Source organism: Hemicordylus capensis, chromosome 2 (genome assembly GCF_027244095.1).
Source record: "Hemicordylus capensis ecotype Gifberg chromosome 2, rHemCap1.1.pri, whole genome shotgun sequence".
NCBI classification, from domain to species: Eukaryota; Metazoa; Chordata; class Lepidosauria; order Squamata; family Cordylidae; genus Hemicordylus; species Hemicordylus capensis.
The window spans coordinates 232888319-233002864 of record NC_069658.1 but is presented as its reverse complement, the minus strand read 5'-3'; the positions used below and the strand labels follow the sequence as shown (position 1 = coordinate 233002864).

At 48.0% G+C, this 114546-nt stretch overlaps 3 protein-coding genes and 1 pseudogene across 6 annotated transcripts; all 4 read right to left on the bottom strand.

Annotated features, from left to right (window-relative positions):
• Nucleotides 1-28854: 28854 nt before the first annotated feature.
• Nucleotides 28855-44606, bottom strand: LOC128342026 (oocyte zinc finger protein XlCOF26-like; annotated as a pseudogene).
• A 6738-nt stretch (nucleotides 44607-51344) lies between these two features.
• On the bottom strand, nucleotides 51345-68625 carry LOC128342014 (zinc finger protein 420-like). Of its 2 annotated transcripts, none has more exons than XM_053288809.1 (6): nucleotides 67677-68625; nucleotides 63977-64581; nucleotides 59906-60035; nucleotides 59538-59620; nucleotides 59220-59346; nucleotides 51345-54378 (listed from the first exon to the last, which is right to left on the bottom strand). In XM_053288809.1, the coding sequence occupies exons 2-6, from the start codon at nucleotides 64397-64399 to the stop codon at nucleotides 52319-52321; spliced, it is 2823 nt and encodes a 940-aa protein (XP_053144784.1). In that variant the 5' UTR covers nucleotides 64400-64581; nucleotides 67677-68625; the 3' UTR covers nucleotides 51345-52318. The 2 variants fall into 2 exon arrangements, with proteins under 2 accessions (XP_053144784.1, XP_053144785.1); XM_053288810.1 differs by having other exon boundaries at nucleotides 63977-64540.
• A 3899-nt stretch (nucleotides 68626-72524) lies between these two features.
• Nucleotides 72525-113482, bottom strand: LOC128342018 (zinc finger protein 260-like). 3 transcript variants are annotated; one of them, XR_008314721.1, is made up of 7 exons: nucleotides 113148-113482; nucleotides 107883-108492; nucleotides 106019-106154; nucleotides 105486-105571; nucleotides 104689-104815; nucleotides 96756-99158; nucleotides 72525-75020 (listed from the first exon to the last, which is right to left on the bottom strand). XR_008314721.1 is itself a non-coding variant. In XM_053288819.1 (6 exons), the coding sequence occupies exons 2-6, from the start codon at nucleotides 107971-107973 to the stop codon at nucleotides 97414-97416; spliced, it is 2211 nt and encodes a 736-aa protein (XP_053144794.1). In that variant the 5' UTR covers nucleotides 107974-108492; nucleotides 113148-113482; the 3' UTR covers nucleotides 95515-97413. The 3 variants fall into 3 exon arrangements, 2 of the variants coding, with proteins under 2 accessions (XP_053144794.1, XP_053144793.1); XM_053288819.1 differs by lacking the exon at nucleotides 72525-75020 and having other exon boundaries at nucleotides 95515-99158; nucleotides 107857-108492; XM_053288818.1 differs by lacking the exon at nucleotides 72525-75020 and having other exon boundaries at nucleotides 95515-99158.
• On the bottom strand, nucleotides 72599-90351 carry LOC128342023 (zinc finger protein ZFP2-like). The gene is made up of 6 exons (XM_053288835.1): nucleotides 89576-90351; nucleotides 85917-86480; nucleotides 81846-81975; nucleotides 81485-81567; nucleotides 81167-81293; nucleotides 72599-77458 (listed from the first exon to the last, which is right to left on the bottom strand). Exons 2-6 carry the CDS (start codon nucleotides 86337-86339, stop codon nucleotides 76050-76052), a joined length of 2172 nt encoding a protein of 723 aa, XP_053144810.1. The 5' UTR covers nucleotides 86340-86480; nucleotides 89576-90351; the 3' UTR covers nucleotides 72599-76049.
• Nucleotides 113483-114546: the final 1064 nt, after the last annotated feature.

The following is a 114546-nucleotide window of genomic DNA, read 5'->3' as shown; positions in this document are numbered from 1 at the left end:
CATCACCAAGACCTGGCAATGGCTTAATGGAGTTCAAATCCCCATTCAGCCATGATACTAGCTGGGTGACTCTGGGCCAGTCACTTCTCTCCCAGCTTAACCGACTCCACAGGGTTGTTGTGAGGAGAACACAAGAACTCTGGGCTCCTTGAAGGGAGAGCGGGATATAAAAAATGTGAATGTTGCTGCTTGCTGGCAGATAGCAGCTGGGGAAGCAGAAGCAGAGGCGTAACTAGGGAAAACGGCGCCCGGGGCAAGCACTGAAATTGCGCCCCCCCCCCCGCCGCGCGCCCCCCACCCCCCCTGGAAATATGGAATTGTGTCACAGCCATAGTCAAATGTGGGTTGTGGGCTGCATCCGTGCAAGTATACTGGGACAGGAAAAAGGAAACATGAAGCTACAAGGCTCTTTAGAAATATATATTTTGAAGAAATGTCTTGCACCCCAACAGCCTAAGTTTGCAGTCCTCATGGCCAGAAAATAAATGCTTTTAAACATAGTAATAGGTTTTGTGTCCCAAAATGGAAAAGACAAGACAGGTATTCAGAGGCGTAACTAGGGAAAATGGCGCCTAGGGCAAGCACTGAAATTGCGCCACTGTCCAAGCAGGAATGATGGGACTTGTAGTCAGCAATATCTGGAAATCCCCATTAAAAGGAACACGGTACCATCTAGACATGGTTGTTGATCAAAACCTGAAAACATGAGCCATCTCTGTAAAAGACTTAGAACAACAGTCAGGAGTTATGCGAGGATTCCAAGTGTCATTTTCTCTGTCTCCTCTCATTCTTTAAAAAAACATGACTTTGTCCTAGAGGATCACCTGCCCAAATAGCCACTAGCAAAATAGGGGAAGAAGAAGGTGGTGGTGGTGGTGTGTGTGTGTGTGTCTATAAACCAGTGAATGATTCCTGCCAGCCTTTGTCTTATGATGACTGTTGGCTCATGATGGGTATATGTGCATTCACCACACTAGTGCTTACTTTGACACCAAGAGGGAGGAGGATACATTAGTTTGCCACACTAGACAGAGGAATTTGCAACAGGAGCAGATAGCCAAGTTCTGCCAGGGCCAAAACCAGCCCCTGCCAAACTAAGAGATGAATCGTTGGCACTCACCTGAATGGTCATTCTCCTCAGAAGTATGGATGGCATCCGAGCATTATGGGTTGTCACGACCTCCTGCTCCAAGACAGGGCCAATCAGAGAGCTTTTTCCTCCTGCAGCAGGAGGGAGGGGCAATCCCCTCAGGCTTCAGTCTATTGCCAGCTCTCCAATGCTCCGGCTAAGGAAAACAGTACCAAACAGGATGGAACCACAAGTAAATAAGAAAAATAGTAGAAAAGACGAGCTGAAAAATCTCTTTGCGGAAAAACCCCACCCGTGGGGACGAAACAGACAACGCGGAAGAGCAGAGCCTCCCCACATCTATATAGGAAACAGAGGGACGGAGAAGCTGGAAGCAAACAGAATCCGAAACGAACGGTTGGGTGGGTCGGATGCCATCCATACTTCTGAGGAGAATGACCATTCAGGTGAGTGCCAACGATTCATTCTCCCTCAGAAGAGGATGGCATCCGAGCATTATGGGACATGCCATAGCCGCTTTCAGCAGTGGGAGGGAGACCGAGAGCATGATCCTACACGGAGACCACCCGCTGGAGAACTCGCCTGCCAAAGGAGGCGTCAGCGGAAGCCCAGTCATGAACCTTGTAAAATTTAACGAAGGTAGAGAGGGAGGCCCAGGTGGCTGCCCTGCAGATATCAACCAAGGGAGCTCTGGTAGCAAACGCTGCAGAGGCCGCTGCACTGCGAGTGGAATGGGCAGTAATGCCATCCGGGAGAGTCACCTTGGCAGCCGTGTATGCGAGGCAAATGCACTCGCAGATCCTACGCGATAGAGTGGCAGGAGAGACCTTCCTTCCCAGAGAACAATCCCTGAAGGATACGAACAATGAGTCAGAGACTCTATAACCCTTGGTACGCCGTAGGTATATTCTGAGTGCCCTGCGGACATCAAGGGTGTGCCACTCCTTCTCCTTAGGGGAGGACAGCTTGGGGCAGAAGGAAGGCAACATTAGCTCCTGGGAACGATGAAAAACTGAGTTAACCTTAGGGAGGTAAGTGGGGTCGGTACGCAATACCACGTAATCAGGGTAGACCAAACACAACTCCTTCCTGGCCGACAGTGCGCCCAGGTCCGACACCCTACGGGCCGAAGTAATGGCCACTAGGAACAAAACCTTTAACGTAAGTAAACGCAATTGAACCGTCCGTAGCGGCTCAAAGGGGGGTTTGATGAGCGCTCGGAGAACCAAGTTTAGGTCCCAAGTTGGAAAACGATGGATCGGCGGGGGTTTGAGGGCCACCGCCCCTTTGAGAAATCTCTGTACGTGAGGGTGACCCGACAGTGAAGGGATGCCAGGGACCTGTAAGGTCGAAGAGATTGTAAACATCTGCCGCTTAAGGGTAGCCGGCATGAGCCCCTTGTCAAGGACGGACTGCAGAAACCCTAGCACTTGGCTGACCGAAGGACCTTGGGGGTCAGCTCCTACAGAGGCGCACCATGCCACAAACGCAGACCAAGTGGACTGATAAACCCTGAGGGTCGATGGCCGCCTGGACGGTGTCCCTCACTGCGGAAGAATAGCCACAGGCTTCTAGCGCGCCCCGCTCAATCTCCAGGCGTGTAGATTCAGCCAACGAGGATCTGGGTGGAACAGAGGGCCCTGACGAAGAAGCTGGGGGGAACAACCCAGAGACAAAGGGGGCGTGAGGGACAGGTTGACAAGGTCCGAAAACCACGGGCGACGTGGCCAGTGAGGGGCCACGAGGATTACCTCCGCCCGCTGTAGACGCACCTGTCTGACCGTTTGGGACAGGATGGGGGTTGGGGGGAAGGCGTACAGGAGCCCCTGCGGCCAAGGTGACAGCAGGGCATCCACAGCTTCTGCACCACTCGACTGGTACCTGGAGAAAAACCTGGGGCTTTTGGCATTGCTTGGCGCCGCGAACAGGTCCACCAAGGGAGTGCCGAACCTTGCCGTGATGGCGCCGAAAGCCCCCTCGTCCAGCACCCATTCCGCCTGGTCCAGCTGGGTTCTGCTGAGCCAATCCGCAATCGTGTTGGACTCGCCACTGACGTGCATTGCTTCCAAAGAAGCCAGGTTCTTTTCTGCCCAGTGCAGGAGCACAGAGGCTTCCTGCATCAGAGGCCATGCCCTGGTCTCCCCCTGGCGATTGATGTGCGCCTTGGCCGTCACGCTGTCGGTCCGCACTAGGACGTGACCGCCAACGATCAGGGGAAGGAACCATGTCAGGGAATACCTGATCGCCCGTAACTCCAGCCAGTTGATTGACTGGAGCTGTTCCTGAGGGGACCAGAGACCCTGAGCCACTTGATCCTGGCAGTGACCGCCCCACCCCTGAAGGCTGGCGTCCATTGTGACAGCTATCCTCTTCACGGGTAGGAAGGAAACGCCCTTCCCCAGGGCCGGCAACAGCCACCAGGACAGGGAACTTCGAACCTGAAGGGGCAGGGGGATCCTGGAGTGAGACCGGGAGACTACCAGGTCCTGTAGGGGCAACAGCAGCCACTGGAGCGGGCGTGAATTAAGGCGTGCCCAGGGGACAATGCCTATGGCCGACACCATCATGCCCTGGAGCTGGCTGAGGAAAAGGACATCTGAATGACTGCGGAGAACTGCCCTCCGACACGCGTCGGACAACCTCTGACGCCTCTCCAGGGAGAGGGAGGCCGTCCCCTTGACGGAATCTAACACCGCCCCGAGATGCTGAATTTTGTTCTTGGGGGTGAGGGAGCTCTTTTCGAGACTCACGAGGAAGCCGTGGGCCTGAAGAGTCAAGAGGGTCTTTTCCACGTCCACCAGGGCCTTCTGCAAGGATGACGATCTTATTAAAAGATCGTCCAGATATGGGTACAAATGAATCCCCCTCGCCCTCAAGTGCGCCACGAGTGCTACCAGAATCTTGGTGAACACTCGTGGCGCAGTTGACAGGCCGAAGGGGAGAGCTTGGTATTGAAAGTGCGCCCCCGCATAGCTGAACCTGAGGAACCTCCTGTCCTGGGGATGAATGGGGACATGGAGGTAGGCCTCCTTTAAGTCTACTGAGGCCAGGAAGTCTCCCGCCTGGAGAGCCAACAGGATGGAGCGAAGGGTCTCCATCCGGAAGCGTTTGATTTGAAGGAAGCGGTTGACAAACTTTAGGTCGAGAATGGCTCTCCACTCCCCATTCTTTTTCGGGACCAGAAAAAGAATGGAGTAAATGCCAGAACCAACCTCCTCTGGGGGCACCGGCTCGATTGCCAGAATGTTGACTAAGTGGCGAATGGCAGATAGCATCATCACATGCTTGGCCTGCTTGTTGGATAGCGGGGACACCAGGAACCAGTCGGGGGGCTGTCTTATAAAATCTAGGCTGTACCCGTTGGTCACAGTCTGGAGAACCCATGTGTCCGAGCAGGTTTCCGCCCAAGCCTGAGTAAAAACCTGCAATCGACCTCCCACCTGAAATGCCGGGTGGCTGTCATTGGGACGACTGGCGCTTGAATCCAGCTTTCTGTTGCTGTCCAGGTTGATGGAACCTGGTCTGGGAGCGTCTGGAAAGGACTTTTGCGGTCTCCTCCAGGAAGGGAGCCTCTCCTGTCTATCTGGCTGAGAACGAAAGGACGACCGGAAACCCCTGAAAGAAGAGGATGAATTGTATGACTTGCGCTCCTGATGCTGAACGGAAGAAGAAGAAGGCATCGCCTTCTTTTTGTCCTTCCCTTTGACCAGCACAGGATCCAAAACGTCCCCGAAAAGCTTATTCCCCTTAAAGGCCGAATTGGCCAAGTTGGACCTGGACTTCTGGTCCACCCTCCAATGTTTTAGCCATAGGTGGTGTCTGACCATGACATCGGAGGCCATGGCCCTGGCCGAAAGTTGTGCTGCATCCAGAGAGCTATCGGCCATGAAGGCGGAAGCTTTGTGAAGTTTATTGAGGCTCTGCCTCAGGGACAGCAACTCGGGAGGCACAAGGGGTAGGAGCTCCTTAACCCACAGTACCGAGGCACGGGCAAAGATCGAATTGGCTATGGAAGCCCGCATAGCCAGGGAGGATGCCTCATGAGATCTGTGCAGGGCAGCATTGCATTTTTTGTCATCATAATTGCGTAGGACCTTGTCCCCATCCCTGGGCAAGACAGCACCAGTTACCAGGGCCGCCACCTCAGCATCCACTGGCGGGACCTGGAGTTTGTCCATCACCGCCCTTGTAGTGGTATAGAGGCGTTTGACCCCTGGTGGAGGGCCCTTGGCCTCAGTGGGATGATCCCACTCTGAGTGGATAATATCTAGAAAAAGTTGAGGACATGGAATGACAACCTCGGGCACCTTCAATGAAGGCAAAACTGCAGGATCCCCCTCCACCGGGTCCTGCGTGAGGGGCACCTCCCCCTGTAGCCTTAGGGTTTTCCGGGCCTTATGTAGTAACACCAGAAAGTCAGAAAGTGAGAAGAGGCGATATGGAGCCTGCGGAGGAGGGGCACTACCCCCCTCGTCCCCTGAGAGTTCGCCCTCCTCTCGGTCTGAGTCGGATGCCTCCGAGGATGGCCCCTCCCCTGACAGGGAATCGGGCGGGGGGAAACCGCGGGAGGGAGTCCTGCCAGCCTCGCAAGGACTCAGAGTGGGGGCCCCAAGCTCATGCGGGAGAGCAGCCAAAGCCAGCGGAGCATTAGCACTGACAGAAGGGACCTCCCCCGGCTCCAAAATGGCGCCCGCGGCAACCGGATCAACTCTCCTTGCATCCAAAATGGCGGACGCGGCAGAACGGGCGGGAAATTGCTCGGCCAAGGCGGGAAGCAGCCGCCCGAATTCCTCGGCCACGACCCGCCTCAGCAGTGCAGCAAAGCTAGGGGGAATTGCCTCCTCGTGGTTGTCCGAGCCGCTAGAGGGGCGCGCGCGCTTGGCAGGCTGCTCTTCGGCCGGAATGCGGTTCGGGGAAGAGGGAGCGGTAAAGATTTGCGTTTCCGAGATCGGAGGTGCAGCCGGTCCCTCCTGGGAAACGAGCGTTCGGCCCCCCAGTTCCTCGACCGTCACGGGAGCGCAAGGCAAGCTACCCGTAGCCGTTGTGGGCGCCTTCGCATGCTTCTGCTTAGAAGACTTCTTTGCCTTTTTTCGCTTGGTCGAGTGAGTGACGGGAGCGGGAGTTGTAGCCGCATCCCACTCAGCGCGACAGACCGACGGTGCCACTGAGTCCTCTGAGAGGGCAGGGGAGACCCCCCCCTCCGGGACGAGCAGAATCCTCTGCCATTCTGGCCCTAGACCTTAACCGCCGCAGGATAGGAGCCGCGGACGGATCGGGCAGCCCCAAGGAAAGCAAACTTCCACGAGCCCAAATGAATACCTCCCTGACTGGTGCAGCTCAGGACAGAGGAAAGGGCAGCTACCCTGACTGAACAGCTCAGGGTAGAGTAGGGGCGAGGATAGGGCTAGAGACGGAAAGCAAGGCAGTAGAAAGGAGAATGGAAGCCAGAGCAAAGGGTAACAACACCTGCCGGAGCGAGACAGGACGAAGACAGAAGCCTGAGGGGATTGCCCCTCCCTCCTGCTGCAGGAGGAAAAAGCTCTCTGATTGGCCCTGTCTCGGAGCAGGAGGTCGTGACAACCCATAATGCTCAGATGCCATCCTCTTCTGAGGGAGAATCATTGTAATTTGCCCCTTCCTGTCACAAGCAGTGTGCTGTTCTTTTATTATTGACTCTAACTCTCAGATATCCCAGTCATGGATGGAAAATTCAGGGTCAATTTACAAGAGACACATTTTCTACATGGAAGTTTCTTCTGTGCAGGTGCTGTGCAGAAACCCATGTGTAGTGATCAATACATATGTAACTATTCCACCAGGGGCATAGCAAGGTTGGAATGGGTCCAGAGACAGGATTTCAAAATGGGCCCCCAGACCCTCAAAGTCCAGGGCCTCCACACACCCCAGGCCCCCAAGGATTTAAGTCTGATATTTCAAAATAAGTATGCTACCTGGAAATACATTTCACTGAATACACGCATGCACACTTCACAGTATATAGTGATATACATTGAGTACTATATATTTGTGCTACTTTTAATGCCTAGAACACACTAGCAACGCTAATTATTAAAATGGACCCCTTGCTGCAGATTAGCAAAGGAGACTTTCAACCATGCAGGGTGAGCCTATGTTTGTTTTCTCCGAATTCTGAACAAATTCAGTAAAGTTTGATTCCAGGAGTCTTTTCACACCAGGCTTTTAAAGCCCTTTAACACACATCTCCTCTGGAATAGAGGTGCTGCATTCACATGTTGGCCAGATTTACCCTGAAGTCCCTGCAAGTTATTGGGGAGCAGTTCACACACAAGAAAAATAAAATAAAATAAAATCACAACACATGCTTCACAGTTCTCACTCAGACCTTCTGGATTGCAAAACAACTTGAACATAAGTTTATTATGTTCATTTATGAATGAATGAATGAAAATAAATAAAATATACTTGTTCCAGAAGTGTTTGTAATTTTCTGACATGAAACAAGCCACTTATAGTCCTTTTTAGATAGTTTTTGTTTTTAAAGCCAGCACATTTTCCAGTCTGTTTTAAATTAAATATTCAGAGACTTCTCAGTCTCACCCCAACCACCCCCATATCAAAGCCTTATTGATGTGTTTGAGTAAACCAAAGTAACTCCATTTTACATAGAATACCAAAGCATCTCCAAGTTTGCTTAGAAAACCTAAATCTAACTTAAAGTAACCTCAGGCCAGCTCAAGGACACGGCCTCACATGATTATCTCTCTCCACTAAATTGTATCTAAAGAAACTTGGTTCTCACCGTTCTTTGCTGAGAAGTTAATAAAACAGGATGTAACCAAATAAGGAGTGATCACCAGATGAACAATGAATCATTCGCACGCGTACTAGATAGAAACATTGGTAGACTTACCCTGAAGGGTTCTTTTTCAGGTATGGGGAGGGCATCCGTTTACTGATGGGTTGTCAGCCTCTGCATGCTCCAAGACAGGGCCAATAAAAAAACAACACGATTGCCAGTCTCTCTGCTCTGCCCCCTGTAGACCCAGTTCTGGTCTTGCGAAGCGTAGGGAGATTTGAAAGAGAGCGATTGATCAACACTTGTTAACATGTTGAAAACAACAATAACGGCAATGTAATGCAAAAACTGTACCGTAACAACTGGACCTCAATGAAATAACAGGAAAGTCTAGAGGAGTAGTGAAATTGCAGAAAGAAAGGTAAAAGGGATAGCGTCCGCTAGCACCCTAGGAGTTGTTCCACTGCCCCAAGCTGTTCCCCCAACTCTGCATCCGCGTGGGCGGGCCGGATGCCCTCCCCATACCTGAAAAAGAACCCTTCAGGGTAAGTCTACCAATGTTTCTTTTTCCAGGTTATGGGGAGGGCATCCATTTACTGATGGGACATACCCAAGCCAACAACTAGGGCGGGAAGCGGATGTTTGACTCATACTACTTGCTGTAAAACCGTACGAGCCACTGCCGCTTGTGGTTCAAAAAAGGAAGGTATTTTATAATGCTTGACAAAAGGAGTCGAAGAGGCCCAAGTGGCCGCCTTGCATATGTCCTCCAAAGAAACTCTGGCCGAGAAGGCCGCCGAAGTAGAGGCACTCCTAGTGGAGTGCGCATAATTTTTCGAAGGGGCCTCTAATTGCAAAGTCTCATAAGCCAAGGTAATCGTGACCCTTAACCACCGAGCTAGTGTATCTTTGGATACCCTGGAACCCAAAGTGGACGGAAGGAACGAAACAAATAAGGAATCTGACTTTCTAAATGATTTAGTCCTTTTTATATAAATGCGGAGAGCCCTCCGCACGTCTAATGTATGCCATGCTTTTTCCTTCTGGTGACAAGGCTTAGGGCAAAAGGAAGGCAAAACTATCTCCTGACTCCTGTGGAACACTGTGTTAACCTTCGGCAGAAAGGTAGGATCTAACTTTAGTACCACTGACTGTTCTTGAAAGATACAGAGCTCATCTCTGACCGAGAGTGCCACCAACTCGGATACACGCCGGGCTGACGTGATGGCTATCAGAAATGACACCTTGAAAGAAAGTAACCGCAAGGAAACCTGTCGCAGAGGTTCAAAGGGCGTCTTAGTCAAGGCATTGAGAACTTTATTCAGGTTCCAAGTGGGAAATCTATGAACCGGGGGCGGGGAAATATTCGTCGCCCCTTTTAAGAAGCGGCGGATGTCGGGATGAAGCCGTAAGGAATCAGGAGTCGAGATGGAAAGGACCGAAGCGAGGGCTGAGGTCTGGCGCTTTAAGGTACTTGGAGAAAGACCCCTATCAGCTCCCACTTGTAGGAAGGCAAGTATCGCCGGAACCCCGGCAGACAACGGGTTCACCCCAGCTGAAGCTGACCAAGAGCAGAATGCCGACCATGTGGCCTGGTATATCCTATTGGTCGAAGGTCGCCTAGCCGCCAAAATAGTATTTTGGACCTTAGGGGAATAGCCTTTGGCCCTTAGCGCCGAGCGCTCAACCTCCAAGCGTGGAGGTGGAGCCATTCCAGTTCCGGATGAAGGCCCAGCTCCTGAATTAACAGATCGTTTCTCGATGGAAGAGGCTATGGATCCTGGATCGATAGAGACATTAGATCCGAGAACCAAGGCCTCCTTGGCCAGTAGGGAGCTATGAGAATGACATCCGCCTTCTCGAAGATTATCTTCCTGACGGCCGCCCCCAGAATTGCCATCGGAGGAAACACGTACAACAGGCCTTGAGGCCACTTTATAACCAGCGCGTCCACCTGTTCCGCCTGATGACAGTGGAACCTGGAGCAGAACCTCGGAAGCTTGGCGTTCTGGGGTGAGGCGAACATGTCCATCTTTGGTAGTCCCCAACGCTGAGTCAATTGCCCGAAGACTTCTGGGTGGAGGCCCCACTCCGCTGGATCCAGAGTTTGCCGGCTCAGCCAATCCGCTTGGTAATTCAGGAAGCCCGCCAGATGTTCGGCCATTATCGACTGGATGTGGGCCACTGCCCATGTAAACAGTCGGTTTGTCTCCCGCATCAATGATTGAGATCTCGTCCTGCCTTGGCGATTTATATGGGCCTTGGTGGTAATATTGTCTGTTCGGACGAGAACATGGTGCCCCTCCAGGAGATTCTGAAACTGTTCCAATGCCAAGCGAACGGCCTTCAGCTCTAACCAATTGATATTGTGTCTTAGGTCCTGTTGAGACCAAGAGCCTTGAGCTTGAACTTGGAGGCAGTGTGCTCCCCACCCGGAAAGGCTCGCGTCCGTGGTTACTATGACCCTGTCCTGTACATCCAGTGGAAGACCCCCCATCAGTGCAGGGGAGGTCCACCAGAGGAAGGATTTCTTGACCTTGTCCGGCAGTGGCACCCAAATGTTTTTCTTTTCCATAATGGCCTCCTGAAAAGGCAGGAGGAGCCATTGGAGTGGTCTGGATCGCCAGCGTGCCCATGGTACGCAGTCGATGCAGGATATCATGAGTCCCAGAATCCGAGCCAGCTGCATGAGTGGGACCTTGGACCTTGCTAATAAAGGGTGAAGAGCCCGACAGATCTTGAATCTCCTTTCTGAGGGCAGACTGACCAACGCATCTTTGGTGTCGAACAGAACCCCCAGGTGAATTAATTGCTGGGATGGTCGTAGATGGCTTTTGCTTTGATTGATAATGAAGTCGTGTGACTCTAGAGCTTCTACAGTCCATCGTACATCTCTCTTTGCCCTCATCTCTGAATCTGCTCTGACTAAGACATCGTCCAGGTACGGGTAGGCGTGTGTTCCCCAGACCCGGAGGTGGGCAATGACTGCCACCAGTATCTTCGTAAATACTCGTGGAGCCGACGATAGGCCGAAAGGGAGGGCTCAGTACTGAAAAAACTGTTTTCCGTAAGCAAACCTGAGGAAGCGTCTGGATGACGGGTGAATCGGTATGTGTAGATAGGCCTCTGATAAGTCGAGCGATGCCAGCCAGTCTCCTGGAAGGATCGCCGCCCTGATAGTTCTGAAGGATTCCATCCGGAAAGACCTTTTCTTCACATACCGATTTAAGCGCTTCAAATCGAGCACGGCCCTCCATGTGTCGTCCTTCTTCGGGACAAGGAACAACAGAGAGAATATACCTTCGGGCTCTGGGGACACCGGAATAGTTTCTATGGCCTGTATGTCTAAGAGGTGTTGTATCGCCTCGCTCATTAATTTGCACTTCGCTGGGTCCCTTGACGTTGGTGTCTCGAAAAAGAAGTTTGGGGGAGTGGTTAATAAATCTATGCGGTAACCTTGTGAAACAGTTTCCAAAACCCAACGATCTGAGGTAGTTTCCCCCCATAAATCGGCAAAAGCTCGTAGCCTGCCACCGACCTGACAGGAGTCATTGCTTATGGTTCCGTCGATCTTGTTGAGAACCGAAGGACCCTGACTTTCTACTGGTTCCTCTGGGCTTGGAATTCCAAGGCTGTCTCCATTGTTGTCTGTATTGGAATCCCCTGAACTCTCTGTCTCTGAAACCATCTCGCGATCCTGACGATCCTGTCCTGTTGAACGACCTGAAGGGGCGAAAGGAACTTTGAAAGGCAGCAGCTCTATTAGACCTTCTGTCCCCCCGTCCCACAGGCATAGCCTTTTTCTTGTCGTGTGTCTCTACGAGCACTGGCTCGAGGGCTTCGCCAAATAGCTTTGCGCCTCGGAACGGGGTGGAAGCCAGGGCCGACTTAGATCGTGAATCAACCCTCCAATGTCTGAGCCAAAGCCCTCGTCTGACCGCTACTGCAGCCGCCATGGAGCGGGAGGCGTGTTGCAGACAGTCCAGGCTAGAGTCCGCCATCAAGGCGGAGGCCCTGGCTACTTTGTTTAACCCCTGCCTAAGCCTAGTGTTTTCCAGTGGAACCAATTTTGCCAATTCTTTTGTCCAGAGAATGGTCGCTCTGGCAAACACAGAATTGGTGGCCGCAGCTCTAATGACTGTTGCTGATGCCTCATGACATTTTTTAAGAAGATGGTCCGTTTTCTTTTCCTCGGGTGATCTGAGAAACTCCTCGCCTTCCTTGTTGACCAAGGCACCAGTCACCAGTTGCGCCACGGGGGCATCCACAATAGGAGTTGGTAGTAAAGACATAATTTCAGAAGGCAAATTATATAACTTTTTTGGAAAATGCAACGCCGGTTTTGAGGCTACCGGGACCCCCCATTCTGCTAACATAACCTCCTTAAACAGTGGAGGAAAAGGAACCGTAGCCGGAGAGGTAGAAGTAGATGGGAAAACCTCTTGGTCTACATCAGGTACTGGTTCTGACCCAGAATCCCTTGAAACATCTTTAATGGCTCTCTTTGCTTTAGCTAACAGAATTTCAAACTCGGCCACCGAAAACAGTCTGGCGGTAGTTGGTTTATCCGCCGGTGTCTGTTCGTCAGAGAGTTCCCCCTCCTCTTTCTCAGAGTCCTCGGAATCTGAACCCGAGTCCCTTGAAGTAACTAAGGTCTGAGGGGCATGAGAGGGGACCAGATCTGTTGTCACCACATTATCGCTTCTGACATCACGCCGTGATGTGCATGGAGTGGCAGAAGCTGGGGGGCCCTGTGGATTAGTCTCCCCTTCCACTGCTAATTGCACCCGTTTGGTATGTGGATAGGTTGCATGAGGACCATACTGCTCTTCAGATGAAGAGATATCGTGCCCCCCGTGAAAACGTCTCCTCCTCCGCTTGCTGGCCATCCAGACCCTTTCTCCCAGGGGGATCGAGTTTCTTATGGGGCTGGACCCTGGGGATGAGGAGAATGACGGTCTCCGGCCTCTACTAGAGCACCGTTCCTGCACAGCAGCTCCCACTTGTGAGGAAGTCCCTGGTGCAGCCTGTACTGAGCCCATAGTCTGAGATGCCCTGACCTGTCCAGACTGTCCTGACTGTGCTAAAAGTGGTGAAACAATAGCCATACATTGTTTTTGGATGAATTCGCTGAGCCAGGACACCTCTCTCCCTGAAAGCGCTTCCATTCCTCTTTGATCGCCCGCCACAAATTCCGGAACGGCCCCGGTAACCTTACCCATTATAAGTGAGCCCTCCTGAAGCGGATCGGGTGAGAGCACCGTTCCCGGGTGAGCAGCAGTCGCCGACGGGTCCAAACCACCTTTTTTAGCAGCCGCGGGCCGATCGGAGCCCTTTAAAATGGCGGGCGCAATTTCGGCGGGAAGGGCGGTTAACGTTTTTCCCCGTTGTTGGTCCCGCACCGCTCTCAACTGAAGACGTTCGCTGAGAGGCGCTTTTTCCAAGGACGCCTTTTTTGCCTTCTTTTTCTTTTTCAATTTAACTCCGCCAGCCCCTTTCAGGTGCTTGGACTTCTCTAGCACTTTGCCTTTTTTCGGCAGTGCGATCAGGTCCTCTACGTTTTTCTCCATAGGAGCTGTTTGACTCTCTCCCACAACGGGATTTGAGAGCGCTCCGGCGACCGTGATTCCTCCCTCCCCAACTTCCGAAGAAGTTATTGGGGCAAGTCTTGGGGTATCTGATAGAGGTCCCTCCGAAAGGGAGCCTCTAAGCATGTCGCCGGTCTGGGAAATTTCCATTCTCAAGCACTCTAAATGGCAGTCAATTTCACTAAGAAGAAAGGGCGGGGGGGGAGGAAGAGGGAGTAGTACAGAAACACAAGCTGGTGAGCACACAGAATCACCAGGTAATAACTCACAAGACCACAACGAGGACAACGATTAGCGACTAACAACTCCTTTCCCCCCTTGCACACAGAGAAAGAAGTAAAGAAGAAGAGGTCCAGAGAAGCTCGACTGTCCTGGAGCGAAGACAGGACCAGAACTGGGTCTACAGAGGGCAGAGCAGAGAGACTGGCAATCGTGTTGTTTTTTGATTGGCCCTGTCTTGGAGCATGCAGAGGCTGACAACCCATCAGTAAACGGATGCCCTCCCCATAACCTGGAAAAACTTAGTCCACCATTTTACTGCCACGTATACTATGTCAGCATCATTCAGATTGTCTGTATAAATGTAAGATGCACCTATAACCAATTTGTATTCAATGTGGAGCGTGAGCCCCATTGTCTACCTGCTTCTGCAGAGCATTAAACCAAGCCTCTAATTGATTCCCACTGTGTCTGTTTGATTGGCTTAAGGCGGACCCAGGGACGAACTGAATTCACATCACTATGGCAAGCAGATCCCTATATATGGGGGTAACCACAAAAAGGAATTCACAGCCTACCTAGCAATAGCTGTTCTGGATGGTCTGGTCTGGGCAGAGGGTCTGCTGCCTGCTTCCTCCTTCCTTCCTTCCTTGCTTGGGGCCTACTTGAGTTCAGGCTTCAGGGAGGCCTACTCGGAGGCCTCTCTGGAAGCCCCGCCCACCCACCAATCAGCTGAGAGGCGGGGAGAGAAGAGCTCTGCCGTTTGCAGGCCTTGCCAATCCTAGGCCTCTTTGCTGATCGGCCGGAGCTGGAGACAAGTGGCTGAGGGGCCCTGGGGCTGGGCAGGTGGGCAATGGGGTGGGGGTGGCAGGGACTGGTATGGCGCCCCCACCTCAATGGTGCCTGGGGCACGTGCCCCCCCTGCCCCCCCGTTACACCTATGGCTGAGGCGTTTTGTTTTTTGTTTTTGTTACGGCGTTGTGGTCTGATTTTGGAGCATTCCAGATGCCCGGATAAGGGATACTCAACCTGTACTAACACCACTTCTACTTTCAAACAGAAGTGCTCAAAGTGGTTTACACAGAGAAAGAAGAACAAAGAGGTTCTCTGTCCCCAAAAGAGTGCACAGTCTAAGAAGAAACACAAATGAGAAACTAGCAACAGCCACTGGAGGGATTCTGTGCACGGGTTGGATAGAGATGGGTGATGCATTATGCTAAACACAAGACAGTCACCCATTTGAAAGGGGCCATTTTGCCCTGAAAGCAGGCTAGAAGCTATATCCTTCCCAGTTTGCAAGAGATGGCGGTTTACCCCACTGGATTCTGAACTACCTACATCTACTGTATTCAACTGGAATGTCTTGAAATTAAGCAGGTTTCTGAACAAACCCACACTGTCTGGGAGCTCTACATATAGGATCAAAATGGGGTGGGGTAGGCTTCAATGGCTTAATTACCAAAGTGACAGGTGTTGGGACTCATTCTGCCCAGAAATTCATCCCCTCTCCTCTGCTCTAGGAGCCCTTCTTTCTAAACCAGAGCAAGCAATCTCAGTCCATGTACTGCAAAGGAAGGCGTATTCCAGGCCTGCTGAACTTTGCCCCTCCGCCAGCTGTTTTTGTACCACTGAGTGTGCTGTCAAAGTGTGCCGTCAAGTCTGTGTCGACTCCTGGAGACCACAGAGCCCTGTGGTTGTCTTTGGTAGAATATACAGGAGGGGTTTACCATTGCCTACAACTCCCCAAATCCCCAGCCACAGTGGCAAATAGCCAGGGATTATGGGACATCTGCAGGAGGACCAAACATGAGAAGGCCTGGCATCATTGCATGTGCTTTCACGTCTGAGATCCGGCACTGAAAACACCTTTTGTGCTGGGTCAAACTAAGCCGGGGGTAGGTAACCTTGGCTCCCCGACTCTTGCTGGATTACAACTTCCAAGATCTCCAGCTGCAATTTATTGGCTGGAGAGCCAAGGTTACCTAGCCCTGAACTGAGCTGTGGGAGTATCCCTGGCTGTCAGAAGCGCTTGCTAGGATTCCCACCCCCGTTTACTCCCAATGGGAAATTACAGAAACATGCATCTCTCCTCTACTCATAGGAAGACCCTGACACAGGCTTGGACTCTTGAGTCACCCAGTCCCGTTTCTGCAACCTGTACCCTGTACCCACATTCACCCTGTGACTTAAAATCTCCCCGTCCAGTTCCTCATCTGATCCAGGGAGGAAGGAGTTGGTGTGGAATGGAAAAATACCTTTTCAGAAAGCTGCTTTGTAATTGCTTTGTAGAAAGTGTGTTTGAAATTCAGTGCCTCTGTGAGATGGAAAAGTACAGGCCAGAGAAAGTGATAAGTTGGCTATCCGCCCAGAGCAGAAGAAGTGGGGGTTCGGAACAGCGGGGAGAGATAGACTCCCTTGAATAGTAACTGTATTGTTCTAGGAATGTGGAGGCTTCTTCTATTAATTAATTAATTATCTCTGCTGTGAAAAAGAAACTTAGAGCGCAAAGTCCAGCCTCTATGCAAGCATATGTACGAATGTAATGTATTGATTGGCTCTTTGTGGCTGAATGTTGACGCCTAATTATGTAGTAATGCCAAATTATAAAAACTTGTGACCCAGGCAGCAAGGCACGTCTCTCAGGTTTCACCGTGAGGTACTGAGTGGCGTCGTCAGCGCTGACTTGGCTTGGCTTGGCTTGGAACCAATAAACGGTGATTTTGCTTCCTTCAATCATCCTTGTTTGCCTGGTTTGTGGTTCTGAGGAAATTGTTGGCCCTCAGGTAACATAAACTGGTGCCGTGCAGACTCGGATGGTAGCTGGTGCTTTTACCTGCCCATCGGTGGCTCCTTGGGTTTCTCTCCGGTCACGGGCAGCCACCCTTCGGCGCCACTTCTTCCCCTTGAAAGAAGGAAGGATTTGACCGCCAGTGGCGCGAGACACAAACTCCTTGGCCCACCGAAGACGGGCGCAGAACGAGGCACACCAACACAAAGGGTTCAAGCGTCCGGACAGGTGAAGTATTGGGGATCCCCAAGTAGGAGGCCAGGGAATCGCCCACCCTGTGTCAGAGCCGCTGTAGGCAGGGGGCACTGCCTGTAAGCAGGTCCGGCTCTTGGGAGGAGGAAACGGGAGGATAGGCCCCGTGTGTGTGTGTGTGTGCAGTTTGAGAGTCTTGGTGAGTGCAGAGGGGGCGTCCAGAAGGGACAAACCCACCCCGAGTGTGGCTTTGCACTGGCAAGGCGGGACTCCTGAGTAGGCCTTCTGTCCCGGCGATGGGCAGGAGCTGAAACTGGAGGTGTGGGTCAGTGAGTTGTTTGTCTAAAGCCCCTTATCTGTATCTCGCTGTGTGGACCCCTTACCCACAGCCTGTTTCCCTCACCTGATTTGTCTGTCTTGTTCTGAGAGAAAGAGAGCACACTAGTAGATGTAATGGGAGGGGAAGGCTCAAAACAATCCATGCCATTGAACTGCATGGTCAAGAACTTCAAAAAGGGCTTTATGAGGGATTATGGTAGTCCCTGTACAGTAGAACTTCTGGTCAGACACTGCACCTTAAATTGGCCAGCTCAGAGTTCAACTTGGCCAGCAGATGGGAGTTTTGAAGTAGAAGAGATCAGAAAGGTCCACATCACTGTGATCAAGAGCCACCCTGACCAGTACCCATACATAGACCAGTGGATGCTGAATGTTATAGAAGACCCAAAGTGGGTGCGGAACTGCAAGGAGAAGCAGGGAGCAAAGGCAGTATTGGCACTTCGTGCAAAAGGCAAGCCGCAAGAAATGGAGGAGAAGGGGGGCTTAGGCCCACAGCAGAACACTTTACTGCCACCGCCGCCACTACCTTTAGAGGCTGAGGAAGACCAGGATCCACCGCCACTCCCTCCCCCTTACAACCCACTCTATCCTAAGCTACCCAAAGGTCCTCCATACGATCTGAGGGTGACAGAGGAAAGGCTGCGGGAGCAAAGGAGGAAGGAAGAGGAAGAGGCTAAGCGAAGAGAGGAGCAGGAACGTCTGGAATGGGAAAGACAGAAGGAAGCCGAAAGCAGGCAGCGCGAGGAGGAAGAGAGGGAAGCATTGCAGGCTTCAGAGAGGGAAATACAGCTGCTGGAAGAGAGACTGGAAGAGACTGAAAAGGCGAAACAGAGGGCGAAACGGAAACTACGGGAGTACAAAAAGCAGACGGGGGAAGGAGGAGGAGTGAAAATGGCTCCATTACGAGTAACTACCTCCCTTGGGGAGAGAGGGGAGCCTTACCTTCAGTACCAATATGTGCCCTTCTCATCTTCTGACTTATTGAATTGGAAGCGTACCACCAAAACCCTCACTGAAGACCCGAGAGAGATGTTGGAGTTATTCGAGACTGTCATGCGCACGCACCGCCCTACTTGGGGAGATGTACAAACACTTCTGATGACTCTGCTGTCTTCAGAGGAGAGAGGACGTGTGCATGAGGGAATGAAGAAAGCCATAGAAGCTGAGGCTAGTAAAAGCCAGGCAAAACAGGATGCGAAACAGCTCCAAGAACTTTACCTGGTGACTAGAGATCCGGAATGGCACCCAGGAGTGGGGGAAGGAGGAGAGATGTTGATTCATTACCGGGAACTGGTGACAGAAGGCCTGAAAGCGGCAGGAAGAAAGACTGTTAACCTAACCAAAGTATCTGAAGTCCTACAAGGACCTCAAGAGACTCCAGGGGCGTACATGGAACGTCTGAAAGCAGCCTATCGCCAGTGGACCAGCATAGATCCAGATGACATGGGAAACAGAAGGCAGGTAAACATGTCTTTCATCGCCCAAGCCCAGAAGGATATTCGAAAGAAACTACAAAAGAAGGAAGAAGCAGTGGATATGACAGAGGAAATGTTGCTGGGGCTAGCCAGAAACGTGTATGCAAACAGAGACACAGAGGATGAAAAGCAGAAGAAAGCAGCAGTAGTAATGGCAGCAGCTATCAGAGGGGAGATGCCAGAAAGAAGAGGGCGAAGGGGAAGCAGCACCAGAGGAAGAGGCCGTGGGGGAAGAGGAGCAGCCCGCCAGTAATCGCTAAGACGTGACCAGTGTGCGAGGTGCAAGAGACTTGGTCACTGGAAGAACGAGTGCCCAGAGGGACCAGAGGGAGAGAGGCCAGAAGGGGGGCACAGGGCTTCCCGAATAATGGCAGAACATGTGGAAGAGACAGAGTGACGGGGCCAGGGTTCGCTGCACCATTTACCACTCACCCCAGAACCCATGGTGACACTAACAGTACAGGGGAAAAAGGTGCCATTTATGATTGACAGTGGAGCCACTATATCAGCTATCCAACAGCCACTAGGGGAAAAGACAGCACTTAAGCTACCAATACAGGGAGCTACTGGTCGAAGCAACTCTAGACCTATTTTTGATGTGGACAGTTGTAGCCTGAAAGGAAACACTTTCAGACACCAATTTGTATGGCTTCCTGACTGCCCAATGAACCTGCTAGGAAGAGACATTTTGTGTAAGTTGCAGGCCACCCTAACATTTGCAAGGGATGGGAGTTTCACCCTGGAAACACCGAAAGAGGGAGAACTGTGTACAATAGAAATGCCCAAAGAAAAGGCTTGGAAGTGGAAGGCATGGTGGGACGGGAAACCGGAGGCCACCAAGGCACAGTGGGATGGGAAACCGGAGGCCACCCAAGTCCTGATAGCGCAGGATGTAGCCGGGAGCCTTCCAGTGCCGCCAGAGGTTTGGGCAGAGAATGGAGGGATAGGACTGGCTATCAACCAACCTCCAGTACACGTCAGGATGAAACCAGGAGTAGAGCCTGCCAACATACCACAATACCCTATATTAGAAGAAAAGAGGAGAGGAATACAACCTACCATCACTGCCTACCTAGAAGGGGGGATTTTGAAGGAATGCCGATCGGCGTGGAATTCCCCATTATTCCCAGTGGAAAAGAGAGAAGCTGGATGTTACAGACCCGTGCAAGACCTAAGGGCAGTAAATGCAAGAGCAGAACCCATGGTAGCACTAGTGGCTGACCCATATACCATGATGAGCAGAGTACCTGGAGCAGCAAAATGGTACACTGTCCTGGACATTAAGGATGCCTTTTTCACGATCAGATTAGCACCTGCATCGATCCCTATCTTTGCATTCACCTGGCAACCCCCCCAAGACCCCACTGGACCCCAGAACAAGCGAATCCAACTAAGCTGGGCCAGATTAGTCCAAGGTTTCGTTCATAGCCCATCAATTTTTTCAGAAGCTTTATCTAAAGATCTGGAAGATCTAATCATGCCCGAGGGAGGGGCAGTTCTGCAATATGTGGATGACATCTTGTTCGCGACGAATACAGAGGAAGACTGCAAGGAACTCACCATTGAAGTGTTAAAAAGACTGGCAGCTTGTGGATACAAGGTGTCCAAAAGCAAGGCACAACTAATGCAAACCACTGTGGATTACTTGGGATTTCGGCTTGAAGGAGGCCAGAGATACCTATCAGGGGAAAGAGTAGAAGCGATTTGCGGCATACCTGAGCCCAAGTCCAGGCGTGGTCTGAGAGCATTCCTAGGGATGACCAGTTACTGCCGGGTGTGGATACCAGGATATGCTCAGATTGCCCAGCCCCTGTATGATGCCACCCGAGGAGAAGGAGAGATGCAGTGGGGAGAAGAGCAGAGAAAAGCATTCCAGGAGTTGAAAGACATGCTGACAAAGGGCCCTGCTTTGGGACTTCCAAACCTCATGCTACCTTTCACACTGTATGTAATAGAAAGGGGAGGCATGGCCAAAGGCGTATTGGCACAGCAGGTTGGGCCCAGCATGAGACCCTGTGCATACCTTTCCAAAAGATTGGATGCAGTGGCAAGAGGTTTTCCCCCATGCTTGAGAGTGGTGGCAGCAGCAGCAACACTATTGCAAGATGCAAAGAAACTTACCTTTGGGACAAAGACCATAATTGTCACAGAGCACTCTGTGAGAACACTGCTAAAAGAAGGAACCATCAAATGGATGACTGGATCCAGATTGATGAAATACCAGCTGATGTTACTGGAAGACCCTGAAGTTGAATTACAAGTGGCCACTAGCTTGAATCCTGCCTCGTATCTACCAGACACGCACACTGAGATGGGAGAGACCCACGATTGCCAGATGCTGTTGCAGCAGACATGGGCAGTTCGATCTGATTTACAGACAACTCCTTTGAAGAATGCTGATTTGGAGTGGTTCACAGATGGGTCCTCCTTTGTGGAAGACGGGGTGCGAAAGGCTGGATACGCAGTAGTCAGCTTAGTGGACACCATAGAGGCACAGCCACTATCCACAGGAACTTCAGCCCAGTTGGCAGAACTAATAGCAGTGACTAGAGCTTGTGAAATAGCAGAGGGACAAACTCTGAACTTACATTCAGATTCTAGATATGTACACAACATGGCACATGCCTATGCAGCATTACACCATGAGAGAGGCATGTTGGATTCAAAAGGGAATCCAGTGAAATATCAGCAGCAAATCCAGAGGTTTATGGATGCTATGCAAAAACCCAAGAAGCTGGCTTTCATGCATTGTAAAGGACACCAGAAAGGGGGGGTAGAAGTGGAGAGTGGAAATCGGAGAGCAGATGCAGCCGCAAAACAAGCAGCTCATTCTGCTGAAATGATAATGGTGTCCCCTGTTCCAGATCTGGCAGCCTTGGAGGAGGACTGGGAGTATGGGACAGAGGATAAGAAATTGGCAGAGGCCCTGGAAGCCAAGAAACAGAACGGGAGATGGATTATCAAAGGCGGGAAAATATTAGTCCCTAAAGAGCATGTGCAAAGGCTTGTGGAGGGTTTACATGAAGGCACGCACATGGGAGCAGAGACTATGTATGAGCTCATTCGGAAGAAGTACTATGCACCAAACTTATCTGCTCATACTCGCCAAGTGGCCAGAAAATGTATTGAATGTGCAAAGATCAACCCCAACACCTGGCCTTTAAAGCCCAGATGGGGAGGCCCGTATCAGATTCTGCTAATCACACCAACTGCTTTAAAATGTGCAGGAATAAAGGCGTGGGTCCATCACACCAGAGTTAAGAGGGCCGAGGCACCGGTCACGTGGACTGTGCAGAGGACTGGGGACACGAAACTGAAGATCCAGCGCATACCCTGAGTCAACCCCTTGCTACACCCCACCGGAAACGGGTGCATGTCATCGCACGGGTCCAGGGTACAACCCGAGACGACTTCACAGAGAACGAAGAAGACCAAGATGGGGGGGGAAGCAAGGACAAAGAAACTGGAACTGGGCAATGATGACACTGTTAATAGTAATGACCATAGAACTGAGAGTCACATATTGTGTATCCCACCCAAAAGTCCCAGGACTCCAGAGTATTATAGGGGCCACAGCTTTAACTGATTGTTGGATATGTACTCATGGGGATATACACTCAGAGGAGAAAGTTGCTTTAGTTGGTGGTCCTATACCCCTTACTTGGTGGATACAGAAGCCAAGAATAGAGTGGAGTTTCACTTGGATCAGTGAAACTGATTTGGCCTGGAGACCGAGTAGAAGGGAAGGGAAATATCAGGTCTATAAATATGAGAGAGAATGGAAAAAGAATTGGCATTCAAAGGGGGTGCCCGAATATGAAGTAGAATCCCTAATAGGTCAGCACCCAATATGTATTCAAAATGAAAAAAGCACAGGGGTGAACCTGGGAGAGATCCCATATGCCCATTGTGCGCACACCTGGTCCTTTGACAAATCAATAGGCGAATTCACACCGCTAATTGATGATAATGGACCAGATCAAGAAATGTGTGATGGCAACGATCCAAGAGTGGGATATTATCATGGCTTGTATGGTGGTGAAATGATGCAAACTTCAGTCACATTGTTTAATTACACAGAGGGTGCTTGGTTGGAGGAGTCAAAAACATTGTGGAATCACACTCTGTATGTGCACGACAGACTAGGCATTTTGGTTAACAAGACAAAGGAGAACTATGACACGTGTGATAGCAAAATTAACGTGTGGGAGACTCCTTTCTGGGTAATTTGGCTGAGCATAACATGTGCACATCACAGGGACCCAAATGTAACCAGGTTTTGGTTTGGAGGCTGGTCCAGTAATTCTGGGACCTTTCGCCTTGATGAAGAATGTGCAACAGCATTGAGAACAGGGGAATGGAAGGTGGGAATCAAGAAGTGGGGATCAGGAGACATTCTCACCCTGACCCTTCTTGAGCCAGGAATGTTTTGGCTTTGTGGGCAGAATGCATACAAGGCGCTACCACCTGGATGGAATGGCAGATGCGCCCCAGCGTACCTGGTACCTAAGGTAGAGCTACGCCAAACCTTAAATGCATCTGAGGTTTTGAACCTGGGGAGTTTTGTGCACCGCACCAAGCGAGGCAAAAACAATCCCCTAGTGGTCAGAAATACTTGGTTTCATCAAACCTGGCAAGTTCTGCTACCAGGTTTAGGAGTGGTAGAGTTAGAACAAGCAGTCAAAAACATCTCAAAGGAAATGGAGAAGTCATTTAACAGCACACTAAAGGTACTGATGGAAGTGCAACAAGAAGTTGACTCCTTGTCAAAGGTGGTGGTACAAAACCGTAAGGCGCTTGACATTTTGGCTGCACAGCAAGGAGGTGCATGTGCATTGATTGGCGAGAAATGCTGTTACTATGTAAATAACCAAGGGAAAATTGATCAAGAGGCAGCAAAGCTGAAAGAGTCAATTCAAGTCTTTCACAGCATTGGTCAAACCGCATCCGAATGGGGGATGTGGCAGTGGCTTACAAGCTGGCTGCCTGACTTAGCATGGCTGAAATCATTGTTTGTTGTTTTTATCATAGTCGCTATGCTTCTCCTTCTGTTACCATGCTTGATATCATGCTTATCTAAGGCTATACAGTCTACTGTTTCTGCAATAGTAAGGAAAGAAACAGCGCCACATATAATGGCCCTGTACACAAGGGTTCCACAATAAGAGAAGCCATAAATGGCTTCTAAGGGGGGAATGTGGAATGGAAAAATACCTTTTCAGAAACCTGCTTTGTAATTGCTTTGTAGAAAGTGTGTTTGAAATTCAGTGCCTCTGTGAGATGGAAAAGTACAGGCCAGAGAAAGTGATAAGTTGGCTATCCGCCCAGAGCAGAAGAAGTGGGGGTTTGGAACAGCGGGGAGAGATAGACTCCCTTGAATAGTAACTGTATTGTTCTAGGAATGTGGAGGCTTCTTCTATTAATTAATTATCTCTGCTGTGAAAAAGAAACTTAGAGCGCAAAGTCCAGCCTCTATGCAAGCATATGTACGAATGTAATGTATTGATTGGCTCTTTGTGGCTGAATGTTGACGCCTAATTATGTAGTAATGCCAAATTATAAAAACTTGTGACCCAGGCAGCAAGGCACGTCTCTCAGGTTTCACCGTGAGGTACTGAGTGGCGTCGTCAGCGCTGACTTGACTTGGCTTGGCTTGGAACCAATAAACGGTGATTTTGCTTCCTTCAGTCATCCTTGTTTGCCTGGTTTGTGGTTCTGAGGAAATTGTTGGTCCTCAGGTAACATTGGTATGGCTGGTTTTATTTCTTATTGTCATCAACTAACCCCTGCTAACTGGGCAAAGAGGCACCTTTTACCGTGGTGATTCTCTTTATTTAGCAGGGGGAGAGTAACTGGCCCTATTCACCCCCAGCACAGCACCCCTCCAGTGAATGTTGCTGGAGTCTATCTTGTGTTTCTTTTTAGATTGTGAGCCCTTTGGGGACAGGGAGCCATCTTATTTATGTATTATTTCTCTGTGTAAACCGCCCTGAGCCATATTTGGAAGGGCGGTATAGAAATCGAATAAATAACAACAACAACAACTCACTGTAGGCCTTCATTTCCTAATCTGCTCCCTCCCTTCCCTGATCAAAAGTACACTGTCACTAGTCTCTGCTACAAGGGGCTACCCAGTCTTTTGGTCGCCAGCCACTACTGGCTACTGATTTGTCCTCTCCCCACCACGCCCCGCCCCGCCAGCCACTTTGCTGTTGGGAGAGTCTTGTGCCCTTTCCTCTTGGGTATGGGGTGGCAGTGCCTGGCATTGAAAAATAACTTCACGGCTAGGAGAGCTGAAGTGAGCGGGCACACAAGCCTGCAGTTTAGGGGGAACACAGCAACCAACACTCCAGGGGAAATTCTTTCCTTTAGGATCCCCCACGTCCTCAATTAATTCATCACATCCCACCAGACTTCACAAGGAATGACTGGATGGCGAAGGTGAGGGGGAAGGAAGCAGTCCTTTCCCCATTTCCTGTCTTGTTCCCTGCATCAGTCTCTGTTGGAGATGAACTTCCAGTGCATCGACCTTTTGCACCAACTGTCCTAATGACCACTAGGGTTAGAGACAGTGAGTCAGGGTCTCCCTATCTGTCTCTACTCTATGACCCCTGAACTGACTCTGCAGCACTTCCTGTGCTGAGTCACAATCCTTCCTTTCCTCCTAGAGAGCAGATGGAATCATCTCTCTCTCTCCTTACCTATCCACTATGTAGTCCTTTAGATTAGAGATAGGTCTTTCCTATCTAAGTGTATTTAACCAATAAATATTTAGTGTTTAGTCATACAAGGATCTCCATGTCTTTTCTTTAAATAGCTTCAATATCGGAACCATCCTCTGCTACCTACTCTGTAACTGGAGTGTGTGCTCATTCCTTAGTGCTCTGTTGTTTTACCTATTGTGGGTAAAAATCAACAACCTCTAACAGTCTCTCCACACATGCAAACTGTGGTGACTTTGGACCTCACCAAGCCAAGAACAATCTGCCCACCAGCCACATTATGGAGGTTGCCAAGTCCATTTTTGCATGAGGAATGTGGCCACAGCACCTCTATTACAAAGCACCTGCGCTACATACAGAAGATGCCAGTTGCATTGCCTGGCAGCATTTCAAGGTCGGGCTGGGAAAGAGACAGATCCAGAGTCTCTGCCAGTCAGCACAGACAGTCCTGAGCTCAATGGATCAACACTCTGACTTGTGTACGGCCACTTCCTCCATTCAGCACTATGCAGGTTCTGCAAGAGGTTGAAAAGCGTCTCCCGAGGCTGAATCTCTTTCCACAATTCAAGCTGGTTGACCTCTTTTCTCTGCTGTGTGGATCGTCCTTGATCTTCATTAAGGCTTTGCCCTTCCTTGTGGACCAAAGAGCAGGCAGCACACAGCCCAGGGGGTGGGCCTGGCTTGAAGATCACAGTTAGAAGCTAGAGAGAAGATAGTGGGCAGGAAGAACAGGGCTAAGTAGAAGACTGGAGCTGGAAAGAGGGAAGATCAGGGGATTGCAACCAAAGACTAGAGCTGGCTCTGAAGAAGTTCAGACTTCCCCAGTGAGTGCCGAACTCATAAAGAGGAGTTTGTAAGGAGAACAGGAAGTTCCAGTTTTTAAAGTGCAGCACCCAGGAATAGGCACATTGCTCAGGATGAGGTTTGACTAGTGAGGAATAGAGTGGAATGCAAACTCCTTGCGACTTGGCCGCTACGGTTCTGTTAATGAGGCCTCAGATGGCCTTTGCCTTGTTTGCCTCTGCAGCCATCATTTAAAGCCTTGTGGCCATCACCAGAACTAGTGGCAATGAGTTCCATAAGATAAGGGAAAGTAAAGTTGTGCCGTCAAGTCAGTGTCGACTCCTGGCAACCACAGAGCCTTGCAGTTGTCTTGGTAGAATACAGGAGGGGTTTACCATCACCATCTCCTGCGCAGTATGAGATGATGCCTGTCAGCATCTTCCTAGATCGCTGATGCCTGATACAGGTGTTTCCCATAGTGTGAGAAACATAGCGGGGATTTGAACCAGCAGCCTCTTGCTCAATGGGCAAGTTACTTCCCTGCTGCGCCAAGATACATGTGGTATAAAGGTGGCTTATGGCTTGCCAATAAAGGCAGTTACTTGCCAGTTACTGTGTCATGAATGCACGCCATGGGGTAAGCGATTCGACCCTTGATGGAGAGGGTGGGTCAAGATCTCGAGGCAGGGCTGCCATCTTGGGGTGGCGCATTGCCTTGCAGTGTTTCACCCCACCCATTCCTGCTGGGGCAGTCTGTAAAACCCAAGGCCAGTACGTTAAACAGCAATTTAGAATCAGCAAAGAGAGAATCAGAGCTCAGCCACCTTTTTATCTAGGAATCGGGCAGGATCAGAAGGTCTGAGGGCAAAGCCAGTGACGGTGGGAGGAGCAGGCAAACTGTACAAGAGGAGCCCAGCACCAGGTGAGGGGAAGCACACCTACGTCTGTGTTTTCTGCTGACACGCTGAGCAGGTATGCGTGCCTGCCGTCCCCCACCCTAACACAGTTGGAAAGCCCCCATTTTCTTTCCCAAACCAATTAGCAAAAACCACTTAGCCTTGCTTAGAATTCCATTTCCTGACCAGCACAGATCTCTTCAATAGGAGAATCACTCTCTTGAGTTCCAAAACAAGATTATTTGCCAAGGCTAGATCTGGAAAGCTAGATTTGAGGGTGAGCCTGTGGACAGAAGAAGTACAAAAGGTGAGATCACAAAAATCCTCCATTTCCAAGGCCAGCCTGCACATCGTTGGCTGCTAGCCTGGCCCCTGGTTCCACCCGGCCTCCGCTTCAGTGTTCTAATTTTTCTCATCTGTGTCCGGAATGAGTTTTGTTCTGGGTGGCAGTATCAAGGCAGTGTGCACGCACCTGCATTCAGAGTGAGACCATCTTGTTTCAAACTGAGCGGGATCTAAAATGAACTGAGTGGACATAAGAAAAACATGTGAGTGTGTGCCCACATGCATGCCTTAGAGCAGGGATCTTCAACGTTGGGCCCCCAGATGTTATTAGACTTCAACTCCCATAATCCCCAACCAAAGGCCACTGGGGCTTCGGATTATGGGAGTTGAAGTCCACTAACATCTGGGGGCCCAACGTTGAGGATCCCTGCCTTAGAGGGAACACTGCTCCTCTTGTGTCCGCACTTTCTTTAGGAAATGCACTGCCTTGGCACCTCTTAGCAGGAAGGTCTCCTTAAGGGCAGACTTGCTGTAATATTTGCTTGAATGTGTAGGACATGTCACTTAAAAAAATTCTGCCCTGCCATCACATTGGTTTCTTTTATGTATTTATCAGAAGTTAGGAATATCAAAGTGGCCTATCAGAAATAAAAACAGAATTTGGAACCCTGCCATAAGAAAATAAACTTACCCAGTGACAGGACGCTACAGAACTAACAGCCTTCTGGAGCAAAACTGCCTTTCCCATCCATCTCGAGGAGGGGAAAGAAGGAGCCCGACTGATCTCCCTGGGAAGAGATCACTCCAGAGCTGTGGCAGCACCATGCAGAAGGATCCCATCTCTGATGCTCACCAAGAGAATTTGTTAATGGTGAACCTGGCCTAGGGTTTGGAGGAGAGGGACCTCTAAAGGGCAATTCTTGGCATATTCCCAGGGATCTTTGTGGGAAGCCAGGACAGACAGGCAAACCATCATCAGCAGTCTAGACTGGCCCTCCATTTCTTTCATCATGGGTTTATCTCACCGTCTCTTAAGGAGGACATTGTAGAACTGGAAAAGGTGCAGAAGAGGGCAACCAAGATAATCGGGGGCCTGGAGTACCTTCTTTACGAGGCAAGGCTACAGCATCTGGGGCTTGTTTAGAAAAAATACTACTGAGGGGAGACAGGAGGTGTATGGAATCATGCATGGAGTAAAGAGAGGAGACAAAGAGAATTTTCTCCTCCTCTCACAACACTAGAACTAGGGGTCATCCCATGAAACTGAAGCCTGGGAAATTTAGGATCAACAAAAGGAAGTACCTTCCCACACAGTGCATAATTAATCTATGGAATTCTCTGCCGTGAAATGTGGTGATCCTAGCTTGGATGGCTGTAAGAGAGTTTAGACAAATTCATGGAGGACAGGTCTATCAGTGGCTACTAGTCTGGTGGCTACAGGCCAGCCTCAGAGGTAGAATGCCTCTGAATACCAGCTGCAGGAGAGTAACAGCAGGAGACAGGGACTGCCCTCAACTCCTGCCTGTAGGCTTCCAGTGGCATCTGGTGGGCCACTGTGTGAAACAGGATGCTGGACTAGATGGGCCTAGATCCAGCAGGGCTGTTCTTAAGTTCTTATGAGTGAATTCAGGTAGACGGGGTGAAATGTTCTGCAAGTGACTCCTGCTACACAGCACCTGATGCCTGGAAGTTACTAACATACATTTCAATATTTTATTAAAGCATACTGAATAAAGTAAACAATAACAACACATACAACTTACGGTTTTTAACATATATATATATATATATGGGAGCGGCAGCACAAGAGCAAAATTGGCTAATGGTGCCACAACCCTTTGAGCCAGCATTGGATGTAAACAACTATACTCCTCCAACTGTGGCCAATATTTTTGAAATGAAACTTTCCACACTCTGAACAGATAAATGGTTTCTCCCCTGTGTGGATTCTATAATGGTTATTCAGATCTGAGCTCTGGCTGAAGCCCTTCCCACACTCTGAATACCTAAACAGTTTCTCCCCATGTGGATTATTTGATAGAAAGAAAGATTGCCCTTCTGACAGAAGCTCTTGCTGCATTCTGAGCATGTATATGGTTTCTCCCGTGTGTGGATACTTTGATGGGCAGAAAGTTGGACCTTCCGGCTGAAGCTCTTTCCACATTCTGAGCACATATACAGTTTATCCCGTGTGTGGATTCTTTGATGGACAGAAAGATTGTCCTTCCGGCTGAAGCTCTTTCCACACTCTGAGCACATATACAGTTTCTCCCCGTGTGTGGATTCTTTGATGGACAAAAAGACTGTCCTTCTGGCTGAAGCTCTTTCCACATTCTGAGCACATATACAGTTTCTCCCCTGTGTGGACTCTTGGATGAACAGAAAGATTGTCCTTCCGGATGAAGCTCTTTCCACACTCCAAGCATGGTTTCTCTCCTGTGTGGGTTCTTTGGTGTTTATAAAAGTTCAACCAATCACTGAAGTGGTGTTCACACGTTGTACATTGATATGCTTCAGTTTTTCTTCTCTGCACTTTCCCTTTTTTTCTGTTCTTCCTCTGATTACCTGCAGGAATAAAAAGAGAATTTTGGTGAGGGAGGAACACAGCCTCAACCCAAGAAACAAGCCCAGATAATGGGAGTTATTGGCGGTTAAAAGCAAGGAAAAGACGTAGTGGAGGGGCATATCCTGGCTTCTGCTCAGTAGCCTCTATTGATGAGTATTAAGTCCTGCTACATGCTCTAAAGGATGTGGTTTTGCAGAGGCATTTCCCTCAGTCTGTATACAATTTTTCCATAATTTTAGCCTGCCCCCTTATCTCCCTGGAGAAATCTCTGCAGTGATTCTTTTGCTGTTTCCCCCGACAGGTCTCAAGGGCATGAGACAGGAGCAACTCATGCTTAAGAGCTGGGGTGGGGGCACCCCCAAAGGAGACAGAGCTGTCTCTTCTCCTCAGAGCTATATCCTCTCCCACCCCAGCATGCATGAAACCGGAGCTGCCCACAAGCTGGCCATTCATAAGGTAGAGCTGCAAGGGCTGGCCAATGATTGAACAGTCCGCAAAGCTCTACCTGACCAATGGCAGCCCACACGCAGTGTGGCTCTCATTAATGCCAGGGTGGGGTGGGATAGGAGAGAGGAGCAAACGGAGCTCCAAAAAGCAGAGGCAGCAGGGCCTCCTTTGGTGCCCCTGATCCCAGCTCGTTAGGAAGAGCTGCTTCTCGGGTGAGACTAAGACAGAAGAAAGGCTTGCTAGGGGAACTCATTGCCTGAAGCTCCTGAGAACTTTGACCACCACACAGCAAAGCAGCTGCCAGCTGATCTCCCTCCTTCCTTGGAGGCCTCAACAAATGGAGGTCCCCATTTCTCTTATCTTCTGACCAAGACATGAGGTCAGGTTTGAACGAATGGAAAGAAACAAGTCTAGTTCCAACTGGAACTAATCTTCAGAGAACCCAAGCTCAGCCTGTCTAAACTGCTCTCCTGACCAGTGTTCCCTGTAACAGGGATTCCCAGATGTTGTAGACTACAACTCCCATAATCCCCAGCCAAAGGCCATTGCAGCTGGGGATGCTGGGAGCTGTAGTCAACACTGTCTGGGAATCCCTGTTTGAGGGAACAGTGTTCCTGACCACAGCCACTCCAAGGGCCAAGAAGAGGTGACAAAGGACCTTCAAACTCCTAGCCTCCCATATGCAGCAGGGCTTGGAGTAGGAGACAGGGAGAGTCCCTGGGACTGGAAGATTCAGTCTGTTCCCAGGAGTTGGATGCTCTTTCCTCACCAGGCTTGGAAATAGTCCCGGGAAGGAAGTCAAACTGAGGAAGCCACAAGTATCTCTCTCAGCCACACTACAGGCCAGTGAAGCCCTAACTGAAGGAAAGCTCCCTCTCGGATAGGGATGTGTGGACTGGTCTGGTGGTCCGGGGGCTCGTGGTCAAACCAAACCACCCTCCGGTTCCATCGGACCGCTGGTGGCCTTGCAGAGGGCATTGGCGCATGCATGGTGGCCACCAAAATGGCGGCCGCTCGCTCGTACGGAGGCCCGAAAGGACCAAAAAGACTTTACATAACAGCCACGGTGGTGATGAGGAAGTCCGGCGGGGTGAGAGGGAACCCGCACGGATTCCCCGCCCCCTGTGGCTTCAGCAAGCCCCCCAAGGGGGCTAAAGATACTTATCATTTACTTTTAAAAAAATTAAAAATTGCAGACCTGTCTGGGACCAGACCGGCGGGGGTTTGATGGGGGGCCGGACTGAACTGGCCCGGTTCCGTTTGAGGCTGGTCCGGCCTCGAACCTAACTGGGCCAGACGGTTCTGTGCATGCCCCTACTCTCAGACCATGTCTGACACCACCAAATGCAGCAAAAATAGAGCTGTCAGTTACAGGCTGAAGTGAGCTGACACTTCTGCCAATTAGTAAAAGGGGTGGGAGGGAGTGTTTTACTGTCATCTCTAGGAAGGACCCCTTTTAGGCTCAGGTTTTCCTCTTTAACCAAGGGGAATATCTAAGGAATGTGGACCAGCCGCTGACATCCTCCACAGCATCCTCAAAATGCACGGATACAGACTGGAAATAGCACAAATTCCTGCTTTCCACACTCATCAGCCAAAGGAAAGATGGAGCTTACCCAATGAGGCCAGATGCCCAGAAGTCTCTTCCATGACTTCCCTGTGCAGAGCCCTTTGGCCTGGATCCAGCAGAGCCCACTCCTCCTCAGAGAAACACACGGCCACCTCCTCAAGGGTCACCACACCCTGAAAGACCAAGAAAGCAGTTTCTCTACCTGGGTACAGTCAGAAAGGTAATGGCTGGATCGTCTTCTGCAGGATCCAAAATTTCTTAGAACTATTGTCTTCCAAGCAGTCATCTTGGATTGTAGGAAAGGGAAAGAGAAAAGTTGTTTCCAGTCCAGAGAGAAGTGAGGCCTGCCTCTTCCTCCAACAATGCTTCTCCTACCTGATCTTGCAGTGACTGCACAGTAACTTCTTCCACTCCACCCCCAAAAGGAGAAGGCCTAGAAGGAACCTCCAAGGTCATTTCATTGCCTGGGAGGGAAAGAAAGGAGATGCGTTTCATGCTATTAGGCATTTTGCATTTCATTGTAGTGAAAGGAAATGTCTTTACAGTGTTTTTTAAGTTCTAGTTTGGAATGACAGTCTGAAGTTACTGAAAACAGAAATGAGGCTGGAGAAAAGCGACTCCTATACAGAGAGTTAAAGGGAACGTAAAAGCAATCTAGGGATTTCAGGAGGCCAAGAAAAAACATACCCCATATTTCTTCATCCTTACCCAGTGAGGTGGTTGCTCCATCCCCCTCCTCCTCCCGCACGATCCCCTTAAACAGCAGCCTCTGCCTGATATCTGACAGAGCCTTCTCTGCCTGCAGGGGATCAGTGGCCATGTTGGCTAAGAGAAGAGGGATGAAGAAAGGGAATGGAGCGTTTATTGGTATTATATTGACGTCATGCAACTTTGATACAAATCCCCTCAGGGTAGGCATTACAAAGATATTAAATATGAAAAGATGACGACAGCAACAACAACAAATTGCATTTGTTAGCTGCCCAATAATAAATTGTTTTCTGGGCAGCTCACAACAGATGATTTATACATACAAAAAATAAATATCATATTAAATCATAAAAGGAGGGGAAGGTGAAAATAAAATACAAGATACAATACAAAGCAGCATTAAAATGGAGCATTGGTCACTTATAGTGAAGGCTTCTTCTGGGTGCTGCAGTCAATGCATCTCTTTGGGTTATCCCCGTCACATGCTCCTGGGCAGGACTATGTTAAATAGCTAAATAGAAAGCCTTTAGAGCCCGACGGGGATGACCCCGCCCAGTTCTTACGGGCCAAGTAGCATAAGAAAAGGTACAACCAAACAAGGAAACAACATATTGTATTGAACACAAACTATGTTGAACTGGTAGCCATCGGGAAAGTACTGTAACCCACAGGTAAAATGGCATATAAAACAAGACAGATTCTGAGCATTAATGACATTCCTCATGCTAAGGATACCTATCAGAATTGAATAATTTCCCTGGAGTAGAGCAACGAGTAAATGTACATAGAATAGCCGGGTGGGCCGAGGTGCCTTGACTGCAGCAACCAGAAGAAGCCTTCACGGTAAGTGACCAATGCTCCGTTCTCGGTTGCTGCAATCAAGGCATCTCTTTGGGACATACCAAAGCAGTACGTCTCCGGGAGGGAACACCCAGTTTTGCTCTACTCCTGTACCCCTTGGAGAACCCGCCTCCCAAAGGCCGCCTGAGCGGAGGCATATAGATCCAATTTGTGATGTTTGATAAATGTGGACGGGTTCTTCCAGACTGCCACCTTACAGATCTCCTGGCATTGGTTGCGAAGGCCACTGAAGTCACAGTAGATCTGGTAGAATGAGCTAGTATGTTCTGAGGTGGACAAACGTGCTGCGCCTTATATGCAAGAGAAATGCAGGCTCGGATCTAGCTCGCAATTGTCCTTGAAGACACTGCCTCCCACATAGACGCCGGTAGATATGACACAAACAGTGCGTCTGTCTTTCGAAAACCGGTGGACTGTGAAATATACTTCTTTAAGCAATGTCTGACATCCAAGTTATGCCACAACTTCTCCTGAGGAAGTGTTGGGTGTGGAAAAAATGATGGCAAAAATACATCTTGAGACAAATGGAAGTCCGATAAGATCTTTGGATGAGTGAATGGATCTGGTATCAGGCGTATGGAATCCTTTGAGATTATACAATAGGATTTGTGAATCGAAAGTGCTCTCAACTCCGATACTCGTCTTGCCGAAATTACGGCCACCAAAAAAGCTAGCTTAAGTATCCTCAGCAATATTGACCTAGGGGGTTTGAATGGAGGATGCTGTAGTGCCTTCAGAACCATGTTCTGAAGGCCATTGAATTCCATGTAGGCCACTGAATTCCATGTAGGAAACCGGTGTGCTTCTGGCGGAGATATAAGAGTTGCCCCTCTTAGAAAACACTTAAGTAACGGATGTTCTATTGACATCTTCAAAGATCCTCCTGAGATGAGAGGCACCAAGGAGGCCGCCTGTCTCCTCAGAGTATTCGGTCTTAACCCCTTATCCAGACCTTCTTGTAGAAACTGTAAGAGGTGGTTAAGGTTGGCTTGACCCTTAGCGATCTGATGATGGCTAGACCAACGGAGAAAAGCTCTCCAGGTATATTGGTACACCCGGTTTGTTGATGGACGACATGAGGCAAGTATGGTGGATGCCACTTTTTCCGTCACATCCTGCCTGTTCAGCAGCCGCCACTCAGTCTCCATGTGGCTAGCTGAAACCAGGCTGGATTTGGGTGCTGGACTGGTCCCTGTAGCAATAGGTCCTGTATGACCGGCACATGCCATGGCTTGTCTATGCTGAGGGAAATCAGCTCGGCGAACCAAGGTCGTCTTGGCCAATACGGCGCTACTAGAATGACCTCTGCTTCTTCTCTTATGCACCTTAGTACGTGCGCCAACAACGGAATCGGAGGAAAAGCGTACATTATGCCTCTTGGCCACTGGATTGAAAATGCATCCATCTCCACCACCCTCTGACAAGGGAATCTGGTGACAAAGCGTGGCAGCTTCGCATTGAGAAGTGTCACAAATAGATCCAGGACAGGGGGGTCCTACCTGTGTGCTATTTGTTGGAAGACATGATGATTTAGTGCCCATTCTCCCGGCAGGAGGTCCTTCCTGCTGAGCCAATCGGCAATCAAGTACAGGTCTCCCTGTACGTGGTGGGCTGCAATTGATTTCAGATGACCTTCTGCCCAAGACATCAGAAGCACTGATTCCTGATATAGCGACCTGGACCTCGTACCCCCCTGCCTGTTTACATGTGCCTTGGCCATGATATTGTCCGTTTTTATTAAGATATCCCGGCCCGTCACATGTGGATGAAGGTTGAGTAAGGCCAGCCTGATGGCCCTTAACTCCAGCCAGTTTATTGAGTGTGCTCGCTCTTCCAGAGTCCACTTTCCCTGAACAGAGTACTGATGACAGTGGGCCCTCCAACCTCTGGTCCTGGCGTTCGTAGTCACTATCATCCTTGGGACCTCCAGAAATCTCTTCCCTGTAGACAGGTTGCTGGGGGAGCTCCACCACCAACGAGACGTCTGAACGGTGGGCAGCATGTGCACCAGGAGGTTGCACTTCCTTGAGATGGTTGATTGAAATGGAAGAAGGAACCACTCTAAGTCCCTGAGGTGGAACCTCGCCCAAGGCACTGCATCCAAGGTGGATACCATTAGGCCTAGAAGTCCCGCTAAGGACAGTACATGTGTCTTCCATGCTTGTACTGCGATTTTTGCTTCTGAGATCAGAGTCTGAATTCTGTCCTCTGGTAGAAAAAGCCGATCTAGCATGGTATCTATTATGACCCCCAAATGTAGAAGCCTGTGAGAGGGTATCAGGTGACTTTTCTTCTCGTTTATTAGAAACCCGTGTTGTTTCAGAGTAGACAGTGTCACTACCAGGCCGGATGCAGCTGCGTCTGGGGACCTTGATTTCATGAGCAGATCGTCCCAATAGGCAAAGACATGGATGCCCTGTAGGCGAAGGTGCGCCATTACGGGTGACAGGACCTTGGTAAAGACCCTGGGGGCCGAGCATAGGCCAAATGGAAGGGCCTTGTATTGATAGTTGACCCCCGCATACTTGAAGCGTAGAAAATGTCTGCTTTTGGATGGATTAGAATATGGAGGTAAGCTTCTTTTAAGTTGATAGAAGAGAGCTGGTCTCCATGGTGAAGAGCCTCTGTGATGGAACACAGTGATTCCATGCAGAATTTTTGTGGACGTATGCTCTTGTTCAGGTGTTTCAAGTCCAGAACTGCTCTTTTTGACCCGTCTCTTTTGGGGAAGGTAAACAGAATAGAATAAAGACCCTTCCCCGCCTGAGATGAGGGAACCTTTTCTACCGCCCCTATTGCCAGAAGATGTTGAATGGCTGAGTTTAAATCTGCATGTTTGGAAAAACAATGAGAGCAGGGAGTAGGAAGGAACCTTGGGCGAGGAAGGGAGTCCATTTCTATCCTGTAACCTGATCTGATCAGTTCCAAAACCCATTCATTCCCTATAGTCTGCTCCTAAATGTGGAAAATTTTTGAGAGATGTCCCCCGAGCACAGGGGTTCCTGCATCAGAACTGTTGCTTGCCTTGTTGTTTCCCCTGGTTGAATGATTGTCAGTTTCCGAAGTTTTTGGAGGGAAATCGCTGGCGAGACCAGGCTCCCCGTTGTGATCTGAAATCTCTGTCACGCCCTCTGAATGAGGGACGAAATGAACGAAATAGCTGGAAGGGCTTTCTGAACGTAGCTTTATCTCCTTTTTTAGGGGCCGTTGGCATTTCTTTTATTTTATCCTTTGACTCCACCAGCACATCCTTGAGGGCTGATTCTCCAAACAGTTTGGAACTATCATATGGCACCACTGACAAGTTTGCTTTCGATGTAGCGTCTGCTTGCCAACCCTTAAGCCAAAGGTAACATCTGCCCACTACTGTGGCAGCAGACGCCTTGGAAGATAATCAAATAAAATCCAAGGTGGTATCTGCCACAAATGCCTGTGCCCATTGGAGTTTCACCAATTGCTGTCTGAGGCGTGCTGGGTCAGTCGGCGTCTCATCGAGCAGGTCATTAAGCCACAATAATCTGGCTCTTGCCTCTATGGATGCTGCTGCTGCGGACTGTGTTGCTAGAGATGAGTTGTCATGTATGCGCCTAAAAGCAAATTCTGCTTTCTTTTCTGAAAGGTCCTTTAACGAAGCTTCCCCATCTCGTGGAATCAATGATCCAGTGACCAACTGGACGATTGGTGCATCAGTGCTGGGAGTTTTGAGCAGATCAGCAGTTTCTTGTTGGAATGAGTAAAAGCGAGTGGTCTCTGGGACAGGTTTTTTGTTTAATGCAGGCATAGCCCACTCTCCTTTTATTGTCTCTGTAAAGCAATCTGGCATAGGCAACAACATATCCCATGGCTTAGCCTTAGGAAAAACCATGTCCCCCTTATGAGACTGAGTTGGCTCAGTGGCCAGTTTGGACTGTAGCCCAATCGTAGTGAGAATCTTAGTCACAAGTGGGTTAAAATCCTCTGAAGCAAAGAGACGCTGTGATATCTGGGCAGGCTCTAAATCCTCTGCCCCAGACCACTCCCCTTCCTCCTTATCAAGGCCCAGGTCCTGATCCGGATCCTGGGCCACCTCCACCCGGGCCCCCCAGACCACTGGTGGTATCCTCATCCGGCATGGGCACCAACTTTTCCTTTGCAGTATTTTCCCTGGGTCTAACCTCTTTAGAGGTAAGATCCCCAGACTCTTCCCCGAGAGGTCTGATGAGTGTACTGACACTGACTTTCTAGAAACCTTCTTTACCCCCTTTAGGTATTTTTTCTTGCACTTAGCCTTCTTAGCCGTAGGCGCTGGGGAACTGGAGTCAGAGGAGGCCTCTGAGGACGAGGATTGGCGGCTATGTTTCTTAGGTTTTTTAGCCTTCCTTGTGGGCTTTAATTGAAAAACCGTGTCCACAATGGCATTTTTCAGCCAAGCTTGCCACTCTCTTCGTTGCACAAAGGCAAAAGGAGTTGAATAGATTCTGACAAACGAGAGAGAGAAGGAACCTGCCAGGAGCAAAGCAGGACAGTAAGAACTGGGTGGGGTCATCCCCGTCGGGCTCTAAAGGCTTTCTATTTAGCTATTTAACATAGTCCTGTCCAGGAGCACGTGACGGGGATAACCCAAAGAGATGCCTTGATTGCAGCAACCAAGAAGTTCAATTTGAAATTAGTTAAAAATCAAAGCCGAATATTAAGACCCAAATTTGAACGGCCTGGGCAAACAAAAAGGTCTTTGCCCAGCATCTAAAAGAACAAAGTGATGAAGCCTGGCAAACTTCTCTGCGGAGGCTAGTCCATAAACGGGGTGCAACCACTGAAAAGGCCCTCTCCCTAGTAGCCACCAGCCTCTCCTCGTCTGGCAGGGGCACCAGCCCCTGGGTTCAAATGGGTTCAAATCCCAGCTGGTATGTTTCCCAGACTATGGGAAACACTTATATTGGGCAACAGTGATATAGGAAGATGCTGGAAGGCATCATCTCATACTGCACGGGAGATGGCAATGGTAAACCCCTCCTGTATTCTACCAAAGACAACTGCAGGGCTCCGTGGTCACCAGGAGTTGATTTCGACTTGATGGCACACAATACCTTTAGGGACATATGGGGCAAGGTGCTTTCTCAGGTAACCTGGTCCCAAGCCATTTAGGGCTTTAAAGGTTAAAATCAGAGTAAGAGGGTTGATTACAGATTACATTTTAAAACCAAAGTGACAGTAGATATTAAAAGCCTAATACATACTACAAGCATAAATCAGGAATAAAAGTAGCATTTCTATGACATTTCTTAAAAAGTTACATGAGTATAAGGCATCATTAAAAAAGCATCAAAGAGAGTATAAAGAATGCAATAAAATGATATATAATAAGAGTGATTGCAAGTTAAAGTGAGAGCAGATTAAAGTGCTTACATGTAAAATGGTACATATCAATACTAAAAGGACTTAAAATACTAAAAATAGTAGAAGCAGAATCACACCTGAGAAACAGTAAAAGTCATAAAAATGCATAAAAAGTATAAAAAAACATAAAGGGGGGGGGCATAAAGTTGTAATAATGTTCCTGAGAAGATATTAAAACTGAAAAGACAACAACAACCCCCACCCCCCACAACCTAGGGCATCAACAAAATTACAAAACATCAACTACAGAAAGCCACACTACTCGGGACAGCACGAATACTACAATGATATCTTGAATTTTTCTTTAGTTATCCTAGACCCTTGGAAAGGGCCCGATAATTAAAGTGCCAAATCCGTTCAATAACATTTAGCAGTCTGTGTGTAAATAGAATTTATTATTATTATTTATTATTAAAAACATTCTGGGTGGCTCACAACAGAGGATTAATACATACAATAAAAAACATAACACATTAAATCATAAAAGACCAAAAAAAGCTGAAAATAAAATACAAAGCAGCATTAAAAACTCATTTTGGAATTAGTTAAGCACTGCCATAATATGATCAGTCCCAGTTAATAATCTTGCAACCCTAGATGATGTTTTCCCAATCACTTTGCACTTGGGTATTCTTCCCTGGAAGCCCTGCAACCCACTCGCAGCCCTGGCCTGCTTAGGGAGGTGCATGAGGACCAGTGGATCGGGATAGGAATCCAGCCCTGGAATTAAAAAGGACTAGAAGAGGAGGCCATCCCAGATCCCCTCCTAACACCTGCCAGCCAGGAAAGAGGCAGGAGAGGAAAAGCTGCTGTCTCTCCTGCATGCGTTCCTTGTTCTCTCTGCGGCTTCCATCGCTAGTACAGCAGCTTGGCTGACTATAAGCACTGGTGGTCTGCCGGATGGGAAGAAAAGGACTCTGGCTCTGCTTGCACGATCCTACCTGGCAACTGGTGGCAATTATCCCACAAGTTATGTTGCCAAAACAGCTTACCTTGGGGCTGCAAACAGCACCCCTCCATGTGAAGTGGAACTCTGGGAGCACAGCTTCCCTCTTGAATACCTGAGTTTGTGGGAATCTGAACTTTGCACATGCCCATATTTGAAACTCTGTAATTTGGTCCCTTAGCACAAGCAAAACATGGGGCAATGCTGCCCTATGTTACAGTCATAAAGACTGAAGGGAATCATCCCCAAACCTCTCTTTGTCTCACTGTCAAAGAGAAGGAAAAGCTAGCAAAGTAGACCTCCGGTTAAAAACATCCTCTCAGAGGGAATAATTAACTCTCCCGCAGAAGAATTAGCTGCTGCTAATCTTCTCCGCAGTAACTCAGATAAGGGCAGCACTGTCAACAATCTAATCTGCTGGCAAGAACTAAGGAGTGAGGTTGTTAAAACTTAAGAGAAACATCTCTCTCTACCTGGAGAGACATCCCGCTTCTCAGATAAGATGTTAAGTTCACTCATTCCGTTACAAAGGAACATAGAAAGCTGACACAGACTGAGTCAGACCACTGATCTAGCAAGCTCAGTATTGTCTTTACAGACTAGTAGTGGCTTCTCCAAGGTTGCCCTATCTTGGAGATGCCGGGGAGGGAACTTGAAACCTTCTGCTCTTCCCAGAGTGGCTCCATCTCCTGAGGGGAATATCTTGTAACCTGCTTAGCTAGGGGGACAAGTCATGCTTATTACCACAAGACCAGCTTCCACAAGACCAAGCCATTCCACCTTTTTGTTCCTTGGGTCCACACCCAAGTTGATCAGTTCATGTAACTACAAACTTCATTGTCCCACACAAGTTTCACCCCCAGCAGCACGACTTATACATTGCCTCAGGACATGATTTTGACTTCTTACACCCCTGGCCAAGCTGCATGGCTAGAGAGGTGGCTTCTTCCAGAAAGTCTTCCAGAGGGTCTTTTCCATTACCGACTGTCGGACCTGCATGGTAGTCTGCTTGGGCTTACACATACTGGTTCCCAAGCTTGCTTGCCCTGCTTTTCTGCCCTGTTCTTGAGAGGAGGTTTGGCCAGTGGCTTGTCTACAAGTGCACTGAACACACCAACAGTATAATAATCTCCATGATCTGTTGGCTTTCCGTAAGGCATGTAAGACTGAAATGTTCCGTCAGGTGTTCGGTCGCTGAGATAGCTGGTCATAGAGTGATCTTGTAATCCATGGTTACTATATCATGTGGAATGAGTACTGTATGGGGTTGGGGTTATGACGTTATGTAAGATGTATTTTATAGAACTGTGTTGCTGTGTATGTTATTGCTTGCAAGCTGCCCTTAGTCCTATGGGAGTAGGGCGACATATAAATCTAACTAACTAACTAAATAACACTAAGTTCCTATCCCTCTAAATCTCCTTGCCCTCTTCTCTTCCCTCCTTATTTCTGCATTTTAGCTTTTTTTTTTTTTACAGTGAGCCTTAAGCTGATTTATTGACAATTGGGACCTTAAGCTACATTTCTCTAAATGAGACTCACGTTAATACTGTTAAGATTACTATTTTATTGCCTTTTTATTTGCCTAACCCATTTTCCTTTCCTGTACCCCAATTTTATCCCTAAATAAATCCGTTGTATTGCATTTCTGTCTCATTATTTCCAGACCAAAACTCTGCTCAAACTAATGCTGTAAGAGATTACTCCCCCACAGTCAACTGATTCACCACGTTAGACCAAATGCATAGTCAGAGTGTCCAACCAAGCACTCTGGAGCAGATCTATTAACAGTCCTTTGCCCCCTGGAATTGTCTGGATAAAATGTCCCTGCTACTCACCTGCTGGTCCTTCTCCCTCTTCTCTTCTGCCTGGCTCAGGAGGAAACCTTCTGCCAGCGCCACTGCCTGGGCACTGGTCTCCGCTCCACATTCTCTGACCCAGCTCTCCATCTCCGGGGGCAGGACAGTCAGGAACTGCTCCATAATCACCAGGTCCAGCATCTGAGCTTTCGTGAATCTCTCTGGCTTCAACCACTGACAGCAAAGGTGGTGGAGTTGGCTGCAAACCTCCCGAGGACCCTCAGCCTTCTGGTACAGGAACTCCCTGAATTCCCAGTGCTGGACATCTGTGTTGGTGGTGGCACCTCCCAGGATCCTCTGCATGGTTATTTCCTGATTCTTCTCTCTCCCAGCCTGAATGGCTCGAGGATCTTTTTCTGCTCCATTCCACAATTCACTGTTTGCTGGGCTTTGCAAACCCATGTTCTCTTGGAGCTCAGTTCAAGCTCCTAACACGGCCCAAATCTCTCCTTCCTCTGATACAACTTTAATTCCCAGGGTAAGAAGAGTCACGGCTTAGTCTCACAAGGCCAATGAGTCTTTGTTAAGGGAGAAGTTGTAGTTTCTTTCTATACCAGCAAATAATTCATATGCAGAACCCAGCTTCTCCGTGAGAAAAGGGAAACAAATCTCAAGAATCACAAAGAGCCACAGGAAATGACACCAAACCTTCACTCAGAAACATTTCCCCCTCCCTTTCATATTTTATAAAAATCAAGCTGGAGGGAGCAGTCTACATTTCTGGCTTTTAATAGCAGCCTTATGTTAAGGATGAGACAGATCACATCCTGTCCTTATATCAAAAAAATCAGGGGGCCATAGCAACAATGGCTTATCGTTAGAATATGGCTCAAGGAATTGATTGTGAAACTGGGCAGCAGATGAGAGCTGGGTTTAAGGATGATCCATGTCAACTTTGAAGTGGAAAGGAGGATAAGAAATGGCTTATTTACAGGAGTTTAAAGTTTGAGGAGCGAGTTCAGTGGTTTGTTAATTTTCTGTCCTCCCCTTTGCTGGGGTGAACGTTATTTGGTAATTTATTCCTTTGTATTGTGATTTTGGGGAAATGGTTTTTTTTTTAGGTCAAGAGGCATTGGGAGGTATGTTCTTTTCCACTAGTAATAGTGTTAGAGGTCTGTAGCTTTCATTAAAAATGTGCTTAACCTGCCTATCACTTCTTATGGAGTAATGCCCAGTCTCAGGCCCGTGGTGCTTAACAAACAGTCCCCCTGGCTTCTTTTAAAGAGGGCAAAAATGTGGCTTCCTGAGGCAGGGTGTGCAAAGGGAAAGCTTGGGGAGCCAGTCCTCACTTGAATTGTTTGTGGGGAGAGTAAAGATACTTGTGGGGGGTGGGGAGAGAAATGTATTTGGGCGGAGTTCAGAAAAATGAAGGGAAGCTGCCTCCTATTGAGTCAGCCAGGCCTGCTCAACTTAGGCCCCCCAGTTGCTTTTGGACTACAACTCCCATAATCCCCAGTCACAGTGGACAATAGCCAGGAATTATGGGAATTGTAGGCCAACATCTGCAGGAGGGCCGAAGTTGAGCAGCCCTGAGTCAGACCATTGGTCCGTCTAGCTCAGTATTGTCTACACGAGCTCGCAGCAGCTCTCCGACATTTCAGGCCCAACCTAGAAATCTCTTTCCCAGCCCAACCTAGAAATGCAGCCAGGAATTGAACCGGTACCTTCTGCATGCTCAGCCGAGGCTCTGCCACTGAACTGCGGCCCCATCCCCTAAGGAGTTGATCTTACAGCAGAGGATGCTCACGTGCAGGGGCGGATCCAGCAGGAAATTCCAGGGGGTGCAACATGATTTCCCTCCCCCCATAAAAGATCCCCCCCCATATAAAAATATTGGGGCTTGGATCTTCTCTCTCTTGCAAATGCACTATGCCAGGAGGAGTCAAGCTCAAATCTGGCGGTGGGCCAGATTAGATTCTGATGCACCTCTGGGGAGCCACCCATAGCCTTGCACCCACCTCACTCCGCCTTCTGTCTTCCTCCTCCTCTCTGCTCTTTCTCTCATTCTTTTTCTCCACCCCCCGCCCCAATTAGCTGAATTCATTATTTTTTACACTAAAATATACTCAGGGAAAGATTAGGGTACTCTCAGGTACACTACCCTGACCTTTTTGGAGGAAGAACAGGATGTGTGTCAATAAATAAATAAATTTTAGACTGTTAGCTACATGTACTCCAATCCTAAGCATGTAAACTCAGAAGCAAATTAAAATAGCCCTTTTTACACCAATCACAGCAACATGCAATCCAGTTTGATCTCTTCTATTGACTACATTTCATTTAAGCAAAAACTCATATGCAACTATAGTGTATGTCTACAATATATATACAATGTATAGTGTATGTCTATACACAACAGAAAGAAAAGCCACCATTTTGATTTCAAATAGGACAGCAGATTATCGTATATGGAGTTGCCCCAATTTTGCAGAATTTAAAGACAACCAATCATTTCACGGGCAAGCAAGTTTTAAAAATGAGTTTCTTGTGAACCAATTTGCAAAGCCTTAATTTGAAGCAAGTGTACAAAAATAGACTTTGGGTGGGGGGGAGCATGTAACAAGCACAAAGCAAAATAAAATAAAATAGTAATGTTTAAAAGAGGAAACATGTTAAGAGAACCATTTTCTCATATTTTGCTATTTAAGCCATTTTGAGAACTCCGTTGATAAAAAAGCAGCATATATTTTTAAGGCGGGGCGGGGAGAGAAAGAAACCGAAACACAGAGGCCAGATTAGAGTTATAAGCAGTGTATCTTCAGGAACAAGAACAAAAACAGATCCATTTTGTCAGAGCATTCCTCCCCCACCTTCTTTTCAAAGCTTTTAATACTTTTGCACTGACTAGTTTCCTCACAAGAAGGCATACTGTTGGAATGGAGAGGGTTTTTCTTACAAGTTTGCCCTAGAACAGTAGAGGCATATTTGGAACTGTTTTTTTGCTTTTGTTTTTAAGCTTAAAACTCACTCTCACACACACGGGATGGGACTTCTCTCACATATACAACACACACACACATGGTTCGGGGGGGAGGGCAGGAAGAGAGAGCACAACACTGTAGCTTGATCAAGGGGGGGACAAAGCACACACAAACAAAACAAACAGCAAAGGGTTGGTTTTTACAAAATGTTTGACCTTCCTTCTTGGAGGGAGCCCAACAGCCAGCTTCCTGGTAGGGGTGAGTCCGAACCGGTCCGGCGGCCATTCTAAAGAATGGCCGAACTGCCGGACCGGTTCGGCTCTTGCTGGTCCGGGTCCGGGTGGGGGGTATTGCTTTAAGGGCGGGAGGGCTTGCTTACCCCTCCCGCCTCTTCGCCCCCTCCAGCGCCCATATTTAACAGACAAACGGGGCGCTGGAAACCAGCCGCCCCCGCCGCCCCCCCCCGCCGCGAGCAGATTTACCCTTCAAAACTGCCAATACCCCTGCTGTCGCCCGCCAGCCCTCCCTCCCTCCCTCCCTGCTGCCCGCCCACCCGCCCGAGGACTCACCCAATGCTTTAGAAAAAACGAGAGGAGCTACCGGACGGAGCTCCTCTCGTTACGAAGGCCTGCTGCATACTGAAGGCGCTTTCAGCGCGCGCGCATGCGCACGCCGCAAAGCACACCGATCGCCAGAGGCCCGGTCTACCCGCCGGGCCGGGTAGACTGGGCCTCCGGTGATCGGAGGCCCGGTCTACCCGGCCTTTTCTCGGCGGGTAGACCGGGCCTCCGGCGATCGGCATGCTTTGCGGTGCGCGCATGCGCGCACGCACAAAGCGCCTTCAGTATGCAGCAGGCCTTCGTAACGAGAGGAGCTCCGTCCGGTAGCTCCTCTCGTTTTTTCTAAAGCATTGGGTGAGTCCTCGGGTGGGTGGGCGGGCAGCTGGGAGGGAGGGAGGGAGGGCTGGCGGGCGAAGGCAGGGGTATTGGCAGTTTTGAAGGGTAAATCTGCTCGCGGCGGGGGGGGGCGGCGGGGGCGGCTGGTTTCCAGCGCCCCGTTTGTCTGTTAAATACGGGCGCTGGAGGGGGCAAAGAGGCGGGAGGGGTAAGCAAGCCCTCCCCGCCCTTAAAGAAAGGCCCCCCTTCGGTGCCGGTCCGGACTGCTCCAGACCGTGCACATCCCTACTTCCTGGGCTCTGTGCAGTTCCATACAAATCGCAAGTGGGGGAGGAGCACAAGACTCCAGGAGAACCAATATGGTGGGAGGAAAGTTAACCCCTTTTTTACTCTCTGCTGCTGCCGATCTCCAAGAGACTCAGTCAACATTAAGAGAAGAAATAGATCCCTCTAGGAGTCCCAGCACGCGCTCTCGTTGTCTCACACCTCCTCCACTCACTCCAGACCCCCAACTCTCAGCATAACATGAGAACTCAGCACTGTACCACCCTACAAACACACACAAATACCCAGAAAGGTTTATAATAGTTGAAGCAAGCAACAGATCCCTTTTGGGGTCCTCCCACCTCACACCACCCACCCCCACCCTCTCTCTCTCTCACACACACCACCTACTCCAAGTCCCCAATCCCCGGCCAGACACGAGAACTCAGTAATGCATCCCCACTGCCACAGAATCCCCACCCACTTGAGCTCACAGAGTGACCTTGGGCCACATGCTCTCTCTCAGCCCAACCTACATCGCAGGGTTGTTGTGAGTATAAATGGAGGAGAAACATATGAAGCTGCCTTCCACTGAGTCAGGCCACTGGTCCCTCCAACTCTGGGCCGTCCACACTGACTGGCAGCAGCTCCCCCAGGCCCCGGGTTCCAGTCTTTCCCAGCCCCAGCTGGAGATGTCAGGGTCTGAACCTGGAACCCATTTCATGCAGGGCATGTGTTATTTCTCAAAACTACAGCTCCATCCCTGAAGCGATCTTGGAAGGTCTGTCGGAAAGCAGGGAGAAAACCAAGTTTTGAGAGAATAACTGTTTGGAAACCAAGAAAACCCTTTTACAGCGTGGTCTTTTACAGTGAGGGCCGGCCAATTCTCCTCCTCCTCCCAGTTCAGCCCTGCCCTGTTATCCCCGTTAGAAGGGGCGCAACAACAGCCTGCACAACAGCCAGCGTGGTGTAGTGGTTAGAGTGCTGGACTAGGACCAGGAAGCCTCGAGTTCAAATCCCCCTTCAGCCATGAAACTAGCTGGGTGACTCTGGGCCAGTCATTTCTCTATCAGCCTAACCTACTTCACAGGGTTGTTGTGAAAGAGAAACTTAAGTATGTACTACACCGCTCTGGGCTCCTTGGAGGAAGAGCAGGATATAAATGTAAAATAATAATAATAATAACTCGGCGGCGGCAGCAACTGGCGCACCTCCAGTCCGCCATCCCCGGACCCCCTCCTCCTCCTCCCACAGCAAAACTTAAGAACTTAAGTACAAAAAAAGAAACAACAGTGCCCAGCCCAGGGGTGAAGCTGAGTGTTTGTGGGGAGTAGGAGGAAGAGAAGATAGGCCGGATCGCTTTGGAAGTGGGAACGCTACCCCTTCGTTTTACATTACTTCTTTTTGCTTCTTTACTTCTCAGAGTTCCTGGATAAACTGGGTGGGGCAGCAAACACACGCTGGCTACATGCGCAGTGTTGCCTTCTGCTTGGGCAAGGAGGTGGATGAGAGATGCGTCTGCCAGCCAATGAGAGCCTGCCAGAGAAGGCTGGCTGGACGGGGCCAGGAGCGGGGCGGGGGGAGGAAGGAACCTAGACAAACTCTAGATTAGAGGGCACTTGGTATCTAGGGAAAATAGCGCCTATGGCAAGCACTGAAATTGCCCCCCCCATATCTGACACCCATCTTTCAGATAACTTCACCATAATATCAGCTCAAAAATACAAGTCAAGCTCGTTAATCTTTTAATTAACAAATTATGGCACTACCTGAAAATTATAACTGCGCCTTCCTTGCTTTCACTGATGCAAATTGCTGAGGCAGCACAGATGCGGCCTTCTTCAGAAAGCAGGAATCACACCCATCAGCTATTCAGAGAGGTACTGGAGACTTCTCTGAACATAGTCCTTATATTCCCCGATCAGCATGTTTGTTGCATTCCAAATCCAGCCGTGTGTATTAGCAACCCTCCTGCTTCCCCAGCTGCTATCTGCCAGCAAGCAGCAACATTCACATTTTTTATATCCCGCTCTCCCTTCAAGGAGCCCAGAGCGGTTTACATACTTTTCTCCTCACAACAACCCTGTGGAGTCGGTTAAGCTGGGAGAGAAGTGACTGGCCCAGAGTCACCCAGCTAGTATCATGGCTGAATGGGGATTTGAACTCCATTAAGCCATTGCCAGGTCTTGGTGATGTTTGATTTTCCAGTTATATTGTGCAAATATTGACCATGCAATGTGAACCACTTAACCAATTTGAACCATGTTTGCTACAGCCGCAGGGACACATAGGGATGCCCAAATGGCATAGTGAGTGATGATGTCATCCACTCCAGTTCAAGATGGCGGCCATGTGAACATCTGAGGTGCAAGCAGGCTAATTTGTGGACTATCTTACCTACTTAAACCAAATTATATATAGTGGCAGTAAGTGCCACACAAGGACACCTCAAAGGCATAATTTGTGATGGTGTCATCCACCCTAATCCAAGATGGCGGATGTGTAAACTTTTGAGTCACAAATGGTCTTACTAAACCGATTTGAACCAAATTTGCTACAGCTGTAGGGACACATAGGGATGCCCAAATGGTATGGTATGTGATGATGTCATCCATTCCCATTCAAGATGGCAGCCACATGAACATCTGAGGCACAAGTGGGCTAATCTGTGGACTGTCTAAGCAACCTAAACCAAATTGCATACACTTGCAGTGAGTGGCACACAAGGACACCTCGACGGCATAGTTTGTGATGATGCCATCCACCCTGATCCAAGATGGCGGACGCATAAACTTTGGAGGTGCAAGTGGACTAACTTGTGAAATGTTTAACCAATTTGAACCAAATTTGCTACAGCTGTTGGGACACATAGGGACACTTCAACAGCATAGTTTGTGATGATGTCATCTACCCCAATCCAAGATGGCAGACACATAAACTTTTGATGTGCAAGTGGGCTAATGTGAACCACTTAACCAATTTGAACCAAATTTGCTACAGATGCAGGGACACATAGGGATGCCCAAATAGCGTGGTGTGTGATGATGCCATCCACTCCAATCCAAGATGGTGGCCGAGTGAACATCTGAGGCACAACCAGGCTAATTTGTGGACTGTCTAAGCAACCTAAACCAAATTGCATACAGTTGCAGTGAGTGGCACACAGGGATATCTCAACAGCATAATTTGTGATGATGTCATCCAACCCGATCCAAGATGGTGGACACATACACTTTGGAGGCACAAGTGGGCTAACTTGTGACCCGCTTAACCGATTTGAACCAAATTTGCTACAGCTGTAGGGACACATAGGGACACACATAGGCATAGATTGTGACAATGTCATCCAACTCAATTCAAGATGGCGGACATGTAAACATTTGAGGTACAAGTGGGCTAACTTGTGACCTGCTTAACTAATTTGAACCAATTTTGCTACTGCTGTAGGGACACATAGGGACACCTCAACGGTGTAGATTGTGACAATGTCATCCAACCCAAATGAAGATGGCAGACACGTAAAATTTTGAGGTGTAAGTGCACTAACTTGTGAACAGTCTAACTGATTTGAACCAAGTTTGCTATAGCTGTTTGGACACATAGAGATGTCCCAATGGTGTAGTTTGTGATGATGTCATCCACCTTGATTCAAGATGGCGGACATGTGAACTTTTGAGAGGCAAGTGCACTAACTTGAGTACTGTAACCCATTTGAACCAAATTTGATACAGTTGTAGTGAGTGACACTCAGGGCCACTTCAACGGTATAGTTTGTAATAATGTCATCCACCCTGATCCAAGATGATGGCTGCATGAACATTTGAGGTGCAAGAAATCTAACTTGTGAACTCGATTAGAACCAAATTTAGTCCAGTTGTAGAGACAGTGAAAGGAAAGTAAGCTGATTAGTTCTTACTAGAACAACTTGTTTAGCATAAATATACTTAAGACGTCCTTGGCCTCTTGCCATTCTAGTTGGGTACAGCAGCACACCATGACATGCAGGGAATGTCCAGGCAAGTACCTTCCCTCTAGGACACCCACAGGCCAGCACACGAAGCTTCTGTCCACCAACCAAAAGTAACTGTAAGCTGTATGGACTGAGAAGGATGGAATTATCTGATATATTTGGACTCCGGAGAGAGAAAGCACATAAACACCATTTCTCCATCTCCCTCATGAGGGCTGCCCGGGTAAGTCTAAGAAACCAAGTTTCTGACTGTCAGTTAATGGCCATTAAAATATAATTAACTGGCAGCATTTCAAGGTAGGGCTGGGAAAAAGAAAGTTCCACACCTGAAACCCTGGGGAGTCTCTGCCAGTCAACAGACAGTCCTGAGCTCAATGGATCTACACTCTGACTTGTGTACGGCCACTTCCTACATTCAGCACTGTGCAGGTTCTGCAAGAAAAGCATCTCCCAAGCAGGGTAGATTTGATTTAAATCAAACTGATTTAAATCACAATTTAAATCACTAGCAGGGTGGATTAAAATCAATGATTTTTTTTAAAAAAATAAAAAAAATCCGATTTAAATCAAAAAAATCCGATTTAAATAAAAAAAATCCAATTTAAATAAAAAAATCCGATTTTTTTTATTTTTTAAAAAAAATCATTGATTTTTATCCACCCTGCTAGTGATTTAAGTCGTGATTTAAATCGTGATTTAAATCAGTTTGATTTAAATCAAATCCACCCTGCTCCCAAGGCTGAATCTCTTTCCACAATTCAAGTGGGTTTTGTTTTTAACCTTTCTCTGCTGTGTGGATTCCTTGAACATCATTAAGGCTTTGCCCATCCTCGTGGCCCAAAGGCAGCAACCTGGGCAGTGCACAACTCAGGGGGAGCGCCTGGCTTGAAGATCACAGTCAGAGGCTAGAGGGAAGATCGTGGGCAGGAAGAACAAGGCTAAGTAGTGGAGCAGAAATGGGGGAAGATCAGGGGATTGCAACCAAAGGCTAGAGCTGGCTCAGAAGAAGTTCACACTTCCCCAGTTGCACCAGTGAGTGCCTAACTCATAAGGAGGAGCTTCTAAGAAGAACAGGAAGCCCCACCTCTTCCTGAAACAGAAGGATACGCACCAGGGACTGCTACCACCAGCTCCAGAGTAGACCAATGAGATGTGAGGCCCTGGATATCCAGACAGACACTCCTTCACTGGTACTGGACCTCAGCCGTCATCTGAGCCCCTGGTGGCGCAGTGGTAAAACTGCCGCCCTGTAACCAGAAGGTTGCAAGATTGATCCTGACCAAGGGGCTCAAGGTTGACTCAGCCTTCCATCCTTCCGAGGTCGGTAAAATGAGTACCCAGAAATGTTGGGGGCAATATGCTAAATCATTGTAAACCACTTAGAGAGCTTCCAGCTATAGAGCGGTATATAAGTGTAAGTGCTATTGCTATTGCTATCTTCTGTTGCTGTTGCTCCTCCTGGGATCATGAAGTGGGGTTCCAGATGGCCGGCGGGTGGGGGAGGAGGAGGTGATATCTCCTGTGGGAAGGGCAAGCTCTGGTTGTCACTCAAGAGCTGCGTTGATTGCAAGATCATGCCTGGTGCCAAAAGCTTGTGCAGAGATTGGCTCCTCCTCCTTCCTGGAAGAGGTCTTATCAGTCTTTGGGTGTGGTTGGTTCCTGTTCCCTCTAATTTTTTTCATCAGTGAGCAGAATGAGCTTTGTTCTGGGTGGCAATATCAAGGCAGTGTGCACACATGTGCATTATTATGTGCCACTATAAATACCACAAACACATTTCCTTAAATATGTAAGGAATGAGATGTATTTCACAGTTCTATTTTATTTCTAAAATTGGTTTTTTAAAAAACTTTTTTCTGCTTCACATTGAATTATAATAAAAATAAGGCAGAATCTAAACAAGGCCTTTTAAGACTGTCATACATTCAGATTGTATACAAGGCTTGATCCTGGAACAGCTCCACCATGATATGGCGGTGGCGGGGGTGGCTCCTTAAGGGCAGGGGAGGGTGCACTTAGCCCTCTTTTTCCCACTTTTCCCCTGCCGGCACTCCATTTTTAGGAAAATCCATGGGGCGGCTGCATACCTCCTTGCTGCCCCTTCCTCCTTTCGTCGCCAGAAGTTGTCATCGGCTTTCCTCCTCTTGTAAAAACAGTTGTGGTGGTGGTGAGGGGATGCATTTTGAGCAAGGGGCCAGGAAGGAGGAGGAAATATTCCCCATATCTTACCGTGGCAAGAGCCCACGCGGAAATGGGGCTAAGGCGGCGGCGTGAGGACTTGGGAGCAGCAGTCGGCAGTGGCTGACCGGTAGGCATCCCCATCCTCTGAAACTAAGGGAAGCGACACCCCCACCCTCCGAAACGGTTTGAACGCTGGGGGATGGAGCCGGTTCAGCGTTCCAGGAAGGGAAGTGACAGGTAATGGGGTGGGGGCTGACAGGTAGGCTCCAGGAAGGGAGCACCAAACCAGTTCCATGCACATCCCTAATGGGAGGTAAGGTTTTCGTTGTTTCTGAAGCTCTTTCCGCACCCTGAGCATGTATATGGTTTCTCACCTGTCTAGATTCTTTGATGGACAGAAAAATTGTCCTTCCAACTAAAGCTCTTTCCACACTATGAGCACGAATATGTTTTCTACCCTGTGTTGATTCTTTGATGGGTAGAAAGCATCCCATTCCAATTAAAGCTCTTTCCACACTCTGAGCATCGACATGGTTTCTCTCCTGTGTGGATTCTTTGGTGGACAGAAAGCTGCACATTCTCATAGAAGCACTTTTCACACTCTGAGCCCGTATATGGTTCCTGCTGTGTGGCTTTGTTGATGGAAAGAAAGTTTGTCCTTCCGACTGAAGCTCTTTCCACACTCTGAGCATGCATATGGTTTCTCTCCTGTATGGATTCTTTGATGGACTGTAAGGCTATAGCCAAAACTGAAGATCTTTCCACACTCTGAACATGTATATGGTTTTTCCCCTGTGTGGTTTCGTTGATGGACATCAAGTTTGTCTTTCTGCCTGAAGCTCTTTCCACACTCTGAGCAAGTATATGGTTTTTCCCCTGTGTGGATTCGTTGATGGACAGAGAGATGGGCCTTCCGACTGAAGCTCTTTCCACACTCTGAGCATGTATATGGTTTCTCTCCCGTATGGATTCTTTGATGGACTGTAAGGTTAGAGACACAACTGAAGATCTTTCCACACTCTGAACATGTATATGGTTTTTGCCCTGTGTGGTTTCGTTGATGGACATCAAGTTTGTCTTTCTGCCTGAAGCTCTTTCCACACTCTGAACATGTATATGGTTTTTCCCCTGTGTGGATTCGTTGATGGACATAAAGCTTGTCCTTCCGACTGAAGCTCCTTCCACACTCTGAGCATGTATATGGTTTTTCCCCTGTGTGGTTTCGTTGATGGGCAGAAAGTCTATTCTTCTGCCTGAAGCTCTTTCCACACTCTGAGCATGTATATGGTTTCTCCCCTGTGTGTAGTCTTTGATGATCAGAGAGATGGGCCTTCTGACTGAAGCTCTTTCCACACTCTGAGCATGTATATGGTTTCTCTCCTGTATGGATTCTTTGATGGACTGTAAGGTTAGAGACACATCTGAAGATCTTTCCACACTCTGAACATGTGTATGGTTTCTCTCCTGTATGGATTCTTTGATGGAGAGTAAGGTTAGAGTTGCGATTGAAGTTCTTTCCACATGCTGAACATGTATATGGTTTCTCCCCTGTGTGGGTTCTTTGATGGACAGAGAAGTGGCCCTTCCATCTAAAGCTCTTTCCACACTCTGAGCATGTATAGGGTTTCTCCCCTGTCTGGAGATTTTGATAGGAAGGAAGCTTATCTCCATCACTGAAACTCTTTCTGTACTTGAAGCATGTATCTGGTTTCTCTCCTTTGCAGACACACTGGGGGCCAGCAAGAGCATCGTCATGACTGAAGTTCCTTCTACACTCCAAGCATGGTTTCTCTGCTGTGTGGGTTCTTTGATGGACGGAAAGTTTGTCCTTCTGCCTGAAACTCTTCCCACATTCTGAGCACATATACGGTTTCTCCCCTGTGTGGATCCTTTGATGGGCAGAAAGTTTGTCCTTCCGACGGAAACTCTTTCCACATGCTGAGCATGTATAGGGCTTCTCCCCTGTGTGGATTCTTTGATGGGCAGAAAGTTTGTACTTCCGTCTGAAGCTCTTTCCACACTCTAAGCACGTATATGGTTTCTCCCCTGTGTGGATTCTTTGATGGACAGAAAGATTGTCCTTCTGATTGAAGCTCTTTCCACACTCTGAGCACGTATATGGTTTCTCCCCTGTGTGGATTCTTTGATGGACAGAAAGTCTGCACTTCCAAGGGTAACTCTTTCCACACTCTGAGCATGTATAGGGCTTCACCCCTGTGTGGCAATTTTGATAGGAAGGAAGCTTATCCCCATTACTGAAGCTCTTTCCGTACTTGGAGCATGTATCTGGTTTCTCCCCTTTGCAGACACACTGGTGGACAAGGGCATTATCTTGACTGAAACTCTTTCTACACTCCAAGCATGGTTTCTTTCCTGTGTGGGTTCTTTGGTGTTCATCAAAGTTCAACTGATCGCTGAAGCCATTCCCACACATTGTGCATTGATATGTTTTCACTCTTGTATGGGCGGTGTGATGTGCACTAAGGTGTGATTTATTATTTAAGATGTTTCCGCTTAGAGTGTTGTTACTAGTCTTATCTTGAACTGGAATTGCATAGAAGTCTGTCCACTCAGAAGCTGCCATCTTCTCCTCCTCTGTTTCTTCGGTTTTTCTTCTTGATGCTTCCCCCTTTTTTCTGTTCTTCCTCTGATTACCTGCAGGAATAAAAAGAGAATTTTGGTGAGGGAGGAACAAAGCCTCAATCTAAAAACAAGCCAAGATAAAGGGAGTTATTGGCAACTATTTGCGGTTAAAATGATTGAAAAGATGTAGCGGAGGGGCAAATCCTGCCATGTGCTAAGCAGCCTCTGTTGATTAGTATTAGGTCTAGCTACATGCTCCAAAGGATGTAGATACCAGATAAAATCAGACAGAAAGATGTTCTGGCCGGTCAAAGAGATCAAATGGCCAAAAGAAATACAGCACACACCAGGTAAGAGATTCACCAGATAAGTGCTTACAGTGAGGGAAATAAGTATTTGATCCCCTGCTGATTTTGTCCGTTTCCCCCGACACAGAAATGACCAGGCTATAATTGGAATGGTAGGTTTATTGTAGCTGTGAGAGACGGAATAACAACAAACAAACCCTCAAAAGCCCAGTGCCCAAAAGTCAGCGATGGATTTGCATTGTAGTGAGGGAAATAAGTATTCGATCCCTTCACAAAAGATGTCTTAGTACTTGGTGGCAAAACCCTTGTTGGCAATCACAGAGGTCAGACGTTTCTTGTAGTTGGCCACAAGGTTTGCACACAACCCAGGAGGGATGTTGTCCCACTCCTCTTTGCAGATCCTCTCCAAGTCAGAAAGGTTTCAAGGCTGATGTTTGGCAACCCGAACCTTCAGCTCCTTCCACAGGTTTTCTATGGGATTAAGGTCTGGAGACTGGCTGGGCCACTCCAGGACCTTCATGTGCTTCTTCTTGAGCCACTCCTTTGTTGCCTTGGCTGTGTGTTTTGGGTCATTGTCATGCTGGAATACCCATCCACGACCCATTCTCAATGCCCTGGCTGAGGGAAGGAGGTGCTCACCCAAGATCTGACGGTACATGGTCCCGTCCATCGTCCCTTCTATGCGGTGAAGGTGTCCTGTCCCCTTAGCAGAAAAACACCCCCAAAGCATAATGTGTCCACCTCCATGTTTGACGGTGGGGATGGTGTTCTTGGGCTCATAGGCAGCATTCCTCCTCCTCCACACACGGCGAGTTGAGTTGATGCCAAAGAGCTCGATTTTGGTCTCATCTGACCACAACACTTTCGCCCAGTTCTCCTCTGGATCATTCAGATGTGCATTGGCAAACTGCAGACGGGCCTGTACATGTGCTGCCTTGAGCAGGGGGACCTTGCGGGCACTGCAAGATTTCAGTCCTTCACGGCGTCGTGTGTTACCAATTGTTTTCTTGGTGACTATGGTTCCAGCTGCCCTGAGATCATTGACAAGTTCCCCCCGTGTAGTTCTGGGCTGCTTTGTCACCATTCTCATGATCATTGCAACTCCAGGAGGTGAGATCTTGCATGGAGCCCCAGACCGAAGGAGATTGACAGTTGTTTTGTGTTTCTTCCATTTGCGAGTTATTGTGCCAACTGTAGTCACCTTCTCACCAAGCTGCTTGGCGATAGTCTTGTAGCCCAGTCCAGCCTTGTGCAGGTCTACAACCTTGTCCCTGACATCCTTCGACAGCTCTTTGGTCTTGGGCATGGTGGTGAGTTTGGAAGCTGAGTGATTGCTTGCTTCTATGGACAGGTGTCTTTTATACAGGTACTGTAACAAGCTGGGATTAGGAGCACTCCCTTACAGAGGGTGTTCCTCATCTCAGCTCGTTACCTGCATATAGTGAAAAGACACCTGGGAGCCTGAAATCTTGCTGGTTGATAGGGGATCGAATACTTATTTCCCTCACTACAATGCAAATCCATCACTGACTTTTGGGCACTGGGCTTTTGAGGGTTTGTTTGTTGTTATTCTGTCTCTCACAGCTACAATAAACCTACCATTCCAATTATAGCCTGGTCATTTCTGTATCAGGGGCAAACGGACAAAATCAGCAGGGGATCAAATACTTATTTCCCTCACTGTATATGTCAATACCAGAAGCCTCAGATGGGTGAGCTGGAGTGCTTGGAAGCTAATGAAAACATAGATATAGTGGGGATAACGGAAACAGGGTGGAACAGTGAGAACCAGTGGGCACGCTTATTCCTGGATATCAACTCTATAGAAAGGACAGGGAGGGGCACATTGGGGGTGGACTAGCACTGTATGTTGAAGAAGGGACAGAATCTAACAAGCCAGAAAACTTAGGAAGACACAATTCCTCCACAGAAACTTTGTGGGTGACAATAAACTGCCTGAACGGAAATGTGCTACTAGGGATGTGCTGTCGCCCTCTGGTTCAAAACGCTGATGATGACTGGGCGTTGCAGATGGAAATCAGGGAGGCATCAAAGAGAGGAGGAGCTGTAATAACGGGTGACGTCAATTACCCAGACACAGACTGGGTAACCTCACAGTCGGGTAATGACAAAGAGGCCAGATTTCTAGACACGCTGGATGACTGTGCCCTAGAAGAGTTGTTCATGGCAGAGTTGTTCATGTGGGGCCATGCTCCTCCGCCAAAGGCCTGACCCGCCAACCAGCAGGCAGCGCAGGGCAGGGCAGGAGCTTCCGTGGGGGCAGGAAGCCAGCTGCCAGCCCAAATGGCAGGACACATGCAGCCAGCAGAGCAACCTCCTGCCGCCATGGCTCGCGAGGAGGAGGACGCCGATGGCCGGGGAGTCAGCGTGGTGGTGTTTATCCTGGCCTCGCTTGGGTTAGTGAATCCTCTATCTAGACTCTGACTGACACTCAAGACTGTAGTGCTGACTGCTAATAAATTGCAGAGTACACTTAGACTATGGGACTCTACTGCATGGCATAGCATCCCCTGCCTCTCCCACCCCCTCTTACTCAATCAATCAATCATCTTTATTATGGTCAAAGACCAGCACAGGCTTTTGTCTAGGAACGGGGGAAGGGGCAGCAAGGAGGTATACTGCCGCCCCAAATGATTTTCAACAAATGAGTGCCGGCGGGGGGAAAGCGGCAGGACAGGTAAGTTCACCCTCCCCTGCCCTTAAAGAGCCATCCCACCGGCTGTGAACCACGAACCGCCCCCCCCTCAGCGAACCGGTTCGCAGGGCTTTAGAATGGCCTGTGAACTGGTCCATGCACAACACTACCCAGAGCGATGCAGGGCCTGCCTTTTGGACCCTCGTCTCTTCCCAACTGTGAAGCGCAGCTGCACAGTGGAAAGATCGTTGCAAGCCATATCGGGCTCTGAGAGCCCCCCTGCTGCCCCCGCCCCCCCCCCCACCAGGGGTGGAGAAGAAGGACTACTCCTGGCTCACCCCCCTGTTTCTTCTCTCTTAAATCCAAGAGCCTGTTTCTCTGAGCCTCCTTTCTCTGGTTAGGCTGGAAGCTACTTCAACTAACCCTGCTAACTTGGCAAAGAGGCACCTTCCAATGTGGTGATTCTCTTTCATTTAGCAGGGGTAGAGTAACTGGTCTTATCCACCCACAGCACAGCATTCCTCCAGTGGCTGTTGCTGGTGTCTGTCTTATGTTTCTTTTTAGATTGTGAGTCCTTTGGGGACAGGGATCCATCTTATTTATTTATTATTTCTCTATGTAAACCGCCCTGAGCCATTTTGGAAGGGCGGTATAGAAATCAAATCAAATCAAATCAGTCGATAAATAAATAAATTCGGACACTAAGCTACATTTCCTCCAAGCAGTTATAGGGTTGATATTGTGAAGTGTTTTTGGTAGTTATACTGCTTTAGTTGACTCTGTTACTCCCTTGTACTCCTTACCTTCAAATAAAACCTTCTCTGTTTTTGAACTTCAGCATTCTCTCTCTCAGTCCTTTTTCCTGCCACCAAAGCTTTGCAAAAAATTATTCTGACATAGAACTGCTCCACTCTGAGCTAATTTCCCCACACAAAGCCCAAACACAATTTTGGGGTGTTCACTAATCATCCCGGGGCAGTTCCATTAACACAGCATAGCATCTCTCCCAGTGGCCTGTAGGCTTCCAGTGGCATCTATTAGGCCACTGTGTGAAACAGGATGCTGGACTAGGTGGGCCTTGGGCATGATCCAGCAGGGCTCTTCTTATGTTCTTATGGCTATTGCTGGTGCCTCCCTTGTATCTGATTTTAGACTGCGGGTCCTTCTGTTATGGGAACCATTGCCCCCCTTTGCTATGTAAACTGCTCTATGAACTTTATCTAAAAACAATTGTTAAAACACCTTAACAACTGCAGAGAGTCTTATTAAAATTATTTGTCATTGATACGGTGCAGAAAATGAGGCACACTACAAAATCTGGAGAGTGACAGGGGCCCCTTTAAACCACTAGCTGCAAAGTCTGAAATCACCTAGCTGCACCCCTGGCGACCCGGATCTGGGCCTTTTCTGTAGCTGCTCCTGGCCTATGGAAAGCACTCCCGGCAGATATCCACAATATTAGGCTCCCTGTTGACCTTTAAGAGAGCCCTAAAAACGTACTTGTTTGCCCTGGCCTTCCAAGATCTTTAAATGGTTTTTTAAAGTGTTTTAATTAGTTTTGAATGGTTTTTGAATTTTTTAAATATTGTTTTTAGCACTGTGTCTTAAATGATGTGTCTTTTCATGTCTTTTTAAATTTGTTGTACACTACTGCCCAGAGCCTTTGGATGGGGTGGTTTATAAATGTAAATAAATAAATAAATAAATATGTGGCACCCCACCGTAGTTTCCTGCTGGCTCTGCCCCTGCGTATGTTCACAGAACACGGTGGACATTAATAGTTACTCATTCCCAGAGACCTCCCGCGGGTGGAGAGATCTCCACCCCTAGAAAGATAATAGTTTCAGAGCTGTCAAAATACCATCCCTTCAGTGCACTGATTCACACCAACAGCAACAGCAATTCCTGTCTTTTGTATCTATCAATCGAGGACAAGGATGGAGCCTTACCCAGCCAGGCCAGATGCCAGGAATTCTCCTCCATGACTTCCCTGTGCAGAGCCCTTTGGCCTGGATGCAGCAGAGCCCACTCCTCCTCGGAGAAACACACAGCCACCTCCTCAAAGCTCACCAGTCCCTGAAAGAAGAAGAAGTAATGAGTTTCTCCTTACAGATAAAGTAATGAGGTGGCTGGAGGTTCTCTTGCAAGACCCAAAGCTTTGTCAGAGTAGTTAGTGGGCAACCACAATAGAAGCCAAAGGAAAGAGACAGTTTCTCAGACCAACTCTGGCGACCCTCCGACCATTTCTCCAGTGATTCTCCTCCTACCTGATCTGGTGATGGTCCAGCAACAGCTTCTGCTCCGTCATAAAAAGAAGGCCTAGAATGAAGCCTATTGGTCATTTCACCACCTGTGATGGAGACAGAGGAGGGGTGGGGAAGAGGCTTGATCTTTCATAAGCATTTTGTATTTCAGTCCCTGAATGAAGAAAGTTCAAAATGTTGGGCACAATCCAAAGCTCTGGTTCAAATGGATAAAGTCTCGCACTGTTTTAAGGAAACTCTTTTGTAACATGTGGGGCTAGAGAGAATCAGCTCCCCCACATTGGGTTCAAAGGGAACATGAGTGCAGCCATGGATTTCAGACACACTCAAGAAAGAGAGGCCAAACTGAAGCAAGGTCCTCTCCTCCTTACCCATCAAAGTGGCAGCTCCATCTCCCTCCGGCATAATCCTCCTGAAAATCATACTCTGTCTGGTGGTGTCAGATGGAGCCTCTTCTGCCCCAGGGAAACCAGACACCGCTTTGGCAAACATCTCTTGCATCTGAAAACAGTAGAGGGCATCCCAGATAGGAAAGAGGAGGAATTAGGAAAGCAACTTATTTATTGACTCTGTGCTTGCAATCCCCCACCTTCAGCAGAAGCACTCCCAGGGCAACAATAACAAAAACACAGCACAAAACACAAAGATCAAAACAGTCACCTCAGGAAGCTGACTAAAAGCAACTTGGATGATGTTTTAAAATGGCCTGGGGAGATCAAAAGGGTTTTTGCTAGGTAGTGTATAGAGCCATGAGGCAAGAGCCCTATTGAGACACTGGGCAGGTTCTAACGATCTGTGTAAAGGTAAAGTGTGCTGTCGAGTCAATGTCGACTCCTGGCAACCATAGAGCCATGTGGTTGTTTTTGGTAGAATACAGGAGGGGTTTACCATTGCCTCCTCCTGTGCAATATGAGATGATGCCTTTCAGCATCTTCCTATATTGCTGATGCCCAATATCGGTGTTTCCCATAGTCTGGGAAACATACCAGCAGGGATTCGAGTTGGCAATCTGGCTTGCTAATCAAGTCATTTCCCTGCTGTGCCACTAGGTGGCTACACAATCTGTGTAATGGTAGTTTAAAGGGAATCTCAGATTCCTAAGATCTGCATACTTCTGTGGAACATGATGCAAGATTGTGGAAATTACCAGGAATCTCCAGTTCATGCCACAGGAAACTATGATGTAGCTAAGATTATCAAACTAATTTTTAATCTGGATTGAATCAGATTCTCCTGCTGTAAGAGGCACTTTTCTCTTTATTTAGCAGGGGGAGAGCAACTGGCCCTATCCATCCCCAGCACAACATCCCTTCAGTAACTGTTCCTGGCATCTATCGTATGTTTCTTTTTAAGATTGTGAGCCCTTTGGGTTCAGGGAGCCTTCATATTTATTTATTTTTATTAGCTTACTTTCCAGTAGGCTTATGAAATCACCTGGCATTTCGTGTGTGTGTGTGTCCCACCCCTCAACTTTGCAACGCCTAGACCAATATGTACCAAATTGGATACAATTGTAGGCACACATAATGACGCCTCAATGGTGTAGTTTGTGATGATGTCATCCACCCCAATTCAAGATGGCGGACATGTAAATATTTGAGGTGCAAGTGGGCTAATTTATGAATCGCCTAGCCGATTTGAACCAAATTTGCTGTAGGGACACATAGGGATGCCCCAATGGCGTAGTTTGTGATGATGTAATCCACCCTGATTCAAGATGGCGGACACGTGAACGTTTGAGGTGCAAGTAGGCTAACTTGTGGAGCTTCTAACCAATTTGAACCAAATTAGGTACAGCTGTAGTGAGTGACACACATGGACACTTCAATGGCATTGTTTGTGTTGATGTCATCCACCCCAATTCAAGATGGCAGATGCATAAACTTTTGAGGCGCAAGTGGGTTAACGTGAACCGACTAACCGATTTGAACCAAATTTGCTACAGCTGTAAAGGCACATAGGGACACCTCAATGGTGTAGTTTGTGTTGATGTCATCCTCCCCGATCCAAGATCGTGGACACATTAATATTTGAGGTGCAAGAGAGCTAACTTGTGGACCTCGATTTGAACCAAACTTAGTCCACTTGTAAGGATAGTGAAAGGAAAGTAGTTAGATTAGTTCTTACTAGAACAACTTGTTTCTCTTTGTAAACCGCTTTGGGAACTTTTGTTGAAAAGCGGTATAGAAATATTAAAGACGTACAAAATGAATGATTGTACGTGGGTTATATATGTACCTGGCATATATCTATTTTGCTTTATGCAGATGATGCAGTTATCTATCGAGAACTCCTATTGACCTCAGAAAGATGCTGAGTGCATTAAATCTGTACTGTAAGAAGGAAGGTTTGGAGATCAATTTTCAGAAAACCAAAATAATGGCTTTTGCAAGGAGACCTAAGATTTGCACTTGGAGGATTGAGGGACAACTTATTGAGCAGGTATTATTTTTTAAGTACCTAGGGGTAGTTTTCCATGCTTGGGGCACCAGGAAGGCCCACGCAAATTATGTAGTCTCCAATGCTCAGAAAAGCTCACTCACCATTTTATAGTACTTGCGATCAAAAGGTGCCTATTACTTACCAGTGACTTATATTATTTAAAGCCAAGTCATTGTCCCAACTACTTTATGGAACGCAGTTGGGCTCTTCCTCAAATATAGTAACTTTGGAATGTCTGCAGTCAAAATTCCTGAGAACTGCACTTAATACCCCAAGATCTGTTTCAAATGCTACCATCCGTTTGGAGACTGGCTTTATTAGGGTGGAGGCCAATGTTTGGATTGCTATACTTTGCTACTGGCTTAAACTAATCTATCACCCAGTTGGCCTGGCTCCCCTAATTTTTCAGGATGATTTCGGCTCCAGGTGGATCCAGTCTATTGAGGCTAAAATAGCTATTCTGGGCCTCTCTGTTACAATCTTGTCCAAATTGGGTTTTGATCAGGCAAGGCTGCTGGTTAAACAACAAGTTTTTGATTCTGAACGGCAAAATGACCTTAGGAAGGTCTCTAAATTTTATATCTCGGAGGAAAGAAGATACCTAGTTTCCGCAATGAATTATTTTACTTGGCTGGAATTTCTGAGGTATAGGAAAGCTTTTACCATGGTTCGTTGCCACTGCTTACCCTCGGCGGTCCTAGAAGGGCGCTACAAAGGGGTTCCACTTGCTGATAGACTTTGCCCTTGTGGGCTGGATCAGGTTGAAACTATCAAACGTGTTTTATTATTCTGCCTCTTTTATAAGGATATTCGTGAATCTTTCATCATACCTTTGCTATGTAAATTCCCTGGTCGACAGGAGCAATTTTATTGTTCCTTGTTGCTTTCGGACTCAGAGTTTGTAATTACATCTAATGTTGCTAAATTCTGTGCTGCTGCCATAAATATATGTCACCGGATGGTTAATAAGGAAATTTTATTGTTTTAATTTTTATTATTACTATGTTTCCAATATTGTGATTTTTTAAAATTAATTTTAATTTTAACTGTTCCAATCATATATACTCTATTTACTGCTGTATAACTGTAATCTTTTACTTTTGTTTTGGCTTGTGGCCGTAACATTAAAGATTCTGATACAAGTACAAAATGAATGATTGTACCTGGGTTTATTTTAAAAGTGAAACTGGGTACAGCCCTCTGAAATGTGGGATACAAATAAGGAAGTGTACTGCTGAACATGTATTCAATATAACATGTGAAATAAACTGTACCTGGGTACAGCTCTATACCTGTGAACAAGGTACACAGATCATACAAATGTTGAACACAATGTGTGAAGAGGGCTAAGGTGTTGGGTGAACCTTCCTGGGGAAAATATTCTGTAGTTGGAGTCCCACAGATACAACAGCCATTTGAGGAGAGCAGAAGTGACCGTGAAGTTCCTGGGCAAGTAGAGCCGGAGATACGTCCCTCTCAGCCGCAGAAAGTTAATGATAAGAGCAGTTTGACAACGGAACCAGCAGGCCAAGGGGGACAGTGGGCTCTCCCTTGCTGGAGGTCTTCAAGCAGAGGCTGGTCTGTGGGAGATGCTTCGCTCTGGATTTTCTATACTGAGGGGGGCAGGGAGTAGATGGGGGCTGGACAAGACGCCTCTGACTCTATGATTCTTGCTCCTGTATGTTCCCACACTCTCTGCGACTACCATGGCCAGCACAAGGGTTTTGGTGTTGGCAAATATGGAATCTCTGCTGCTTGGAGAAACATGCATCTGGTTGTACCTGCATCAAGATCCTCACCGTCCCTGGAACTTCAAAGCTGCCTATAAGTGTCTTATGATCCCACAACGAGGGTTCACCCCACACATTCAGAACCGCGGCCTAGCTGGGTTCGGAGCTCCCTCCTATGGATGAGTTCCCCCAAAATTTGAGCAGGGATTTTTATGATTCTGTCCTACATGATGTCCACCCCTTGAAATGACAAGGATAAAATGCTCTCACCTGCTGCTCTTCCTGCTTCTTCTCTTCTGCCTGGCTCAGGAGGAAACCTTCTGCTAAGGCTACTGCCTGGGAACTGGTCTCTGCTCCACATTCTCTGACCCAGCTCCCCAGCTCCGGGGGCAGGACAGTCAGGAACTGCTCCAGGATCACCAGGTCCAGCATCTGAGCTTTCGTGTGTCTCTCTGGCTTCAGCCACTGACAGCAAACGTGGTAGAGTTGGCTGCAAACCTCTCGCGGACCCTCAGCCTTCTGGTACAGGAACTCCCTGAATTTCCAGCACTGGAAATCTGTGTTGGTGGTGACGTCTCCCAGGATCCTCTGCATGGTTATTTCCTGATTCTTGTCTCTCCCAGCCTGGATGGCTCGAGGATCTTTTTCTGTTCCCTTCCACAATTCACTATTTGCTGGGGTTTGCAAATCCATGTTCTCTTGGAGCTCAGTTCAAGTTCTTAACATGGCCCAAATTTCTCCTTTTTCTGATACAACATTAATTCCCAGGAAAAGAAGAGTCACTGCTTAGTCTCACAGACCAATGAGTCTTTGTTAAGGTAGATGTTGTAGTTTCTATACCACAAAATAATAAATATGCAGAACTCTGCTTCTCCCTGAGGGAAGCGAAACAAATCTCAAGAATCACAAGAGCCACAGAACAACACAAGTATACCTAACATTCACTCAGGAACATTTCCCCCTTCCTTTCATCTTTTATAAATATCAAGCTGGAGGAAGCATTCCACATTTCTGGCTTTTAATAGCAGCCTCATGATAAGAGTGAGACATATCACATTGTCATTATAACCAAAAATTGTGGCCATGGCAACTATGGCTTATAGTTGGAATATGGCTCAAGGAATTGATTGTGAAATAGGCGGCATATGAGAGCTGGGTTTGAGAATGATCTTTGTCAGGATTTCTTAACCTTGGGCCCAAAGATGTTGTTGGACTATAACTCCCAGAAACCCCAGACATGGCCTTTGTGGCTGGGAATTCTGGGAGTTGTAGTCCAACATCTGGGGGCACAAGATTAAGGAACCCTGATCTATGTAAACTTTTCCCCTCTTTTAAAAATATTTTATATCCCACTCTTCCTCTAAGTAGCCCAGAACAGTGTACTACATACTTAAGTTTATCCTCACAACAACCCTGTGAAGTAGATTAGGCTGAGAGAGAAGTGATTGGCCCAGAGTCACTCAGCAAGTATCATGGCTGAATGGGGATTTGAATTTGGGTCTCTCCGGTCCTAGACCAGCGCACTAACCACTACACCACGCAAGGCTAAGAAATGGCTTATGAATAAAAGTTTGAGGAGTGACTGCAGCAGTTTGTTTTTGTCCCCTTTGCTGGGGTGAATTTTATTTGGCAATTTCTTCCTTTGTATTGTGACTTTTGGGAAAACAATTAAGCAAGGGAAGCAATAAGAGAAGATATTTATAGGAGAAGAATAAGAGAAGGGATTTAATCAGCCCTTGTGTAAAATTTAAAAATAAATCAGTGGACCCATCTACTTCAAATAGCACACACTTAATGCCATCTCTGGGGAATGCATATTTCCTGAGTGGCCCCAGGCAGGATACAGTTGTCTGTTCATATGGAGTCTATGCAACTGGAGTCTATGAATCTAAAGCAACCAATCCACATACCATCCACACAGAATGGTGCAAGGGACTTTGAAAGCTATAGGCCAACTCCAGAGGACTATCCACATCCAGAGGGCTATAGGACACCTCCAGCCTCAAAGGCAGGATGCCTCTGAGTACCACCAGTTGCAGGGGAGTAACAGCAGGAGAGAGGGCAGGCCCTCAACTCCTGCCTGTAGGCTTCCAGCGGCATCTGGTGGGCCACTGTGAGAAACAGGATGCTGGACTAGATGGACCTTGGGACTGATCCAGCAGGGCTGTTCTTATGTTTTTAAGGTCATCTAGTCCAACCCCCTGCTCAGTGCAGGAGAGCCACTGTGAACAGACAAGTCGGGGACTTAGGTCCACATCTGAGACGAAGTCTGCCACTGGCAACCACCCAGCTCCAAGGCAGTGGCAACACTGGAACTAACTATAGCATAGGATACCATCCAAATATCCATCTAGCCTGAATAACTCATCTTTTAAGGGCATGCCCCTCAATAGCTACCATTTCCCAGCAGTTTGGAGCCTGAGTGAACACAATCTGTAAGGTTTCTTTTGTTAGGGGAAGCCAGAGGAAGTGTTCTGTATAATCCAAAGGTTCACACAGTTTTCTATTTGATTCATACAGCTGACTGACACAAAGACAGAGCATTCCCAGCTTGTTTCCCATCACTGCAGATCACCAATTTGTTTGAGCCAATGCAGAGCCTTTTCATGGAATCCCATTTTCCCCATGACTTGCTGGGATGGAGGTTTCTCTCTCCTTTTTTCTCTGCCTATGGACTTGGAATGGGGCCTTATACAGAGTTTGATTATTAGTCACTTAGTCTGGGGCTATGAATTCCTGTTGATGGCCAGGGACTCAGGAAGCATTTTTTTCTGTGTCTCAAGTTTTCAGGAAGGGGGAGCAGACTGTATGCCTATTTTCTTTTGTTCTCTCCTCCATTTTTAGAGACAGATCTCTCAAAAGATGGTTACGACCTCAGACAGAGATGTGTTTTCTACTCTGAGCCTGCTTTTGTGTCTGTGCATGACACTTACTCTCCCTCCAGTCTGCAAACTATCTAACCCTGGCTGAACTCAGAACAGCCACATGTTTAATTAGCTGACCGACTCTGCACAATTGCCTGGGAGTAAATTCTAGTGAATTTAATGGGACTCCCTTATGAGGAAACACACTCCGAAATGGGCAGCTGAAACTCCATGGCTGCTGCCAATCAGAATAGACACAGTACAGAGATAGATGGTCTGATTTAGTATACTTATTTTCAGGCATATTAGTGGGGTGTGTGGAGGGTGGGGGGTATATTTCCAGAAATAGCTTTGCCCAGAAGCCCTGCCCATGGGATCTTCAATGTACAACCTGTGCAAAGAGGTACAAATTTGCACACAAGTACAGTTACTCCCATATTTTGTTGAATGCACACATAGCAATGTCATTCTTACCTGTGACCTGCATTCTTAGGGGACTGTGCCAGCCAGGTGCATGTTTAAAATGAATTCAGGTACAGTCATTCACACAAAAACATGTACATGTGTACAGACACTGACACAAAGTAATATCTGAATTGGGCCAAAGTGATCCACCCTACTGTGCACAGACGTGCTAGTCTTTCTGCAACCAGGTAGGCTAACCACTCAGCCCAGAGCAGAGCCCAAACCTAGCCTTCCAGATAGCCTAGCTTTCTCCTCCATGCAGGGAATGTTCCTTGGCACCCCTATGCACTGCCAAGAGGGTCCCCTATGCACTATAGAGGGTCTCTCTGCCAAAGAATGCAAATATACCATTCCCTTGCTGAAGCATGATAGGGAGGGAAAGTGGGAGAAGAGCAGAGCAGCAGGAAGCTTGCTCTGGGTCTGGGAGATTCCCCAGAAATTAAGATGCCCACGAGTCCTCAGATCAGCAAGAAAAATCCTTCCGTCAGGAAATGCTCCACTGATACTTCCCTGCTTTGGTTCTGCAAGACGAGGCAGGTAAAAAGAGAGGTCCCCTTGGAGGGGGCTCGAACTGAGAGACGAGAAGGGTCGCTTCTTCCTACTACCCCATCCGCCTCCTCCTCCCATGATTCCTTCCTCACCTGCAGCCGCAGCACAGCAGCTCCCTCCCAGGGTCCTCAAAGTGCGGCTGGGGTGCAGCAGCAGAGGGACTCCCAGGGACCTGAAAGAAGGAAGGAAGGAAGGCAAGGCAAGACTGGAAAGGGCTTGGAAGGACGGGGGAGCGGGAGGGGGCGGAGGTGGAGGGAAAAGAGCCCCCAGCAGGAGAGAGCCTGCTTCCGGTCTCTTTAGCAAATGCCTCCCTCTGCTGTTCTTCTCTCCGGACTGGCGAAGATGACGAGGAGGAAGGAGAGATTTCCCCCTTTGCTGCTGCTTCCTGGGCAGAGACACTCCAAGGGTTAAAGGGAAGGAGTACAGATTCCTAGAGAGGGGCCTAAAAGGTGGCGGGGAAGATTCGGCTCTTCTGCCTTCCTGCTTGGAAAGAGCCTTTCCGGGTAGACGCAAAGTGCGTTGGGTGGAAGATGCAAGTCAGGAAAGGCGGGGAAAGCGATGGCCAGGCAGGGCAGGAGGCAGCGAAGGCTGATGGCGGGAGGTGGGGGCAGCTGGGGAATGGGCTGGGGCTCTGGGGTCCCAGCCAGGAGAGCCTTCCCAGCAGCACCCGACCCACATCGGGCAGCGTCTGTCTTCTTCTTTCCTGCAAAACCGGCGGCAGCCTGTTCCTCCAGTCCAGGCTGATTTCTGGAGGATGCATCGAAACGGGGTTCCATTTGGGAGAAAGAAAGAAAGAAAGAAAGAAAGAAAGAAAGAAAGAAAGAAAGATGGTCTGGCTGCGGGCTCCTTCGAGGGGAGGAAGAGGCTGGCGTAATAGGCACAGCTCTTGTGCGAAGACTCGGGGGCAGAGTGTTGCCCCGGGAGGGGCGTGTGAGGAAGGGGATGCCGCATATCGGAGGAGGGCTCCATAGCGGGGGAAGGTATTGGTCTGTGCCTGTAAAGTGGAGAACTCCTCTGCTGCTTCCCCACACGCAAGTCTCTGCTGCTTTCCTGTCTGTTTTAACGCAATCTTCTTCTCCGTTAACTTTCTAGCACCCTTCTCCGAATTGCATATGAAGTCAGTCAGGAAGCTGCCATTAAGGGAGCCAGCCTCTTGGGCTCCATCTTAGCTTGTATCACTTATTCCCAACAGCTCTCCAGCATCTGGGGAAGGGAAATAAAGACCTTTGCCAGCCCTGCTTTTAGGATCGTTGTGTGGCTCAGGGATTCCCAACGTTGGGTCCCCAGCTGCTTTTGGACTTCCAACTCCCATAATCCCCAACCAAAGGCCACTGGGACTGGGGATTATGGGAGCTGAAGTCCAAAAACAGCTGGGGACCCAACGTTGAGAATCCCTGGTGTGGCTGATGATGTCAGGGATGGAATCCTTGAGCATGTAGGGGCAGCGCTCCAGCCCTGAGTGTTGACTACTACTAGGAGTCTGTAGCACCCATCTCATTTCCTACCAGTATCCCACCACCCCCATCTACTCCCCCCCCCTCCATGTTTGGAATGCGTTCTGTTCTGTGCAGCAGTGTCATGGCAGGGTGCACACATGCTACCTTCCCTAAGCTGTTTTCAGCAAGCGCTCACCATGCTGATGCTTGTGCTGCCTTGTCCTTTCCTGCCTCCACCAATCCATGCTGACATGCCAAGCCTTCCTTTTAACTGTTTCCAGTTGTGCAGCGTGGGGTGGCATGTAGGGGGCGGGGGGAAGGTGAGCCAAATCTCCCCCACAGCCACATCTTCCTTCCCCCACCTTCCTGTTGAGTGGAGCCAGGGCTGTCAGAGAGCCCTGGCGGGTTGCAGGGTCCCCAGGGCAAATCAGCCTGTGTGGGGCCCCCTTCTAGTTAATCCTAATGGGGGTTAAAAGAGTGGGGGCCGGGCAATCGCCCTGCTTGCCCTGCCCTAAGGACCGCCCTGAGTGGAGCCAAGCTGCTCCATCCCTTCTCCCCTCCCGCTGCTTCCTGTGCCCAAGGGAAGGCCCTGCCAGTTGGAGCCACTCCTTCCTCCCTCAGCCCTTCCCCTGTGAGGAAGAGAGATGGAGGCTTTCTCCTGGCAAGGGGAGGAGGAAGAAAGGAAGTGGGGGGGAGGGAGGAGAAGGAAGGTGGCTGGAGGAACATATCTTAACTATTATTGAGATCATGGAGTGTTAAAACTCTGCTGAGAACCATAAGAGTTAAAATATGATATTCAGAATTTTTCTGAAAAAGAAAAAAATACGCTATTGAAGATTCATGTTTAAGTAATGAAAACAGCTATAAATATATTTCCTAGTTAAGTAATTGAAGTTTTTAGTTCTGTATGTGATCCAGTTATTCCAGACCTTGTCTACTGAGGGGATCTAGCACTATCTAACGCCGCCGCCACGGTGCAGCAGCGGCCCCAGCTGTGGTGAGGCGGTGAGGGCCTGCGCGACCGCCGTGGTCAGGAGGCGGCTGGGCCGCCAGGAAGAGGAGCATTGGGGTGCTGACCTAATACTCCAGGGCAGGTCCATTAACAGCGCTTGCTAGGACTCCCACCCCCATTAACTCACTGTGGGAAATTACACAAATGGGAATCTCTTGTCTCTACTCACAGAGGAAGGCCTTGACACAGCCTTGGACTCTGAGGGGCCCAGTCCAGTTTCTGGGGCCTGTCTTGTACCCACACTCATCCTGCGACTTGATGCTTCCCAGCCGTCCCGTTCCTCAGCAGACCCAGGGAGAAAGAAGTTGGTACTGCTGGTTTCTCTTCTCCCCTTGCAGGCCTCCATTTCCTAACACCTCCCCTCCCTCCCCCGGATGCCAAGTGGCCAAAGCACACTGTCACTGGCCTCGGCCACCAGCCACTACCTGCTACTGCTTTCTCCTCTCCTGCTCCCTCTCCCCCGTGGTAGCATGATGCCTCTTTCCTGTGCTACTGGGAGGTGACTTGGGAGGGATCCAGAGGAAACTCACCAGACTCTTCCCGCCTAGCAACTGCTGGCTTCTCTCCCCCTCCCCGCTGCTGGACCCACATTTCCTCTGCCTCCCTTACTCAGCTGCTGAAAGGCATCAGAGGAAGAATGGAGTCGAATCTGAGACTTTGCCTGCCACGTTGCTGTTGGGAGAGTCTTGAGCCCTTTCCTCTGGGACACGCAGTGGCTGCCTGGCAATGAACATTAACTGCTAACTTGGCAAAGAGGCACCTTTTAATGTGGCTATTCTCTTTATTTAGCAGGGGGAGAGTAACTGGCCCTATTCTCCCACAGCACAGTACCTCCAGTGACTGTTGCTGGTGTCTATCTTATGTCTCTTTTTAGATTGTGAGCCCTTTGGGGACAGGGATCCATCTTATTTGTTTGTTATTTCTCTGTGTAAACCACCCTGAGCCATTTTTGGAAAGGTGGTATAGAAATCGAATGAATGAATGAACTGCATGGCCAGGAGAATTGAAGTGAGCAGGCAGGGAATGTAGCCACCAACCCTCCAGGGAAGGTTCTCCCTTTTACGACCCCCCAGGCCTTCATGCAATTCATCAGACCCCACCAGGCTCCATAAGAAATGACTGGATGGCAGGAATGAGGGGAAGGAAAGTGACCTTTCTCTAGTTCCTATCTCCTGACCCACATGAGTTTCTCCACAAAGACAAGTGGAGAGACAACTTTGGGCACCACCAAGCCAAGAATGATCTCCCTACCAGCCACATTGTGGAGGTTGCCAAGTCCATCTTTGGTTGAGGAATGGGGCCACAGCTCCATTACAAAGCACCTGCTTCCTGTGTAGAAGATGCCAATTTCATTTCCTGGCTACATTTCAAAGTAGGGCTGGGAAAGAGACAGATCTACCCTTGAAAGCATGCTGAGTCTCTGCCGGTCAACACAGACAGTCCTGAGCTCAATGGATCTACACTCTGACTTGTGTACGGCTGCTTCCCACATTCAGCACTGTGCAGGTTCTGCAAGAGGTTGAAAAGCATCTCCCGAGGTGGAATCTCTTTCCACAATTCAAGTGGGTTTTGTTTTTAACCTTTCTCTGCTGTGTGGATTCCTTGAACATCATTAAGGCTTTGCCCATCCTTGTGGCCCAAAGGCAGCAACCTGGGCAGCGCACAACTCAGGGGGAGCGCCTGGCTTGAAGATCACAGTCAGAGGCTAGAGGGAAGATCGTGGGCAGAAAGAACAGGGCCAAGTAGTGGAGCATAAATTGGGGAAGAGCAGGGGATTGCAACCAAAGGCTAGAGCTGGCTCAGAAGCAGTTCAAACTTCCCCAGTTGCACCAGTGAGTGCCTAACTCATAAAGAGGAGCTTCTATGGACAACCACCTCTTCCTGAAAAGAGTTGGATCCACACCAGGGCCTGCTACCCGCTACTCCAGAGTAGACCAGTGAGCCCCTGGCTATGCAGACAGACACTCCTTCACTGGTACTGGACCTCAGCCCTCATCTTCTGTTGCTGTTGCTCCTCCTGGGATCATGGTGGTGGGGAGGAGGAGATATCTCCTGTGGGAAGGGCAAGCTCTCGTTGTCACTCAAGAGCTGTGTTGATTGCAAGATCATGCCTGGTGCCAGAAGCTTGTGCAGACAGAGATGGGCTCCTCCTCCGTCCTGGAAGAGGTCTCCTCAATCTCTGGGTGTGGTTGGTTCTTGACCAGTGTTCCCTCTAATTTTTTTCATCAGTGAGCGGAAGAAGTTTTGTTCTGTTCAGCAATATCAAGGCTGTGTGCGCACATGTGCATTATTATGTGCCACTATGAATACCACACCCAAATCATAAATATGGAAGGAAAAAATGTAATTTATAATTCTATTCTATTTATAAAACTGGATTTTTACTTTTTTCAGCAATATCAAGGCTGTGTGCGCACATGTGCATTTTTATGTGCCACTATACATACCACACCCAAATCATAAATATGGAAGGAAAAAAATGTAATTTACAATTCTATTCTATTTATAAAATTGCATTTTTACTTTTTTCCGTTTCATATTTAAGTATAATAAAAACAAGGCAGAATCTGTAACAAGGCCTTTAAAAAAGGTTTGGCAGATAAGAATGTCCTACATTGAGATTGTATACACTTAGCTAAGAATGTCATGCATTTAGTTTAGCATCACAATGACCTGAACAATACCTAAACAAACAGTTGTTTAAAAGTGCAAACTACACTTCTGTTTAAAAACAGTAATACTGGCTGGAAAAAGACTGGATCATTCATGGGCAGCAGTGCGCTGACTGAGTTTACGATGGTGCTACACTTTGTGCTCCACACACTTGAGGTTAAAGCCCCACCCAGCATACTTCATTGCACAGAATCCTGGATGGGATCTGAAGGTTTCAGGAATCCCTGCAGTGAGGCAGGATCTCCTCATATCCACAAAATGGCTCAGATATTTCAGGTGATGGCTTGCGAATAGTAGAATTTTTGGTGAAAAGATTCATTATAGACAGGAGAGAGAGGGAAATGCAAAAGTGGAAAGAACACTGATCTGCAAACTCTTCTGCTGTACCTGTAAAGTAAAGTGTGCCGTCGAGTCAGTGTCGACTCCTGGTGGCCACAGAGCCCTGCGGTTGTCTTTGGTGGAATACAGGAAGGGTTTTCCATTGCCCGTGCAGTATGAGATGATGCTTTTCAGCATCTTCCTATATTGCTGCTGCCCAATATAGGTACCAGTGGGGATTCGAACCGGCAACCTCTTGCTCCCTACGGAAGTTTCTTCCCTGCTGCACCTTTAAGTGGCTCCGCTGTGCCTGTAACTACCTAAATACCCACGGGGGGAGGGGGATGCAATACACAGCCTGGCTATAGCGAAATACTTGCTTTTAGGTAATGGTGCATCTAAATTCATCAAAGGGAGATTTCACTGATATAGGAGGACTTCCTTTCACATCAAATGCCTCGAAGAGTCTTCCCTGAGTCAATAGGAGGAGAGCTTCTGTTGGTGACTCAAGTAGGTGAAGGGCTTCCTGTAAGAAAAGGAACTTACAGGAACTCACCCTGAATATACGAACTGGAAACTCCAATGGTAGTGGTACTGAAAGTTCTGTGCACACGTACTTTGGGAGTAAGCCCCCTTGAAGCTACTCTCAACCAGCCTTTAGTCTGTCATTTGGGATAACCGTTTCCAGAGAGAAAAAGAACATGGTCTGTACACACACTCCCTCTAGCTACACTCCTTTCCTTCCCCACCAAGTTGGAGACCAATGTTGCTCTTTAAATTCCCCCGTCCTCCCAGTGCTGACCTCCTTCAGGGAGCCTGGAGCAGCCAATCAGGAAGGCTCTACAGGCCGCAGCCTCTCAAGGACAGGGTTGGGGAGGGAGAGGGGTGTCCACAAGTCCTCCCTTCTTGCCTGCCCTGTCCCCAGCAGCCTTCCTTCCCAGCTCAGGCCTGTGGAGCGGAGCAAGGAGGAGGGAACTCTACAGAGCCCGTGCAATGCATGCTGGGACCCCCAGAGCCCATCTGCCCTTTTGCCTCCAGAGACTGGAGTGAGTGGCTGTTCGTGATCGCTGTGAAGGGAGGGGTTGAGCTCTGTGAGCACACACGCAGCCGCACAGCTTAGTGGGAAGTCAGGTCCTGACAGCTTTGCCCAGCGGGGATGTAACCTGCCTAGAGAGGAGGTGGCTGCTGGTTCAAATCCCGGCTGGTGTGTTTCCCAGAATATGGGAAACACCTATATTGGGTTTCCGAGAATATGGGAAACACCTATATTGGGCAGCAGTGATATAGGAAGATGCTGAAAGGAGCGGAGCAAGGAGGAGGGAACTCTACAGAGCCCGTGCAATGCATGCTGGGACCCCCGGAGCCCATCTGCCCATTTATTATTATTATTATTATTATTATTATTAATAATAATAATAATAATAATAATAACTTTTATACCATCCTTCCAAAAGGCTCAGGGCGGTTTACATTAAAACACCATTCAAATCAATTAATCATTAAAACAAAAATTATAAAACATAAAACAATAATTAACAATTAAAAACATCATAAAACAACAATTAAATATTGTTTAATATTAAATATTAAATATAAAAATATAAATATAATATTTAATATTTAAATATTGTTTAATGTTTAATATCACTCCAGAGAATGGAGTGAGTGGCTGTTCGTGATCGCTGTGAAGGGAGGGGTTGAGCTCTGTGAGCACACACGCAGTCGCACAGCTTAGTGGGAAGTCAGGTCCTGACACCTTTGGCCAGCGCGGAAGTGACCTGCCTAGAGAGGAGGTGGCTGCTGGTTCAAATCCCGGCTGGTGTGTTTCCCAGAATATGGGAAACACCTATATTGGGCAGCAGTGATATAGGAAGATGCTGAAAGGCATCCTCTCATACTGCTCGTGGGGAGGCAATGGTAAACCCCACCTGTATTCTACCAAGAAAACCACAGGGCTCTGTGGTCACCAGGAGTCAATACCGACTGGACGGCACAACCTTTCCTTTTCCTTCCTGAAGCTCTGTTTCTTGTACAAACATATGGTTTCTCTTCTGTAAGGATTCTTTTTTTTAAAGTGCAAAGTAAGTTTTCTCCACTAAAAAAAGCTCTTTCTCTGCTCTTAGCATTTAGATGGTTTCTCTCCTGTGTGGACTTTGTAATGGGAGGTAAGGCTTGAGTTGCCACTGAAGCTCTTTCCACACTCTGAGCATGTATATGTTTCCTCCCCTGTGTGGATTATGTCCCGGGAAGTAGGGATGTGCAGAGAACCAATTCGTGCACTCCTGGGAGGACAGGGGTGGGGTTGCATTAAATGACAGGGAAGGCGCTCTTTACCTGCTGGGGCTGCAAGCAGGAACTCTTTTCTGGAGACCGCCACTGGGGGGAAAGGCGAGGTCTGACAGGTAGGCACCCCCGCCCTCCAAAAAGGTTTGAACGCCAGTGGACGGAACTGGTTCAGCGTTCCAGGAAGGGAGCTGACAGGTAGCAGGGCGTGGGCTGACAGGTAGGCTCCAGGAAGGGAGTGCCGAACCGGTTCCATGCACATCCCTAATGGGAGGTAAGGTTTTAGTTGTAGCCGAAGCTGTTTCCACACTCTGAGCATGTACAGTGGTCCCTCTACTTACGAAATTAATCCGTTCCGAATGCACATTTGTAAGTCGAAAAATTCGTAAGTCGAAAAGCGGTTTCCCATAGGAATGCATTGGGAACGGATTAATGCGTTCCGGAGCCTAGAAAAAAGACCCAGACCCCCAGTAAGGCTTGCAAACTGCACAGGAACATTTCTTTTCAAGAATAAACAGGCAGTAAACAGGCAGGCAAGTCAAGGAAACCGCATGTAAAATTCGTAAGTCTAGGAAACCCCATCTAAAAATTTGTAAGTCGAAAAAAACGCATCTAAAACCGGATCTAAAACTGCCGTTTGTAACTCGAAAAATACTTATGTCGAGTAGTTTGTAAGTTGAGGGACCACTGTATATGGTTTCTACCCTGTGTTGATATTTTGATGGGCAGAAAGATAGTTCTTCCTACTGAAGCTCTTTCCGCACTCTTGAGGACGTGTACATATTCTCCCCTGTGTGGATTTTCCGATGGGTAGAAAGCCTCCCATTCCGACTGAAGCTCTTTCCACACTCTGAGCATGTATACGGTTTTTCTCCTGTGTGGATTCTTTGATGGACAGAAAGCTGCACTTTCTCATAGAAGCACTTTTCACACTCTGAGCAAGTATATGGCCTAACCCCTGAGTGGATTCTTTGATGGGCAGAAAGCTTGTCCTTCCGACTGAAGCTCCTACCACACTCTGAGCATGTATATGGTTTTTCCCCTGTGTGGTTTCGTTGATGGACATCAAGTTTGTATTTCTGCCTGAAGCTCTTTCCACACTCTGAGCATGTATATGGTTTCTCTCCTGTATGGATTCTTTGATGGAGAGTAAGGTTAAAGTTCCGATTGAAGTTCTTTCCACACGCTGAACATGTATACGGTTTCTCCCCTGTGTGGATTCTCTGGTGGACAGAAAACTGGCCCTTCTGTCTAAAGCTCTTTCCACACTCTGAGCATGTATAGGGTTTCTCTCCTGTCTGGCGACTTTGGTAGGAAGGAAGCTTATCTCCATCACTGAAGCTATTTCCGTACATGAAGCATGTATCTGGTTTCTCTCCTTTGCAGACACACTGGGGGCCAGCAAGGGCATTGTCATGACTGAAGTTCCTTCCACACTCCAAGCATGGTTTCTCTGCTGGGTGGGTTCTTTGATGGACGGAAAGTTTGTCCTTCTGCCTGAAACTCTTCCCACATTCTGAGCACATATACGGTTTCTCCCCTGTGTGGATTCTTTGATGGACAGAAAGCTGGCTCTTCCAACTGAAAGTCTTTCCACACTCTGAGCACGTATATAGTTTCTCCCCTGTGTGGATCCTTTGATGGGCAGAAAGTTTATCCTTCCGACAGTATGTCTTCCCACACACTGAGCATCTATAGGGTTTCTCTCCTGTGTGGCAACCTTGATGGGAAGGAAGCTTATCTCTGCCACTGAAGCTCTTTCCGTACTTGGAGCATGTATCTGGTTTCTCTCCTTTGCAGACACACTGGGGGCCAGCAAGGGCATTGTCGTGACTGAAGCACTTTCCACACTCCAAGCATGGTTTCTTTCCTGTGTGGGTTCTTTGGTGTTCATCAAAGTTCAACTGATCGCTGAAGCCATTCCCACACATTGTGCATTGATATGTTTTCACTCTTCTATGGGTGGTGTGATGTGCACTAAGGTGTGATTTATTATTTAAGGTGTTTCCACTTAGAGTCTTGTTACTAGTCTTATCTTGAACTGGAATTGCATAGAAGTCGGTCCACTCAGAAGCTGCCATCTTCTCCTCCTCTGTTTCTTTGGGTTTTCTTCTTGATGCTTCCCCCTTTTTTCTGTTCTTCCTCTGATTACCTGCAGGAATAAAAAGAGAATTTTGGTGAGGGAGGAAAAAAGCCTCCATCTAAGAAACAAGCCCAGAAAATGGCCGTGCAGTAAAAACCAAGGAAAAGATGTAGTGGAGGGTCAAATCCTGCCATGTGCTAAGCAGCCTCTGTTGATTAGTATTAAGTCCAGCTACATGCTCCAAAGGATGTAGAGACCAGAAAAAATCAGACAGAAAGATGTTCTAGCCGGTCAAAGAGATCAAATGGCCAAAAGAAATACAGCACACACCAGGTAAGAGATTCAGCAGATAAGTGCTTATATGTCAATGCCAGAAGCCTCCGAGCCAAGATGGGTGAGCTGGAATGCTTGGAAGTAGGAGTGTGCACGGAACCGGTCCGGGGCCATGTAAGAGGCTTCCGGATCGGTTTGGAATTCGGCTGCTCCGGTGGGGTGGGAGTGTGGCTTTAAGGGCGTGGGGGTAGTACTTACCCCTCCCACCGCTTTTCCCCCTCCAGCGCGTGACTTATTAGCAAAGTTTGGGGGGCGGCAGAGTTCCTCCCTGCTGCCCCTGCCCCCATCATTGTCTTGAAGGAGAAGCGCACACGCACGTCGCCGCACACGTCACACGCAACGTGTGAGGTATGTGGCTGCGGCGGGCGCATGCGTGGCGCCATCTTCTCCTTCAAGACAACGATGGGGGCAGGGGCGGCAGGGAGGAACTCTGCCTCCCCAAAAACCTTGCTAATAAGTCGAGCGCCGGAGGGGGAAAAGCGGTGGGAGGAGTAAGTACTACCACCTCGCCCTTAAAGCCACACTCCCCCCACGGACCATGCCTCCCACGGACCATGCCTCCGTGGTTCCATGCACACCCCTACTTGGAAGCTAATGAAAACATAGATATAGTGGGGATAACGGAAACAGGGTGGAACAGTGAGAACCAGTGGGCACGCTTATTCCTGGATATCAACTCTATAGAAAGGACAGGGAGGGGCACATTGGGGGTGGACTAGCACTGTATGTTAAAGAAGGGACAGAATCTAACAAGCCAGATAACTTAGGAAGAACTATTCCTCCACAGAAACTCTGTGCTACTAGGGATGTGCTATCGCCCTCTGGTTCAAAACGCTGATGATGACTGGGCGTTGCAGATGGAAATCAGGGAGGCATCAAAGAGAGGAGGAGCTTTAATAACGGGTGATGTCAATTACCCAGACACAGACTGGGTAACTTCACAGTCAGGTAATGACAAAGAGGCCAGATTTCTAGACACGCTGGATGACTGTGCCCTAGAAGAGTTGTTCATGGCAGAGTTGTTCATGTGGGGCCATGCTCCTCCGCCAAAGGCCTGACCCGCCAACCAGCAGGCAGCGCAGGGCAGGGCAGGAGCTTCCGTGGGGGCAGGAAGCCAGCTGCCAGCCCAAATGGCAGGACACATGCAGCCAGCAGAGCAACCTCCTGCCGCCATGGCTCGCGAGGAGGAGGACGCCGATGGCCGGGGAGTCAGCGTGGTGGTGTTTATCCTGGCCTCGCTTGGGTTAGTGAATCCTCTATCTAGACTCTGACTGACACTCAAGACTGTAGTGCTGACTGCTAATAAACTGCAGAGTACACTTAGACTATGGGACTCTACTGCATGGCATAGCATCCCCTGGCTCTCCCACCCCCTCTTACTCAATCAATCAATCATCTTTATTATGGTCAAAGACCAGCACAGGCTTTTGTCTAGGAACGGGGGAAGGGGCAGCAAGGAGATATACTGCCGCCCCAAATGATTTTCAACAAATGAGTGCCGGCGGGGGGAAAGCGGCGGGAGGGGTAAGTTCACCCTCCCCTGCCCTTAAAGAGCCATCCCACCGGCTGTGAACCACGAAGCGCCCGCCCCCGCCCCAGCGAACCGGTTCGCAGGGCTTTAGAATGGCCTGTGAACTGGTCCATGCACAACACTACCCAGAGCGATGCAGGGCCTGCCTTTTGGACCCTCGTCTCTTCCCAACTGTGAAGCGCAGCTGCACAGTGGAAAGATCGTTGCAAGCCATATCGGGCTCTGGGAGTACCCCTGCTGCCCCCGCCCCCCCACCAGGGGTGGAGAAGAAGGACTACTCCTGGCTCACCCCCCTGTTTCTTCTCTCTTAAATCCATGAGTCTGTTTCTCTGAGCCTCCTTTCTCTGGTTAGGCTGGAAGCTACTTCAACTAACCCTGCTAACTTGGCAAAGAGGCACCTTCCAATGTGGTGATTCTCTTTCATTTAGTAGGGGGAGAGTAACTGGTCCTATCCACCCACAGCACAGCATTCCTCCAGTGGCTGTTGCTGGTGTCTGTCTTATGTTTCTTTTTAGATTGTGAGTCCTTTGGGGACAGGGATCCATCTTATTTATTTATTATTTCTCTATGTAAACCGCCCTGAGCCATTTTGGAAGGGCGGTATAGAAATCAAATCAAATCAAATCAGTCGATAAACAAATAAATTCGGACACTAAGCTACATTTCCTCCAAGCAGTTATAGGGTTGATATTGTGAAGTGTTTTTTGGTAGTTATACTGCTTTAGTTGACTCTGTTACTCCCTTGTACTCCTTACCTTCAAATAAAACCTTCTCTGTTTTCGAACTTCAGCATTCTCTCTCTCAGTCCTTTTTCCTGCCACCAAAGCTTTGCAAAAACATTATTCTGACATAGAACTGCTCCACTCTGAGCTAATTTCCCCACACAAAGCCCAAACACAATTTTGGGGTGTTCACTAATCATCCCGGGGCAGTTCCATTAACACAGCATAGCATCTCTCCCAGTGGCCTGTAGGCTTCCAGTGGCATCTATTAGGCCACTGTGTGAAACAGGATGCTGGACTAGGTGGGCCTTGGGCCTGATCCAGCAGGGCTCTTCTTATGTTCTTATGGCTATTGCTGGTGCCTCCCTTGTATCTGATTTTAGACTGCGGGTCCTTCTGTTATGGGAACCATTGCCCCCCTTTGCTATGTAAACTGCTCTATGAACTTTATCTAAAAACAATTGTTAAAACACCTTAACAACCGCAGAGAGTCTTATTAAAATTATTTGTCATTGATACGGTGCAGAAAATGAGGCACACTACAAAATCTGGAGAGTGACAGGGGCCCCTTTAAACCACTAGGTGCAAAGTCTGAAATCACCTAGCTGCACCCCTGGCGACCCGGATCTGGGCCTTTTCTGTAGCTGCTCCTGGCCTATGGAAAGCACTCCCGGCAGATATCCACAATATTAGGCTCCCTGTTGACCTTTAAGAAAGCCCTAAAAACATACTTGTTTGGCCTGGCCTTCCAAGATCTTTAAATGGTTTCTTAAAGTGTTTTAATTAGTTTTAAATGGTTTTTGAATAGTTTTTGAATTTTTTAAATATTGTTTTTAGCACTGTGTCTTAAATGATGTGTCTTTTCATGTCTTTTTAAATTTGTTGTACACTACTGCCCAGAGCCTTTGGATGGGGTGGTTTATAAATGTAAATAAATAAATAAATAAATATGTGGCACCCCACCGTAGTTTCCTGCTGGCTCTGCCCCTGCGTATGTTCACAGAACACGGTGGACATTAATAGTTACTCATTCCCAGAGACCTCCCGCGGGTGGAGAGATCTGCACCCCTAGAAAGATAATAGTTTCAGAGCTGTCAAAATACCATCCCTTCAGTGCACTGATTCACACCAACAGCAGCAGCAATTCCTGTCTTTTGTATCTATCAATCGAGGACAAGGATGGAGCCTTACCCAGCCAGGCCAGATGCCCGGAATTCTCCTCCATGACTTCCCTGTGCAGAGCCCTTTGGCCTGGATGCAGCAGAGCCCACTCCTCCTCGGAGAAACACACAGCCACCTCCTCAAAGCTCACCAGTCCCTGAAAGAAGAAGAAGTAATGAGTTTCTCCTTACAGATAAAGTAATGAGGTGGCTGGAGGTTCTCTTGCAAGACCCAAAGCTTTGTCAGAGTAGTTAGTGGGCAACCACAATAGAAGCCAAAGGAAAGAGACAGTTTCTCAGACCAACTCTGGCGACCCTCCGACCATTTCTCCAGTGATTCTCCTCCTACCTGATCTGGTGACGGTCCAGCAACAGCTTCTGCTCCGTCATAAAAAGAAGGCCTAGAATGAAGCCTATTGGTCATTTCACCACCTGTGATGGAGACAGAGGAGGGGTGGGGAAGAGGCTTGATCTTTCATAAGCATTTTGTATTTCAGTCCCTGAATGAAGACAGTTCAAAATGTTGGGCACAATCCAAAGCTCTGGTTCAAATGGATAAAGTCTGTTTGAAGGAAACTCTTTTGTAACATGTGGGGCTAGAGAGAATCAGCTCCCCCACATGGGGTTCAAGGGGAACATGAGTGCAGCCATGGATTTCAGGCACACTCAAGAAAGAGAGGCCAAACTGAACAAGGTCCTCTCCTCCTTACCCATCAAAGTGGCAGCTCCATCTCCCTCCGGCATAATCCTCCTGAAAATCATACTCTGTCTGGTGGTGTCAGATGGAGCCTCTTCTGCCCCAGGGAAACCAGACACCGCTTTGGCAAACATCTCTTGCATCTGAAAACAGTAGAGGGCATCCCAGATAGGAAAGAGGAGGAATTAGGAAAGCAACTTATTTATTGACTCTGTGCTTGCAATCCCCCACCTTCAGCAGAAGCACTCCCAGGGCAACAATAACAAAAACACAGCACAAAACACAAAGATCAAAACAGTCACCTCAGGAAGCTGACTAAAAGCAACTTGGATGATGTTTTAAAATGGCCTGGGGAGATCAAAAGGGTTTTTGCTAGGTAGTGTATAGAGCCATGAGGCAAGAGCCCTATTGAGACACTGGGCAGGTTCTAACGATCTGTGTAAAGGTAAAGTGTGCTGTCGAGTCAATGTCGACTCCTGGCAACCATAGAGCCATGTGGTGGTTTTTGGTAGAATACAGGAGGGGTTTACCATTGCCTCCTCCTGTGCAATATGAGATGATGCCTTTCAGCATCTTCCTATATTGCTGATGCCCAATATCGGTGTTTCCCATAGTCTGGGAAACATACCAGCAGGGATTCGAGTTGGCAATCTGGCTTGCTAATCAAGTCATTTCCCTGCTGTGCCACTAGGTGGCTACACAATCTGTGTAATGGTAGTTTAAAGGGAATCTCAGATTCCTAAGATCTGCATACTTCTGTGGAACATGATGCAAGATTGTGGAAATTACCAGGAATCTCCAGTTCATGCCACAGGAAACTATGATGTAGCTAAGATTATCAAACTAATTTTTAATCTGGATTGAATCAGATTCTCCTGCTGTAAGAGGCACTTTTCTCTTTATTTAGCAGGGGGAGAGCAACTGGCCCTATCCATCCCCAGCACAACATCCCTTCAGTAACTGTTCCTGGAGTCTATCTTATGTTTCTTTTTAAGATTGTGAGCCCTTTGAGTTCAGGGAGCCTTCATATTTATTTATTTTTATTAGCTTACTTTCCAGTAGGCTTATGAAATCACCTGGCATTTCGTGTGTGTGTGTGTCCCACCCCTCAACTTTGCAACGCCTAGACCAATATGTACCAAATTGGGTACAATTGTAGGGACACATAATGACGCCTCAATGGCGTAGTTTGTGATGATGTCATCCACCCCAATTCAAGATGGCGGACATGTAAATATTTGAGCTGCAAGTGGGCTAATTTATGAATCGCCTAGCCGATTTGAACCAAATTTGCTGTAGGGACACATAGGAATGCCCCAATGGCGTAGTTTGTGATGATGTAATCCACCCCAATTCAAGATGGCGGACACGTGAACGTTTGAGGTGCAAGTAGGCTAACTTGTGGAGCTTCTAACCAATTTGAACCAAATTAGGTACAGCTGTAGTGAGTGACACACATGGACACTTCAATGGCATAGTTTGTGTTGATGTCATCCACCCCAATTCAAGATGGCAGATGCATAAACTTTTGAGGCGCAAGGGGGTTAACGTGAACCGACTAACCGATTTGAACCAAATTTGCTACAGCTGTAAAGGCACATAGGGACACCTCAATGGTGTAGTTTGTGTTGATGTCATCCTCCCCGATCCAAGATCGTGGACACATGAATATTTGAGGCGCAAGAGATCTAACTTGTGGACCTCGATTTGAACCAAACTTAGTCCACTTGTAAGGATAGTGAAACGAAAGTAGTTAGATTAGTTCTTACTAGAACAACTTGTTTCTCTTTGTAAACCGCTTTGGGAACTTTTGTTGAAAAGCGGTATAGAAATATTAAAGACGTACAAAATGAATGATTGTACGTGGGTTATATATGTACCTGGCATATATCTATTTTGCTTTATGCAGATGATGCAGTTATCTATCGAGAACTCCTATTGACCTCAGAAAGATGCTGAGTGCATTAAATCTGTACTGTAAGAAGGAAGGTTTGGAGATCAATTTTCAGAAAACCAAAATAATGGCTTTTGCAAGGAGACCTAAGATTTGCACTTGGAGGATTGAGGGACAACTTATTGAGCAGGTATTATTTTTTAAGTACCTAGGGGTAGTTTTCCATGCTGGGGGCACCAGGAAGGCCCACGCAAATTATGTAGTCTCCAATGCTCAGAAAAGCTCACTCACCATTTTATAGTACTTGCGATCAAAAGGTGCCTATTACTTACCAGTGACTTATATTATTTAAAGCCAAGTCATTGTCCCAACTACTTTATGGAACGCAGTTGGGCTCTTCCTCAAATATAGTAACTTTGGAATGTCTGCAGTCAAAATTCCTGAGAACTGCTCTTAATACCCCAAGATCTGTTTCGAATGCTACCATCCGTTTGGAGACTGGCTTTATTAGGGTGGAGGCCAATGTTTGGATTGCTATACTTTGCTACTGGCTTAAACTAATCTATCACCCAGTTGGCCTGGCTCCCCTAATTTTTCAGGATGATTTCGGCTCCAGGTGGATCCAGTCTATTGAGGCTAAAATAGCTATTCTGGGCCTCTCTGTTACAATCTTGTCCAAATTGGGTTTTGATCAGGCAAGGCTGCTGGTTAAACAACAAGTTTTTGATTCTGAACGGCAAAATGACCTTAGGAAGGTCTCTAAATTTTATATCTCGGAGGAAAGAAGATACCTAGTTTCCGCAATGAATTATTTTACTTGGCTGGAATTTCTGAGGTATAGGAAAGCTTTTACCATGGTTCGTTGCCACTGCTTACCCTCGGCGGTCCTAGAAGGGCGCTACAGAGGGGTTCCACTTGCTGATAGACTTTGCCCTTGTGGGCTGGATCAGGTTGAAACTATCAAACGTGTTTTATTATTCTGCCTCTTCTATAAGGATATTCGTGAATCTTTCATCATACCTTTGCTATGTAAATTCCCTGGTCGACAGGAGCAATTTTATTGTTCCTTGTTGCTTTCGGACTCAGAGTTTGTAATTACATCCAATGTTGCTAAATTCTGTGCTGCTGCCATAAATATATGTCACCGGATGGTTAATAAGGAAATTTTATTGTTTTAATTTTTATTATTACTATGTTTCCAATATTGTAATTTTTTAAAATTAATTTTAATTTTAACTGTTCCAATCATATATACTCTATTTACTGCTGTATAACTGTAATCTTTTACTTTTGTTTTGGCTTGTGGCCGTAACATTAAAGATTCTGATACAAGTACAAAATGAATGATTGTACCTGGGTTTATTTTAAAAGTGAAACTGGGCACAGCCCTCTGAAATGTGGGATACAAATAAGGAAGTGTACTGCTGAACATGTATTCAATATAATATGTGAAATAAACTGTACCTGGGTACAGCTCTATACCTGTGAACAAGGTACACAGATCATACAAATGTTGAACACAATGTGTGAAGAGGGCTAAGGTGTTGGGTGAACCTTCCTGGGGAAAATATTCTGTAGTTGGAGTCCCACAGATACAACAGCCATTTGAGGACAGCAGAGGTGACCGTGAAGTTCCTGGGCAAGTAGAGCCGGAGATACGTCCCTCTCAGCCACAGAAAGTTAATGATAAGAGCAGTTTGACAACGGAAGCAGCAGGCCAAGGGGGACAGTGGGCTCTCCCTTGCTGGAGGTCTTCAAGCAGAGGCTGGTCTGTGGGAGATGCTTCGCTCTGGATTTTCTATACTGAGGGGGGCAGGGAGTAGATGGGGGCTGGACAAGACGCCTCTGACTCTATGATTCTTGCTCCTGTATGTTCCCACACTCTCTGCGACTACCATAGCCAGCACAAGGGTTTTGGTGTTGGCAAACATGGAATCTCTGCTGCTTGGAGAAACATGCATCTGGTTCTACCTGCATCAAGATCCTCACCGTCCCTGGAACTTCAAAGCTGCCTATAAGTGTCTTATGATCCCACAACGAGGGTTCACCCCACATATTCAGAACCGCGGCCTAGCTGGGTTCGGAGCTCCCTCCTATGGATGAGTTCCCCCAAAATTTGAGCAGGGATTTTTATGATTCTGTCCTACATGATGTCCACCCCTTGAAATGACAAGGATAAAATGCTCTCACCTGCTGCTCTTCCTGCTTCTTCTCCTCTGCCTGGCTCAGGAGGAAACCTTCTGCTAAGGCCACCGCCTGGGAACTGGTCTCTGCTCCACATTCTCTGACCCAGCTCCCCAGCTCTGGGGGCAGGACAGTCAGGAACTGCTCCAGGATCACCAGGTCCAGCATCTGAGCTTTCGTGTGTCTCTCTGGCTTCAGCCACTGACAGCAAAGGTTGTAGAGTTGGCTGCAAACCTCTCGCGGAGCCTCAGCCTTCTGGTACAGGAACTCCCTGAATTTCCAGCACTGGAAATCTGCGTTGGTGGTGGCGTCTCCCAGGATCCTCTGCATGGTTATTTCCTGATTCTTGTCTCTCCCAGCCTGGATGGCTCGAGGATCTTTTTCTGTTCCCTTCCACAATTCACTATTTGCTGGGGTTTGCAAATCCATGTTCTCTTGGAGCTCAGTTCAAGTTCTTAACATGGCCCAAATTTCTCCTTCTTCTGATACTACATTAATTCCCAGGGCAAGAAGAGTCACTGCTTAGTCTCACAGGACAATGAGTCTTTGTTAAGGTAGATGTTGTAGTTTCTACACCAGAAAAAAATAAATATGCAGAACTCTGCTTCTCCCTGAGGGAAGCTAAACCTCAAGAATCACAAGAGCCACAGAACACCACAAGTATACTCAGGAACATTTTCTCCTTCCTTTCATCTTTTATAAATATCAAGCTGGAGGAAGCATTCCACATTTCTGGCTTTTAATAGCAGCCTCATGTGAAGAGTGAGACATATCACATTGTCATTATAACCAAAAATTGCGGCCATGGCAACTATGGCTTATAGTTGGAATATGGCTCAAGGAATTGATTGTGAAATAGGCGGCATATGAGAGCTGGGTTTGAGAATGATCTTTGTCAGGATTTCTTAACCTTGGGCCCCCAGATGTTGTTGGACTATAACTCCCAGAAACCCCAGACATGGCCTTTGTGGGGGCACAAGGTTAAGGAACCCTGATCTATGTCAACTCCCCCCCCCTTTTAAACATTTTATATCCCACTCTTCCTCTAAGGAGCCCAGAGCAGTGTACTACATACTTAAGTTTATCCTCACAACAACCCTGTGAAGTAGATTAGGCTGAGAGAGAAGTGACTGGCCCAGAGTCACTCAGCAAGTATCATGGCTGAATGGGGATTTGAACTTGGGTCTCTCTGGTCCTCGACCAGCGCTCTAACCACTACACCACGCAAGGATAAGAAATGGCTTATGAATAAAAGTTTGAGGAGTGACTGCAGCAGTTTGTTTTTGTCCCCTTTGCTGGGGTGAATTTTATTTGGCAATTTCTTCCTTTGTATTTTGACTTTTGGGAAATTTGGGGAAACAATTAAGCAAGGGAACCAATAAGAAAAGATATTTGTAAGAGAAGAATAAGAGAAGGGATTTAATCAGCCCTTGTGTAAAATTTAAAAATAAATCAGTGGACCCATCTCCTTCAGATAGCACACACTTAATGCCATCTCTGGGGAATGCATATTTCCTGAGTGGCCCCAGGCAGGATACAGTTGTCTGTTCATATGGAGTCTATGCAAATGGAGTCTATGCATCTGAAGCAACCAATCCACATACCATCCACACAGAATGGTGCAAGCGACTTTGAAGGCTATAGGCCAACTCCAGAGGACTATCCACATCCAGAGGGCTATAGGACACCTCCAGCCTCAAAGGCAGGATGCCTCTGAGTACCACCAGTTGCAGGGGAGTAACAGCAGGAGAGAGGGCAGGCCCTCAACTCTTGCCTGTAGGCTTTCAGTGGCATCTGGTGGGCCACTGAGAGAAACAGGATGCTGGACTAGATGGACCTTGGGACTGATCCAGCAGGGCTGTTCTTATGTTTTTAAGGTCATCTAGTCCAGCCCCCTGCTGAGTGCAGGAGAGCCACTGTGAACAGACAAGTCGGGGACTTAGGTCCACATCTGAGACGAAGTCTGCCACTGGCAACCACCCAGCTCCAAGGCAGTGGCAACACTGGAACTAACTATAGCATAGGATACCATCCAAATATCCATCTAGCCTGAATAACTCATCTTTTAAGGGCATGCCCCTCAATAGCTCCCATTTTCCAGCAGTCTGGAGCCTGAGTGAACACAATCTGTAAGGGTTTTTTTGTTAGTGGAAGCCAGAGGAAGTGTTCTGTATAATCCAAAGGTTCACACAGTTTTCTATTTGATTCATACAGCTGACTGACACAAAGACAGAGCATTCCCAGCTTGTTTCCCATCACTGCAGATCACCAATTTGTTTGAGCCAATGCAGAGCCTTTTAATGGAATCCCATTTTCCCCCTTGACTTGCTGGGATGCAGGTTTCTCTCTCCTTTTTTCTCTGCCTATGGACTTGGAATGGGGCCTTATACAGAGTTTGATTATTAGTCACTTAGTCTGAGGCTATGAATTCCTGTTGATGGCCAGGGACTCAGGAAGCATTTTTTTCTGTGTCTCAAGTTTTCAGGAAGGGGGAGCAGACTGTATGCCTATTTTCTTTTGTTCTCTCCTCCATTTTTAGAGACAGATCTCTCAAAAGATGGTTACGACCTCAGACAGAGATGTGTTTTCTACTCTGAGCCTGCTTTTGTGTCTGTGCATGACACTTACTCTCCCTCCAGTCTGCAAACTATCTAACCCTGGCTGAACTCAGAACAGCCACATGTTTAATTAGCTGACCGACTCTGCACAACTGCCTGGGAGTAAATTCTAGTGAATTTAATGGGACTCCCTTATGAGCAAACACACTCCGAAATGGGCAGCTGAAACTCCATGGCTGCTGCCAATCAGAATAGACACAGTACAGAGATAGATGGTCTGATTTAGTATACTTATTTTCAGGCATATTAGTGGGGTGTGTGGAGGGTGTGGGGTATATTTCCAGAAATAGCTTTGCCCAGAAGCCCTGCCCATGGGATCTTCAATGTACAACCTGTGCAAAGAGGTACAAATTTGCACACAAGTACAGTTACTCCCATATTTTGTTGAATGCACACATAGCAATGTCATTCTTACCTGTGACCTGCATTCTTAGGGGACTGTGCCAGCCAGGTGCATGTTTAAAATGAATTCAGGTACAGTCATTCACACAAAAACATGTACATGTGTACAGACACTGACACAAAGTAATATCTGAATTGGGCCAAAGTGATCCACCCTACTGTGCACAGACGTGCTAGTCTTTCTGCAACCAGGTAGGCTAACCACTCAGCCCAGAGCAGAGCCCAAACCTAGCCTTCCAGATAGCCTAGCTTTCTCCTCCATGCAGGGAATGTTCCTTGGCACCCCTATGCACTGCCAAGAGGGTCCCCTATGCACTATAGAGGGTCTCTCTGCCAAAGAATGCAAATATACCATTCCCTTGCTGAAGCATGATAGGGAGGGAAAGTGGGAGAAGAGCAGAGCAGCAGGAAGCTTGCTCTGGGTCTGGGAGATTCCCCAGAAATTAAGATGCCCACGAGTCCTCAGATCAGCAAGAAAAATCCTTCCGTCAGGAAATGCTCCACTGATACTTCCCTGCTTTGGTTCTGCAAGACGAGGCAGGTAAAAAGAGAGGTCCCCTTGGAGGGGGCTCGAACTGAGAGACGAGAAGGGTCGCTTCTTCCTACTACCCCATCCGCCTCCTCCTCCCATGATTCCTTCCTCACCTGCAGCCGCAGCACAGCAGCTCCCTCCCAGGGTCCTCAAAGTGCGGCTGGGGTGCAGCAGCAGAGGGACTCCCAGGGACCTGAAAGAAGGAAGGAAGGAAGGCAAGGCAAGACTGGAAAGGGCTTGGAAGGACGGGGGAGCGGGAGGGGGCGGAGGTGGAGGGAAAAGAGCCCCCAGCAGGAGAGAGCCTGCTTCCGGTCTCTTTAGCAAATGCCTCCCTCTGCTGTTCTTCTCTCCGGACTGGCGAAGATGACGAGGAGGAAGGAGAGATTTCCCCCTTTGCTGCTGCTTCCTGGGCAGAGACACTCCAAGGGTTAAAGGGAAGGAGTACAGATTCCTAGAGAGGGGCCTAAAAGGTGGCGGGGAAGATTCGGCTCTTCTGCCTTCCTGCTTGGAAAGAGCCTTTCCGGGTAGACGCAAAGTGCGTTGGGTGGAAGATGCAAGTCAGGAAAGGCGGGGAAAGCGATGGCCAGGCAGGGCAGGAGGCAGCGAAGGCTGATGGCGGGAGGTGGGGGCAGCTGGGGAATGGGCTGGGGCTCTGGGGTCCCAGCCAGGAGAGCCTTCCCAGCAGCACCCGACCCACATCGGGCAGCGTCTGTCTTCTTCTTTCCTGCAAAACCGGCGGCAGCCTGTTCCTCCAGTCCAGGCTGATTTCTGGAGGATGCATCGAAACGGGGTTCCATTTGGGAGAAAGAAAGAAAGAAAGAAAGAAAGAAAGAAAGATGGTCTGGCTGCGGGCTCCTTCGAGGGGAGGAAGAGGCTGGCGTAATAGGCACAGCTCTTGTGCGAAGACTCGGGGGCAGAGTGTTGCCCGGGGAGGGGCGTGTGAGGAAGGGGATGCCGCATATCGGAGGAGGGCTCCATAGCGGGGGAAGGTATTGGTCTGTGCCTGTAAAGTGGAGAACTCCTCTGCTGCTTTCCCACCCGCGAGTCTCTCAGTTTTCCTGTCTGTTTTAACGCAATCTTCTTCTCCGTTGACTTTCTAGCACCCAGCTCCGAATTGCCATATGAAGCCAGGAAGCTGCCATTAAGGGAGCCAGCCTCTTGGGCTCCATTTTAGCTTGTATCACTTATTCCCAACAGCTCTCCAGCATCTGGGGAAGGGAAATAAAGACCTTTGCCAGCCCTGCTTTTAGGATCGTTGTGTGGCTCAGGGATTCCCAACGTTGGGTCCCCAGCTGCTTTTGGACTTCCAACTCCCATAATCCCCAACCAAAGGCCACTGGGACTGGGGATTATGGGAGCTGAAGTCCAAAAACAGCTGGGGACCCAACGTTGAGAATCCCTGGTGTGGCTGATGATGTCAGGGATGGAATCCTTGAGCATGTAGGGGCAGCGCTCCAGCCCTGAGTGTTGACTACTACTAGGAGTCTGTAGCACCCATCTCATTTCCTACCAGTATCCCACCCCACCCCCATCTACTTCCCCCCCCACCCATGTTTGGAATGCGTTCTGTTCTGTGCAGCAGTGTCATGGCAGGGTGTACACATGCTACCTTCCCTAAGCTGTTTTCAGCAAACGCTCACCACGCTGATGCTTGTGCTGCCTTGTCCTTTCCTGCCTCCGCCAATCCATGCTGACATGCCAAGCCTTCCTTTTAACTGTTTCCAGTTGTGCCGCGTGGGGTGGCATGTAGGGGGCGGGGGGGACGTGAGCCAAATCTCCCCCACAGCCACATCTTCCTTCCCCCACCTTCCTGTTGAGTGGAGCCAGGGCTGTCAGAGAGCCCTGGTGGGTTGCAGGGTCCCCAGGGCAAATCAGCCTGTGTGGGGCCCCCTTCTAGTTAATCCTAATGGGGGTTAAAAGAGTGGGGGCTGGGCGATCGCCCTGCTTGCCCTGCCCTAAGGACCGCCCTGAGTGGAGCTAAGCTGCTCCATCCGCTCTCCCCTCCCGCTGCTGCCTGTGCCCAAGGGAAGGCCCTGCCAGTTGGAGCCACTCCTTCCTCCCTCAGCCCCTCCCCTGTGAGGAAGAGAGATGGAGGCTTTCTCCTGGCAAGGGGAGGAGGAAGAAAGAAAGTGGGGGGGAGGAAGGAGAAGGAAGGTGGCAGGAGGGACTCCTGAAATCATCTGGCGCTCAATTCACAAAACAGCCCTATTTTCTTGGAGGTTTTATTTTCTTCATGTTTCCCGCCTCTTGCTCATTTCTCTCTCCCTAGTACTGGCAGCACCTCCCTCCTCCCTCAGGGAGCTGCAGAACGAGTTGGGACGGGATGGGCAAGTGGGTTTTGTTTGTTTTTTTAATAAGCATAGGGACGTCAGGCTGCACTTCCTGGAGCTGGCCCCAAAAGCAGCAGCAAAGAGGGAGCAACCCAGCAACCCTGTAGTGCAGGCCTGCTCAACTTAGGCCCTCCAGCTGTTTTTGAACTACAGTTCCCATAACTCCCAGCCACAGTGGTCAATAGTCAGGGATTATGGGAGTTGTAGGCCAACATCTGCAGGAGGGCCAAAGTTCAGCCGTCCTGCATGTAGTGGGTTCACAGCCAGGGCTAGAAGCAGGGAGACTGCCCCTGCCTGCTCCTTTGACTGGGCTTCCCCTCTTCTGGGTGCTCTCCAGATTTCCCTGCCTGCCACCCAGGCCCTGGCTGTTTTGTTCTTTAAGCTGCCTTCCCCATAGGAGAAGTGAATGGAATGAGTGGAGGATAAGGTGGGGGAAAGAAAGAGGGGTTCTGCTTTTCTTGGGCATGCTGTTGTTTTGGTGTTGAAGTTGAGCTCTTAAAATCCCATAAAGACAAGATTTCTTCTGTCTGAGCTTGTCTGAAAGTAGCGGCTTCTTGATATAGTGATTGGTTTGGACATGTGCATTAGGCTCCTGCTTTCTGTACTCTATTAACATCTCTGCCACTTATCAACCTTTGATCATTCTTGGGGAATAGTGCTAGATTCCCTCAGACAAGATCTGGAATATATTTAAGTAATGAAAACAGCTATAAAAATGAATCTTCAATAGAGTCCCTTTTTTTCTTTTTCAGAAAAATCCTGAACATATTTTAACTATTATTGAGACCATGGAGTGTTAAAACTCTGCTGAGAACCATAAGAGTTAAAATATGATATTCAGAATTTTTCTGAAAAAGAAAAAAATACACTATTGAAGATTCATGTTTAAGTAATGAAAACAGCTATAAATATATTTCCTAGTTAATTAATTGAAGTTTTTAGTTCTGTATGTGATCCAGTTATTCCAGACCTTGTCTACTGAGGGGATCTAGCACTATCTAACGCCGCCGCCACGGTGCAGCAGCGGCCCCAGCTGCGGTGAGGCGGTGATGGCCTGCGCGACCGCCGTGGTCTGGAGGCGGTGGCAGGAGAAACCGCGGGTGGGCAGTGGAGGAGAAAAGTGGGCTGGGCGGGCATCAGAGACGCCCACCAGAAGACAGGGAGAAGGGGCTGAAGGGGGGGTCAAACTAGGGGCACAGACGCTGTGCGCCCAGTCAGCTAGTTGTAGTTAATTTGCTTAGCAACATAATATTGCTCTAACCACATATTCCTTCCTTGTACCCCCTCCTCCAATAAATCCTTTTTTTACATTTTGAAACTATGACCTTGTCTCAATCCATTTGTTTCTTGAGTCCAAACATTTGCACAAATGAAAACTGGTGGAGCTGACCCCCTAGAACAGTTAATTCCCCCACAAAGCCCGAGCATTGGGGTGCTGACCAAATACTCCAGGGCAGTTCCATTAACAGCGCTTGCTAGGACTCCCACCCCCATTCACTCACCGTGGAAAATTACACAAATGGGAATCTCTTGTCTCTACTCACAGAGGAAGGCCTTGACACAGCCTTGGACTCTGAGGGGCCCAGTCCAGTTTCTGGGGCCTGTCTTGTACCCACACTCATCCTGCGACTTGATGCTTCCCAGCCGTCCCGTTCCTCAGCAGACCCAGGGAGAAAGAAGTTGGTACTGCTGGTTTCTCTTCTCCCCTTGCAGGCCTCCATTTCCGAACACCTCCCCTCCCTCCCCCGGATGCCAAGTGGCCAAAGCACACTGTCACTGGCCTCGGCCACCAGCCACTACCTGCTACTGCTTTCTCCTCTCCTGCTCCCTCTCTCCCCCGTGGTAGCATGATGCCTCTTTCCTGTGCTACTGGGAGGTGACTTGGGAGGGATCCAGAGGAAACTCACCAGACTCTTCCCGCCTAGCAACTGCTGGCTTCTCTCCCCCTCCCCCCAGCTGGACCCACATTTCCTCTGCCTCCCTTACTCAGCTGCTAAAAGGCATCAGAGGAAGAATGGAGTTGAATCTGAGACTCTGCCTGCAACGTTGCTGTTGGGAGAGTCTTGAGCCCTTTCCTCTGGGACACGCAGTGGCTGCCTGGCAATGAAAATTAACTGCTAACTTGGCAAAGAGGCACCTTTTAATGTGGTGATTCTCTATTTAGCAGGGGGAGAGTAACTGGCCCTATTCACCCCCAGCACAGTACCTCCAGTGACTGCTGCTAGTGTCTATCTGATGTATCTTTTTAGAATGTGAGCCCTTTGGGGACAGGGATCCATCTTATTTGTTTGTTATTTCTCTGTGTAAACCACCCTGAGCCATTTTTAGAAGGGCGGTATAGAAATCGAATGAATGAATGAACTGCGTGGCCAGGAGAATTGAAGTGAGCAGGCAGGGAATGTAGCCACCAACCCTCCAGGGAAGGTTTTCCATTTTACGACCTCCCAGGCCTTCATGCAATTCATCAGACCCCACCAGGCTCCATAAGGAATGACTGGATGGCAGGAACGAGGGGAAGGAGAGTGACCTTTCTCCAGTTCCTATCTCCTGACCCACATGAGTTTCTCCACAAAGACAAGTGGAGAGACAACTTTGGGCACCACCAAGCCAAGAATGATCTCCCTACCAGCCACATTGTGGAGGTTGCCAAGTCCATCTTTGGTTGAGGAATGGGGCCACAGCTCCATTACAAAGCGCCTGCTTCCTATGCAGAAGATGCCAATTTCATTTCCTGGCTGCATTTCAAAGTAGGGCTGGGAAAGAGACAGATCTACCCTTGAAAGCATGCTGAGTCTCTGCTGGTCAACACAGACAGTCCTGAGCTCAATGGATCTACACTCTGACTTGTGTACGGCGGCTTCCCACATTCAGCACTGTGCAGCTTCTGCAAGAGGTTGAAAAGCATCTCCCGAGACTGAATCTCTTTTCACAATTCAAGTGGGTTTTGTTTTTAACCTTTCTCTGCTGTGTGGATTCCTTGAACATCATTAAGGCTTTACCCATCCTTGTGGCCCAAAGGCAGCAACCTGGGCAGCGGACAACTCAGGGGGAGCGCCTGGCTTGAAGATCACAGTCAGAGGCTAGAGGGAAGATCGTGGGCAGGAAGAACAAGGCCAAGTAGTCAGAAATTGGGGAAGAGCAGGGGATTGCAACCAAAGGCTAGAGCTGGCTCAGAAGCAGTTCAAACTTCCCCAGTTGCACCAGTGAATGCCTAACTCATAAGGAGGAGCATCTAAGGAGAACAGGAAGCCCCACCTCTTCCTGAAACAGAAGGATCCACACCAGGGCCTGCTACCCGCTACTCCAGAGTAGACCAGTGAGCCCCTGGCTATGCAGACAGACACTCCTTCACTGGTACTGGACCTCAGCCCTCATCTTCTGTTGCTGTTGCTCCTCCTGGGATCATGGTGGTGGGGAGGAGGAGATATCTCCTGTGGGAAGGGCAAGCTCTCGTTGTCACTCAAGAGCTGTGTTGATTGCAAGATCATGCCTGGTGCCAGAAGCTTGTGCAGACAGAGATGGGCTCCTCCTCCGTCCTGGAAGAGGTCTCCTCAATCTCTGGGTGTGGTTGGTTCTTGACCAGTGTTCCCTCTAATTTTTTTCATCAGTGAGCGGAAGAAGTTTTGTTCTGTTCAGCAATATCAAGGCCGTGTGCGCACATGTGCATTATTATATGCCACTATAAATACCACACCCAAATCATAAATATGGAAGGGGAAAAATGTAATTTACAATTCTATTCTATTTATAAAATTGCATTTTTACTTTTTTCTGTTTCACATTTAAGTATAATAAAAACAAGGCAGAATCTGTAACAAGGCCTTTAAAAAAGGTTTGGCAGATAAGAATGTCATACATTGAGATTGTATACACTTAGCTAAGAATGTCATGCATTTAGTTTAGCATCACAATGACCTGAACAATACCCAAACAAACAGTTGTTTAAAAATGCAAACTACACTTCTGTTTAAAAACAGTAATACTGGCTGGAAAAAGACTGGATCATTCATGGGCAGCAGTGCGCTGACTGAGTTTATGATGGTGCTACACTTTGTGCTCCACACACTTGAGGTTAAAGCCCCACCCAGCATACTTCATTGCACAGAATCCTGGATGGGATCTGAAGGTTTCAGGAATCCCTGCAGTGAGGCAGGATCTCCTCATAGCCACAAAATGGCTCAGATATTTCAGGTGATGGCTTGCGAATAGTAGAATTTTTGGTGAAAAGATTCATTATAGACAGGAGAGAGAGGGAAATGCAAAAGTGGAAAGAACACTGATCTGCAAACTCTTCTGCTGTACCTGTAAAGTAAAGTAAAGTTGTGCCGTCGAGTCAGTGTCGACTCCTGGTGGCCACAGAGCCCTGCGGTTGTCTTTGGTGGAATACAGGAAGGGTTTTCCATTGCCTGTGCAGTATGAGACGATGCTTTTCAGCATCTTCCTATATTGCTGCTGCCCAATATAGATACTGGTGGGGATTTGAAATGGCAACCTCTTGCTCCCTACGAAAATTTCTTCCCTGCTGCACCTTTAAGTGGAGCCACTGTGCCTGTAACTAGCTATTAGGAGAGCCAATCGGGATGAGGAGATTTTACCGGTTCTGGATGGGGTTGCACTCCCGTTGAAGGCGCAAGTACGCAGCTTGGGAGTACTACTGGACCCGGCTCTGCTTTTGGAAGCTCAGGTGGAGGCGGTGGCCAGGGGTGCCTTTGCACGGCTTCGGCTGGTGCGCCAGCTGTGTCCCTTTCTCAAGAACGCAGATCTGGCCACGGTTACCCATGCCTTAGTCACGTCACGGCTGGATTACTGCAACGCGCTCTACATGGGGCTGCCCTTGAAGAATATCTGGAAACTGCAGCTAGTGCAAAACGCGGCAGCAAGAGTTGTATCCGGAGCTGCCTGTTGGGAACATATCAATCTCGTTGTTCTGTACAGGACAATGACAATAAAGATTTATCGTAACCTTTCCTTTTCCTTCCTGAAGCTCTGTTTCTTGTACAAACATATGGTTTCTCTTCTGTAAGGATTCTTTTTTTTAAGTGCAAAGTAAGTTTTCTCCACTGAAAAAAGCTCTTTCTCTGCTCTTAGCATTTAGATGGTTTCTCTCCTGTGTGGACTTTGTAATGGGAGGTAAGGCTTGAGTTGCCACTGAAGCTCTTTCCACACTCTGAGCATGTATATGTTTCCTCCCCTGTGTGGATTATGTCCCGGGAAGTAGGGATGTGCAGAGAACCAATTCGTGCACTCCTGGGAGGACGGGGGGGGGGTTGCTTTAAATGACAGGGAAGGCGCTCTTTACCTGCTGGGGCTGCAAGCAGGAACTCTTTTCTGGAGACCGCCATTGGGGGGAAAGGCGAGGTCTGACAGGTAGGCACCCCTGCCCTCCAAAAAGGTTTGAACGCCAGTGGACGGAACTGGTTCAGCGTTCCAGGAAGGGAGCTGACAGGTAGCAGGGCGTGGGCTGACAGGTAGGCTCCAGGAAGGGAGTGCCGAACCGGTTCCATGCACATCCCTAATGGCAGGTAAGGTTTTAGTTGTAGCCGAAGCTGTTTCCACACTCTGAGCAGGTATATGGTTTCTACCCTGTGTTGATATTTTGATGGGCAGAAAGATAGTTCTTCCTACTGAAGCTCTTTCCGCACTCTTGAGGACGTGTACATATTCTCCCCTGTGTGGATTTTCTGATGGGTAGAAAGCCTCCCATTCCGACTGAAGCTCTTTCCACACTCTGAGCATGTATACGGTTTTTCTCCTGTGTGGATTCTTTGATGGACAGAAAGCTGCACTTTCTCATAGAAGCACTTTTCACACTCTGAGCATGTATACGGTCTAACCCCTGAGTGGATTCTTTGATGGGTAGAAAGCTGACGCTTTTCATAGAAGCTCTTTCCACACTCTGAGCATGTATACGGTTTCTCCCCTGTGTGGATTCTTAGATGGGCAGAAAGCTGGCGCTTCTCATTGAAGTTCTTTCCACACACTGAGCATGAATATGGTTTTTCCCCTGTGTGGTTTCGTTGATGGACAGAAAGCTTGTCCTTCCGACTGAAGCTCCTTCCACACTCTGAGCATGTAAATGGTTTATCCCCTGTGTGGTTTCGTTGATGGACATCAAGTTTGTCTTTCTGCCTGAAGCTCTTTCCACACTCTGAGCATGTATATGGTTTCTCTCCTGTATGGATTCTTTGATGGACTGTAAGGTTAGAGACATAACTGAAGATCTTTCCACACTCTGAACATGTGTATGGTTTCTCTCCTGTATGGATTCTTTGATGGAGAGTAAGGTTAGAGTTGCGATTGAAGTTCTTTCCACAAGCTGAACATGTATATGGTTTCTCCCCTGTGTGGATTCTCTGGTGGACAGAAAACTGGCCCTTCTGTCTAAAGCTTTTCCCACACTCTGAGCATATATAGGGTTTCTCTCCTGTCTGGCGACTTAGGTAGGAAGGAAGCTTATCTCCATCGCTTAAGCTCTTTCCGTATGTGAAGCATGTATCTAGTTTCTCTCCTTTGCAGACACACTGGGGGACAGCAAGGGCATTGTCATGACTGAAGCACCTTCCACACTCCAACCATGGTCCCTCTGCTGTGTGGGTTCTTTGATGGACAGACAGATTGCACTTCAAATTGAAACTCTTCCCACACACTGAGCATGTATACGGTTTCTCCCCTGTGTGGATTCTTTGATGGGCAGAAAGCTGGCTCTTCCAACTGAAAGTCTTTCCACACTCTGAGCACGTATATAGTTTCTCCCCTGTGTGGATCCTTTGATGGGCAGAAAGTATGTCCTTCCGACGGAAACTCTTTCCACACTCTGAGCATGTATACGGTTTCTCCCCTGTATGGATCCTTTGATGGGCAGAAAGTTTATCCTTCCGACAGTATGTCTTCCCACACACTGAGCATGTATAGGGTTTCTCTCCTGTGTGGTGACCTTGATGGGAAGGAAGCTTATCTCTGCCACTGAAGCTCTTTCCATACTTGGAGCATGTATCTGGTTTCTCTCCTTTGCAGACACACTGGGGGCCAGCAAGGGCACTGTCGTGACTGAAGCACTTTCCACACTCCAAGCATGGTTTCTTTCCTGTGTGGGTTCTTTGGTGTTCATCAAAGTTCAACTGATCGCTGAAGCCATTCCCACACATTGTGCATTGATATGTTTTCACTCTTCTATGGGTGGTGTGATGTGCACTAAGGTGTGATTTATTATTTAAAGTGTTTCCGCTTAGAGTGTTGTTACTAGTCTTATCTTGAACTGGAATTGCATAGAAGTCGGTCCACTCAGAAGCTGCCATCTCCTCCTCCTCTGTTTCTTCGGGTTTTCGTCTTGATGCTTCCTGCTTTTTTCTGTTCTTCCTCTGATTACCTGCAGGAATAAAAAGAGAATTTTGGTGAGGGAGGAAAAAAGCCTCAATCTAAGAAACAAGCCCAGACAATGGCCGTGCAGTAAAAACCAAGGAAAAGATGTAGCGGAGGTTCAAATCCTGCCATGTGCTTAGCAGCCTCTGTTGATTAGTATTAAGTCCAGCTACATGCTCCAAAGGATGTAGAGACCAGATAAAAATCAGACAGAAGGATGTCCTAGCCGGTCAAAGAGATCAAATGGCCAAAAGAAATACAGCACACACCAGGTAAGAGATCCAGAAGTTAGGTGCTTATATGTCAATGCCAGAAGCCTCTGAGCCAAGATGGAGGGGCTGGAGTGCTTGGAAGTAGGAGTGTGCACGGAACCAGTCCGGGGCCATGTAAGAGGCCTCCCGGCCGGTCTGGCAGGGTGGGAATGTGGCTTTAAGGGCGGGGGGGGTAGTACTTACCCCTCCCACCGCTTTTCCCCCTCCGGTGCTTGACTTATTAGCAAAGTTTAGGGGGCAGCAGAGTTCCTCCCTGCCGCCCCTGCCCCCATAGTTGTCTTGAAGAAGGAGAAGCTGGCGCTAAGCATGCGCCTGTGCACCTGTTGCCGCCGCCGCACGCGCCGTATACGTCACACACAACGTGTGACGTATATGGTGCGTGCGGCGGCGGGCGCATGTGTGGCGCCAACTTTTCCTTCATCAAGACAATGATGGAAGCAGGGGCGGGAGGGAGGAACTCTCCCGCCCCCAAAACTTTGCTAATAAGTCGAGCGCCGGAGGGGGAAAAGTGGCGGGAGAGGTAAGTACTACCCCCCCACCCTTAAAGCCACACTCCCCCCAGTGCCAGACTGTGCCTCCGTGGTTCTGTGCACACCCCTACTTGGAAGCTAATGAAAACACAGATATAGTGGGGATAACGGAAACAGGGTGGAACAGTGAGAACCAGTGGGCACGCTTATTCCTGGATATCAACTCTATAGAAAGGACAGGGAGGGGCACATTGCGGGTGGACTAGCACTGTATGTTAAAGAAGGGATAAAATCTAACAAGCCAGAAAACTTAGGAAGACACAATTCCTCCACAGAAACTCTGTGGGTGACAATAAACTGCCTGAAAGGAAATGTACTACTCAGGATGTGCTATCGCCCTCTGGTTCAAAACGCTGACGATGACTGGGCGTTGCAGATGGAAATCAGGGAGGCATCACAGAGAGGAGGAGCTGTAATAATGGGTGACGTCAATTACCCACACATAGACTGGGTAACTTCATATCAAGTAATGACAAAGAAGCCAAATTTCTAGACACGCTGGATGACTGTGCCCTAGAAGAGTTGTTCATGGCAGAGTTGTTCATGTGGAGCCATGCTCCTCCGCCAAAGGCCTGACCCGCCAACCAGCAGGCAGCGCAGGGCAGGGCAGGGCAGCAGCAGCTTCCGTGGGGGCAGGAAGCCAGCTGCCAGCCCAAACGGCAGGATGCATGCAGCCAGCAGAGCAGCCTCCCACCGCCACGGCTCGCGAGAAAGAGGAGGACGCCGATGGCCAGGGAGTCAGCGTGGTGGTGTTTATCCTGGCCTCGCTTGGGTTAGTGAATCCTCTATCTAGACTCTGACTGACACTCAAGACTGTAGTGCTGACTGCTAATAAACTGCAGAGTACACTTAGACTATGGGACTCTACTGCATGGCATAGCATCCCCTGGCTCTCCCACCCTTTTTTAAAAAAAAAATTTTGCTTGCTTGCTGATGAGGCTAAGTATGTTAGTGAATCTAGACTTAATCTAGTTTTTTAAAACTGATTTCAGACCATGGGACTCTACTGCAAGCCCAGTTCCTCCCCTGACTCCAGCTCTCCCCCACACCTTTTTTTTTTTTTTGGCTTGCTTGCTTGCGTATTGTTGTACCCCAACTCTCCTCATCCCCAAAGGCTGTTGTGGTTGGAATCCAGATGATGGAAGTTCTAGTCCAATAACTTTGAGGACCCCTGCAATGTTCCCTCTAAGGCGTGCGCTCATGCCTGCGCTCACAAGTTTTTTGATGTCCGTTCAGTTAATTTAAGATCCTGCTCAGGCTGAATCAGGAAGGCCCCACTCTGAATGCATATGTGCACACACTGACTTGATACTGCCACCCAGAACAAAACTCATTCCGCACACAGATGAAAAAAATTAGAGAGACCGCTGGAGCCCTGCAATAAACTTCACAATGAGTTGACCAGGTAAACTCAGTGTGCATTTTTGCCTCTGTTGTTGTTGTTCTTCTTCTTCATAATAATAATAATAATAATTCGATTTCTATACCGCCCCTCCAAAAATGGCTGAGGGCGGTTTACAAAGAGAAATAACAAAATAAGATGGCTCCCTGTCCCCAAAGGGCTCACATTCTAAAAAGAAACATAAGATAGACACCAGCAACAGACACTGGAGGTACTGTGCTGGGGGTGGATAGGGCCAGTTACTCTCCCCCTGCTAAATAAAGAGAATCACCGCGGTAAAAGGTGCCTCTTTGCCCAGTTAGCAGGGGTCTAGCAAACAGTTTCCATGGTGAGTCCCCAGTTCAAGGAATCACTACATGGATCAGTAGTAATTAAAATGGATAATTCAAAGATACACTGAGTTAAAAAAAAATTCTGCAGATAAACCATGAGTACACTACTAGCATGTTTAGTACTGCAAACATATTAGCTACATACACGAAGGCATTGTTTGGCATCCTTCTGGTTTTGATGTTCAAGGCTGAATTTCATATGGTGTCTCTTTTGCAGCCTCTCCAAACTATCTCTTTCTGTGATTATTGTTTGCCTTCCATTGCTAGGTGTGGAACTGGAATAGCAAATTTTACCTGATGGGATTTTGTGGAGAAAAGAGCAGACTTCTACTACTGGCACTAAAAAAAGATACTGGGTATAGTTAAGACAGTTGTCATAGAACTGTCTTGTGACAATTATGGGAATTAGTTATGCTCATAACTACTTTAACTTTACTTTAACTACTTTAGTGTGGCAGCCCAACAATCTATAGACTCGCAACTTCATGGCTTCTACTTTACTGTTTTATTTCTGATTACCTATATTCGGATTTTAATTATATTCCCGTGTACTTTTTATGTCCTTATTTCATGATATCCTTTTATTGCATATTAGCTCTTTCTACTTTAAGTGATGACTTTCATGATTCTATACTTTAAAAATCTTTTAAAATCTATTATTATTTTATACGCATGCAATGAGATTTAGGGTACTGCTACTTGGTTTTAGTGTATTTTACATTTATAGCAGCCACAGTTAAATCATTTTATTCTAGTAGTAAAATGCAATCCAGAGTCAACTATGTCTTTTATTCCAGCCATAGCTATGTTTTTAGTGCATTCTTATGCCTCTTATTGCAGCCATGGTTATATTTTAAATCATTTTATGCTATTAATGCGTTTTCAAGCCTTTTTTGTTTCTTAATGCAGCCATAGTTATATTTTAAATCATCTTATGATAGTGGAGTGTAAAATCTATTGCGACTTAGGTTTTAAAATGTACTTTATGCTGGTCTGTGACTGTAATAAAGATTGATTTGATTTATATAAAGGACAGCGGGCCAATTCCGAGGGGCGAGTTCTCAAGGACGGCTCAAGCTGGCAAGAGCCTGTGACTCAGACTAAGGCCACCGACCCTAAGACCTCCCTAAGGGCCTTGTGCAAGAAACAAGCTCATACCTGAGGAGGATGCTCCCACCTTCAAAGACTTCTGAGGCCCATCTGGACTACCCAAAGCCCCACCCAACCTGGACACAAGCCAGGACCTCAAGGGGAGGCATGACAATCAGGCTGTGATTCCATGTTCACTATTTTTTCTGACAATGGAGTTATGGTTCCATCGACCCAGGTACTTTTCTTAGCTTGTATTTTCATTCTTTTCCTGACATTGCCTTTAAATTGGACTTAGGGGTGGCAGCGAAAATACGTTCCACTAGCTGGTCTAGGAGGAGAGCAGGTCTTGTGGTAGCAAGCATGACTTGTCTCCTTAGCTAAGTAAGGTCCACCCTGGTTGCATATGAATGGGAGACTTGATGTGTAAGCATGTGTGAGTCATATTTCCCTTAGGGGATGGAGCCACTCTGGTTCCAAGTTCCCTCCCTGGCAGCATCTCCAAGATAGGGCTGAGAGAGATTCCTTCCTACAACCTTGGAGAAGCCGTTGCCAGTCTGTGTAGATGACACTGAGCTAGATAGACCTATGGTTTGACACAGTATATGGAAGTTTCCTATGTTCCTATACAACAAGTAATCTTCTTGTCCACATAATGACATTATGATATTGCACTGGTCCTCTTTGATTTTGCTTATTGTTTTTTGTTTTGTTTAAGCTGAATGATACATCCATAAGCATGAAAGGAGGTGGGTGTGGTCTTTTATTTATATGTATTTAAATGTTGGAGAATGACTGTCGGTAAGCAGTAAATAAGCCATCTTAAGTGGCGCAGCAGGGAAATGCCTGACTAACAAGCAGAAGTTTGCTGGTTCAAATCCCCACTGGTACTATATTGGGCAGCAGTGATATAGGAAGATGCTGAAAGGCATCAGCTCATGCTGCATGGGAGGAGGCAATGGTACCCAAGAAAACAACAGGGCTCTGTGGGCTCCAGGAGTCTAAATCAACTCAACGGCATAGTTTACTTTAAACCATAAATGGTCCCGTGTCCCGTCCCCCACATTCATTTTTGTGATCCTGGGGTGAGATTAAGACAGAAGAAAGGCTTGCAAGGAGAACGCATTGCCTGAAGCTTCTGAGAAAGTTTCCCACCGCACAGCAAAGCAGCTACCTGCTGATCTCTCTTCTTCCTTAGAGACCTCAACAAGCAGATCCTCTCTATCTTCTGACCAAGACGTGAGGTCAAGTTTGAAAGAAATTCAATTGAATTGAAACAAGTCTAGTTCCAACCAGAACAGATCTTCAGAGAGCCCAAGCGCAGCCTGTCTAAACTGTTCTCCTGACCACAGACACACCAAGGGCCAAGGAGGGGGTGGGAAAGGATCTTGAAACTCCTATCCTCCCATAGGCAGTAGGGCTTGGAGTGGGAGAGACAGGGTGACTGCCTGGGACTGGAAGATTCAGTCTGTTCCCAGGAGTTGGATGCTCTTTCCTCACCAGGCTTGGAAATAGTCCCAGGAAGGAAGTCAAAAAGAGGAAGCCACAAGTATCTCTCTCAGCCACACTACAGGCCAGGAAAGCCCTTTCTGAAGGGACGCTCCCTCTGGGACCATGTCAGACACCACCAAATGCAGCAAAAACAGGGCTCTCAGGTACGGGCTGAAGTGAGCTGACACTTCTGCCCATTAGGAAGAGGAAGGTGGGAATGCTTTACTGTCATCTCTAGGAATGATCCCTTTTAGGCTCAGGTTGGGACTCATTTTTTTCTTTAACTAAGTGGAATATCCAGGGAACCTGGACCAGCTGCTGATAACCTCCACGAAATCCTCACAGCGCACTGATGCGGACTGACAATAGCATTAATTCCTGCTTTCCACACTCATCAGCCAAGGGAAAGAGGAAGCCTTACCCAGAGAGGCCAGATGCCCAGAAGTCTCCTCCATGACTTCTCTGTGCAGAACTCTTTGGCCTGGATGCAGCAGAGCCCACTCCTCCTCGGAGAAACACACAGCCACCTCCTCAAAGCTCACCGGTCCCTGAAAGAAGAAGGAAGCAGTTTCTGTAGTTGGCTACTGTCAGAAATGTAATGGCTGGATGTTCCTCTGCAGGGTCTCCCAAAATTTCTCCAGTGGCAACTTTAATCTTCCAAGGAGGCATCTTTGATCGAAGGAAAGGGAAAGAGAAAAGTTTTTTCCAGCCCAGAGGAAGGTGAGTAGGGATGTGTACACAGCATTTCGGCACCTCTAATTCATGGTGCCAAAATGCTTCAATCTGCCCCAGCCGAATCGTTTCAGCGGCCGGGGAGGGGAGGTGATTGGGCACTTTAAGAGGAGGAAGGCAGGTCTTACCTGCCCCTCCGCCAACCTCCCAGAGTGCTGTCGATATTTGCATGCACATTTGCATGCACAGACGCCATTTGTGTGGTCAGCATGGTGTTGCTGGCCACGCTAATGGTGTCCGCGAATGCACAGATACCATTTATGGGCCAACACCAACCGCAAGCTGCTGGGAACAGCCCTGTAGCCGGGCTGTGCAGCATTTAATACCAACAGTGCTGGCGGAGGGGTGGCAGAGGGGCAGGTAAGACCTTGCCTTCCTCCTTTTAAAGTGCCCGCTCTCCACCCCCACCCCAGGATGTGTGTGAAACACTAAATGCATATCCTTAGAGCTGAGACCCGCCTCTTCCTCCAATGAAGCTTCTCCTACCAGATCCAGTGACTGCACAGCAACCCCTTCCACTCCACCACCAAGAAGAGAAGGCCTAGAAGGAATCTCCAGAGTCATTTCACTGCCTAGGAGGGAAAGAAAGGAGATGCGTTTCAGGCTTTAAGCCATTTTGCATTTAAGAACATAAGATCAGCCCTGCTGGATCAGGCCCAAGGAAGCCCATCTAGTCCAGCATCCTGTTTCACACAGTGGCCCACCGGATGCCGCTGGAAGCCACAGGTAGGAGTTGAGGGCATGCCCTCTCTCCTGTGGTTACTCCCCTGCAACTGGGAGTAACAGCTCCCAGTTCACTCTACTCTTTCAGTGAGTAGAGTGAAATGAACCTGTCTCTACCATGTTTTTTGGAAGAGTTCAACATTTTGGTTTGGAGTGACAGTGTGAAGTTATTCGAAACCAAAGAGAGGCTAGAGAAAAGTGTCTCGTACACAGACAGTAAAAGGGAACATAAGAGCAATCCAGGGATTTCAAGTGAGAGGGAGGCCAGGATGAAAATACTCCCCATTCATCCTTACCCAGTGAGGTGGTTCCTCTATCCTCCTCCTCCTCCTTCCTCATGAACCCCCTGAGTAGCAGCCTCTGCCTGGTGTCTGATGGAGCCTTCTCTGGCCGCAGGGGATCAGTGGCCACGTTAGCTAACATACCCAGTGCCTGAAAGGGGGGAAAGGGAAGAGGGATGAAGAAAGGGAATGGGTGCATTTATTGATATTATATTTACATCACACAACTATTGTACAAATACCCTCAGAACAAGCATTACAATATTAAAAACAAAAACACGACAAGAAAACTAAGAATAATAAAGACATAAAGCAACAGAAGATAAAATAAAATAGAAGCTGTCAGGTAGCTGACTAAAGATTAATATCCTCAGATAATGTCTTTAAATGGCTTGGAGAAATAAAAACATGGGTTTTTCCCCCAGGTCCAAAGAGACACGAGAGCAGGCGTCAGTCTGGCATCTCTGGGAAGAACATCCCATAGCAGAAGCCCCACAGCCGAGAAGACCCTACAGAGCATTGCCAGATGGTGATTTTAATTTCTTTCCACGTGTATCGGTCAGATTTACCTCAAAGTTGCAGCGAGCTATTGAGGAGCACTCCATACATAATTCAGGTTTTCCACTGTGCATTGGAGCTTAGCCCAATTTATGTCTGGGGTTAAAAAATCCACTTTTTGCATCAGTGTTTTTTTGTTGGTTGTCTAAAAAATTTGCTCTAAAATACTCATCTCCTGCATTTAAGCCCAGTCTGGGAATGCCCCTGGGGGCTGCACAAGACACTTGGAAGGGATGCTGAACTTCCTGGGAGGGAGAGGATCCTGCTGTGAGTGGAGCCAGAGGCCCTGTCCTCCCGGCAACAGATGATGAAGGTGGGCTGAACAGACAGTGGCCAAGGGGGCAATGGTCCCCAATCACTTTGCACTGGGGTCTCCTTCCTTGCAACCCACTCACAGCCCTGCCTTGCTTAGGGAGGTGCGTGAGGACCAGTGGATTGGGACAGGAATCCAGCCCTGGCAGTAAAAAGGACTAGAAGAGGAGGGCATCCCAGACCCCTCCTAAAACCTGCCAGCCAGGAAAGAGGCAAGAGAAAAGAAGCTGGTGTCACTCCTGCATGCATTCCTTGCTCTCTCTGCGGCTTCCACTGCTAGTACCGTAGCTTGGCTGATGGTAAGCACTGAGCTCCTGCTGGATGAGAAGAAAAGGACTCTGGCTCTGCTTGCAGGAGAGAGGCTAAATTGTGGTGTAGAGAGCCAGTGTGATGTAGCAGTTAGAGTGCTAGACTAGGACCGGGGAGACCCAAGCTCAAATCCCCATTCAGCCATGATACTAGCTGGGTGCCTCTGGGCCAGTCACTTCTCTCTCAGCCTAACCTATTTCACAGGGTTGTTGTGAAAGAGAAACTCAAGTATGTAGTACACCGCTCTGGGCTCCTTGGAGGAATAGCAGGATATAAATGTAAAAATTAATAATAATAACAACAACAACAACAACGTGCCATACAAATGGAGCAGGGCCCTGTGTGTTGCTGACCCCAGGCTCTGGAATTCCCTCCCAGTTAATGTTTGCTCTCTGACATTTATGGCTGCTTTTTTAAAAAAACCTCTTAGAGGCTGCCAGGGTTCTCAGCTTTCTTGCTTCTATTTATCTTTTTAATTGTTTGTTGGTGTGTTTATGGTTTTTTTAATGTTGATTTTAAGGTTTTAAATGTAACTTTTATGGCATTTTATTCTATTTTAACTTTTGTAAACCGCCTTGAGATACATTATGGAAGGTAGTATAAAAGTTGAACAATAAATAAATAAAAATAAACTGGTGGCATTATCCCACAAGTTCTCAGCCCCTTGGAACTACCTGGATGAAATGGCCCTGCTGCTCACCGGCTGCTCCTCCTGCCTCTTCTCTTCTGCCTGGCTCAGGAGGAAACCTTCTGCCAGGGCCACTGCCTGGGAACTGGTCTCTGCTCCACATTCTCTGACCCAGCTCTCCATCTCCGGGGGCAGGACAGTCAGGAACTGCTCCAGGATTACCAGGTCCAGCATCTGAGCTTTTGTATGTCTCTCTGGCTTCAGCCACTGACAGCAAAGGTGGTGGAGTCGGCTGCAAACCTCTCGGGGTCCCTCAGCATCCTGGTAGCGGAACTGCCTGAATCTCCAGCGCTGGACATCTGAGTTGGTGCTGGCGCCTCCCTGGATCCTCTGCATGGTTATTTCCCAATTCCTGTCACCCCCAGGCGGGATGGCTCCAGGGTCTTTTTCTGCTCTCTTCCACAATTCATTGTTTGCGGGGTTCTGCAAATCCATTTTCTCTCGGAGCTCAAATCAAGCTCCTAACATGGCCCAAATCTCTCCTTCAATACCACTTTAATTCCCAGGAATTGCCAAGAAATGTCACTGCTTGGTCTCACAAGGCCAATGAGTCCTTGTCAGGGTGGAAGTTACTGCAGTTTAGATACCAGCAAATAATTTATATGCAAAACTCTGCTTCTCCCTGAGAAAAGGGAAACAAATCTTAAGAATCACAAACAGCCACAAAATAACACAAGTAAAATAAACCTTCACTCAGAAATATTTCCCCGACTTTCATCTAAAAATAAACACCAAGCTGTTGGAAACATTCTGTATTGCAGGGTTGTAATAGCAGGTTTAGTTAAGGGTGAGACAGATTACATTCTGTCATTACAGTATAACCAAAAATCATAGGAACATAGGAAGCTGCCATATACTGAGTCAGACCATTGGTCTATCTAGCTCAGTTTTGTCTTCACAGACTGGCTGCAGCTTCTCCACGGTTTGATTTTTCTCCAGGGTTGCAGGAAGGAATCTCTCTCAGCCCTTTTCGAGGTCCCAGAAAGAAACCTTCAAGGAAACGGGACGGAACAGGTGCCCTCATACTAGGGAATTGGAACGTTCCCCTTCTCGTAATCAGGTTAGTAAACCTGTATGTCATTTATGCAATGCTCCTGCATAGGAATAGGGAGGGAAGGCGGAAACAAGAGGTTCACGCAGAGGAGACAGTAAATCTCTTCTGGAAAAGTCTGTATGATTATGTGCAAAAAGACACTTCTATTTGAAGTATTTACTGTCCAGTCTTGATGACAACCTAATTAGCAAAATGGCAAGGTACTGTTATATCATTTGCAACATCCGCTTAGGTTATCAATAATGTCCTGCTTTCTTCTTTCCGTGATTCCTGTTTTATGATTGTAATGGAGGGTGCTTTGCTCTCTTTGGCTTTCAGTAAGTTCACCACAACTGTCCTAATTTTAATCTGTCAGTATTGCATTGATTGTTTGTTTTATTATGCTGAGTTTTGTGTAAGTATGCTTTACTAAATATTGGTCTATGACAGCAATAAAGGATGACTGACTGCAAAAAGACAAGTGTATCTCTTCTAAACAGCAATGGGACAAATTATGGAAATGGACGTTGGACGTAACCCACCCACCCACCCCCAATTACCTGATGTGCCTTGTTATCCCCCATCCCTGAGTTACAGTACTGCCTGCATATACTTTATAACCCTGTTGGTTTCCAAATCCTTGTGTGTAAATCTTTGTAGATATATGATGTACAAACAACCACTTTGTATATAATTGTGCTTTGGCAACATACTGTATGCTTTGGTAGTTTGTTAGTTCAATTAAAAAAAATCTTGTCCTATTAAAATAAAAATAAAAAAATCTTGTCCTATCTTGGAGAAGCCAAGGAAGGAACTTGAAACCTGCTCTTTCCAGAGTAGCTCCATCCCCTGCGGGGAATATCTTAAAGTGCTCACACTTCTAGTCTCCCTTTCATATGCAACCCAGGTGGACCCTGCTTAGCTAAGGGGACAAGTCATGCTTGCTACCACCAGACCAGCTCTCCTCTCCTAATCAGGGGGCCATAGCAACGATGGCTAATAGTTAGAATAAGGCTCAAGGAATTGCTTGTGAACCTGGGCAGCATACAAGAGTGGGTTTGAGGACGATCTGTGTTGGCTTTGAAGTGGAAAGGATAAGAAATGGCTCTCTTAACAGGAGTTTAACATTTAATGAGTGACTGTAGCAGTTTCATAAGTTTTTGTGCCTCCCTCCCCCTCCCTTACTGGGGTGAACGTTATTTGGCACTTTCTTCCTCTATATTGTGACTTTGGGGAAATGGGGGGGGGGTTAGGTCAAGAGGCAGTGGGAGGTATGTGCTTTTCACTAGTAATAGTGTTAGAGGTCTGTAGCTTTCATTAAAAATGTGCTTAAGCCGCCTAGCACTCCTTATGGAGTAATGCCCAGTCTCAGCCCCGTGGTGCTTAACAAACAGTCCCCCTGGCTTCTTTTAAAGAGGGCAAAAATGTGGCTTCCTGAGGGAAAGCTTGGGGAGAGCAACTCCTCACTTGAATTGTTTGTGCGGGAGTGGAAAGATACTTGCGGAGGGCAGAGAAGGGGAGAAATGTATCCTCAGGCAGGATGCCATTGTCTGCTCACATGGAGTCTGTGTGGCTGGAGTCTATGCATCTGAAGCAACCAATCCACATACCATCCACACAGCTGGCAACCAATGCCATCCACACAGAATGGTGGAAGGGACTTTGAAGGTCATCTAGTCCAACCCCCTGCTCAGTGCAGGATGGCCACTGTGAACAGAAAAATCAGGGACTTGGGTTCACATATGCGACTTAGGTCTGCCACTGGCAACCACCCAGCTCCAAGGCAGTGGTGACACTGGATCTAACTACAGCATAGGATACCAGCCAATATCCATCTTGCCTGAATAACCCATCTTTTAAGGGCATGCCTCTCAATAGCTCCCATTTCCCAGCAGTTTGGTGCCTGAGTGAACCCTTAACACAATCTGAAAGGTGGGGTTTTTTGTTAATGGAAGCCTGAGGAAGAGTTCTGTATAATCCAAAGGTTCACACAGTTTTCTATTTGATTCATACAGCTGACGGACACAAAGACAGAGCATTCCCAGCTTGTTTCCCATCACTTCACAATGCAGAGTCTTTTCATGAAATCCCATTTTCCCCCTTGACTTGCTGGGATGGAGATTACTCTCTCCCTTTTTCCCTCTGGCTATGGACTTGGAATGGGGCCTCATACAGAGTTTGATTATTGGCCACCTATTCCGGGGCTATGAATTCCTATTGATGGCCAGGGACTCAGGAAGCATTTTTTCCTGGGCGAGGAACACAACTTGTGTCTCAAGTTTTCAAGACGGGTGAGCAGACTGTCTGCCTATTTTCTTTTCATCTCTTCTCCGTTTTGAGAGACAAAAGATAGGTTCGACTTCAGACAGAGATGTGTTTTCTACTCTGAGCCCGATTTTGTTTCTGTGCATGACACTTACCCGAGTCCCTCCAGTCAGCAAACTAACTATCTAACACTAGCTGAGCTCAGAACAGTCATCTGTTTAATTATCTGACAGACTCTGAACAGTTGCTTCTTGGGAGTCAATTCCAATGGATTCAATGGGACTTGCTTGTGAGGAAACACACTCCAAACTGGGCAGCTGAAACTCTGTATGGCTGCTGCCAGTCAGAGTAGACACAGTACTGAGAGAGATGATCTGATTCAGTATAAGGCAACTACTTATGTTCCGACATATTAGCGGGGGGGGATCGGGATCTTCAGAAATAGCTTTGTCCAGAAGCCCTACCCATGTGATCTTCAATGCATGTATAATAAGTGCAAAGTGGTCCAATCTGTACACAAGAACATTTATTCCCACATTTTGTTGAATGCACACACAGCAATGCACTTCTTACCTGCGCCCTGCATTCTTAGGGGCCTGTGCCAGCCAGGTGCATGTTTAAAATGAACTCAGGTACAGTCATTCACACAAAAACCTGTACATGTGTACAGACACTGACACAAAGTAATATCTGAATTGGGCTAAAGTGATCCACCCTACTGTGCACAGACGTGCTAGTCTTTCTCCAGCCAGGTGGGCTAACCACTCAGCCCAGAGCAGAACCCAAGCCTAGCCTTTCAGACAGGACTGGATTAAGCTAGTGCGGGGCCTGCAGCATATGTTATAAAGGGCCCCTAAAATTTTAAAAATGCACATAAATATTAAAACATAAATTATTTACTTGCATAGTAAAGTAATTTAATGTTTTTCATTTACTATATTCTGGAGTATGGGAGGCCAAGCCACAAACTTACCACAACAACAGTGAACATGTATATACTGTTTTTCAATCAAAATTCTCAAAGTGGTTTACGTAGAAAAATAAAGAGTGGATAAATTATTCTCTGTCTCCAAAGGGCTCACACTCTAAAAAGAAAAATGTGGTAGTCGCCAGCAATAGCCACTGGACAAATGATGTGCTGGGCCTTCTCTTAAAAGGCACATTTATTATTATTATTATTATTATTTTATGTTTATATCCCGCTCTTCCTCCAAGGAGCCCAGAGCAGTGCACTACATACTTAAGTTTCTCTTTCACAACAACCCAGTGAGGGGCGGGTAGGCTGAGAAAGAAGTGACTGGCCCAGAGTCACCCCGCTAGTATCATGGCTGAATGGGGATTTGAACTCAGGTCTCCCCGGTCCTAGTCCAGCACTCTAACCACTACACCACACGGTCTCTCTTAGCAAAAAAGGGATAAGATTTAGCAGGAAAGGGATATTTTATCTAACACAGTCCAAATAAAACAGGTAAAGTTTTAACTTTAATACCCAGTTGGAAGCCGGGCGTATGGGGCCCTTGAAAATGTGGGGTCCGTAGCAAATGCTACATTTGCTACTACGTTAATCTGCCATAGCTTCCAGATATCCTAGCTTTCTCCTCCATGCAGGAAATGTTCCGTGGCACCCCTATGTGCTGCCAAGAGGGTCCTCTATAGAGGAGCTCTCTGCAAAAGAATGCAAAAATACTGTTCCTCTTGCTGGAGCATGACTGGGAGGAAAGTGATCTCAAAAGTGGGAGACCAGATGAGCAGGAAGCTTGCTCAGGGAGATCCCCAGAAAAGATGCCCACCACCAGTCCTCACGTCGGCAAGAAAAATCCCTCTGGCAGGAAATGCTCCACAGCTACTGCCTTGCTTTGGTTCTGCAGGACGAGGCAGACAAAAAGAGAGGTCCCCTTGGAGGGGGCTCGAACTGAGAGACGAGAAGGGTCGCTTCTTCCCACCCCACCCGCCTCCTCCTCCCATGATTCATTCCTCACCTGCAGCCGCAGCACAGCAGCTCCCTCCCAGGGTCCTCAAAGTGCAGCTGGGGTGCAGCAGCAGGACACGAAGCAAGGCAAGGCAAGGCAAGGCGGGAAAGGGCTTGAAGGACCGGGGGTGGTGGAGGGAAAAGAGCCCCCACTCGGAGAGAGCCTGCTTCCGGTCTCTTTAGCAAATGCCTCCCTCTGCTGTTCTTCTCTCCGGACTGGCGAAGATGACGAGGAGGAAGGAGAGATTTCCCCCTTTCCTGCTGCTTCCTGGGCAGAGACACTCCAAGGGTTAAAGGGAAGGAGTACAGATTCCTAGAGAGGGGCCTAAAAGGTGGCGGGGAAGATTCGGCTCTTCTGCCTTCCTGCATGGAAAGAGCCTTTCCGGTATATCCGGTATATCCCCACCACCACCCTTCTGGGAGCCTCTACCACCCATCTCATTTCTTTGCCAGCAATCCCCACTCCCAACTAATATTACCTCTCAATTTTTTTTCATCCATGTACAGAATGTGTTTTCTTCTGTGCAGCAGTATCATGGCAGTGAGTGGGCAACAAAGTGGCAAATGCTGTTCAATGTTGGCAAGTGATGCACCTTGGAACAAAAAACCCCAACTTCAAGTATACGCTGATGGGATCTGAGCTGTCAGTGACTGAGCAGGAAAGGGATCTTGGAGTCGTGGTGGACAGCTCGTTGAAAGTGTTGACTCAATGTGCTGCAGCTGTGAAAAAGGCCAGTTCCATGCTAGGGATCATTAGGAAGGGGACTGAAAATAAAACTGCTAATATTATAATGCCTTTATACAAAACTATGGTGCGGCCACACCTGGAGTACTACGTACAATTCTGGGTACCACATCTAAAAAAAGGACATTGTAGAGGTGGGAAAGGTGCAGAAGAAGGCAACCAAGATTATCAAGGACCTAGAGCACCTTTTTTATGAGGCAAGGCGCCTACAACACCTGGGGCTATTTAGTTTAGAAAAAAGATGACTGCAGGGTGACATGATAGAGGTCAATAAAATCATGCATGGAGTGGAGAAAATGGATAGAGATAAATTCTCCCTTTCACATAACACTAGAACCAGGGGTCATCCCATGAAATTGATTGCCAGGAAATCTAGGACCAACAAATGGAAGTATTTTTTCACACAATGCATAATCAACTTGTGGAATTCTCTGCCACAAGATGTGGTGACAGCCAACAACCTAGATGGCTTTAAGAGGAGTTTGGATAACTTCATGGAGGAGAGGTCTATTAACGGCTACTAGTTGGAGGGCTGTATAGACCACCTCCAGCCTTCAAGGCAGGATGCCGCTGAATACCAGTTGCAGAGGAGTAAGAAGAAGAGAGAGGGCATGCCCTCAACTCCTGCCTGTAGGCTTCCAGAAGCATCTGTTAGGCCACTGTG

Coding starts and splice junctions, on each gene's coding strand:
- LOC128342023 (XM_053288835.1), bottom strand. CDS start 86,339: ATGGATTTGCAAACCCCAGCAAATAGTGAATTGTGGAAGGGAACAGAA. Junction 81,568..81,845: donor TGGAGCTGCCACTTTGATGG/GTAAGGAGGAGA, acceptor TCTCCATCACAG/GTGGTGAAATGACCAATAGG. Junction 81,294..81,484: donor CTGGACCGTCACCAGATCAG/GTAGGAGGAGAA, acceptor TTCTTCTTTCAG/GGACTGGTGAGCTTTGAGGA.
- LOC128342018 (XM_053288818.1), bottom strand. CDS start 108,305: ATGGATTTGCAGAACCCCGCAAACAATGAATTGTGGAAGAGAGCAGAA. Junction 106,155..107,882: donor AGAGGCAGGAGGAGCAGCCG/GTGAGCAGCAGG, acceptor CCCCCCTTTCAG/GCACTGGGTATGTTAGCTAA. Junction 104,816..105,485: donor CTGTGCAGTCACTGGATCTG/GTAGGAGAAGCT, acceptor TTCTTCTTTCAG/GGACCGGTGAGCTTTGAGGA.
- LOC128342014 (XM_053288809.1), bottom strand. CDS start 64,399: ATGGATTTGCAAACCCCAGCAAATAGTGAATTGTGGAAGGGAACAGAA. Junction 60,036..63,976: donor AGAAGCAGGAAGAGCAGCAG/GTGAGAGCATTT, acceptor TACTGTTTTCAG/ATGCAAGAGATGTTTGCCAA. Junction 54,379..59,219: donor CTGGCATCTGGCCTGGCTGG/GTAAGGCTCCAT, acceptor TTATTCCTGCAG/GTAATCAGAGGAAGAACAGA.